Source organism: Urocitellus parryii, chromosome 6, assembly GCF_045843805.1.
Source record: "Urocitellus parryii isolate mUroPar1 chromosome 6, mUroPar1.hap1, whole genome shotgun sequence".
NCBI classification, from domain to species: Eukaryota; Metazoa; Chordata; class Mammalia; order Rodentia; family Sciuridae; genus Urocitellus; species Urocitellus parryii.
The window spans coordinates 18,587,710-18,731,888 of NC_135536.1; positions in this window are offsets into that span (position 1 = coordinate 18,587,710).

Sequence of the window (144,179 nt, forward strand, 5' to 3'; positions counted from 1 at the left end):
TCCAGAGAATAAAATTAAAAGATATTAAAGAATAGCAAATTTAAACCAAAGGTTTTATTGGATAATGTGAGGGCAGGAAATGGAAGTGAAAAAAAAAAAAGCCCTTTACTAACAGCTAAAATATTGAATTATTCAGACTTACACAGAAAGGATATGCCTAGGACCAATGGAATGAAACCAAGAAAATGAAAATTTTGTCCATCAGAGAAATGTTGCTAGCATCAAGGATATAATGAAACTGTCTCCCAGGAGACCTGCTTCATCTAACATAGAACTTTTCAATCTTAAAAGCCCAAATCTCCTCTGACCCTGTAGCATCCCAGCTTCCCATACCTATGTATCACTGTGGCAGAATGAATTATGTTTTCAAGTCTCACAGACACTTACATATAATGAGTGATTTTGCCTGTCACAAATGTAGTATTCCAATAACCCACAGGGTAACAACAAAACCCATGGCCATCACCAACAAAAATGAAGAATGGCCCTACCCAAATTTTCCCATACTGTGAAAGAGTTAATCTCTGAGTTATCTGCAGTGCTATAAGTCTTCCTTTGTGAAAATATGCTTTCAGTCTTTCAAAAGGTGTCAGTATTTGTTTCTGCAAAATGGGTCATTATAGTGCAGCTTCATACCTACAATCAACAAGCCAAATGCACACAGATGAATGTCATTGTGGTAATCACAGAGTTGTATAAAGAAGGGGGAAAAACACAATCCATGATTTCTCATTGAAAATTCTTGATGCCATATTTATTTATAAGTTCAAAATTTCAGAGGTTTGATAAGTATGATACAATGCATCCACCTTAAATCTTTCAAGCTGAACAGCATTGGAAACATTGCTGGATAATTTGTCATTTCTGTAGTGAAACATCTGCCTATTTACCCCAGGCAGGAGGGACTTCAGGCCTGACCACCTCATTGATTTACAAATATCAAGTTTTACCCTTAACCTCTGAAAAAATTGTTCAGTTTTTAAGATTTTGTGATTTGAGAATTACAGATAAGTAGTTGTGGACTGATACCTGTTACATTCAGTATTCAAATAATTCTAGATGCCACATCAAAAAAGAATTCAAATGCCTCTGCATATGCATTTTGAAAAAATAAATTTAATAAAATATTTTCGTCTTGGCATTTGGGCCAAAATAATCATAATTTGGCAAAAATAAATAACTAATGGATAAGTAAAGAAATCAATATGCTAAAGTGCCTTAAACTATTTTAAGTGTGTCGAAAAAATAGCAAAGCTGATAACTATTGCTTTTGTTGTTTCTTTCCATTGAGATTCACAAAGAACAGGTTGCCTATCTCATTCTAAAAGTTCATGAAACTTTCAGAAGTAATCTCCAACCACTTTTATTTGCTTAGTTATGTGTAATAAGAAAATAATAATTCTTTTTACTTCCTTTTGAAACCGTAGTGGTAGCCTGACTTTGCAGGATATCTTGGAAATGAGCTCAGAGTCAAGAAAACATTCACAAATGAGAATTGAAGAAAATATTGCAAATTGCACCAAGACCCACAAGGGCAGCTCACAAAAATAAACCGTAGGCAGGGGTATTCAAAGGACATATGTCTATTTTTATTATGTGGAAATACAAACTAACCTATTAATATAGTTTCAGTTTCCTGAAACACAGTCTGTTGTTTAAAATTTTTCTCTCTTTCTGTCACACACACACACACACACACACACACATAACCCCCCAAACCTCATTTTAGATACAAGAATTCCATCCTCTGTTAGAATATTCTTTATACAGAAATTTAAGAATCTACATTATATTCTCTCCCATATTATAATATTATATGTTTAAACTAAGATATAATCATTAGATTTTGAGAACCCAAAGCGCAGGGCTTAGGGAACAGGGGTACAATTAATTTTTTAAGTTAAAGTTTATTAATACAGAGTTTAGTAAGTTTTATTTTAAGTTTGCTTGCAATTGTTAAAGATGCTCAATGATCACATTGCCATTTATTTATCTATTTATTTATTTATTTATTTATTATTTATTTATTTATGTGGTGCTAGGGATTGAATCCAGAGCCTCTTGTGCATGGGACACAATCACTTTACCAAGTCAGATATATCCCCAGCCCTGTATAGCCATTCTTTAATAGGAATCTTTATATTGTTTGCTTCTATAGAGCTTGACTACAAGAGTATTTTTGACTAGATTTGCTAGTGTAAATAAGTAACTCTCAAGAACTCTAACTTGCTAAGATCTGTAAGGTTTTAAGGTGGTATGAGTCTGGTCAATGAAAGTATATCTTTAAGTATATAGGTATGCTGCAAACCTTCTAGTTTTATCTTTAAGACTTGTTTTCATTGTAAATGATTCTCATTCTATGATAAATTTATGTATCAATACTATTAGAGAAGTCTGGGGAAAATCCACCTTTTATTTACCGAATTTGGTCTGTGAATATTGAGGGTATTTGTTCATTGCCTTCAGCAAGTGCACCTTTACGAATACATCCCCTCCAATGTCAGCACCTGTGGGGGTCCTGGTTAAGCACATTTTTACTGGAGAGAACAGAAAGTAAAAGCTGGAAGGGAGCAAACAAAGAAACAGAGCTAGCATTTCATGAGCATACTCTAGGCATCATCAAGTCATCATTAAGAATTGATTTGTTCTTCCCACTTTACTTTAAGGAATGCTACATGTGTAGGTTGAAGGCTTATAGGTAAAATAAAAAGCCCCAAGTTCCATCATTAGTAAAAGGCATAATCATACATTTTTTACCTCTCTATGCTGAAAATATATCTGTTGCTATCCTTAACAATGGCATTTTGATTCATTGTTGTTTTGAATTATCTGCAACACTTTTTTATTTTTAACAGCCTCTTTTTAATCTTCCTTAATTACATATATATATATATATTTATATATAAATTTATGTCTTCTATATAAATATATATCTATATAAATCTTCCTGGACTAATTAAAGTTAAATCCATAATGTGAATGTGTTCTTACATTGGAAAATTAAAAATCATTATACAGGAAATCTTTATTCTGGCCCTCTCCCAGTTTACTGTATGGTATGCTATGATTTTTTTTTTTTTTTTGGAATTTTGCAAATAATTTTGCTTTGTTTATAATCTTTAATCAATCAACTTACTTTTCTTTTCAGGATCCTCAATGCTTCTAGATCAGGATTTTAAAAAATATTCATCTTATTATTTATATACTTATTTTAAGTTGACTTGTTGCCCTCTGACAAATATTCATATGTTGACACACTAACCCTTGGTGCCTTAGAATGTGACCTTCATTTGGAAATAGTGTTGTTTCAGATGCAATTAATTAAGATGAGGTTGTATTGGGATAAGTTTGGTTTTATTCCAAAATGATTACTCTCCTGACTGAAAGGAAAAATTTGGATGTAGTCATAAACACAGGAAAAATGTTATATGAGTTTAAGAGAAAAACATAGATGATGCATCTATAAGCAAAGGAACACCAAAGTTCAGCCAACAAACCCCTGAAAGCTAAGAGAAAGATTTGGAATAGGCTCTCAATCGATAACCTCAGAAAGTACCAATCCCACAACCAACTTTGACTTTGGATGTCCAGCCTCCAGCATTGTGAGTCAATGAATTTCTGTTGTTTGTTCCCCTACATTTGTTGTACTTTGTGGTACTCTGTTTGGAGACCTAGCAAACAAATACACTTCTGAAATAATTATTTTTCATGTATTTATATTGTAATAAATATACTTTAATATTTTAAATTCATAGATTCATGCCCTGATATATCCTGCACATAAAAAGTCCTTAGGTTAACATCCTATGTAAGAACATGGGATAGGTTAAGTGTTCACACACAAGAAATACATGCTGGGTTTTTCCCTCCCTACCATCCTGATCAAGAAATAAACACATTTTCTGGAATGACAGCCAAGAAGGTGTCTTCCAGAGTTTCCTGGTACCTTGGTTAGCTGATTTTTTTTTCCTATTGATAAATCTATTGCCCACATTTTTCCTTCTGCACAAAAAGAGGTGAGAAAAAAATAATTCCTCTCTTCTGTTCAAAATAATGGCCCAATATTCAGCAGTTATCTTGAATATACACCTGTCTTACATAAATTCACCTATAACTTATCTTGGTTTTTATCTCAAGAGAACAAGGACTCTGTAACGTTTAGAGTTATCTAATAATGGATTTTGCTTCCTGGAAAACCACAGGAACTATCCCAACAAGAGGATGCTGAACAAGAATTCAAACCCACCAGGGGATTTCAGATTAGCTGACAACTAACTTTACAATGCATCTCAGTTTTATAGTTCCATGAAACAAATTTAAGTAGTCCTGGATAATTTTAGTGGGGAGGGGTCTATGGTGTTTTCAAAGGATGGATGCATCCTGTGAAGGGATTCCAGTTTTCAATATCTTAGTTTACTGCACAATGAGCATTTAATCAATGTTTATTACTCCTAATAGTAATAACATTAAAAACGTAATCAACAATGCAAGCTTCAGTTGCTGCTGAGACTATCTCTCACAGCAAATAATGAAAATTTCATCCTGGCTAAAGAGCTATGGAGAGAGAGGATGTTTGGATCATAAACCTGCAGAAAAATCTAGGGAAATCACAGAGGTGTAATGAAACTGCACCATAAGAGATTAGCTATCAAGGTAATGGTCATTAAACTGTAAATTTCTGTAGGATGAATACAACTGGTTAGATTGCCAAAACCAACTACAAACAGAAAACTAATGCTTATTTTATTTTAAAATACAACTTCTATATATCACATGATTCAATTTAGGGGTAAAATGGACCTCAAGATCAAAGTTAAGTGATCTTTGACACTGAATCAATTAATAAATACGTTTAGCATCTAACCTGCCTCATAACACCAGTCTGTCTTCTGAAGTACTAAGTGGAATAAGCAAGCAGTTAGTATGTTAAATTATCTTGTCAATACGATGCAGAATAGAAACTAAAAATATAAAGTTTCTGTTCCTATGCAGGATGAAGATGCTAAAATGAATACTGCTTTCTTCTAACAACAGTAAAAATACTGATAAACTTTGAAAAAATTACTGATACTTTAAAAAAGAAAATTTCTCCATGCAACCAAGAAATCTAAAATCTAAAGATGGACAAGCCATGTTAAAAGATTAGAAATAAAGTCTATCTCATCTAGCAGAGCCAGTTAAGAGTGGGGTCAAAGTAAGTTGACATGACAATTCAAAAATTTTGGAGACATATGACCAAAAGGGAATCCCACAAACTTTTACCAGGTGATAAAGAGAAAGATTGAGAACCAGGCTGGGAAACAGAAAGGGCCCTAAGTGGTGGCTGACATGAAAGAGATGATTACTGGTTTCAAAATGTCATGGGTTTTTTTCATACCTTTTTCTTTTGTGAAACAGATGCCTTAAGATGTTGTGGACAATTCAGAAAACTCTTGTTCACAAGCCAGAGGCACTGAATGATAGATTGCTATAGAAGGAAGAATAAAAGAAAACCTTCTGTAAAAGAAAAAGCCTGCAAGATTGGTAGAAAATCTAATCAGTCTAAGATTCTATAATAATAACAATTAGTCATCTTCTATCACTAGGAGAAAAAATACTATTCCAGACAAGGGGAAGATAGAAAGCAGAGATGGAATTCCATGAATCAGGAGCAGCACAAAGCTCCACTCTAGAGTGTAAGGTATGCTAAATTTCACTAAGACTGAAAATATCCGGACAATAGAAAACACTCTTTGCCTTAAAAATAGTGGTATACGTGGGCTGGGGTTGTGGCTCAGTAGTAGAGCGCTTGCCTTGCATGTGCAAGGCCCTGGGTTTGATCCTCAGCACCATATAAAAATAAATAAGTAAATAGTATTATGTGCAACTACAACTAAAAAATAAAAACTAAAAATAATAATGGTATACAGAATACTAAGCAACAGGGGAGATACAAGAGTGTAGATCAAGACTAACTCTATAGTTTAGGCATTCATATGTGGATGGGAGAAGAAATAGAGAAACAACCAAATTTTTTTAAACAATTAAAAGTTAATAAAAGCCTTTAGCATTCAGTCTTAACTCTAGGCACAGTCCAATGCTTAAAGAATTTCAGCTGAAGTCCACTGAAAGAAACTATAATAACTAAGCCTCAAACCAGCTCAACATAGTAGACAGCATCAAGCCTCTAATGGTTAATCTAAAATGTGTTAATCAACTTGACTAAGTTATAATGCTAAATTTATGAGTTAACACCAGGATAAATGTTGCTGTGAAGGCAGTTTGTAGATGTGATTAACATTTAAGTCAGTGGACTTTGAGTGAAACAGATTATAGTCTATAATGTAGGTGTGCCTGATCCAATCAGTTTAAGACCTTCATAGGTACAACAGAAGCCCCTCCAAAAGGGAGAAAATATGAATTCATATTGCTACTGATTCAAGATTAAACCACCGACACAATTTTCATTCTTCCTGGCTTCAACTATGTTCTATTGTTTCCGTTTCTCTGCAGATCCCTAACTAATATAATGATGTTATACCAGGCTCCTGACAAAAGATATACTATGTGAATTTGAAGATGTAAATATTGCTGTTTCTATCCTGCTACACGTGAAATGCAGTACTCTATGAAAAATAATGAGATGCACAGAAAAAAATTGAAATAATTGTCAAAATCTGAGCAATTAAGAGATTCAAATTAAGAGAGAATTCATGCTTTAGAATTCTCCCACTGAGATTTTTAACTTTACTAAAAACTTAGAGGTTTAAGAACATATTTGAAAATGTGGATGACAGGCATGAAAAGATAGAAAAAAATAGTGGAGATATAACTACTGAAAAAAATCTAATTGACATTGTAGAAATTTAAAAACAGATCAATCAGAGATCAATAACTACTTCAGGGAGCTCATCCGTGGAACTGTCACAACAAAAGAAAGAATCAGTGAAATTAGAGTGACATTTTTCCCAGTTTATTTGGAATACAGAGATATTCAGAACACATGTCTTTCAGACCTGAAATATGAAGGGTCTCATGAAGACTAGAAACTGGGAAGTGGTTCAGGAGGCTGAGGCAGGAGGATCATAATTTCAAAGCCAGCCTCAGCAACTTAGTGAGACCCTAAACAACTTAGCAAGATCTTGTCTCCAAAAAAAAGTGTGTCTTCCAGAAATAAAAACATCAAATGAATCCAAGACTTGTAGGCAGGAGATAAAACCAAGATTAAGAACTAGAAGGAAGGGGAAGGGAGGAGGCATGGGGTTATTAATGATGGTGGAACGTGGTGATCATTATTATCCAAAGTACAGGTATGAAGACACAAATTGGTGTGAATATACTGAGTATACAACCAGAGATATAAAAAAATGTGCTCTATATATGTAATAAGAATTATAATGCTTTCCACTGACATATATATATATATATGTGGGAAGCCATTCTGACACGTGATTGGGTGGCTCCCGTTAAGGGTCTGAGGCGCTTTGGCTGTGTCGAAGCTTTCCCGGCCCTTTCCTGATGAGAGAGCCCATCCGTGTGGGGGTGTGCCTGACCACTGACCCCGGGGACCCAATCACTGACCCTGACCTTGGAGTGCAGCCCCCCCGCAACCTTCATTGGATGGAATTCTCCCCTGAATCTCTTGTTCCCCAATAAAAGGCTACTCCAGGTGTGTTCACTCTCTCTCTCTCCTGCTAGCCCTGAGTAATCCTTGCTGCCCTGCTGGGCGGTTAGAGGAGCAAACCAGAGAGGGGAGCCGTCTCAGACCTAGCAATATAAATAAGGTAACTGAGTCTGTGTGTTTTATTTTGATCTCTTCTAACTAACTTTATGCCTAGAACCTCATTAATGAAACTATTGCGCAGGCCGCGTGGTAGATATATATATATATATATATATATATATATATATATATATATATATATATATAGAGAGAGAGAGAGAGAGAGAAGGAAGCCAGAGGCAGTGATACTTGCCTATAATTCCAGCAGCTCAGGAGGCTGAAGCAGGAAGATCAAGAGTTGGAAGCCAGCTTCAGCAAAAGCAAGGCACTAAGCATCTCAGTGAGATTCTGTCTCTAAATAAAATACAAAATAGGGTTGGAGATGTGACTCAGTGGTCCCTAGATTCATCCATCACTAACCAAAACAACAAAAAACAAAAAACAAACAAACAAAAAACTAGGAGACAAAGTCAAGAGTCAAGAATGAATATCACAAGAGTAAAAGGAGCATAGAGGATTATTGCCAAGAACAGTGATGGCAGTTGAGCAAAACAATGGGACTTGGCTTGCTCACGTCTCTCGTATGAACATCATATACAACATCTCCTCCAACACTTGTTGCTATGCTCCTGGACACTGGTAACCTGAAGAAGAGGGAATAATCAGAAGAGACAAGAGACATGTTCATTTTGCCTACACGATGCCAGCCTTAAGAGAATTACACACTTAAATAAAAATGTAATTAGTTACTAATATTTTTAAACTGGAACATAATACTTTAAAATTTATACTTACTTACATAGAAGCTGTCCTTGCTAATCCATCATTCCAACATAGCAACAACTGGCTGTAATTTAACATCAGTCTGCTCTTTAACAACTGTATTTCACAAAGTTTTTAAATGTGTTCTCTATGAAGAATCCCTTCCTATATTTTAATGTCTACCTGGTTTGACTTCAGTACTTTCCTCCCCCATAAAAACACTTGGGATTTTAACTTCTACTCTAAGCACATGGGCACTTGAATAAATATTTAAGCTTTATTCCTCTTGCCCGTGCAGTTTGGAATTTAGAAGTTCTTTTCTTCTTAGGTCTTGTGGGAGAGTTTATTCTACCCATGGAAAACCTAAAGCTTTCTCCTTCTGTAACAAAATTGAATGTTCAGGCAGGATAAAATATCTCTTCCTTTGTATTTTCATAATACTTTCTACATTTTTTCCATTAGAGCCATGGCCACATGTTGTTTACACATCTCTCTCGTATGGTTTGTAATAAAATCCTTGAGATCAAGATTTTCTCCTACTGATCTTTATATTATAAAATAAATAAACTGCTGAGTAGATGGGGGGCCACTTGAATCCCACTATCTGCTAAGGAACAATATGTAAGCCTGGACTTTTAGAGGTTAATAAACAGAGAAATGAGAACTCTCCTATCGGGGGATAATCCAAGGTGTACTAAGATAAGTACTGATGACTGTAGCTTATGCACAGTTGTAAAACAGCACCAACGCATGTGCCAAGACAGAGTCCAACCCTACAGCACAGTTATCAGCATCCTATCACACAGATCAGGAAATCATGAAGTATGGATAGTAGACACAGTACATTTTAGGAGCATCAGCTGCTCAGAAGCAGGCACTGACTTCAATAGTCAATTATCCAAAACAGTTGATTTCCTGACTCTGTAGTCTCTGTAGCATCTCCCCACAGGACAAATAAGAAAGAGGGGGTGGGGGAAAGTGGCAGATGCTACATAACTAAGAGAGAATGAGTTTCTGAGCACACATGGGGATAACCCTAGGTGACAGCCGTGAACAAAGGCTTATTTAAGAAGAGCAGCTGCTCCTACAATAACAGGTGGAAAAAGAGCCACATAAATACTATTTGTAGTGTGATAGTGGCGTAAATATGTATATATAAAAAGATGTGCAATTATATGCAAATTTATGTAAATATATATGCACACATGTATGTACATAGGTAGGTACATAAATAGTCAATTAAACTTTTTCTCAGTGCCACAAGAAAATGTACTCAGCAGGAGCAGAGGGTGCTGGAAAGAATTAGAGAGGTTTGAGTGTCATTTCCCATTGTGGAAGAGGAAATAGAATCACTAACAAAAGAGACAGTTTCACATATATTCATTAGAGGAAGTGCCACTTTTTAACACTCATTTTTTATCAGTCATGTATGAAACATACATCTTAATTAATATCAAAATGTCATATAAAAAAAGAAAATTTATTGTTAGCACATTTTCAAGTAAACATCCCAATTGTTAAGTAACCATTATGATTTATTGAAGAGTTCAGCTGGGGAAAAAAGTTTTCACATATGAAAAAAATAATTTTTAGGCATTTGGATTATATAATATCCAGTAAACTGCATAAAATTATATTTCACGATTTCAAGGTAATTTCAGAGGAATCAAAGTAAAAACATCATACAGTTAGTTATAAAGCAACTGATCTTAAATGGAAAAGTACATACATAAATATATTTAATAAGCATTTTGAGGAATTGATTGAGATGGTATTGTTGAAATGACAAAAGATAATAGGAAACTCATGTAAGAAAAGGTTTCTGAGACATGAGAGGTAACAATCTCTATGTACATGTACTTAAGAAGAGAGAGGCAGGATAAAATAGAGGCAGCTGTAGAAAATTTTAGATGGGTAGAAACAGAATTTGAAGATTTCATCATTTTTTTTTTCTATGAAGTGTCAGTGAAGGTGGTTCTGCAGTTGGAGGCTTGGAGGCATCACTTAGTTCAGTGTTTGAAATATGTGGGGAGGAATTAATGCTTTTAACATGGGGGTGTAAAGAAATTGTCAATCTGAAATAGGGGCTGATATTCACGATAAATGTTTATGAATAGAATCTGAATATCAGAATTAGAATCTTAAAGGTCGTTATGAATTTAAACAGGCAGTGATTTTGGACCTTCACTAAAGTTCAGGAATGACAAGTAAGAAGGCAGTTTATACTCAGAGGTGTGATGACTCAAACTAGGGATTGTGTAGTAGAAATAATCTACATTCACAATAGAATGCAGAATGTGAGCGAAATGGATGCAAAATGAAAGAGAAGACCAATTCTCCAGAGATAAATATTTTCAGTATAGAATTTACATGTGACCAAGCATAGCTAAGACAGAATTTGGATGAAGGTGGTATTAGTCACCAAAAATTTGATGACATCAATAAGAAAGCTGTGAGAATGATAGCGTAAAAAGCTCATGGATTTTAAATGAGTTGGTGTAGGGTGGCGTTTGGATATGTGGTGTGCCCAAAATCTTCTGTGTGAGAAGATTGCGCAAGAATAATCAGAGGTGAAATGATCAAATTATGAGAGCTGTGACTGAATCAGCAGATTCATCCACTGGACTGGATTAACTAGGTGGTAACTATAGGAAGGAAGAGTGTGGCTAAAGGAAGCACATCACTGGGGGTGTGCCTTCAAGGTTTAGATTTTTTTTCTGGTGAATGGAACTCTCTTTCTGCCCCTGGTTGTCATGTCCTGAGCTGTTTTCCTCCTACACGCCCTTCTGTTGTGATGTTCTGCCTCCCTCAGGCCCAGAACTATAGAGTTGGCAGACCATGAACTGAATCTCTGAAACCATGAACCAAAATAAACTTCTCCTCATGTAAGTTGTTCTCGACAGGTTGTTTTGTCACAGCAATGAAAAGCTAAATACAATCACGTGACTGTGTACACACACACATGTGTTTTGTTGGTTTTATAATACAATGTAGGACTTAGTGCTACTGGAGGGTAGAGGATAGGGTAATATTCCCTCATCGTATGTGAGTACAGACATGGAAAATAAGCAACTGGCATTCATAGGCAGCTGTGGAAGTGGACTCTTCAGATGGGAGTAGTATCCCAGAGAGGGAAAGGGAGTAAAGTAGGTGGAGAAGAGAGGGCTATTTTAATGATTCCAAATTCAGGACTCTAGAGCTACTGTTGAGAAGTTTTTGAGATGAGGATGTGGTAGAGAGATAAATCCAGGAAAAGGAAATCTATAACAATGAGGAGAATAGTATGGTGCGGGATAAAAGATCATGGAGACTTCCACATAAGGCATTGACTCATTTAAACAAAAAAAGAAGGCATTTATATACATAAAATGTTTTTTTTTTCAGCAGGGTAGAATTGGATATAGGGATGGATCTAAAAGCTTGACTCTTGGGCTGGGGATGTGGCTCAAGCGGTAGTGCGCTCGCCTGGCATGTGTGGGGCCCGGGTTTGATCCTCAGCACCACATACCAACAAAGATGTTGTGTCCGCCGAGAACTAAAAAAAATAAATATTAAAAGCTTGACTCTTTATACTGCAATGATTGTCTTGTTGTTTTATTAAACTTGGTCTACATGATATACAGCTGGGGTGAAGTTTGGAGAAAACTTCACATTATAAATTTAAGCATTGTTATTTTTACTTCATATTAGTACTCCCTTAGCCTTTTTTTCATTGTATTATCGTTTTATATTAAAACAATTCACTGTTTGCATATGAATGTCTGACTTGCAGTCTTTAAATTAGTATCTTTTTTACTGGGGTCATAATATTATAGAATAGAGAGTCTTATAGCCAGACAGTCTACTTTGGGTAAAAATTTGCCCTATAATTTTTTTTTTGTGTGTGTGTGTGTGTGTGTGGTACCAGGGATTAACCAAGGGGTGTTTAAGCACTGAAGCACATCTCCAAACCTTTTAATATTTTATTTAAAGACAGGGTATCCCTGAGCTGCTTAGGGCCTCCCTAAGTGGCTAAGGCTAACTTTGAACTTGTGATCCTCTTGCCTCAGCCTCCAGAGCCACTGGGATTACAGGCTCATGCAACCACACCTGGAATATTAACATATTTTTTTTAAAAAATTGTAACCCGAATAAGCTGAGACATTTATCATTAAGAGAGGAATAATTAATCTATTAATCAGTGTTGAAATAAGACAGGCTATTATCTTTCTTGACCAAGAACTTATGTCTTAATTTTATGATCTGCTAAAAAATATTCAATCATCTCTCTTTTACACCATTATAATGTTCTGCCAGATATCATTAACCTTTCTGAAGTAGAATTCAATTATAGAAGACCTTTGGCAAGTGAGAGAATGAAATTTTGACCACTTGGTTTCTGTGACTGGTCCTTTTGTTTAGTCTGTCAATATGTATTTTTCTGGAACACCTACTATACATCAGATGATGTTAGATAAAACCTCTGACTCAGAGGAGTTCATGCATGAGTTGATGGTATTCAATTCCCTCAACATTCCGATGATCTTATGGAGGATGCATTTCAGTTTTTAAATTTCATGTGGAATATTGATTTTTTCAATACTTGAAGCAAAGGTTATCCTAGGAAAATATTACTTGGTAAATCTTGTTTCACATAGAAATGCTGCAACCAATGGCCTTCATTCAAGCAAGGTCTCCTTTAAACAGATTGTCTTCTTTTTTGAGACTTGAATTTTCTGGTGACTTGACAGTTGAACAGCTGTTATATTACATTTCCATAAGTCTGTATGTTTTAAAAAAGAAGATTAACATACTTGAGTTTTCTGCTCAGTTCCAACAAAAACAAGGGCAGTTGAACCCTAAACCATTTGTCTAAGAAAAAGGGGATAGAATTCTTTTCATCTTTTGCACTCTATTCTTTCATATAAATCTACCCCCCCACCATCACCACCACATACTGACAACAACATTTCTGGCCCTCAAAAGGAGCCTGAACTTAATTTTTCATGGGAATTTATAGGAATATATGAAATGAAAATAACATTGTTTATGTAATGTAAAAAATCTAGATATTTCTGTCTTTGCCAATAGCTTTTAAGAATCATTCATTTATTGTAATGTAGATGACAGTGCTTTTTGGATAAAACTTGAAAAACTTCACAAAAATTAAAATAGACTAGAAATGCCCCAGCCCTGTATTTGATACAGGAATTGAGACTCAGTATATTTCAAGTTCATCTCAGAGACTAGTACAAATTTATGCATACATTCTTACTTCAACCTCAGAGTTCTTTCCTTTGTTAAGCCTGTTGTGAACTCAAGTGGAAGAATCAATAGACTTCCTTTCAGTAACTTTACATAAAATCCACCTTCTTGTGTTGTTAATAGACAATATCAGTGGACATGTCTTTGTTGGCAGCCTGTTTAGAGGGAAAGAATAAAAAAAGTAATGAGGCAGGCTGGGATTGTGACTCAGCAGTAGACTGCTTTCCTAGCACCTGTGAGGCCCTGGGTTGGATCCTCAGCACCACATTAAAATAAATAAATAAAATAAAGGTATTGTGTCCAACTACAACTAAAAAATAAATATCTTTTTTAAAAAGTAATGAGGCCCTTTTCTTATCTCTGAATGTGGGGAATATATATATATATATTTTCCATTTTAGGAGCATCTATTTGTGAATAGTCAAGGTGCTAAATTTTACTTGAAAATGCATATAATGAATGTTTAATTTTATTGAATGATTTGAAATTTACTTCTGACGATCAACATAATTACAATTCAGTAAAGATCTATTCACTGGTTCAGTTGATATTTATTAAACACTTACTGCATTCATTCCACAAAACATTTGTGAGCACCTTCTTTATTATAGAGGTATTTGTAGGTCTTTGAGGATATAAGAATGATGTCATGTCTTGGTTCCTAGAAATTAAGAGATAAATGTTGTATTACTTCTTTCTTTGAATATGCTGACAAACCAGAAAGACAAAAGCTTATGTAAATAACTCAAAACATTGCAATGCCAGATCAAATAGAAAATATATTTTTTAAGTGTTAAGGGTAAGAATTAATCAATTGAGTATGAGAGAATGCACAAGTGGCATTCCCCAGAAGACAGGGTCCTGATAGTTCAGTGAGGGAGAGGAGATCTTTCTTAAATAGTCTTAGAGGAGGGGTCAGATCTATGATAGGTAAGAAAGATTCTAATATTCAATATATTTGCATTTGTTTTTTTCACATATTGTTACATCACATTTCTTTCTATGTTTATGGTCCAAAATCTTACTTTGCAATGGCCACGTTGCATTTTAAATGTGTTGGAAATGTAGTTTGATAAGGTCTACACTTGCTGTTAGATGTTTGGTTGCTTCTAGGTTTTCTTTAAATTACCATACACACTACAGGAAAAAAAAACTTGAGAAATTTAAATATATTCAAAAAACTGGCCCTATAATTTTAAAGTGGTTATTAAATTTTTTAAGATTGATCTCTAAGGAAAATATTTAAGTATCACTGTTGTTATGGTTTAGATGTGAGGTGTCCTCCAAAACCTTACCAGAGAGAGAAGGTTCCAAGGAGAAATGATTGGGCTGTAAGAGTATTAACCAAATTAGTGAATTTGTCCCCTGATGAGATTAACTAAGTGGCAACTGAAGTGGTAAGGTGTGGCTGGAGAAGGTGGGAATTGGGGAGCATAGCTTTGGGGTATATATTTGTGTCTGTCTCTGCTTTCTAATCACCATGTGAGCTGCTTCTCTTTGCCACACTCTTCTGCCATGATGTTCAGCCTCACCTCAAACCTCAAGGAATGCAGTCAGCCTCCCTCTGCCACATTCTTCCACCATGTTGGTCCTGTCTCACCAGGAGCTCTGAGGAAGGAATGGTGCCAGCTGTTCATGGACTAAGACCTCTGAAACCATGAGCCCTCAAATAAACCTTTCCTCCTCTACAGTTATTCTTTTAATCCCATCAGTGAAGAAGCTGACCAAAACACTAGTGCTACATAAGTCCTATAAATTTTGCTAGATTTTTATTCAGTTTTCACTGGGACATCCATTAAATTTTAGGTACACTGGGACAGAAATAATTTCATTCACTAATTAGAATGATGACTTGTTTTATGAATCATATTTTTGGTTTATGGTTCATCAGAAATAACATGGTCCTTTATGATATTCCACAGAATAAAAGAAGTAGAATGTTGCCAGTTATTTTATAGTATAATACCTATGAAAAGTGTACTTCTTGCATGAGCAATGAATAATTTCCTGATGGTTATCATCACGTGGTTGAAAGTTATATTGTACTCTTATTATTTTGTTAAGCTAATTTTACTACTGATAGTTTGTCCACCACTAACCTAAGAGGGTCACCAAGTAAATTATTTGAGTCTCTCTTCTAAAACTTGGAAGATAGGTGTGCCTGCTGATGGATCTTCAAGCTTCAGATCCAGAAGGAAAAACTCCCCAACCCTGAAAAGTGACCTGTCATATAGTAATTTTCTCCTTTGGAAAGATAGACTCATAGAAGTGATGGTTCAAAACTGACCACAAATAGATCTTAAGGATCTTAAAGGTAAACAGTGGCAGATTTGAGACAATAGTAGAAAGACAGAGATATTATCTAAAATTTCCCTAAGCAGGAGTAAAATTTGATAGAGAAGACCAAAGCAGTCTCATGATTCAATTGAGATCTTGGAAGTGACTCTACACCTTCACACCAACTCAGTATTTTAGTCAACTTTTTCATTGCTGTGACAAAAATATGTGCCAAGAACAATTAGAGCAGGAAAAGTTCATTTGGCTTACAGCTTCAGAGATCTCAGTACATAGTGAGTTGGCTCCATACCTTGGGGCCTGGGGTGAGGCAGAAAATCATTTTGGAAGGTGTGGGAGAGAAAAGTAGCTGGAAATATGCTTCTGTCACCAGAAAGCAGAGAGAGAGAGAGAGAGAGAGAGAGAGAGAGAGAGAGAGAGAGAGAGAGATATTCCTCTTCACTGAGCCAAAACATCAACTCCAAAGACATGCCACCAAATGCCTCACTTCCTCCAGCCACACCCTACCTGCTCTTAGTTCTCACTCGGGTAATCTCCATCAAGGGATTAAGGCTCTCATAACCCAATCATTTAACCTCTGTACTTTTTCACATTATCTCACACATGAGGTTTTGGGAGACACCTAGTCTAATCCATAATCTGATCTACGAGTAATGCATTTGTATTTGTCTTGTAAAACTGATTTAGCAATTTTTTACAATATTTTGTGTGTTGCATAATTATTTCAGGACTTTTTATTTATTTGTCCCTAAATAAATAAACCTATGCAAGCCATACTTCCTTTAGGTTCCCTGGTACCTATATATACTGTTGGTTGACCTTGAGTTTATTGTCATCAACTCAAAGAGCAATTGCCAACTAACACTGAATAAATGAATGAATGGAAGGATGAATGAAAAAATGAATGGTTTTGGAGCCTCATTCTGTTGTCTCCAAATCTGACAAGCATACCATCTCTTCTACCATATTATTTGAAATGTTGCATAGAGAACAGCAGATAAAAGTGTTCTGGGAATGTCACTTAAAATTTCCCTTAATGTTGATATCAATCCATTAATCAAAGTCTTTTGGTTTTGGTTGTTCAATCATGTATGAACCCAACTTACTTTATTATATATAGCCATGTTTCTCCTTTCCAACTATAATATCATTATGCACTAGCTGGTCAATGTATTGTTATAATCCAGACTCATTCTTTCCATTGCATTTTCTTGATAAACTGATCTAATAATCCAGGTAAATAAATTAAAATTGGAATTTGGAATTACAATTATATCCAGGCATAATTCTATTTGCTTTGCTTCCAATTTCCTTTAGGTACTTCAATGACATATTGTTTGAGAGATATGCATTTATTATTGTTCCTATTTTTTATTTTTATATTCTACACTCTTTAATTTTACATTAATTTTCCTATAATACAAGTACTACATGATTCCACAGTTGAAAGTACATGCATTTCTATTAGCCACACAGGCCTGGTAAATCCTAGATTTTTCTTTTTTCTTTTTCTAGTCCATTTATGCCTCTTATTTGAACATAAAGTCATTTTAAATTTTGTTTTCATAAGCTTTTATGTCACCCATATGTTTCTATAAGCAATTTAAGAAATTTACAATTAACCTTATATATTCATACACATTTATGTATGTATATATGAATACAAAATGAACATGTGTATATATACATCTATCAATATAGACACATATATACACATGTGCATGTGTGTGTGTATGCACATATATAAAATCAACAATCCTGAACACTTTCCTCTTACTAGTATTATTTAATTTTTAAAAATTTATTGAGTTTAATGAGATCAAACTAATTATTTTCTTCACAGCAGTATAATTACATACGTCTAGAAGTTGAGAGAACAAGCTGAAGATATGAATAATGTTACGCAAATTTGCCATAAGAAAATGTTTTTTTTTTTAATTTCTCCAAATGTAAAAGTTGCTATGTGGTTTGAAAATACACTATTGTGCATCATTTAACTATAAAAAATTAACAAACACATTTTAAATAACTTTCAGTAATTTATTATTTTATTTATTCATTAAGTTCTTCAGGCTAATCTTAAAATTCACACTAAGGAAGATTAAGGAAATAGTGTAACACTGCTGTTTAATCCTAATTATAACTTTGGTTATTACATTTTGGTTAAATTTTTTTCAAGAAAAGTTTTATATTATAACCTTGTATTGTGTTATTTTATTATATTTTGTTTAACAAAACTAAATACAAGCTAACTGCTAAAGCCCATAATCTTCTCTACATTTATACGACTCTTCAGTTCTGAATCTTCTCTCTCTTTAAATTGTGAAATAGAGATTAACAATTGACAGATTATTTCAGTTACTAAGATTGAAATGAATGTGTTTCTGCTTTTAAAGTAAAGAATCACTTTGACCAATACACTGATGTGAATTCAATTATCATCATTTAGCTTCTCCCACATTCTTCTTTCATCATGGGCCTGGTATTAAGATTCAAAATTATTTATCTTCACAATGCATCACTTCTGGGTTTTGGCAGCTCATAAGATAATGTCTTGGTGTTTAAAGCTTCAAAATTTTATGTTGATCTACATACTCTCCCTTGTTGATTGTGCCTATCAATAGTGCTGAATTACAGGCTGCATTCTTTATTTAATATAAGAAATATATCTGTAATATTATTCTGAATATTAATACTTTTTCTAGCTCTATGTTCTGAGCCTTTGAAATCAGAAATTATGTTCTATTTTTTATTTTATTGTAACAAATATTTTACCTGCATTAGAGTTTATATTTAATTTATAATTAGTTAGATCTAATATGTTTATTAATTGAATCTATTTAGCTTGCTCTCTCCCTAACAATCTGTCTGGAGGATAGGAGGTTAGCTCAGTGGTAGAGTACTTGCTGAGCAAATGGCCTCAGTCTCCAGACCCACACAAACAAAAATATGTATCTGCATCTACTGTGTTTATATGCTAGGGTTTTAATTCCCATCTGCAGCAATGCAACTGTCATACAAAAGCATCTAGAGTGGTTGCCATTTTCCTTTCTCTACACATTCCATAATCATGAGGTCATCAGTGTGGTAGACCAGCATCACTTGATGATGTTTGATGTGCCAATCAAGACCTCTGTGGACGTACACAGGTTTGCAAGTTGGCAAAATTTTTCACAGAGTTGCCTTAATGGTGGGAAAAAAAATACTCATCACGTTATCCATTTAGTAAAGTAGAGACAGAAATGGAAATATGTAAACGTCTCTATTATAATAAGAATACTGGGTACCAGAGATTTTATGCTTATTGTACCAAAATCTAAGATCACATGGCACTTGGAATCATGACCTTGTCATGGTAATCTGCTACCATTTTACAAAGTCTTCTGCACTGGCCAAACTAGATCATTCAATAGTATTTGTTTTAAGTCATCATAAAGTGTATATCAACAAGTTTTGATCATAAGCTTTGTGACATTCTTGTTCCATGAAATGCAAATTTTGCTTTTGATTAACTGGTTTTCCAACAGGAATTACTGTGGTAGCATTTAGCCCATCTAACATAATAGCTTTTATTTTAGAGGTCAATCAAACAAAGAAATTTTGAAAGTTACTGTTATCTCTTCCAATTATATTCCCAGGAGCAGAAAAATAATTTTAAAAAAATCTAGAGAACATATTTGGGTTCTATTTGTCCTGATACAAGTCAGATTAAGTCAAAGTTCTTAACTTGTTAAAAATATGAAAACTCTTAAGTCCTTTTTGCTTCTCTTTTCCATGAAAACCACAATCACTTCTTTCTACTTTCATAGAAAATAATGGCCATAAATAAAATCTACATGCTTGTGACAATCTAGTTTGCATATGCCTCCTCTGGCATTTTTACCTGGTTTCCAGAATCTTATGTCCACTACTCAACTCAATATCTTTGTTTGAATGATCCAATAATATCTCAAATTTCTCTTGTTCAATTTGTTTTAAGAGCAGTATTTTCTATCTCTTATGATAGTGGTTCCTTCTTACAACTTACTACTTGCTTAGATCAAGAACTTTGCCATTATCTTCAATTGCCCTCTTTGTGTCCCACTCATTAGAAATCTTAACTTCATATTCAAAATATCCAGAACCTTATTTTTTAACATCTACTGCCACCAGCATAGTCCAAATTAAATCTCTTGTCTGAATAATTATAATGACCTCCCAAATTATTTCCCCGATTCTGTAGTTGCCAACCAAAATCTGTACATGATAGAGCAGCCAGGGGGAGCCAAGGGTGACAAAGATCATCTTATGCTACTCAGTTCAACCTATTCTAAAGTTTTCTCCTATGAAATGAATGTCTGTGCCCCCCAGAAATTGATATGTTGAAATCTAACCCCCAATCCATTAACTCTGGTCTTTCAGAAGTCATTAGATGTTGAGAGCCAACAGTGTACTGTGTATGGAACAAATCAGCATCATAGCCAGTGAATAGGAATATCTGGTATCTGAGAACTTTAGTGGCAATCCTGCTTGTTAAGGCCACTCAGATACATGTGAGCTCTATTCAGCTCTGTCAGGTTCCACACAGCAGCCTTGGAGATGGGGTGACCTGCTGCAGACACTTAGCCACACAGACTCCCAGAGATGATTGTGGCTTCCCAAGATGTCAATCAACCTGTTGACTGCAAGACACCATGAAGCAAGACTCCACCCACTGAAACCTTACCCCTGCCTTTGATGCTCTCCCTTAAATAAAGAATTGGAGTCCTTTTCTAAATGTTCTGTTCCAGCTCCTACCAGGACTGGAATAACCTATCAGGCACTCTGCTTCAAAAACTGATTCCGACTTTCTCTTATTCCTTCACTAACTACTTCAGACATTAATTTTCTCAGGTGGCTTATTCCCTACTGCATAGGAAGAATTACCCTGGCAAGGGTCTGGCTGCCTTGAGATAATTAGATCTCTTTCACCATTGGGAACAGCAAAAATATGCTGTCAATGAAGAATAAGCCTTGACCAGACACCAAATATGACAATTCCTTGATTTCAAACTTTCCAGTCTGGCAAAGGATAAGGAATAAATTTCTATCACTTAAAAGCCACCTGGTCTGTTGTGTTTTGTTATAGCATCCCACAAGGACTAAGACACTCTCCTCTTTGAGAAATATAAGCCTCATGAGACTTTATCTCTTGCTGCTCTTCTCCTTTAGTGATGATGCTGGTGTGGGCTTTCATACTATTTTGTTTTGTTTTGTTTTGGTGCTGGGGATTGAACCCAGAACCTAGGGGTGCTTAACAACTGAAATACATCCACAGTCCTTTTTATATTTTATTTAGAGACAGGCACTTGCTGAGTTACTCAGCACCTCACTAAATTACTAAAGCTAGCTTTGAACTCATGATCCTCCTGCCTCAGCCTCCCAAGCCAATGGGATTACAGGCATTCACCACCACGCCAGCTCACACTCTTCTTAATGCACAATGCCTAACCCTTAGCTCTGGCCTCTTCATTGACTCCCTTGTCTGTAATTCTTTTCCTGTGGATAGCCACATAAATAACTCACCCATCCCCTTCATGTTTTTACTTGATGTTTTTGCCCTAGGCACACATTAAAATTTCATACTTCTTCCAACACTAAGTATTACCAATATATTTATCTTCTTTGTTTTTCGAATTTCACTTTTTGACTTCTAAATATGACACAATTACTTATCATGTGTCTACATTTAGGGTTTCTTTTTTTCTCTTTATAATAGAATGTAAATTCTGCACACTTAAGGGAGTTTATTCTCTTTTTACTTCACTATCTATGTCCCAGGCACAAATACAGCCAAATAGACATTAAACATTTGTTTCATGTTTGAGAAATGAACAACTAAATAATAAAAGAATGAAAACTATGATTTTCTTAGTTTTCCACTAGTTTCATTTTTTACTAGTAAACTACTATAAAATACTAGGTCTCTACATTTTAGTATTAGATCAGAACTAGTGTCTAATAACTAAAAATATGACATGACATCAGTGATTCTATTTTGTCCGTGAAAAGTATGACATTGCAAATAGCTTCAAATTTAATTGGGGGAAGGCTAAGAGAAATTGTAGTACAATATACTTGTTTACATATATATTTTTTTCACAGGATCTTTCTTTTTTAATATTTATTTTTTAGTTATAGTTGGACACAAGTCTTTATATTATTTTTATGTGGTGCTGAGGATCGAACCCAGTGCCTCATGCATGGTAGGTGAGCTCTCCACCTCTGAACCACAACCTCAGCCCAAGGATATTTCTTTGCCGTTGTCAGACTTTATTTCGAATCTATGTGTCTCTGAAGTTATTAAAGGGTGAAGAGTTGCTATTCAAAGTCATGATTTTTTTAATGTGAGTTATCAGTTAAATAATTCTTGAGATATTTTTCAGTAATAATAATCAGATATCAGGCTGTTCATATTTCTGAGCACCAGCAGAAAAATTAATCAATTAAATGGCTAATAACCTAACATGACGGGCCATTTCAATTTCCAAGATATCCCATTGGGCTTTTATGTCCTTCCAATTAGCTGCTGCCATCCCAGCATTATCCACTTCCCTAAAAACAGTTAACTCATTTCAACCATAGCATTTCTTACCAGCAACCCAGTTGGAAAAGGTAGCCACTAATCACTCTTCAAATGTGCTGATGTATTTTTCAGGACCTTGAGTATGTTGCACTTCTATGGAGGACATGATGGGTAAGAAGGGTATTTATCACACAATTATACCTCTATTTCACTCTCTGCTGATTACCTAGAGTATTGTATTAGTAGTAGTAGTAGTAGTAATAGTAGTAGTAGTAGTAGTAGTAGTAGTAGTAGTAGTATCATTATCATTATCATTATTATTACTGTTGGGGGTTAAACCCAGAGATGGTTTACCAGGAGTTACATCTTCAGTACTTTTTTTTTTTTTTTTTGAGGTTGTGTCTGTCTACGTACCTAGTCTTGCTAAGGGGCTGAGGCTTGTCTTGAACTTGCAATCCTCCTACCTCAGCCTCCTGAGTCACTGAGGTTACATTTTGCATCAACTTTCCCTGCACCAATTTTATTTTTTGAATGCTGACATCTCAACTGGATTTAGTCTGTGATACCAGGGGTGAATAATTATGAGGAAACAATTGCTACTAAATTCTCAGCTGTTTGAACTAACACACTGAATCCAAAAACCTCTAAAAATTTTAACTATTTTGATGGATTCAGACTGCTTCAAAATCATGTTCCTCTTTTTGAGCCAAACATCATCCATCTATTCCCAAATCTAATAGCTAGATTTTTGCCAATAACATTTATTAAAGCTTCAAGTTTCCCTTAGTGAGTCAGTTTCTCCTCCAGGATTTGAGTAGCCAACTGACACCCAATTATTCACCCTCCTCCACATACTGAATGGCTTGGTCATGTGGCAAATCAATGTGCTTTTACAGGGTAACTCCCTCCATAAAAATCACAGTATTGTACAAAGATGAAATAATGGTGCATGAAACCTGCTCTCTGTTTTCTGACTGCACAGCCAAATAAATTTTCCCATCACCCTTGAATCTAGGTGTGGCATCAGGCCAGTTTTTCCTGGTGGGACGGCAGAGAATTGATGTATCACTTTCAGTGTGCCATCTCTACTCTCTCTATTCTGTTTCTCACTGCCAGCTGGAGACCACTGCCCAGGATAAAGAGACACACTTTACAAGAAAGGGGGAAAATTATATAAAACATGTGGCAAAGGCTTAGCACACTGGGAACAAAAAATAAAACTGTTATCAGAGGCTGAAGAGATGGTGAACTATATCACATAAAGGCAAAACATTTGGCAAAATTCTTGCCTGCAATTTCCTGTGGAAAGATCATGTGTCTATTAAACAGGCAGCTGTGGGTAAGAGACTGAGATGTATCAAAATATTAGTGTCTAATGGCTAATACGGAATCCTTTTGTGAAAGTATTATAAGGAAAAAACACATGCAGGAGAGAGTTGTCCAGTTTGCAAGCAAAAAAGGAAAAGAAAGAGAATATTAACTTCTTCTGACCTCAAAACAATGGGTAATATCCTGAAGGCTTGAATCACAGGAGTCACACTAGAACATAAGCATGCAGGGGACAGTCTTTCCAGAAACTATGAAAAAAATGTGGCCAAATTTATTATGGTTGCTCAGTTTAACTATAAAAATCAAGAAATACTATGAAAGAATGTTTTTCAGAAATAGGACAACAGTCTGGGCTGTGACCTTTGAGAGAAGGGGAATAAACAAGAACGATCTGATTATTGTACCAAACTTACTACCTAGAGGTAGGTTCCAAACAAAACAATCAAAGAGAAAAAAAACTAAAACAGTAGCTCCAAACCCCTCACTGAGTTGAGAAAATAAGTTTGAACTTAACAGACTAAGGTTACTAGAAGTGGCATCATTGAGTACTCAAGAGAAGGATGCTGTGTAGAGAGACAGCTACTGTGATATGCTGAAGAATTATTTTAGGCCTCCAGCTAACTTATCTGAGCTTGTGTGAACAAATAAAAAATAAATAAATAAAAAGACAGGAGGCCAGGAAAAGATCTGGAGAGTAGCTCGGATAATGTCTAAGGTCAATGTTTGCAATAATCTGTGTTCCCACCTGTCAAAAAGGAAAGGGCACATAATGTAATAAGCATCATGTAGTAACCTAGAAGGCTGAATCTTACTACTGGGAAAAAAATTAACCTTAGGGAGAAAAAAAAAAAAGACTTTTCTGGATGCCATGAGCAAAGAATTAGCCTCAGAAGACCTATTCTAAGTAATTTAACAACATGTCAGAACAAAATATAACACTATTTAAAATAATAACATCAAAATCCAAAACCTACCAATGGGAAAAAAAAGTTAATCACCCCCCAAACAATTACCAAACATGAAATATAAAAAATATTATTCATAGGCTGAAGAAAAATGGATCAGCATGTTTAAAGTACGAAAGTAGAAAATGCCAACCTTTAATTTTATAATAAGTTAAAAAATAAAGCCCCAAACAAAAATTTTGGATAAAAATGTAAGGAGATCCACTTCCCTCAGAGTTGTATTTTAAGAACATTTTGATAAAGATCTTCAAGTAGAAGGAACATAAGAATAGCTAGATAAAATAAGGAAGACACTCCAGAGATGGCAAATATGCAGAAAAATAAATTAAGATTTTTTATTAATTTGCTTAATTTCTCTTGAAGATAAGCATTTAAACCAACATTAATATGTTATAAGGTTTATTCAATTTAAAAATAGACTGCAGACCAACAGCACAGGTAAAGAAACAGGAAATGGAACTACATAATTGTAAGATTTTTACACAATGTGCACAGTATTGGAAAAATAGACTACTAATTTAAGGATGTATATTATAAACTGCACAGCAAACATTAAGAAATATAAATAAAAAAAGAGATAAATTAAATATGGAAATAAAAAAACAGAAGTGTTAAAGGTAAATTTTGGGAAAACAATTAATCTAAAGTAAAAGAGGAAATGATCTTTCTGAAAGATAGTCAAGTTAAACTCAGCTATAAACTGCATGTAAAAAACCATCTTAGTATAAAAGATGCGAAGATATTAAAATTAAAAGAATGAAAAGTAGTATGAAAGTGTCACTTAAAAAAGAGTATCTGGGATTATAGAACAAAATTTATTAGCAATGATAAAGAGGTATCTTTATAGTTAAAAATCAGTAAGTTCTTGAAGATAATGTAAAAAAATATAAATACATATGAAGTTAATAACAAAATTTATTATTGATTTAAAAAAATAAATGACAGAAGAATGCATTACAATTCTTATTACATGTATACAGCACAATTTTTCATATTTCTGGTTGTATATAAAGTATGTTGACATCAATTTGTGTCTTCATACATGTACTTTGGATGAAGATGTCTATCACATTTCACCATCCTTGCTAATCTCCTGCCCCCTCCCTTTCCCTCCCACCCCTCTGTCCTATCTAGAATTCATCTGTTCCTCCCATGCTCCCTCTCCCTACCCCACTATAAGTCAGCCTCCTTATATCAGAGAAAACATTAGGCATTTGGCTTTTTGGGGATTAGCTAACTTCATTTAGCATTATCTTCTCTAACTCCATCCATTTACCTGAAAATGACATGATTTTATTCTCTTTTATTGCCGAGTAAAATTCCATTGTGAATACATGCCACATTTTTTTAATCCATTCATCCACTGAAAGGCATCTAGTTTGGCTCCACAGTTTAGCTATTGTGAATTTTGCTGTTATAAACATTGATGTGGCTGTGTTCCTGTAGTATGAGTTTTTAAACATTTTAAAAATCACTACTATATTTGGAGATTAAAATGTATCAGCATTTGATAGTAGGTTTTATATAGATAAAGTACCAACTTGCTCTAAATGATATATAAAGAACATTTTACTCAACAATAGGAAAATTTCATCGAACAAAAAGGAGTTGTTTTTAAATGCACAATGAATATTTGAATATTCACCAAAATAGAACATATTCTGGCCATAAAGCAAATTTCATTAAATTAAAAGGAATCAAATCTTCAAAACATATTATTTGAATCCAATGAAATTAAATAAGAAGTCAATGACAATAATTATCTGGAAAATCTTTATGTACTTGTAAAGTAAGTAACAAATTTCAGGGGAGATCATGAGTAAATGAAGAAATCATAATAAAGTTTGAAATATATTTTAAAATGAAAACAAATTATTCAAATTTATGGGGTGTTTGCACAGAGGATATTTTTATGGATCACTTCTTATACTAGAACAGAAGAAGGACTTCAAATCAATTATCAAATTTTCTACTTTAAGAAAACAGAAATGAAAGAACAAACAAATTATATTCAAAATAAGCAGAAGGTATAAAAATTAGAACAATAGAAACTAAAGAAATTAAAATATAAAATATTAATATAACAAAATTTAATTATTTGAAAAAAAATCCGTAAATTTGATAAATAGGCTAATCGGGATAAGGAAAATATAAATTACTAGTATCAAGAAGGAAAAGGGTCATCTGTATAGTTGCTATAGGCATTAAAATAATATACCAATAAACCTCACAATGTCAGTAAGGTAGAAATATTCCTTGAGTAATTAAACTACCTGAGGTCAGTAAAGAATAGAAAAAAAATCATATAATTTCCAAATCTTTTCCACAAGGAAAAGTTCATGCCATGTTGGCGTCATTGGAAATTATCTTAAATGACTAAAGAAGAAATCGTAATTACTTATAAAAACTCTTCCAGAAAACAGGAGAGAGCACTTTTCCACTCAACATATAATGGTACTATTAACTTGGATTCAAAACCAGACCAACGCATTTACATCACAAGAAAAGAAAACTCAAGATTAATTACAGGTCAAACATCACAGAGCAGAGAAACTCACAAATAAGATACAAAATTTCTTCTGTTAGAATTTAGCAACTAAAATCAATTAATAAAGGTAATAAATAACAAGACAACACTAAATTTGATTATTGCAGGATAGTAATATTGCCTTAGCACTAGAAATTCAAATAATGCCGTCTGCCTTATTAACAGAAAAAAAGTAAAATTGAATAAATAAAGCAGGGAGGGGAAAAAAGAGGAACAGGGAATAAGAAATTAAAAAATAGAGACTATAAAATTACACTACCTACAGAATTTTTTTTCTTACAAAGGTAAAACAACATTCACAGGGTAAAATAAACAATCAATCAATCTAGAAATATAAGCAAAGCTCTTAAAATCTAGTGAAGCACATTTACAAAAAGCCTATAGCTAATACTATGCTTCATGGTAAAAGATGGCATGCTTGTCCTCAAAAGTAAAGGAAAAAGGAAAAAAAAAGTACATGCCTTCATCACTTTTATTCAGCAACATTCTGAATATAATAAAGGAAATTATAGATTGGAAATGGAAAAATAAAAAATATTGTAGGTACATTAAACATGACAATCTACATAGAAAATATCAAAGTTACTGAAACTAGTTAATGAGTGTATGAAGGTCATGGGATACTAGGTCAGTATAAAAATAACCCTTTTGAATCAAATTGTGAAATATATCAAAATAGATGTAATGTTTTGAACTACCAACAATAAAAAAAATCAAGTGCATGCATGACATATTAAAGATTAGCACTCTGACAATATTAATTCTGCCTATCCAATAACATGGGAGATCTTTGCATTTTCTAAATTTTTCTTCAATTACTTTCTTTAATGTTCTGCAGTTTTCAATGAAAAGGTCTTTCACCTTTTTTTTTTTTTTTTTAAGGTTGATTCCCAAGCATTTTCTTTTTAATTTATTTTTAAGGCTACTGCGAATGTGATAGTTTTCCTAATTTCTCTTTCAGCTAATTCATCATTGTTACATAGCAACACAATTGATTTATGGATATTAATTTTATATCCTGATATTTGCTGAATTTGTTTATGAGTTGTAGAAGTTTTCTGATAGAGTTTTGGGGATCTGAAAAATATAGGATCATGTCCTTGGCAACAGAAATTGTTTGAGCTCTTCTTTTTCTCCCTTTAATTTCTTTCTTTTGCCTTATTACTCTCACTAGAGTTTCAAGGACTATGCTGAATAGAATTGGTGGAAAAGGGCATCTCTGTCCTCCTCCACTTTTTAGAGGGAATACTTTCAATTTTTTCTCCATTTAGTATGATGTCGGCCTTAGATTTAGCATACATAGTTTTTTTATAATATTGAGGTTTATTCCTACTATCCTCAGTTTTTCAAGTGTTTTGAACATGAATGGATACTGAATTTTGACAAATGCTTTTTCTTCATTTATTGAGATAATCATGTGATTCTTGTCTTCAAGTATATCGATATGTTAAAATATGCTTATGTTTTCTGTATGTTGAATCAGCTCTGTGTCCCTGTGAAGAAACCCACTTGATCATGGTGCCCTCTTTTAAATATGATTTTGTATATGACTTGCCAGAATTTTATTAAGAATTTCTGCATTTATGTTCATCATGGATATTGATCTGAAGTTTTCTTTCCTTGATGTGTCTTTGTCTGGTTTTGGTACCAGGGGGATACTAGCTTCATAGAATGAGTTGGGAAGGGTTCCTTCCTTTTCTATTTCATGAAATAATTTGAGGAGGATTGGTGTTAGTTCTTGAAGGTCTGGTAGAATGCAGCTGAGAATCTGTATGGCCCTGGGTTTCTCTTCACTGATAAGCTTTTGATAACATTTTCAATGTAATTTCTATTAAAATTCCAATGATGTTCTTCATAGAAATAGAAAAAGCAGTCAATCATACAGACGCTGCTCTGGACCCGTGCCTGTGTGGACACTCCCATGCCCAGGCCCACCAAACAACAAGGGGTTCCCCTAGCCGCCTCCATCTTGGGACACTGCTACTATTGCCATATTCCCCTTTACATGGTAGCCTGCACCAGGGGACACTGCTCATGGTCTGGAGACAGTTACTCACCACATGCCATGGTCCCGCATCACCTAAGACACCACACAATGCCGCCACATGGCACCCTCTTATGGCCCCATCTCTGAAAGTGGTCACTACCATCTTAGGACATCTTCGTCGTCATCTTGGGTTATCTCTGCTGCCCACATCGCCATCTTTAGGTGGGGCAACTCCCATCTTGGAAAACTGACTGTGGCCTAAAAGCAACATCAAGGTGCCTACAGTTCCACAACCCCACACCCCCACATCATAGCCACTAACTGGAGAGATTACCTGAGGACCTGTAGCTCTCAAAGCTCCGTCTAGATCTGCCTGATACAGAGCAGCTGTCTGCAACAGGTGTGCAGGCCTCAGAACTCAGCCTGCATGGTCTCCAGAGAGAAAGTTTATTGATTGAAAAGTATACAAGGAGGGGGCTCCTGAGAGATACAGTTTAGAGACCAGAAATCATGGGCTCCACAGGCAATCTAAGGAGCTAAGAACAGGTGCCCACACCACACGAGTGAGCCCCAAAGGAGACCCTTGGGGTACAGTCTTCTAATGGGGACCAGCAAGTACTATACCCACCTCCAGGAGTTCCTCCTTCATGAACAACCCTTCTACCAATAACCTTCCCCAACCTGGGGGTGGAGATACCAGCAAGAAACAGACAACCCCACCTACTGGATGAGAAGGGAAACGGGAAAGATACAGAATTCCAAGAAAAACAATTACTCAATGTTCCTGAGATTTTTTTTTTTAGTTTTGTTGTATATTCTTTTATCTTTTATCAATATAATTTTTTCCTTATTAATTTTTTTGTATGTTTTTTGTACTCTCTCTCTCTATCTATTCTCTTCCCTCTTTCCTGTCTTTTTCTCTCTATAATCCTACTACCAGTCGACTTCTTTTGATTCCTTATACACACTTCCTTAGAAGTGTATATAAGGAATCAAATGCTTGTATACCTTCACCTGCAACCTCTATAACTCATTCTACACCTGCTGGTTCTCCCTTTGTCCACTATTAGAAATTGTAGACCCTTTCACAAACCTATTGAATGTACTGTTGACAATAACTGAACACATAATTTTCTCTATTTCGACAAAACTGTAAACTTCTTAACAGGAGCTATTTGGTTTAAGGTTGCACATTGTTTGCATTAAGACCCATTAATACTAATACCCCCCCAAAGTAGAGGTACTGGAAACCGTCAGGGACACTATAAGTCTATAAGGTAGAAACAGTAATACCTCAGGTCTTCACTGCTAGAAGGGAAGATTCCTGAACAACATGAACTAACAAGAAAGGAAAGTACCCCAAATAAGCCAAAATACAACATTATTAGAATCCATTGCCAGCACAGTACAAGAAATGTCAGAGGAGGAGTTCAGGATGTATATGATTAAAATGTGCTGCAAACAAAAGAATGATATAAGAAAGCAAGCACAGGAAACAAAAGATCACTTCAACAAAGAGCTACATAATCAAACATAGGAAGCAAAAGGTTACTTCAAGAAAAAGAGAGATTCTGGAAAAAAATAAACAAAACTCCTTGAAATGAAGAAAACAATAAACCAAATTAGAAAAACACATTAGAAAACATCACAAACAGACTAGATTACTTGGAAGACAGGCCTTCAGACAATGAAGACAAAATATATAATCTTGAAAATAAAGCTAACCAATCAGTAAAGATGGTAAAAAAAAAACATAAACAAAACATCCAAGAATTATGAGATAACATCAAAAGACCAACTTTAAGAATTATTGGGATTGAGAAAGGCATAGAGATACAAACCAAAGGAATGGACAATCTACTCAATGAAATAATATCAGAAAATTCCCCAAACCTGAAGACTCCATTGGAAAATCAAATACAAGAGGCTGAAAGGACACCAAATATACAAAATAACAACAGACCTACACCAAGTCACATTATAATGAAAATGCCTAACATATAGAATAAGAAGAGAATTTTAAAGGCTGCAATAAAAATGAAGCAAAAGACCAATTCAGATCTCAGAAATTTTTTCTAAGGAGACTCTCAAAAAAGTAGGTATAGTGGGAGACCAATTCAGATCTCAGTAGATTTTTTCTGCAGAGACCCTCAAAGGTAGAAGGGCTTGGAATAACATATACCAAGCCTGAAAGAAAATAGATGCCAACCAAGAATTTTATATCCAGCAAAATTAAGCTTTAGAGTTAATGATGAAATAAAACCTTCCAGGACAAACAAAAGTTAAAATAATTTACAACTGGAAAGCCTGAACTACAGAACATCCTCAGCAAAATATTCCATAAGGAGGAAATGAAAAATAACAATAAAAATCAGCAAAAGGAGGAATGACACTCAAGAAAAAGCCAGTCAAAGAAGAAACCAAGTCAAGTTAAAAACTGAAAATAAAAATGACCAGGAATACAAACAATATCTCAATAATAACCCTGAATGTTAATGGCCTAAACTTAGCAATCAAAAGATACAGATTAGCAAATTGGATCAGAAAGAAAAGAATCAAAAATATGTTGCCTTCAAGGAACTCATCTCATTGGAAACATCATCCACAGACTGGATTTGAACAGTAGGGAAAAAACATACCAGTCATATGGACTGTGGATACAAACAGGGGTTTTCATCCTCATCTCAGAAAAAGTAGACATCAAGCCAAAGTTAGTCAAAAGGGATAAAGAAGGATATTTCATACTGCTTAAGGGAAACAAAACATAATCAAGATATAACAATTAAAAATATATATGCTCCAAGCAATGGAACATCTACATATGTCAAACAAACTCTTCTCAATTTCAAGAATCAAATAGACCACAACACAATAATACTGGTAGACTTTAATACACCTCTTTCACCACTGGATAGATCTTCCAAACAAAAACTAAACAAAGAAACTATAGATCTCAATGATACAATAAAAAATTTAGCCTTAACAGACATATAGAGAACATTTCATCCATCAACAAGTGAATACACTTTCTTGTAAGCAGCACATGGATCCTTCTCTAAAACAGATCATATATTATGCCACAAATCTACACTTAGAAAATGAAGAAAAAAAATAGAGCTACTACCTTGCATTCTACCAGATCATAAAGGGATGAAATTAGAAATCAATGATAAAATAAATAATAGAAGCTACTTCAACACCTGGAGGCTAACTAACATGCTATTGAAAGAACAATGGATAGCAGAAGACATCAGGGTGGAAATTGAAAAATTCTTAGAGGTAAATGAGAACACTGATACAACATATCAAAATCTCTGAGACACTATGAAGGCAGTGCTAACAGGAAAGTTCACGCATTGAGTTCATTCCTTAAAAGCAGAAGAATTCAACAAATAAATGACCTAAGATTATACCTCAAAGCTCTAGAAAAGGAAAAACTATTCAACACCAAAAGTAGAAGATAGGAAATAATTAAAATCAGAACTGAAATTAATGACACTGAAACAAAATAAACAATTAAAAAAATTGACAAAACAAAAAAATTGGTTCTTTGAAAAAAAATTAATAAAATTGATAAACCCTTGGCCACACTAACAAAGAGAAAGAGAGAGAAAACTCAAATTAACAAAATTCATGATGACAAAGGAAACAACACAGTGGACACTATCAAAATACAAAAGATGATTAGAAACTATTTTGAAAATTTATATTCCAATAAAACAGAAAATGTTGAGAACATCAACAAATTTCTAAAGATATATGGTCTATCCAAACTGATTCAGGGAATATACACAACTTAAACAGAGCAATCGCAAGAAATGAAGATGACATCAAAATTCTACTAACAAATAAAAGCGCAGGACCAGATGGTTTCACAGTGGAGTTCTACAAGGCCTTCAAAGAAGAACTAATACCAATATTCCTCAAATTATTCCATGAAATAGAAAAGGAGGGAACCCTTCCAAACTCATTTTATGAGGCCAATATCACTCTGATACCAAAACCAGACAAAGTCACATTTAAGAAAGAAAACTTCACACCAATATCTCTAAAGAACATAACTGCAAAAACTCTCAATAAAATTCTGGCAAATTGAAAACAAAATGATCAAGTGGGGTTCATCCCAGAGATTCAAGGTTGGTTCAAAATATAAAAATCAATAAATGTAATTCATCACATCAATAGATTTAAAGATAAGAATCTCATGGTCATCTCAATAGATGCAGAAAAGACATTCAACAAATATATCACTGCTTCATGTTCAAAGCAATAGAAAAACTAGGCATAATAGGAACATACATCAACATTGTGAAACTATTTATGCTAAGGCCAAAGCCAACATCATCTAAACGGAGAAAAATTGAAAGCATTCCCACTAAAAACTGGAACAAGACAGGGATGCCCTCTTTTAGTACTTCTTTTCAACATAGTTCTGTTTATAGCATCTCAATTCACAATAGCCAAACTGTGGAAACAACCTAGATGCCCTTCAATAGATGAATGGGTAAAGAAATTGGTATATAGAACACAATGGAATACTACTCAGCCCTAAAGAAGCATGAAATAGTGGCATTTTTAGGTAAATGGACAGAATTAGAGAAAATCATGCTAGGCGAAGTATGTCAATTTCAAAAAAACAAAGGTCAAATGTTTTATCTGATAAGTGGATGCTGACTCATAATGAGCAAAGGGCAAGGCAAGAAGGGAGAAACTTTAGATTGAACAGAGAAAAGGGAGGGGAAGGAGAAGAGGGGAGGGAAAGAGTGGAGGATGATAGAATGATATGGACAATATTATCCCTATGTATAGGTATGAATTCACAGATGGTGTAACTCTACATTTTGTACAACTAGAGAAATAAAAAAAATTGTGCTCCATTTATGTAAGAAAATGAAGTAAAAATTATTTAAAAAAAAGAAAAAAGAAAAAGCAATCAAAAAATGTATTTGGAAAAATAAGAGGCCCAGAATAGCCAAAGCAATCCTTAGTGAGAAAAGGGAAGAAGGAGGTATCACAGTAACAAATCTCAAATTATACGACAGAACTCTAGTAACAAAATGGCATGATATTGCACCAAAACAGACATAAAAAAACAATGGAACAGAAGACACAGAGATAAACCCACGTAAATCCAGTTAATCTTATACTAGACAAAGGCACAAAAACATACATTGGAGAATAGATAGCCTCTTCAACAAATGGTGCTGGGAAAACTGGAGATCCTTTGTAACAGAATGAAATTTAACCCTATCACTCACCCTGAACAAAACTCAACTCAAACGGAATCAAGAATCTAGAAACCATGAACCGAGTAAAAGAAAATGTAGGCCCAACTTTTCATCATGGTGGCTTAGGAACCAAATTCCACAACCAGATTCCTAAAGCACAGGAAGTGAAATCAAGAATCAATGACTTGGAGGAATCAAACCCAAAACTCGTTCACAGCAAAGGAAATAATGAAGAGCATGAAGAGACAGCACACAGAAAAGGAGAAAATCTTTGCCACCTGCACCTCTGATGCAGCATTAATCTGTAGGATATAAGAAGATCTCAAAAAGCTGAACACCAACAAAACCAAATAACTCAGTTGATAAATTGACAAAGGAACTGAACAGGCACTTAACAGAATAAATACGAATGGTCAATAAATATGCAGAAAAGCGTTCAACATCACCAGCAATTAGAGAAATGCAAATTAAAACTACACTGAGATTTCATCTCATTCCAGTCAGAATGGCAATCATCAAGAACACAAGTAACAATGAATGTTGGTGAGGATGTGGAGGAAAAGGCACACTCATTCGTTGCTGGTGGGACTGCAAATTGTCACAACCACTCTGGAAAGCAGTATGGAGATTCCTCAGAAAACTTGGAATGGAACCAGAATTTGACCCTGCTATCCCCCTCCTCAGCATATACCCAAAGGACTTAAAATCAGCATACTATAGGGATGCAGCCACATCATTGTTCATAGCAGCTCAATTCACAAGAGCTAAGGAATGGAACCAAAGTAGGTGCCCTTTAAGAGATGCATGGAAAAAAGAAAATGTGGAATATATACACAATGGAATGTTACTCAGCCATAAAAAGAAATGACTTTATGGCTCTTGCTGGATGGATGATTTTATGACTTTTGTAAGTGGATGGATCTGGAGACTATTATGCTAAGTAAAATAAGCCAATCCCCCCAAAAAAAACAAAGGTCAAATGTTCTCTATGATATGCAGATGCTAACACAAAACAAGGGTTGAGAATAAAATTCCAGTGGATGAGACAAAGAAGAATTAGTGGAAGGAAGTAGGGATAGGAGTAGGAAAGACAGTAGAATGAATCGTATGTAACTTCCCAATGTTCACATATGAATACACCACAGTGAAACTCCATGACATGTACAACTATAAGAATGGGAAGGCATATACTCTATGTATGTATAATATGTCAAAATACACTCTACTGTCTTGTATATCTAAAATGAACAACAAAAAAGGTACACAGTTGAAATAAAATAAATACCATTTATGACAGCATCATAAGATAAAGCACCAAGAAATAAAGCTCATTAAACATGAACAAGATTGAAATTTAAATTATCAAGCCTTGTTTAGAAAATTTAAGGAAAATGAAAGGAAGTGGAAACAAATACATCTTCATGGAGTCAAATTGAAAAGAAAATCATTAAGATGTTCATTTTCCCAAAAGTGATCATCTACAGATTCAGGGTAATTTCATTCAAAATTTCCACCGTTTTTTTTTTTCTCTTTATCATTTTTGGTAGAAATTTTTGACGTAAATTCTTAAAATTTCAGAAAAATGAAAACAAACCAAATACCTGAAACAATTTTTAAAATAAAAACCAAGATGGGGTTCTTTCTGCAGAAGACTTACTCAAAAGTAAAAATTTTAAAAAGTGTTGCAGTACTGATATGTTGACAGAGTTAGTATTTTACTGTAAGATAGGATAATAGTTCTAAAAGTAGACAATACCTATCTGGTATACTGATATTTGAAAATGCTTCTAAGGTAATTTGGTGGAGAAAGCATATTCATTTTGTAAAATCAGAGAATTCACAATTGATAGGATTGATATTCATGTGCCAAATTATGAATTCTCATTCTCACCAGATACCAAAATGTTGATTGAAATCAGTCCTTTGATTCAAATATATAAGAGCTACAACAATAAAAATTCTATGAGAAATCATAGTAAAAGACCTTTGTAACCTTGATAATAACAATGATATCTTCCAATGGACACCAAGAGCAAAACCCATAAAAAAACCTGATATATTGAACTTATCTAAATCAAAAACTTCTGCTCAATGGGTGATGGAAAGGTAATGGCAAGTCACTGTGAGAAAATATTTGCAGTATAAATATTTGACAAATGACCATTTCCCCCCAATGTGTATATGCAGAACTCCATAACTCAGTAAGATAAAGCAGGGGAAAGAAATATTTGAAGACACACTTTATAAAAGAAGATATATAAGTGCATAAAAAGACATATAGCATAATCATCACAGGAAGGAAATAAACATCACAAAATATCACAACATACACTTTCTAGAATAGCTATCATCAAAAAGACTGACGACATCACATGTAGGAGGGAATAGCTGAAACTCATAAATTGCTGGTAGGAATGTAAAATCATACAATCATTTTGGCAGTTTCTTGTGAAGTCAAACATACACTTACCATATTTATTGCTCCTATATTTATCAAAAAGCAGTGAAATCATGTTCCCACAAAGATTTGCACACAGATGGTCATAGGGGATAGGTCATGACAGTCAAAAACTGGAAACAACCCAAACGTTCATCAAGATGGTAATGGAGAAATAAATTTGCAACATCCATATGACAGAATACTACTCAGCAAAAAAATATTTTTAAAGATTTTAAAAAGGACTACTGATGAGCTGTATCTCAAAATTACAAGCTAAGTAAAAATAAGCTAGACACAAAATAATGCATGTTCTATTATTCCTTTTATAAAAAAAGTTGTCCATATAGTAAAATAATCATCAGTGACAAAAAAGCAGATCAGGAGTTGTCTGAGGCTGGGGGATGGAGCAAAGTTTGACTTCTAAAGTGCATGGTGGAACATTTTCGTGTGCCCAGAGTGTTTTATGTCAGAACTGTGGTAGAGGTTATACGATCTTAAATTTTGTAAACATCAAGTTGTATGCATAAATTTGGTAAATTTGATTATATGTAAACTATAGCTCAATGGATGACAGAAAATACACCTTTGCTATAAAGATTATCTGTGTTGCCTTTCTACTGAGTCTTAGTGGCTTCAGTGTCACCACAATTAATTTAAAAGGTGGAAACCCAGAGTGGAGAAAACAAAAACATAAATTAGAATTAAAAATATATTGAAAAACTTAGATAGGATCATCCCTACTACCACATGAAAATATTTGGTACTTTGAAATTTACAACAAACTTTGTCCTCCAAACTTCCACATATAGGAAACTAGCTTTGAAGTTATACAGTTGTCTCACTCTAGCTGTTGTGGATGAGGTCCTTGTAGAGCCAGGGCCAGAAAGATCATTTCTTTTCCTCTGGGTTCCAAGGGCTGCAGAAGAGAATTTACTCATCACCTATTCTTCCTCTTATTAACACATATTAACACATAGCTGTTTTTATTTCATGTATGTATGAGGCAGAGGAAATTTACTTTTTTGTTATGGGCAGCCAGAACCCAGGGAATTCTATCATGAACCAAAGAAAAGGACCTTTCAAATCCAGGAGATCCTGGATTCTAAGGAGATACACTACTAGATTGAACCTTAGATTTTCTCCCTTGGAATTAGAATTACTGTGTGTCATGTATGGACAGAAGACTGTGGTGGATTTGTATGAAACAATTTGCAAAATGTTCACAAGATTTGTTTTTCCTTGTTTGCCTGAAGCTGAACATCACAAAATATCACATATACATTTGCCAACTCTTTGCATGTTGCCAAGGCATGTTATCGGGGACCTGCAGTGAAATGGGAGTAGTAGTGGTCTTTTTCGGGCTCCTGTGTGTCTTCTCTACCTTCGTCTACACTCTCACGATTTCCCTGACTGAAGACTACACAGAGACAATCAGGGAGACCATGGGATTGATGCAATGAAGACAGATTGCTCTCAGCCACAGCCAGCTAATGTGAATGTCTGGCTGAAGCTACATTCCCATCAGTACAATGTCCCTAATATCACCCACACCACACTTGCAAACATCCAAGGACTATAATGGGAGCCAGAAATAAATTTTCATTGTGTAAAGCTAAAGATATTTGGGGATCATTTTATATTATATAATGTATCCTAATTAATACAAATGCATTCATAAAATGGGAAAATGGGTTAATCAGGTAAATTCTAGACTCAGAAAGCCAGGCAAGAACAGCGGTATTGGAGGCTTGGCATTCTTCAAGATTTCCTCATGCCTTACAGTACTCAAATGTTTCAGTTTCCAAAGGGATTTGATTCAGACTTGGAACTCTCAGCCACTTCCTGGTTTGCATCCTTCTTTCCATTCATTCCCTTACTCTCTATTGTGTTTCTACATGAACCGACTTCTATGCTGGGTATTGGGAAATAGAAGAGAGCAGAAACACACTTCACAGCAACGTCCATTAGAAACATTTTTTGCAACCTTGTATTTGCAATACCACATTTTCTATCAAAAAAAAAAAACATACATTGATGGGTAAATAGGAAGCCTGTCTCTATCTGTCTTCCTCTCTGTGTGTTCTTAGGTAGCATTGGGAATTGGACCCAGTATGTTCTACCACTGAGCTACATCCCCAGCCATTTTTATTTTGAGATAGCTCAGGCTTAACTCAAAGTTGTGATCTTCTTGCCTCAGATTCCTGAGTTGCTGGGATCAGAGGCATGTGCCACTACATCTGGCAAGAGAGCAAGGCTCATAAGGGTGAAGTAATCATGCCAGATAGAATCTAGTGTGAATTTAAAGGCTCCATAAAGAATGTAAAAGAAAAAGATGCATGGTCCACTTAGGTATTTCCCCTGGGAACCTTCCAATGAATGGTTATCATAGTAATTCATTCATTCCTCCATTCATTCAGCAAACTCAAACCTGCCTTCAGTTATAGAGATGGGCTTTGTGGACTTGTTACCATGTTAGGTACTGGTACTGGTTAGGTTACATCACTGCTGTGATGAATTACCTCAAACTCAATGGCTTAGAATAAAATAAACTTACAATCTGACAGTTTAGTAGGTCAGAAGTGCAGCATAACCTGATAGACTAAAATCACCATGTCTACTGTGCTGCATTCCTTTTCATAAATTTTAAGGGACAGTCAATTTCCTTACATTGTTAAGTTTCTAACAGCCATTAACATTCCTGAGCTCATGGTCTCCTCTCCCCATCTATTAAGCAACAATGGGTCAAGTTTTTCTCACATGGTATCACCCAGACCTTAAAATGTGCCTCTCCCTTCTGCTTTTAAGAATCATACTCATTTCATTGTCCCCACCTGGATAATTTAACATAATCTCCCCATTTTAAAGTCTTGATTTGTTCATATCTGCAAAAGCTCAAGGATGCTAGCACAGTCACGGCTCCTGGGGTTAGCAGCAGTTAACATCTTCAGCAATTTTTTCCCTGCCATAGGCATTTATCAGAAGAGACAATTTTTACTTATGGGCTCCACAGTATTGCCTCACTGGCTCTCTCTCCTAATACAATCAGCTGCTTTACCATCAAGCCAGCAATATACTCTTTTTGAGAAAGAAGTTAATTGTTTTAGCCTGGCATGGTGGTGCATGCCTATAATCTCAGCGGCTAGGGAGGCTGAGGCAGGAAGATCATGAGTTCAAAGCCAACCTCAGCAATTTACCAAGGTCCTAAGCAACTTATCAAGGTCCTAAGCAACTCAGCAAGACCTTGTCTCTAAAAAAATATATAGAAAGGGGGCTGGGGATGTGGATCAGTGGTTAAATGCCCCTGGGTTCAATTCCTGGTACTAAAACAAACAAAAAAAAAAAAAAAAGAAAGAAAGAAAGAAAGAAAGAAAGAAAGAAAGAAAGAAAGAAAGAAGAAAAAACTTTAAAAGTTAGTATTTTTGAGAAGTTAATTTGTTCTGTAACTCTCATTTTAAAGATGAGGCAACAGATATTCTGGGAGTTAAATTAATGTGCTCCAGGTCACAGGTGATAGGAACATAATATTGTTAATATTCAAAATTCTTGTCTGAAGGTTCATTCATTTCCCAGAGAAACCCTATTGATCTCAAGTATAATATGAGTTCATTTTAAGTTTGAAAATAAAAAAAAAGAAACCCATTATTTAATAACTGACTAAGTTAGGCAACTTGTGAAAAAGCTCAATCACTCTTTTCCTTATTTCACTAATACAGCACCTTCAAGCCTTCAGTGCAAAGAAAACATTGAACAAAAGCTTGCTCTTCAACTCGGTCACAGCTAACTATTGCTCACTTCCAAATGACTGTTACTTGGTGGTGCATCTGTTCACCCCAGGGAACCTCTCCCTGGCATATCTTTAAATCTTCTCTATTCTAAATAAATTGCCCTTGGATGGGTTTATTATCATTTTGTTACATTTTCTGAACAGCATTCCATAGCTAAGTGGAAGGAGTTATTTTGTCATTGTTAGGGTTTGGTTTTCCCTGCACTGTTAATTATTTGCATATTCATAGGGCATCTGAACAGAACTCCATTTATTAAGAATATTAGTGATGATAACATAAAAATAAGATGGATTTCCTGAGTCTGGTTCCAGAGTAACCATGCTTATAGAGCAGCTTCCAAATAGAACACAATTTATATAATTGACACTACAGGATTAGGACTAGGTCCCTAACAGAATATGGTATGCAGAAACAGAGTCAGTCACACTGGCTGATAGACAGCAGAGCTCAGAATCAAAGCCAAAGCTCATTTTCTTCCAATTTTATCATACTACCCAATAACACATCACAAACCTTAACAAATATTAGGGGGAAAAAAGATGCATTGATGCTTTACACACCTCCAGATGTATGTATGTAAGTCCTATTGGTTCAACTTTACAGTGGCAAAATTGACCAAATAGAATCATGCAGTCCAAAGAAAGTTACAGTTGTGAGCTTATAGGACAGACATTTCTGAACCATCCAAGACACTTTCATCCACATTAAAGAAACTTTGAAAAAGACATATGCTCAGAGCATCCTGGTCATAAGTGCTTAATGCTAAAGGCAGTCAGGCAACACAGATGCAAGACGCCTTAAAAGCTTTTCAAGTCTAAGGTTGTAACCTTTGGGCAGGATGGTGAGGCTGTCAGTTCACTGAAACCCAGCACTTCCCCTCAAGTGTCTATTTTGCCCTTCCTTCCCCACTAAGTACCCACTCCATCCTCCTCTGGCCATTACATAAAGCTTTTCAGGAAACATCATTCTGCACAGATGTTTAACCCTAGGCTCTCAGGGAACTAGGCAGCAAGTTGCTAGGTCCATTGATTAATTTTACATGTACGCGTATGCTAATGGAGGCTGACACCAAAGCCCTCACTGCCAGCCAGCCATGTTAAATAAACAAAGGAGTGCAGGCCAACCTGCCCTGAGAGTTGTCTGTGCACAAGATGTCTTTCAACCAGGGTTTCAAAGTGAGAGCAGGTTCTTCTTTTTCCTCAGCAAGCATACAACACAACCTGGTCAATAATAACCCAAATCTTTGGGAATTCACTTGCATTTTTGAAATATGCCTGTGTGGAATATGAAATATTGAAAAGCAAATGAAATCGAAACTCAATGACAGAGGAGCTTTTTAAAAAATAATAATAATTTGATTACAATCGGTGACAATCATTGCTTAGATAGAAGTTAAACCCTATAATTTGTCTGTTGGTCTGGGATTATATTATGTGAAATTTACCAAACTACAACATTAAACGTTCTGCAGACATTTTTTTTTAAAGAAGATTAAAATGTCGTTTAAAAACATACCCACATTATAGGTTTTCCTTCTGCTATTGGTAGATACACTATTCTCTCCTACTGACAAAAATGAGAAGAGCTAGCTGAAAAAAATTCTTTGCGAATTTTTTTCTGAAGGCATTGTAAGAAAATCAAGTCTGTCAGGATGTGAGAGATTGAAGTCTTGAAGAGAAAGAAGGATCGGGTATACTTAACAATTCATGTAGCTTTTCCCTTTGAGACATCTACTAACTCACAGTGGAGGTCCAGAGGTTAAGAAGCTGAGCAGGAAACTTGGTGTCTGAGAGGAATAGAGTAAGAGAACCAAGGCTCAACGTGGAGGAAGAATCCTAGTAAACCCCACTAGCTTTAGCTAAGACCCTAATGTCTAGACCTAAAGAAGAGGGATGGCAGGATGCAGAGGTGCAGGCCTGTAATCCCAGTGGCTCAGGAGCCTAAGGCAGGGGGATTGCAAGTTCAAATCCAGCCTTAGCAACTGTGAGGTGCTAAGCAACTCAGTGAGACCCTGTCTCTAAATAAAATACAAAATAGGTCTGAGATGTGGCTCAGTGGTCTAGTGCCCCTCAGTTCAATCCAAGAAGAAGGGGATGCCAGCCCCCACAAAAACCAATACCCTCTATCAAATCAAATTGAAATAAGATGATTTGTCTCTAGCTGCTTTCCAGGAACAAAATCGAGCATCACCATTACAGAGTCTAACAAAAATACTTGAGGATCTATAATTAATAAAAACTATAGTTAAATATTGTTATTATTAAGAGCATGTTTTCCAAAAATAAGAAGAATGGCAATAACTACTTTTGTTTTGAGTTCATGACACATGTCCAGGTTCTGAATCTCATACCATATCTGCCAGTTAAATGCCATTTATATCTTACATAAAAAGTGTCCTTCATAGATGTTATATGACTTTATAAAATCTACACAGCCAGAAGGTGACTGGGGTTAAGTTTAAAACTCCGGACTATTTATGTTCAGCAAACATTTTCAGTGGGTGATGTAGATGTACATTCTCATGAGATGTGTGAACAGGGACTTACTTTAGGACAGAAAACAGAAGGATCTTTGAAAAACCGTGGGAAGAAAGAAGATGATATCTGGTGAAAGACAGTCTCCTTAAACATTTTTTTCCCTTGGAATTTGGAGGAAGTTATAAATAGTACAAGAATGTCTCCTGAAGCACTTATGGAAAGGATAGATCATAATTAAATAATTAATTCAAATAAGATTTATTGAGTGTATATTATTTGTCAGCGGCTCCTCTGGATTTTAGAAGGAGAGTGGTAAGTAAAATAGACAGTCCCTTCTCTGATGTAGATTAGATCCCAGTGGAGTGGATAGTTAATAAATAAACAACTAAAAATAGAATTTAGGGAGTCACTGGTGCTAAATTGATATTTATAGCCAAGCTGGAGTCATGGGACAAAGACATTTGGAATCAGTTAAAAGAGGAGAGAAAAGTTATTAGAGACCCAAATTGCAGAGCAAGAGAAGGACAAAATTCAGATGGGCCCAGTGGCACACACCTGTAAACCCAGCAACTCAGGAGGCTGAGGCAGGAGGATTGCAAATTCAAATCCAGTCCCAGTTTATCTGGGCACCAAAGCAACTTAGTGAGACTCTGTCTAAAAAAAAAAAAAAAAAAAAAAAAAAAATTAAAAAGGGCTGAGGATGTGGCTCATGGCAAAGTACCCCTGGTTTTAGTCCCCAAATCCCCAGTACAAAAAAAAAAAAAAAAAGAAAATGAAAATTCTGAAGACACCTTTGAAGTTAATGTATTAGGAAAAACAAAAGTGATTCTGTTTCTCCTTCTTCCTCCTAAAGTTCTATTGATTTTAGAAACTATCCTAGTGACTTGGTTCTTGATTATGAATATGTCAAAAGACTGGTGATTCTTGACAGTCTTTTAGTTAGCTTTTGTCCCATTGTGACTAAAAGATCTGACCAGAACAACATTGTAAAGGAGGAAAAGTTTATTTAGGGGCTCACAATTTTAAAGGTCTCAATCCATAGAAGGCTAGCTCCATTCCTTGAGGCCCAGGTGAGGCTGAGTGTCATGGTGGAAGTGTGTGGCAGAGGGAAGGGGCTTACATGATGAACAGGAAACAGAGAGAGACTTCACTGTCCAGATACAAAATATACACCCCATAGACCCAGCCCCAATGAACTACTTCCTTCAGCCACACCCCACCTGCCTCCAGTTACCACTCAATCCATCAGGGATTAGTTTACTGATTAGGTTAAGGATATAACCCAATCATTTCTCCTCCAAACCTTCTTGCACTGTCTCACACGTGAGCTTTGGGGGATACCACATCAACACCCTAATAGACAGTGAATTGAAAGTGCACAGAATCAGAACATGACCTGTCACATCAGGAGAGTGAGGCTGGGCCACCACCCCAGATTCAAACCCGAGGTGTCATTCTTTGTTTTTAGCTGCCTGATTGGAAGGCCCTACTCTTGCTTGGATGCCTGTACATTCCGTTATTGTCCTTGGCTTCCTTGACTATCCTAACATTAGTCAACCTCTACAAGTTGTTTTGAACCCAATCAATTATTTTATTTTAAGGAAGACGTACAGGACAAACTCAGGTTAACAAACACACTCAACAAACTACCCCATTATGAAAATTAGAAATTAAAATTGTGCCCTTTCAAGTGAATCAGACAAGGAGAACAATCAAGAGGGACTCTTCCTCATTAAAGGTTAGTTAATGAGGTTAGTTCCTCATTAAAACAGTACAAACTCCACCACTGGTATCCTCTTTGGGAACGCCACCCCCCATTCGGTGGGAGCCTTCCTTGCTTGTTTCTCATAAACCTTATGCTGAATTCTCATAAGACAAGAACCGTCCACTGCTCACAAGACCCTGTGTTACAATAGGTTTACTTCTCAAATTGTGTGCTTATAAGTTATGTGAAAATTAACATCCTAAAATAAACTTTATGCTAAGAAGAAGAGAGAAGCAAAAGTAGGGATGAAAGAAAGATGTGACCAACCTACAAAGAGAAATCACCACCAACATTCTTCTCTGCTTTTTAATGCTTTGGGAAACAACCAAACTTTTAACAACTTTCACATAGTGGTCTAGCCATTGATGCCCAAAGCATGAGAGGGTCTAGATCCTAATTAAGGTAGCATCTGCACTAATTTGATTGTTCTCCTTGTCTGATTCACTTGAAAGGGCACAATGCATCCTCGATCAGAAGTTGTATTCAGGGCTCAGAAAAAAAGATTCATGGGTGATGTAAATTTAGCATACTTTTATTTGCAGGCATGAAGCTCCCACAGTAAGTTTGTGGTTAGAATCAGCCATCTGAGTCTGGTTAGGAAAGAGATTTATTTATCCCAAATTATATTCTCTCTAAACTGTGCCCTGCTTTGCTGACCAACACAAGTTTCTGAACTGAAGGGCCCCCATTGCCACCTGCTTCCCAGTTCAATAAATTCAACAGATTTTTCTTCCACTTTCCAAGCTGGAATTTCAGTGATGACAACTTCATTTTATAGTGAATATTGCAAATGATGCAAAATAATTGAATGCTCAATACAACAGGAAAAAAAAAAACCTTTCTCTGAACAAAACGCAGCAAAAAAGTATGAGAACATTTTCCTCATTTACTATACTATTCATGCTTCCCTTTGCATAAAACTAGTGTTACCCATCTGAAACATTCTTCACATGATATTTAGGAATTTAAATCATCTAGAAGTTGTCTTAGCAAAAGACAAGTAATGTTTAGTTAGAAGATAAAAATGAAGTGCAAATCATTCAGTGAGTCTTCTCCTGCACACTGAAGGGGGAAATAAAAGAGTTTAATTTGGATTAACTCTATGAACTACAAGTTACATAGATGATTTATATTAAGGAAACTTTTCTTCATATATACATTTCTTAATCAAGACATACTTCGCAAATGCTACTTTTGCTTCCAAAAAGTAAAATATTAAATATTGAAGTGTTATTTGTTTGTTTTTCTGTTTTAGATAATTATAAGATGGGACTTACGGGATTTTTTGATATTAATTGTTTCACAACAGAGTTTAAAACTAATTCTAGAGCTGCCATGGTTTTGCAAATTGGCTTGTCAAATGACTACTCTATAGCATTATTGGAGAATGACTTGTATTTGAAGTTTTCAGATAGTGACATTCTAATTCTCAATTTCTGCTTGGATTTTTTTTTCAAAATATTTTTCACACATTTCCTTTTGCTTAAACTTAGAATCCTAAACCGTAATTTAATGCTTACTTGTTTTTTCTAATAATTAGAATGAAGGATTTGGAAAAAAGATTCTTCTGGGTTTTTAACAGACACACACATACACTCTCACACACAAACACACTTGAATTTTTTTTTTCAAATTTACTTCCCAGCATCAAATTATTTACTGTCATTTAACATTCTCCTATTCCTACTTATGACATGTCAACTCAGGATAGTTATTTCCCTTCAACTAAGCTATTATTTGAAATTTAGTGAGGACAAAGTTTTCTTTTTTCTTTTTTTTTAAATTATGTGTTACTCTAGGTAATGTTAAAGGCAGTTCACATTTTTGAAACCAGCCATGGAAGTTTTCATCAACACGTAGCAACTTTGAATTCAAAATATTCTGTTAAATACAGACACATAAAAATATTTGTAAATGATGCATGTTTTATTTCATTGCAGCTTTTAAAAGTGATTAAGCAAATGTCAAGTTTCAAGACTGAATTTTGGACTGGGGATGTGGCTCAATGGTAGAGTATTTGCCCAGCATGCATGAGGCCCTGGTTTCAATCCTCAGCACCACTAAATATATAAGCAAATAAATAAATAAATAAATATCTAAAAAGATGGAATTTTGTACCCATCCAATTCACATAGTGAAGGGTCAACTCTCCATGTGATTATTAGTAAATAGGGCTTTAAGGAGGTAACTAAGATTAGATGAGGTCATAAGAGTGAGGCTCTAATCCTATAGGAATGGTGCTTTTATAAGACAGGGAAGAAGATCCAGAGCTTTCTCTCTGAGTGCCCACAGAGTAAAGGCCACCTGAGGACATGGGGACAAGGAAGTTTTTTGCAAGCCGGGAAGAGGGGTCTCACCAGAAACCAGCCCTGTTAAAACCTTGATCTTGGACTTCCAAACTCCATAATGGAGAGAAAATTTCTTTCTGCTGTTTAATCTACCAAACTTGTAGTATTTTGCTGTGGTAGTACAAGTGAAATAACACAACAGAGGACTCTTTCCCACTCACTGATTAATTTCTCCGTGGTATCAGAAAATAAAAAAAGTTGTGTCTTACAACACAAAAAGTCATCAGGGAACCCTTGAACATGAGAATGTAAGAATTGCTCTTGTTTCTTTTTCTACAATATTTTGCCCATTTGAAATATGTCTTTGTATTGTCGGATCTTGAGATTCTGCTGTATAAGGAAACCCACTCAATAGTTTCAGTTTATTTTTTAAAATGTGTTTTGCTATTTTGAACCATAGTTTTAGTTTGTGGTTGAAAGAAAAATGTGGGTAGTGTGTTGGGAAGAAAGCCCAATTGTTGCCAAGAGTGAGGGCCCCCATCACTTCGGAGCTTAAAGGCGACAGCTTGGAGTCAGGTTCTGAGCCTCTGCTGGGACTTTTTTCAGTCCTGTCTGTATGAAAGATGTATTGTCCCTTCATGGATTCCTGCCATGCTCCATGCAGAACTGTGGAAGGACTTCATAAAATGAAGAAAACAAAAAGCAAGTGTTTATCTAAGGTCTTTCTCCATTTCTTTTTTCTTCCTATCCACTGGAATGCAGAAAAGAGACCCAAAAAAAAGCAACCATCAAGACTACCTAAAAAAAAAAAAATGCTACAATGTATTAGGAAACAAAGACAAAAACCAAAAAGTTATATAAACAAATAATCTACCAACATGAAGGCAAGGCCATAAATAATCTCCTATTCACTTAGTTTTAGGGATAAGTAAACTGAGACACTAAAATCTGAAATTATTTATTCAACTTTCCAGGTTCTGCTTGCATGGAGTCCAGATCAAAAAAATAGCTTCAGATACTTCGTCAGATTTTTCAGATGAAGGAATGTTAGACTTTTACTCTGTCTTCGATTGCACATCCTCAGAAACAAGCAGGGTCTTGTGTCTCTTCTCCCCTCTCCTGGATCCATTGTCCACTTCATGCTCTCCATCTTGCTCTCCTTTCTCAGTGATTGCTAGGATCCTCCTTCTTGTTTGGATGACCAATTCAGGCACCCACCTTCAACTCTCTCCCTTCAGTTTCTGAATCAGCTCTTACTATTTTTCCAGCACTCTTTTCATTGTAAACACTGAGACTAGTAAGAGCTGGTTAATTGTCAAGTACAGTCAGGAGTTACAGACCCACTCAGAGATGCTCCTAAGTTTCAGGGAATGCTCTGAACTGGAACTAAGAAGTAGCTATCTCTCTTCTGGGTCCGCATACTACATTTCAACACTTCGTGTGTATTAGTAAAGGCAAAATCAGTTAGATTTGATATTTTAAAAAAATATATTAAGCAAAAAAGACACATTTGGACAATCTTAACAAAGGACTTTTATTTAACATTCATGTGATAGACTGAGATACAATGGGTATTCATCTAGGTTTCTAAAGAGTAATGCCATTTATTGAAAACTACACCATAGAAAATACACCTAAGTAGATTGAAGATGATACTGGCAGGAACAAATGAGTAAACAAGAAGTTTTTGTGCAGTTCAGATGGAAGATTAAGGTGGTTAATCAGAAAGTAATAGCTATGAAAAGGTGTTTAAATGGTCAGTTATAAATGCCTCGCCATTATTGGGAGAGAGGAACTGATTATCTCCTAGTAGGTAGGTGAAGGTACAGACAAGATTCTATTTCCTGGTTACAATTTTTAAAACAATTATCAATGGTTTTTAATATTAAAACCTTAAACTTAAGAATTTTCATTCTGGCCAATTATACTAAAGAAATACCTGAATAATATCCACCCTAAAGGTAAACCAGATAATATGCAGATTTTTGTAAACACATTTATCAGAAGGATGTAATCTGAATAATTTTTTAGCCATTTAGTCTTGGGTTTCTGGGGTAATTCACATTAATAGTTATGAAGTCCATTCCTTAGGGGAAAAGACTTGGTCAGACCATTCTCTCATGCCAGCCCTCTCTACTCTTCCTGTCTCACTGAGATAAAGAAAAACATCTAAGAAAAATTTGTTAAGATTACAGTCCATGTCTCCCACCAAGGGCAATAACTATCCTGCCTTGGGTTTAGTACACTGTTCTGCCTTCTGTGTCCTCTGTTCTGTTCAGTTACCTTTGCTTGTGGTTAAGTTTGTGGTATTTATCCACACTATGGATATCCAAATTATCATTCCCTGTCATGGTGAATCTTTCTTATTGCTGAATGATAGTATGAATTTAAAAATAAATTCCCTCAACTCCTAGTGGGCATGTGGATAGATTTCAGTTTAGGCTATTAAGAACACTTCTGTTATGAACTAGTTCATCCTTTAACATGAACACATTTTTGTTGGACACATATCAAGAACTTAAATTGCAGAATCACAGAGTATGAAACTATTCAGTTTCAGCATATACTACTAAATAGCTTTCCAAAGTGATTTTTCTCTCCCTGGCAATTATGAGAGTTGCAGTTTGTTTCATTTCTTTGGCAACTCTAGGTATTTTACAGTCTTTTCCTTTTACATATCTGATGGTTGGATATAGAATCACATTTTCCTGACAGCTTATGATGTCAGGCACCTTTGACATGTTTATTGGCTATTTGACTATTCTCCTTTAGGAATATGCATTCAAGTTGATTTTCATCCCAGTTTGGTTGTCAGTCTTTTGGTCTTTTTCTTTTTGAATATGGAATATTTTTTTCTTGGTAAAATAGTATGTGCACATGTGCACATGGCTATATAACCATGGATATATATTGCTTTCATAGTTCATTTTGATAAATAGCACTTAATTTGGGGGGAGTCAGGATAGCAGGGATTAAACTCAGGGGCACTCGACCACTGAGTCATATCCCCAGCATGATTTTGTACTTTATTTAGAGAAAAGTTCTCACTGAGTTGCTTAGTGCCTCACTTTTGCTGAGGCTGGCTTTGAACTCGTGATCTTTCTGTCTCAGCCTCCGAAGACATTGGGATTAACAGGTGTGCTGCCACCATGCCCAGCCATAATTAGTACTTAATTTTAATATAGCCTAATTTGTCAATTTTATCATTTGTGATTAATATTTTCTATATTTTGGTTAAGAAATATTTGGCCTATTTCAAGGTTATAAAACAGGCTACCTATACTTTTGTCTAGCTGGAGTTGAGTTTGCATGTAGCTGAGCAAGGTGTTCAGAATCACCTTTTCCAAGTGGTTATCACCCAGCAAGGTATATGGCACAATTATTTGTACTAAAATGTTGACTTTGTCTTATTGGGGAAGAGAATTATGTATGAATCTGTGTAGATACTCTCCATTTGGTACTATTGGTCAGGTTATTTATCCCTTATCCTTTTATAATAACATCCTACTTTAATAACAATGGCTTTATATTTTTCTTCTTTCTTCTTCTTTGAGTTTGCTCTGGCTATTGTTTATTTTTTGTGTTTATAAAATTAAAGTTTAGTTTTCAGATTGCTGTAAAATATCCTATTTGAACTTCTTCATTGAGACTACATATATTTTATAGTTCACTTTAGAAATAATTAATAATCTTATACTATTGAAGCTTAAATCCATGAAAATGATACAATTCCCCATTTATTAAGATTCTTTAATGCTATGGTTCGTCATCTTTCTCACTTTTGTGATCAAAAGACCTAACAAGACAATTTTAGAGGAGCAAAAGTTTACTTTGGGGCTCATAGTTTCAGAGGTTTCAACCCATAGACCACAAGATCCATTGCTCTAGGCCCAGGGTAAGGCAGAATGTGGTGGAGGAAAGCAGCCCAGGACATGGCTCTAGGAAGCAGAGTCAGTTCTACTCCCCAAAGATAAGGTATATATACCAAAGGGGCACCCCAGTTACCCATGTCCTCTAGCCATAACCTACAAGCCTGTAGTCACCATGCAGTTCTTCCATATCAGGGGAGTAATGCAGTGACTAGGTTAAATCTCCCAGAACCCTCCTGACGTGGTGGCACATGCCTGTAATCCCAGGGGCTCAGGAGGCTGAACAGGAGGCTCTCAAGTTCAAAGTCAGCCTCAGCAAGGGTGAGGGGCTAAGCAACTCAGTGAGACCCTGTCTCTAAATAAAATAAAATAAGGCTGGGGATGTGGTTCAGTGTTTGAGTGCCTCTGAGTTCAATCCCAGATACCCACACCTGACCAAAAAAACAAACAAACAAACAAACAAAAAACTTGCATTCCCAATCATTTTATCTCTAAACTTTCTTGCATTGTCTCATATATGAGCTTTTGGGGGATACCTCATATCTAAACCATAACAGTTTCTCAACAGTATTTTATAGAATTTTTTATTGTATAGCACTTTTCAGAACCTGTGTTGAATCTATTACTAATTTATAATTTTTTTAAGGTTTGAAAGTCTTTTATTCTCAGGAAAAAATGTATCCAGGTTTTAACATCAGAAGGTACAAGCCCCAGGGCAGGGCCTGACTGGAGAAAGGGTAGAGGTAGGCTGTGTGTAGAGACAGAGAAAACACATTTAAAAGGTGCTATATTGGATGCCTGCTTTATGAGACACTATCTGAAAACTGGCCTTTCATACTGGTTCTCCTAATTTCTTCTTATAATAAATTTAGCAATCATAACATTAGAAGTTGTAGAAAGAGCACTACCTTTAAAGAATATGCTGAAGAGAAACAATTGACACCCATCTAACTGTCTGATTCTTTTTTTTAATAACTTGATATTTATTAATAGTTTGCAAGGGTTGTTTCTACTTCAAAATTCGTTTTGTATCACAATTCTTATTACACATATAGAACACAATATTTCATATCTCTGTATATAAAGTATGTTCACACCAATTCATGTCTTCATACATGTACTTTGGATAATGAAGTCCATCACATTCCACCATCATTGCTAACCCCATGCCCCCTCCCTTCCCCTCCCACCCCTCTGACCCATCTATCCCTCTCCTCAGTCTATACCCAAAGACTGAAATACAGCATACTACAGGGACACAGCCATATCAATGTTTATAGCAGCACAATTCACAATAGCTAAACTGTGGAGCCAACCTAGATGCCCTTCAGTAAATGAATGGATTAAAAAATGTGGCATATATATACACAATGGAATTTAATTCAAAAGAGAATAAAATCATGGCATTTGCAGGTAAATGGATACAGTTGGAGAAGATAATGCTAAGTGAAGTTAGTCAATCCCCAAAAAACAAATGGCTAATGTTTTCTCTGATATAAGGAGACTGACTCAGAGTGGAGTAGGGAGAGGGAGCATGGGAGGAATAGATAAACTCTAGATAAAATTTATTATTGTTAAATTTATTAATCTTTTATCAAATATTTTGTATGGTAACTTACTTTTTCATTTTATAAGTATTTGTTGTTGGTATAAAGAGCTTTATTTTACTATTTTTAGTTATCTATCTAGCAAACTTTGTAAATTCATTAATGCTCATAGTCAACAGATGCCTTTATCTGCATAATCTGCAAAATCTCTATAAATATTGACTATATAGTTTTCTTCTATTGTCTTTCTTCTTAGTTTTTAATTATTTCATTTGCTGATTGAAACATGAAATGGAAGGGTTGATAATGGGTACTCACTTCCTTTTTTAATTTCTAGGGAGAATATGTCAATATTTCACTATTGTGCATAAATTGTGCAGTACTTTTATTGGAGTAATTATTTTTCAGATTGAGAAAAACTCTTAATAATTTTATAAGTATTTTTTAAATCATTACAAGTGTTTTGTATTGTCAAATATCTTTCATATTTTTTCTTAGTTCTATTAAAATTATCAAATTATATTTCTTCTGGATTTTGTTAGTGTTTTTATTATATGAATTACCTATTTTATGTTAAAATTTCATTTTTTAAATTTAATCCCTTTCAATAATACAGTTTTTTAAAGATATTTTTAATACTTGAAATTTAAATACATTAGCCTTATAAGAAGTGAGATATCATTCCCTTTTTTTCTGTTCTCAAAATAACTTCAAGTAAGATTCACATTAATGGAAGTGTTCCTTAAAAAATCCTTATGGTGGCTCAGGAGGTGGAAATAGTAGAATGGCAAATTCAAAGCCAGCCTCAGCAATGTGGAGGCGCTAAGCAACTTAGTGAGACCCTGTCTCTAAATAAAATACAAAAGAAGCCTGGGGCTAAGACTCAGTGGCCGAGTTCCCCTGAGTTCCCCTGAGTTCAATCCACTGTAACAAAAAAAAAAAAAAAGAAAGAAAAAGAAAGAAAAAAAAAGATAAAAGGAAATCCATATGGTCCTAAGGTTTTCAGTGTATTAGGCTCAAATTATGTATTCAATTTTTTAAAAACATTCAATGTTCATGTTTTCTTCTTAATTTTCTCTCAGACTCACAGTATTCAGTAAATTTTTGTTTTCTATCCAAGTTGTAAGATATACTACTATAAAACTAGTCAAGTTGTATTCCTGTTATCATTTGGCATTGGAATTATTTTATAGCTCTTCTTCTTGCTTAATATTACTAATTCATGTCCTTATTTTTCTTTATTATTCTTTCTAGTGGTTTATCAATTCTTTGAAGAACAAACTTTTAGTTTATTTACATCTTCTTTATATAATTTCATATTCCATTGATTTGTTCCACTTATTTTTTAAATATTTTCTATTACATTCTTTAATTTGACTTCATTCTAGACTTATGTGATGAATAGGTAAACCTGTGATTAATAACCTTTATTTTTTAATACACATAATCAAACTTGTAAATTTATTTCAAAAATTTAATAATATCCACAGTTTAAAATATTTTAAGCTTCATCAACTTTCAGTTTAAAATATTTTCGAGTTTCCATTTTGAATTCTTTGATGTTAAAATAATTTTAAGTACCTTCCCAAAATTCTATGGAGTTTGGGATTTTTCTGGTTAATATTTTTAAATAAATGCAAGCTTAATCCTTTGTGTTTAGAAAGCATATTGTAAATAATTTCATTATTTTGAAATTTGTTAATTCTACCTTTTTCAATACACCTCTTTTCTGTAGAGAGCATTTCATACATTGCTATCTTGGGATTTTAAATCTGCCATTTTAGATATTAGAAGATTGGAGAAAGAATAATGAAAAGGTAAATCCTAATTGGTCCACTTATTCCTGAGACTTACATCATTAATTATGTTCATAATTTCCCCTTGTCTGAGCTCTGTCCTTTGTGCAATTAGCTCAGATTTCAGTGGCTCAGTGGCTCCTAAAGTGCAATGAAGATTGCACTTACAATAGTGTTTTAAATTGTCAGTTTCTCTATTAACATAAACCCACCTGCTTAGAAATTTCCAGATTTTCTCAAGCATTCTGGACCACTGATTCGTTTTCCGATAGGTGTCTTGTTTCCTTTTATAACTTCCTCGAGCTCCTAAAGGAATTTGGGATGAAGAGACAATGAAACTGTGTCCTCTTTTCTGCCATTTGGAACAAGCGCCTGGATCATTTTTAGCCGTGTTTTATGTGGGTCTACATTTTAAACAGGTTATAAAAATCAGCATTAACTAAAGGATTAAATTTTGGCTTCCTGATAAGAAAAAGGTTTAAAATTGGGAGAAAGCTATTAAAGTAAGATTATTCCCTGTATTTTATTAAAGTCTGTCTGTAAAGTTCAATCAAGCTGTTTACCAGCAGGTGAACGATCCAGTTCAGTTCTTTTTCAGCAACTTGATGACCTTCAGTACCACAATAGCACCCAAGAGGGTCAGAGATCTTGCAGGGCATATAAGGGATATCATGACAGAAGCATGTAGGGTCAACAAGTTGGAGCAATGGGTGGATGAGAGAGAAAGTGGTAACTAAAGAAATACAACAGATCTCCACAAGATTTGTGTGTGTTCCAAAAGCCTCAGCAACTTTCCTTCAATTGCTGGTTTCTTCTGGTCGCTTCAAGTGAGAGAAAAATCAAATTCTCAAAAATCTGGCTTTCTTCTTCTAAGTAGTTTCACAATTATATAACACTTATGAGTCCGAAATTTGAAAAGAGAAGAAAATTCTTAAGGAACAGATGGGTAGTTGGGTGTAACATTCTGGGGGGAAACAAAAGGAGGGAGGACAATAAATACTCCCCTGAAATGGAATATTTAGGTTAGGCAGTAGAAAGTGGTACTCTGCTGTCATAAGATACACTTCGAAATACTCATCTCCAATATAACAGGATATAGTTCTACTTCAGATAGTAAATTTCACAAGCTTGGCTGTTTCGATCTTTCTCATAAATCTAACACATGAGCACTTCAGTTTCTTGCTCAGAATTCTTTTCCATTAGTACATAATCTAATCAATATTCATATCATGTAAGGAGAATTATGGACTATTCTCCTTGTAATGCAAATTGCCTGTATGCTTTATATGAGCTTTTGTTACAACTATTTGTGAATAGTCAGAAGTACAACACATGATTTTACATAATGCTCTTGACTAATCAAGTGCATATCATGAGTATCCATTCTCAACCGTTTAAGCTTGATAAAAATCACAATTTAATTCTCAAGTACAAAAGACATAATTGCTTATTTACTACCCACCAAGAGTTCAAGGTTCCACTTGATTTGATGATTCCTAAAGGATAAACTATATTGGAATATCACTCTAACTGGCTGATCATGGAGTAAATACTCATGGCACTGACTCACTGTTTCTTAGGAGACTGGCTGAGTGGGGTCTGATGATAAGTTTGCACAGAGCTTTGACAGATGGGAACTCGCATTGTGAATGACTTGTAATAAATTTTATTCAACAAAGTTCTTTAGCAATGAATGTTTTTCTTCAGTAGATCAGTTTGTTTGTTTTTTCCTTTCCTTTCTTTGAGATCATTTCTCTACTTGAAGATCCTGTTAGCCATGTCTCCCATCTTTCTCAGATTCCATTTTTTCCAGGAACAGTTCTTTGTTTCATGTCACAAAAATATATTATTCTCTTTTGTATCATAATAGCACTTGAAAACCTAGATGATGATAATCTATTAAAACTATGGTCCAAATAATGAGCAAAATAAAAAAAAATAAAAACAAAGATTTTCACTCCCATAAAGGGCAATGAGGGCTGAATAACTGTATAAATGTTACTTACTAGTGAGGGGAAAAGGTATTTATTATGCTTCTGGGAATCTAGCTTCCAATCCATCCACTCATTTCTACACCCCACCCAAAAAAAGGGACTGAATGAAGTGTTTCTAATAAAGATAAGAAAAGAAAATAGAAAGTTGATTATTTTATATTAATTAGAAATTGAGGCTCACTTTTATACCACTATGCACTGATGTGTATTGAAAATTTTTGAGAAAATATCAAAGGCTTGCTTTTAATTCTCATTGTCTACATTCTTGACTTCTTGCCTTAAAACTTTATCAGTACATAATTTTTTTCCCTTGAGTATTCTACATGTCATAATTTGATGTTTTAAAAGTCTTATAGAAAGATTGAATAAGACTGTTTTGTAATATAAACTGCTTTTTAACATTACAGACTATCCAAAGAGTCTTTTTTTCCAAAAAGTATTTATTATCTGTTCCAGAATTCATATATAAATACACATTATAATTTATTGAATTCAGCATATTTTTAAAAATTGAAAAGATGTGATTTTTCTATTTATACCCCAAATACAATCTGTGAATTTAAAAAGAAAGAAAAACAACACTTCAAAGACAAGCTGGAGAAGTTATTTAGTTTGTCTATATTTAAAATGAGCCAAGAGAAAAAAAATAGCCAAATACAATTGGCTAATTGCTTTGCAATTTGGTTTTATTTCCTTGACACTAATGGATAATTTCTAACACCTACACAGCTAATGAGTTGGGAAGTTATGAGCTTTACTTGAATACAGGTATTTAGTTGAGGGAGAGAAGTTATTTGCTGCTTAGAAAACAGAAAATACTGAACAGATGTAGTTTAGGTTTATATTCTAGTTTGCTCAGTGCCAGAGTATGTGCCCTAAGGTTCTTTGAGTTTGAAGGAAAACATGGGTGTATATTTCCAACCTGCTGTGTTTAATGTCATGACAGAAGCACTGTCAGAAGACATAGATTGGTTACCTAAATAATGACAGCGAACAATATCAACAGCAATGGCTCGAGGTATCCAATATGAAATGCTTCTCTTACAACTTCTCCACTAACTGCTCCAAGTGAATTACTCCTGAGTCTTCCTGATGAATGTTGGTATCATAGCCCTCATTCTAATCAAAACCATTCATTGTGATCTGAAAAGTAAATGCTTTATTTCCACAGCCTGCAAATGGAAGATTCAGAGTTCTATATCATGTCTAAGGGCTAAACCCAAGCTTTTAGTCCCTCACTTTATTTCTACCAGTTGGCCATCAGGGAATTTTTCTGGAGGAGATACAAGCATAGCTGAGTCTGGAAAATAATCCATGAAATTAAGGAGACAAGGAAGGAAGGCATGGATGCTAATTTAATTAAGAAAATTCACATTTACTCACTATGTTTTCATCAAACCAAAGCAATTTTTTGTCATGTGAATACAGTGAAGATGAGAAGTTGAAGAGGTTGAGGGGCCGAATCACTGTGTACACAAATGCCCAAATAAAGCAAGAATTTCTTTATGTCTTAAAAATGATCAACACTTAAGCAAGAAAATAGTGTGGTTAAATGCTCATGTTTGATGAAAGCTCCATCGGATCAGGTGAGAGGGTATCTCACTGAGACATGATCAAGGTATCTATTAGAGGAAATGAAGCAAATTTGTAAGAGAGGACAAAAAAGACCTCACATTGAATTAGTGAGAGATTTCATCTAAGTGAACGATGATTTCTGCTTGCACTCTGACGAAGGGTGAACACTGGAAGTGGGACTTGGGATACACTCCAAGTAAGAGGTTACAGCTGTATTTGGCTTAGTTAAGAACAGTGGCTGCCTTCAGTGATTTGATCTCTGGTCTAGCTGGGTGTGTCTCACTGACTCACACAGTGACAGTATTAGGTGTGTGTTCTCATTTCCATTTGTCATTGTCAGTTTACACATGGCCTTACAGCACTTGCTCTAACTGGTAATTACTTCCCTCTCACTTCAGGGCCTTGCTATCTTCTTTATTCTTCCTACTCAATGTTCACCTTCCTACCCTCTATCGTGTTCAACTTCTTTTCAACTTCCATATCTTAGCTCAAGTTCCCTGTTCTCCACTATTTTTCCCATTATATCAGAGGACCTATAACCATCTTCACAGACCCATAAGTCCCTGTCCTTTTTTTTTTCCTACAGTACTAATTATAGGAATATAATCATAGGAATAATATTTAATATTTGATTAATGTACATCTAAACCAAAGTACCACGGCTTTCCACAGGAAGGATAATGTGTGCAGTATGCTTGAATGTTGTCTCACAAGCCCAGCGCAATTTGTGAAACACAGCATGTACTCAATACCTTTTCATTCAATGAAGACATGATTTTTCCATTGGTGCTATTCTCACTGGACACTAGACACATGAGAAATGTATATTGCAATTTCTGACCTTATTGAGCATACTTGCATTAAAAAATTAGAATAAAAAAGAATTTGTGGATGCAATTTCAGAGTTCTATGCAAACATCCTTGTGGGGATTTTCACAGTTTGGCCATTCATCCATTCATTCACTCATTCCACAAGCAAATATGGAGCACAATGCCCTCCTCTCCAGTTTGTTCTGCCCATCCTCCAACCTCAGTTTTCTACATTTGTTTTTCCAACAAACTAATTCTGCCGGCAGAAAATAAGTTGCCAGTGTTCTAGTCCCTTGTGTTTTCTACTAAAAAATTGCCTGCAAAATGAGACATGGTCCTTTTGTTATTTTCATTAGCAAGCAAATTGCTTGTGATACCTTTGACAGAAATTAAATGGATGCATAGAGTCAGCGCTACCTTATTAGAGAGCTAAATTTTCAGAAAGGAATAGAGTCTGTCTGTCAGACCTGGAGTTTCATTTTTTTTTTTTGCTTTAAAAATATAAATGGCATCATTGTGATCAAGTTACTGCATGAGGACACCTGAGTGTCTAGTGACAGCTTTTACAAAAGCGTTTACCCTGCAGTGATCATTCCTGCCTTGTTGTTTCAAGTGTTTGCAAGAAAGTGTTTTCTTCCCACTATTTCAAAGAAAACAAGAATGTTTTTAGAGGTTTGATATTTGAACACCTTTCTTCTTTCTTCAATTCAAAGTACCAGCAGAGAGTGATAGTTTGTGGGTTTTGTTGAAAATGAAATACTGCAGTTGAGAGTTGTTTTTGCAGTTTCTCCAGTGTGTCATGTTGATGCTAACCTTTTCAAAAGGAAATGCTTTGAGGAACTTTAATTATAACAGTGCACTCTGAGCTGAAAAGAATGTGGAGGGAGGGTTGGCAAAATGCTTTATATCTTTCTCAAGAGCATTTTGGTTAGTATAATGAATCATATTGCAGCACAGCACTTGTTCAAAATGTTCTATATTGTGCATGAAATAGGAGCATTTAGTATTGCTCATATGGTGTGTGTACTTATATTGATTTTGTTCTTTGTGATTGGCACTCTTCAAGAAAAGTTTCAAGTAGATTTTTCCAATACTTCATCTGTCACCAGATACTCTTTTTACCATGTTGAGCCTTTAGTCTGTATAAAGATGATCCCAAAGGGCAGGAGATTTGAGCACTAACAGTGGAATGACTACAAAATGCACTTCACTGGAATTTTTCTAACAGACATTTTACTTCTATCCCATCACCTGGTGTTCATGTTAGATCTGGTTTTCCTTGTCCTGGGAAGGACTTAAAGATGCTGGCACTTTTATTTCCTTCTTTGGGAAATTCTCCTTCTATGAGAGTTCTTTGTACTTGACGCAGATTTACTCCTTGGCCATATTCTGACTCCAGAATTTCAACATTAGTACATGTTGTGGTCCTATGTCTTTTTTGGCATTGAATGTCATAGCAAACTCAATTATACATGCAATCAAATTGAATGCTGTTTCCCACTAAATCAGGCATAATTAAAAGTTTAAATAGACTTAAAAAATTGACTGAGAAACCTTCAATTACCTGAATGATTAATCTGATCATTTCCAAAATTCCAGATATTTGGAAAATATCCATGTTACTGACTTAATTGTTCTTTAATTCAGGTTTTGGATTCTATGGGAAAATGACTAAAGCTGTTGTGAGCCAAGCTGAGCATATTAAAAGTAAGAAGTGTCAAAAGTAAATACTATGAATAAAATCCACTATATCAGTAAAAGAAGCATCTCTTTATGGCTTATTTATAGACTTACACATGACTGAGGAAAAACCCGGTGAGGTTGAAAAGAGGCCTTGAGGAAATTCCCAAAACACCTGCAAAGAAACAAAAATGAATATAACAGAACTTCAAAAAACTGTGGAAAAATTTCAAAAGCAGTAGCATACTTTTTCGTAGAACCAAAAATAAAGAGAATGGAGCAAAGGAAGATTTGAACTCCTGATAGCTAAGAAATCTCCAAATTCAATGGCAGATACCCAACCCCAGAGCAGGAATGCCAAAGAGCAAGGAAGACTAATTTGAAAAGAAACAAAACAAAGCAAAACAAAAACCTACTACTCCTAAGCAAATCATATGCAAACTGCAGAAAACTAAGAAAGTAGCCACATTAAAAAAGAAAATCTTACTATAGAGGAGCAATGATAAGAATAAAAGCAGCCATTAGAAATCATGCCAGGAAGAAGAAAATTAAGTGAACACCTTAAAGCACTAAAATAAACCCAGCACCAATCAATAATTCTATTTCCAGAAATATTACAATCTAAGAGTAGAAAAATTAGAAATAACAAAAAAACTGCAGGATGTCATTGCCAGCAGACTTTTCTCCATGAAATATTAAAATATGTTCTCCGAGATTATGGAAAATGACATAGGTCAAAAATTGTATCTACATAAAGTAACGAAGAAGATTAAAAATAAATGAAGACATGATGATTTTTAAATTTTACTTTTTTTTTAAAGACTGAAAAGACAATTATTTACTTAAAATAACAGCTGCAACAATGCATTTGGTGATTCTAGCATATGGGTCAAAGAAAGGAATGATAGGCACATCTCAAGGGATGGGAAGGAGGAAATGAAAACACTTTGTATAAGGCGCCTGCTCTATGTATGAAGCAGCGTATTATTATTTGAAGGAGGATTTAAGTTTAAAATATACATTTTCAAGAAAAATAATTTGAAAATTTTAAATTATTAAATTGAAAGAGAGATAAAACTGGGATCATAATACTATTCAAATAAAACCCAAAGAGGCTAAAAGGTGAAGAAACAAGTAAAAATATGGCAAATAGAAATCCAATGAGGAAATATATGCTTTGATCCAACCATATTAAGGATAAGGATCCCTTGAAAAATGAATAATCTAAACCCATCACAAAGAGAGATTAACCAGTAGAAAAATAAGACCTAACTATATAATGTTCACAAGTAAAACAGAGAAGTTAAAAGAAAAGAGATAAATGATGGAGAAATTTATACTACATTTATATTTGTCATAAGAAAACTATATTAATTTCAGAGAGTACTTAAGAAGGAAGAACATCAGGGATATTACACAGTAATGAAAGGCTCAATCAATATAAGAAGGTAAACCAATTGTATAAGCGAATGCACCCAAGAAAAGCATCCAAAGAGATGAAACAAAAACTCATAAAACTGAAAAAAAAATATAAAAATTTACTATTAAAGTTGGAAACTTATCTTTCTCTGTCAATAATTTACAAATCAATCAGTCAAAAAAGCAGCAATGCTAAAAAAGACCTGCACAACATTATAAATTTACTTTACCTAATTAACATTTGTAGAAAAACAACAGATTTTAAATTATCCTAAGCTCAAACAAAATATTCACCAAGCAACACCACATTCTGATTCATAAAGCACATGTTAACAAGTTTTAAAAAATAAAGATGATAGGAAGTATGATTGCAGATCACAATGGAATTAGGACAAGAAATCAATATCAGAAAGTTAGCTGAAAAATTCCAAATATTTGAAGATTAAAACAACCATAAATATCAAGTGAGTCAAAGAAAAATTCTCAAGAGAACATTTAGAAGGTCTGAGATGAAATAGTTAAAAATTCATTATAAATTTCTGAGAAAATGCAGCGAGAACAGTACTTGGAATTTTATAGCACCGAATACATGGAATAGAGGGAAGATCTAAAATCAATAATTAAGTTTCTATGTAGGAAACTAAAAAAAATGAGCAAGTTAGGTCTAAAGCAGGGAAAAGAAAATAAGTAGAAAAGAATAGGGTAGATGTAAAAGAAATGGAAAGCAAGGAAATAATGGAGAACATCAAACAAGTCAAAAGATAATTCTTTGAAAAGATCGTTAAAATTCATAAAACATAAGCCATTCCTAACCAAAGTGAAGAACATAGACTAAAATTACCCACATCAGAAATAAAAGTCATTCACTAGTGAATTCATAGACATTAAAAGAAAAAAATTACTATGAAGAGTTGCATGTTAACAAATGGATAAACTATCAAAATCTACACAATGAAAAATAATGTGAACTATATTATATCTATTAAAGTGAAATAGAATCAACATTTCAAAACCTTCTGTGTTAATCACTTTCTCACTGCTTTGAGCAAGTTAACTGCCAAGACCAACTTAGAAGAGGAAATGTTTATTTTTGGCTCACTATTTTCAGAAGTGGAGTCCATGGTTGGTCAACTCCATTGCTTGGACTTGAGATGAAGGAGAACATCATGGTAAAAGGGCATGGCAGAGGAAACAGCTCAGGAAATGCAACCAGGAAGCAGAGAAAGAGATCAAGGAGCCAAGGACAGGATATAATTCCCAAAGAAAGCCTCCACTGACTTCAAACTTCCTCTAGCCCCCTAACCTACCTACACCCATCACTCAGTAATCCACTCAAATGATTAATCCACCACATGAATCAATCCATGAATTAGATTATGACTCTCATAATTTAATCATTTCAACTCTGAATATTCCTGGACTATCTCACAACATGAACTTTTGGAAAAAAAAAAAACCTCGTATCCAAATCATAACACCTTCCAAAAGGGAAAGAACAAGGCCCTGTTGGTGACAGTTGTAAATTCTACCAAACACTTAGGAAAGAATCAAACTCAATTATCATAACTGGAGAATCTTGACCAAACACTGAAAAGCAGAAGGGTTATTTTTAGAGTATTATTTGAAGCCAACATTACTCTACTAAAAAACTGATTAAGACTAAAAAAAATAAAATAAAAAATTCCTCAAATAAATATTAGTAAAGTGGATGAAATGTACATAATAATGACATCACAGTCAAAAAGAACTTATTCCAGGTGTACAAGACTAGTTTACATTCAAAAAAATCAACTAAAATAATCCACCAAGGAAAAATACAGGCTTATATCAATTGACTCTGAAAGAATATGTGACAAAATCTAATCCCTTTACATGATAAAAATTTACAAGTTAGAAATAACAGAAAATTTATTTAACTTTTTTAAAAAGCCTACAGTTAACATCATATTTAATGGTCTAAAATGAGAAACTTTTTCCAGCAGATGAGGAATACAAAGAATATCCTTAATCATCACTACTATTCAATATTTTAATGGATATCCTCACAAATGCAAAAAGATAAGAAAAATACATAACACTATTTTTATACACAGAGCATATGATTATTCAAAGAATCCAAAGAATCTATAAACCACTCCTGAATTTATAGAAATTTAGACAAGTCAATACACAAAAGGTGACTGCATTTTTATAGACCATTAATAAAAAATTGTGATTTAAACTTTTAAAACCAGATACTTACATCAGCTTTCCCTCTAAAAAACAAACAATGAAATACTTAGGACAAATACAACTATACAAATATATAGGATCTGCAGGTTCAAAAACACAAAACACAAAGGAGATCTGTTTAAATACATGAAGAGATATTCTTTTTTCATACTGACTTACTGTACTTAAACTGGCAATTCTTCCAAATTCAATGAAATAATTTCATGAAATCCCCCCAAAAAATCCAATACCTACTATTTTGCAGATATTGACAATGTGATACTCGTGTTTATGTGAAAAATCAAAACACCTGGAGTAACCATCATAACCCTGAAGAAACAGTAGATAATGTTGGAGAATTCACACCACCTAATTTCAAGATTTACTATAAAGGTGAAGTAATTAAGAGGGTATAGTATTGACAAAAATAAATAAATAGACAAAAGGGTCAGTGGGAAAAAATAACCTATAGACAGACCCAAATATTTACAAATAATCTTTCAAAAAGTCTCAAAATTAATTCATTGGAGCAAATATAGATTTTCTAAATAAAATTACTGAGACCATTGGCTCTCCCTATTTTAAAAAAAAAGAACTTACCATACATCCTACAGTTTCCCCATAAATTAACTAAAAATTAGTCAATATCCAAATTTAAAACATAAAACTTTAAAACAACTGGAAGAAGAAAAACATGAAGCAGGATCTATGGGAATGTGGATTTGTCAATAATTTTAAACACAGCTAAAGCACAATATCTGAAAGAGAAAAAAGTACTAATTTGTTAGAATTAAAAATTTCAACTCTTTGAGAAACACTATGAAAAGAATTAAAAGTTAAGACACAGAATAAAAAAAATATATTTACAAATCACATATCGACTTAAAAAGTAAAGTCACAAACTCTTATCCAAAACATGAATGTTCCATAGTGCACACCGTAATCCTAGCGGCTGGGGAAGCTGAAGAAGGAGCATTGCCAGTTCAAAGCCAGCCTCAGCAAAGCTGAGGTGCTAAGAAAGTCAGTGAGAACCTGTCTCTAAATAAAATATGAAGTAGTGCAGGGGATGTGGCTCAGTGGTCAAATGTCCCTGAGTTCAATCCCCACTACCACCCCCCAAAAAAATAAATGAAGGAAAAGTTTTGAATAGATACTACAACAATGAAGATATACAGATGCAAAATAAGCACATGAAAAGGTGATCAAAGTAATTAGTCATTAGGAGTAGGTAGCTTAAAATAATGAGATATAATTCTACATATATTAAAATAAAAGCAAATATATGACACTATTAATTACTGGTTGGGATGAAGAACAGCAGAATTTTTCATTCATTGTTGTAAAAAATACAGACTTTTATAACCACTTTGAAATACAATTTGGCAATTCGTAGTCTTACCTTGAGTTCCAACAATCATTCTCTTAAATATTTACCCATTTGATTTGAGAACTTTGGGCTACAGAAAACTTTCACATAAACATTTATAGATTTTTTTCCTCATAATCACCAGGAAAGGGAAATAACCATAATGTCCTTCAAGAGGTAATTGAATGATCTGTGGTACAGCCATACAATGAATAGCTTCAGAGATAATAATAGATGAAGCCTGCACAGACATTGATAGTTACTTAACATGCATGACTAAGTGAAGTAACTATTATGAAAGGTATGCTGTATCCTGATGGTTATAATTATATTATATTATAGAAACACAAATTTATATGAAGGTGAAAAATTAGTAGTTGCTAATGGCAGAGGTTTGAAGAAGTGAAATGCAGAGTATTTCCTAAAGTGGTGAAATTATTTTATACGATAATATAATGGGGAATAGATAACTCTGATCAGTTGAAATAAAAACTCAAAGACCTTTAATGCACAAAAAGTGGTCTATGAGGTTTGTAAATTATTAGACCTGATTTAGTAGGTTGTTGTATCCCAGATAATGAATGCACAATGTGACAAAAAAAAAACTAAATGTATTTAAATGTAAATGATCTCACTGAAATGGATGGAGGGAATGAGCTATGGACCCAAGTAACTCTGGAATTGAGTAGATCTATAAGACTGAAGACAAAAGATTGTACATAAAGCTATACATTACAGGGGTGTCAGCTAATAATTATGACTACACATGCATACCAGAAGTGAGTAATTAAGTAAATGGATGGTGGATGGCAAAAACCAGGTTTTTGCTGATGGAGTGATAGATGCCAATATTTGGGTATAATTTGTAATAAGTAAGGTGCCATACTTTTTGCCCCACAAAGGTTTAAATGTTAAGGCTTGGTCCTGAGAATGGTGATATTGGGAGATGCTGATGACCATTAAAAGGTGGAGCCTGACATAAGGTCCTGAGGTTACTGAGAGTATATCCTCAAAGGGTAGTATGGGATCAAGCTCTTCTCTGTCTCTCTCTCTTTCTATTTCTATTTCTCTGCTCTAGTCCAAGATATGAGCCTTTTGCTCCTCCATGTACTCTCATTCTCTGCCCATTTCAGAAATGAGCCAGTCCAGGCAACATGAACTTGAACCTCCAAAACTATGAGTTAAATAACACTTTTCTCTGTACAAGTTAATCACCTCAGGTATTTTGTTGTAGTAACATGAAACTGACTAATACACAAAGAGAGAGCAAAAATGATTCATGTGGCAATAGATTCAGAAACATGAACTTGTGTTAAATTTGATAACTATATTAATCATATTTGTGTGTATAAATTAAGTAATATACAATCATATCTGAGCAATTTAAAGCCCAGATATTTGTTTCCAACACGTTTTGTTGAATTAAAAAGAAACTATATTCTTTGAAGAAAGAACTGTGTATTAGTCTGGGTTCTCTAGAGGAATAGAACCAACAGGATGTATGATTATTAAAGGGGGGATTTATTAGACTAGCTCACACACCCAGAACCTGGATAGTCCACAATGGTCATCTGCAGGATGGAGAGCTGGAGGAACTAGTAGCTTCACAGTCCAAGATGCTGAAGCCTCAGAACAAGAGGGATCAACAATGCTACCCCAGTCTGAAACCAAAGGCCTCTGAAAACTCCCTTGAGAATCACTGGCAGAGTCCTCTTTGGAGGAGTGATAAAGTGAGAGAGTCTGATGTCCTCGGGTGATCACAGCATCAATCTAGAACCCATCCATTCAAGAAGAATCAAGCTTGCATCTGCTACAGCTCCCATGTTCTTCCAATTTTTATTCCATCCAAGCACTCAATCTATTGGATGGTGCTGCCCATGCTTAGGGAGTTTCTCCACTTCAATTCACTATCTCACCTGCCAATCATTCCTAGACAGAACCTCATGACATACCCAGAAGCCTCTTAATCTTCCACATCTCTTAACCAATCAAGTTGACAATTAATATTAACCTCTATAAACTTATTATAAGACTGGAACATGGAATATTCAAGCTAATCCCAGAATATCTTACAGTACCAAAAATAAGAAAATGCTCAAACAGAAATACATAAATATAGTATTTCAAAAGGGACAAACCAAAAGTGCACAGAGACCCAAATTTGAGTGATTTAAACAAGAAAATAAGGAAACAATTATTAGGAAATATCCAAAAGTAATCAATAAATATCTATGAGCCCATATTGGTTAAAAATGATTTTTAATATTAAAAAAACGATCAAGGCAGTTTCATCCAAGAAATGCTATGTTGGTTCAACATATGGAAATCAATAAACATAATTCATCACATAAATAGCCTTAAAGATAAAGATCATATGATCATCTCAATAGATGCAAAAAATGCATTTGATAAAGTACAACATCTTTTCATGTTCAGAACACTAGAAAAACTAGGGATAATTGGAACATACCTCAACATTGTAAAAGCTATATATGCTAAGCCCAAGGCCAACATTATTCTAAATGGAGAAAAATTGGAATCATTTCCTCTCTCAGCAATCTGATGAAACATAGTCCTTGAAATTCTAGCCAGAGCAATTAGACAAAAGAAAGATATTAAAGGGATATGAATAGGAAAAGAAGAACTCAAAGTATCACCATTTGCAGATGACATCATTCTATAGAGGATCCAAAATCTCCACCAGAAAACTTCTAGAATTAATAAATGAATTCAACAAAGTAGCAGGATATAAAATCAACATCCATAAATAAAATGCATTTCTATACATCAGTGATGAACCCTCAGAAAGAGAAATTAGGAAAACTACCCCATTCACAATACCCTCAAAATAAAATAAAATACTTGGGAATCAAATCTAACAGAAGATGTGAAAAGCCTATATATAATGAAAACTACAGAACACCAAAAAAAAAAAAAAAAGACATTGAAGAAGACCTTAGAAGATGGAAAGATCTTTCATGTTCTTGGTTAGAGAAGCACTAATATTGTCAAAATGGCCACACAACCAAAAGGGTTATATAAATTTAATTCAATTCCAAATAAAACCCAACAATTTTTTTCATAAAAATAGAAAAAGTAATCATGAAATTCATTTGGAAAAATAAGAGACCCAGAATTGCCAAAGCAATCTTTAGCAAGAAGAGTGAAGCAGGATGCATCCCAATACCAGACCTTAAAGTATACCATAGAGCTATAGTAACAAAAATGGCATAGTATTGGCACCAAAACAGACATGCAGACCAAAGTTACAGAATAGAAGACACAGAGACAAACCCACATAAATACAGCTATCTCATACTAGACAAAGGCACCAAAACCATACATTGACAAAAAGATAGCCTCTTCAACAAATAGTGCTAGGAAAACTGAAAATCTATATGCAGCAAAATGAAATTAAACCACTCTCTCTCACCATGCACAAAACTCAACTCAAAGTGGAATAAGGACCTAGGAATTAGACCAGTGACCCTAAACCTAAACAAAGAAAAAAGTAGGCCCAAATCTTCATTATGTTGGCTTAGGTCCTGACTTCCTTAACCAGACTCCGAAAGCATAAGAAATAAAATCAAGAATTAATAAATGGGATGGATTCAAACTAAAATGCTTCTTCTCATCAAAGGAAAAAATCAATAATGTGAAGAGGGACAGAGTGGGAATACATATTTACTACACACATATCAGATATTGTACTAATTTCCAGGATATATAAAGAACACAAAAAAACTTAACACCAAAAAAATACATAACCCAATCAATAAATTGGCTAAGGAACTGAACAGATATTACTCAGAAGATATACAATCAATCAGCAAATGTTTGAAAAGATCTTCAACTTCTCTAGTAATTAAAGAAATGCAAATCAAAACTACTCTTACATTTCATCTCACTCCAGTCAGAATGGCAATTATGAAGAATACAAGCAATAATAATGTTGGTGAGTATATGGAGGGAAAGGCATACTCATACATTGCTGGTGCGCTGAAAATTGGTGTAGTCAATCTGGAAAGCAGTATGGAGATTCTTTGGAAAACTTGGAATTGATCCACATTTGACCCAGCTATTCCACTCCTCAGTCTATAACCAAAGAACTTAAAATCAGCTTACTTTAGTGACACAGCCACATCAATGTAAAAAGCAGCACAATTTACAATAGCTAAATTGTGGAACCAACATAGATGCACTTCAACAGATGAATGGATAAAGAAACTGTGTATATATACACAATAGAATATTACTCAGTATTAACAAAGAATAAAATTATTGTATGAGCAGATAAATGGGTGGATTTGGAGAATATCATGCTAAGCAAAGTAAGCCAATCCCCCCAAAACAAAGGTTTCTCTCTGATAAGTGGAAATTGATCCATAATGGGAGGTGGGTGTGGAGAGAATGGAGGAACTTTGGGCAAAGGGTAAGTATGGGAGGGAAGGGGTCATGGGTACAGGAAAGATGATGAAAAGAGAAGAACATCATTACCCTAGGTACATGTATGGTTGCACTTATGGTGCAACTCTACATCGAGTACAACCAGAGAAACGAAAAGTGGTGCTCCACTGAATCAAAATGCAATCTGCTGTCATGTAAAACTGATTAGAACAAATAAATAATTTTTTCAAGTGAAAAGAACATATAAATTCTTCAAACAGAAAAAATCCATATAATTTTTGTAACTCTGTCCTCAAGTATATGAAGCAAAACTCCCCACTCATGAAGTATGGGTATGCACAGTGACTTCCAAAGGGTTTCATCATGGAATGAAGGAGGGAAGAGGACAGACAGTAGGGGAGAGTAGGTTAAAAGTTAAAAAAATATGACATGCACAATCATATCCAGGTGATCAAGGCTAATTGCATCACCAATCATCTGGTAAGATTGGTGACAGTATGGTGACATGAAAATGGAACTATATCTCCATTTCTTTCTTCTTTGAAACCAATAATTACAGTAAAATCATGAGGAAAACTTAGACAAATACCAATCAACTCTTTCCAGCAAATAGTGCCTGAACAATTAACTATATAAATGCAAAAAAATGGAGTTAGATTCCTATTTTCACATCATATAAAAAATTAACTCAAATTCCATAAATGACCTACCTGTTAAGTGCTAAAACTATAAAACACTTGGAAAACAGTACAGGTGTATAAGTCTTTGTGACCTTAAGTTGGTTGTTATTTTCTTAAAGTATGAAATTGATAGCATAAACAACCAAAGGATATAAATATTTGGACTTTATAAAAATTAAGTACTTCTATGCTTCATATGACATGTACTAGCAAGAAATAAAAAGGCAACTGTTGAATAGAAGAAAATATTTGTGAAACTTCAGCAGCCTGATAACAGTGTAGAATCCAGAAAACATTAAAATAATAGGCAAATAATCTACTATAACTATGAGTCAAAATTTTGTATGGACATTTTTTTCAATGACACAAGTCTGTAATCCCAGCGGTTTGGGAGGCAGAGGCAGGAGGCTCATGAGTTCAAAGTCAGCCTCAGCAATAGCAAGACACTAAGCAACTCAGTGAGACCCTGTCTTTAAATGAAATACAAAATAGGGCTGGGGATGTGGCTCAGTGGTTGAGTGTCCCTGAGTTCAATCCCTGGTATCACCCCCAACCCCCCAAAAAAGAAAACTAAATACAAGCGAGAATTAACACAAGCTAAAATGTTTGATATCACCAATATAAAAAAGTAAACCTAAAACACAATTATATCCCACTTGCTACATTATGCCCTATTTTCCCATAATGCAATATCTACCAGAAAGAACAACTTTAAAAAGACAGACAATACTCAGTATTGAGAAGGATATGGAGAAATTTGAGCCCTCATAAATTGCTGTTGGGGAAATAAAATGAAGCAGCCACAATTCTCAGAAAACAACCCGACACTTCTTCAAAAAGTGAAAAGTGGACTTACTGCCTGATCCAGCAACCCTACACTGAGACACAATCCAAGAGACTGAAGACATGCTCACACAAAAACCTGTACTCAATTTCTCTGTGTTAATCAATCTTCCAACACTTTGATAAAATTCCCCAGAAAATTGATAAAACAAAGGTTGATTCTGGCTTCTGGTTTCAGAGGTTTCTATTCATAGTTGGTTGGCTCTGTTTTTTTTTTTTTTTTTTGGAACATTTGGTGGATGGAGGATGCTGCTCATCCCATGAGTCCAGTAAGCAAAAGAAAATAGAGGAAGAAGGTGGAATCTGAATATGCTCTCCAAGAGCATGCCCCCAGTCACTAGTTCCCAACTCTAGGTCCCACATTCTAAATGTTCTATTATCTAGAAACATCACAAATCTGGGGACCAAGTCACTAAAATGTGGGCCTTGGGGAAATATTCTAGATCCAAAATATAGCATGTTCAAGAGCATCATTATTTGTAATAGTCAAAAGGTAGACAAAGCCTAAATGCCCATCAACCAAAGAATCATAAAACAAATCTGGTACATCCACATAATGGAATATTATTTTCTGTTTAAAAAAAGGAAGGAGATATAGATATCTGCTACAACATGGCTGTTCCTTAAAAATATTAAAGAAACCAGGCACAAAAGTCCACTTTTGTGTAATTCCACTTGTAAGAATTGCCCAGAATAGCCAGATCCATAGAGTCAGAAAATGCATTAGTGGTTTCCGGGGAGATAAGGGGTGAAGAGATGAGTATGGGATTTCATTTGGGCATGATGAAAATATTTTGTAATTAGTTGTGAAAGTTGCACAGTCTAGAATAATATATTAATGTCTTGAAAGGCATTCTTTAAAAGTGCAGATTTTATGGTATGTAATTATATCTCAATTAAAATGATATTAAGGCCCCATGATGACTTATAGTTCTCACCATTATCTGACCAGTATTCCTCAAAACTCTAATGATCATCAAAAATAAGGAAGTATTAAGAAACTAACAATCCAGAAAAAAACTAAGGAGACTTGGCAGTTAAATTTAATGTGTATCTTGATAATATCCAGAAAAAAATATGATTGAAAAACCCAATAAATTATATAAAAAGAATGGACTTCAGTTTACTGTCCCAATATTGGTTCACTAATTATGACAAATATATCATAGTCATCTAGTAAGGTGTTATTAACAGAGGACACTGGATATAGGGTTTATGGGGACTCTGTACTATCATTTCTCTTTTACTATAAATCTAAAACTGTCCTAAAATTAAAAATTTTAAAGAAACTTGATTAGGAAGCATTGCGAATATTCTCCATTATAAAGATAAGTAAATGGATGCAACAAAGCCTGAAAAACTTGCCTGAGATCATAGATACTATGTGGCAAAGCTGGTATCTGAAACCAGGCAGTGAGCTGGCTTTCAAGTTCCTGCTTTGGGTTATTGTGTGGCAGCATGTGCTCTGATCTGCCCTGCACCCTCTTCAATCCTTCCTAAGCAGCTGAAGTCTGTGTGGCATATCTTCCTTGCCCTGCTTCAAGTTGCATTTGACTAATGTGAAGCATCAGCAGGAAATCGGAGGATGTAAGAGAGGGGTGCCCACTGTTATTCCCCTGTCTCTGTCACAGGCTGGATACATCGCTAGCTCATCAACCAGCGATTCCCTCTCCTTCCTAGGGATTTTCTGTTCCTCTTTCTTCAGGTTTTCAGAATGGCTCCCGTGCTGGCTTTTTGGAACCTAAGAACTGTGTTATCACTTGTGGTTTTCTTAACCCCTAACAATAGCTTTGCAACTAGTCCACAAACTATTCTTATTATACAGCACTCAATTTTAATATATTATCTTTTTCTGGCCAGGTACCTTCCTGATACCACCACTGTTTCAATTTTCAACTTATTCTCTAAATATTGCATCAGTAACGCTGTGAAATATAAGTTAATATTCATTGACTCCCATTTGTCCATGAGGACTCACACAGAATGTATTCATCTTTTTAGTTCCATTTGAGAATTTTCATCTATGGTATACATAGCAGGTTCTTAATACATGTTTGTTTAAATGAATGAATGAATGAATGTATCCCATCTCCCTCCTTTTAGCCCGATTATCCCATAATGCAAGAAAATTACTTCTGTTAAAAGACAATTGAGTTGGTGGCTTGCAGATTCAACCAAGTTTTGCCCTGTGTTTGTCTTTGCGGTATATACACAACTTTATGCTGATAAATAGGAAAAATCAGAAACATCATTTTTGTGTTTGTATTTCATGGGCTATCTGTAATCATTATAAAAGTGCACTAAATCTAAAATGTAAACTGGAAGATGTGTGAAGCTATTCTCATATGTAAGGTAATATAAAAGCACATCGAAAGATAAAAGGAAAATGCAAATAGAAATGAACAACTGGGTGCCTCAGGAAATAAGAAAACACATGCAAATCTTGAGATAGGGAATTTTCTATCTTCCTTGATAGCATGTCTTAGTCTCCAAAAATACACCAATAGGTCCATTGATGAAGTTTCTAGTAGACTCGTTTCTTGTGTGTTCTCCTATCTATAACACTTCAAGGTCCATTTCTTTCTTTCCAAGTTGAAAATGAGCACATAGATTGTTGACCAAAACCACAGGGGTTTTATAAAACCAGAACAGTCCTAGAGTATTATAGAAATGTTACACCCGATTAGATCAATAGTAACTGAAAGCAAAAGGATTGCAGCCATATTTGAAGCTGATATGTTCAGAGAACTTGTATAGTCATTCAAATATTATGAGGTTTCTTTCACCAGTGTTGGATTTGTATTTGACAAAGGTTTTCATACATCCACTTCTGATGCTTCACCTCACTAAATTAAAAGGGAATCAAATCCAAAGAAAGCAATGTACCATGGTCCTGGCTATAAACTCAAAAAGGGGAAAGGTATGTCTCTTGCTCAAGCAGCCATTTTAATTCAGAAAGGCACTGATGTTCTCTAGAGAGGAAAGTTCTAGAAAGAACTCTAGGGGAAAAGTTCTAGAAAGAACTCTAGAGGAGTTCTTTCTGGAATCCAAGAAATCTTTTACAAAACCCATATGTAAGGATACAGAAAAACTTGCTCCAATGCTTAGAGTCAACATGTATATCTACATCTCTCTTTCTTTTTGTATCTGTCTATTAGTAGGCTAAAGATTCAGGGTATTCTGGTGGTTTAAACAAAGTTAGAAATAACTTTGGAACAAAGTTAGAAATAAAAGTTGGAAATTCTGAAAGTGCTGCAATTATAAAGATAAGTAAATGGATGCAACAAAGAACTTGCCTGAGATTATAGCTACTATGTGGCAAAACTGGTATTTGAAACCAGGCGGGGATGTTGCTATATCAAGTGGCCTATTTTATTCTCCCTTCACTTTCCTGATTATTGAAGACCTAATCAGTGGCTTCTTATATACATATACAAAGTAAGGTGTCAATGAAATATCTTCAGAATTAAACAAACAAACAAAAAATACAATATGATCTAAATACTTCATTAAATGTCTCTGTAATAAGATTAAAATCCTGGAGAACTGTTGAGCAAGTTCTACTAGCTGTTTTGGTGTGTCTCAAAGGAAATACAAAGACCTGCATACTTTAAGATTAAAAATAAAGCCTAACATGATGGTAATCATAGCAAATAAATCACATTATGGTAGATTTTCTATAGTACAGATTTCTTCTTTCTAACTACAAAAGATTTTTTTTGTTGTTGAATTTTGTGGTTTTCACATTATCTAAAATACGTCAGAAAAAAAGGGCACAGAAAAAGTTGTTTTCAGTCGTATCAATTTCCACAGCACTTTGAAAAGGGCAGCGTGTATATTTTGATGTAATCTGTCCTCAACGATGTGGTGGATGACTTTAGAAATTTCTTGGTATAGTTCTGTTTTTTTTTTTCAAAAACATGTAATTTGTGAGAATATTCATTTTGTGTACTTTGTCAAAAAATTATGAATTGCTCATTCAAAACTGAAAGACTGCTTTTTATTCTTTTCCCTGACTATTACAGACCAGATCAGCAGCTTTTACCTACATATACAAAGTTAGGCTGCAAAGGAAATATGAAACTACGTCCACCTAGCTGAGATAATTCAAGCCTGTCAGTAGCTTCCTTTATCCTATCATAGTACGGGGGAGCTACTTTCAGAACCCCCACTCCCAGTTTTTATTTCTAATGTTCTTTCCTTTTTAATCCAGCAAAAGGAACTGACAATTTAGCCTAACCACCTCCATTACTTTCAGAGAATGTCTAATGTTCTACTAAGGGCTTGTTGACAATCACCTTGAAAACACTTATTTTTTTCCTAACCATTAATTTCACCCTCAGAATATTCTAGTTGTCAGTTAGTATGCCAGGTCAGCAGCAGCTACAAGGGTAAAGAATTCCAGATAAGCGAGATGTTGTATATTCTGCTGTGCTCCTTCTCCTCCCTTCTGGGGCTACCGGGAACACATGACCAGAGATCCACTTTACCTGGTAGGCAGTGCCATTAAAAAGATCTAAAGCAAATTGAAACTGAGGGAAGCCTCAGTCAGCCTCTGGTTCATGGAAATTACCCATGATTTTCTAAGGCAGGCTGAGCACATTCATTATCATGAAAATCAGCCTTGAATACTGGATTGGTCCAGATGACCTTTGAAGTCCTTGGTAAGTCTGAGATTTGGGGATTCTGAGACCCACTTGAAGTTTTACTGCAGAAAATCAGAATGTTATAGTCACATACCTTCTCTCCTACTTATTAGCGCAGAAGCATAAAGCCAAAGTTTGGGAGGTAAACTCTAAGATGGACTGTTTTAGTCAGCTTTTTCGCTGTTGTGACTAAAGAGCTTGAACCAGCACAATTGTAGAGGAGGAAGAGTATTTGAGGGCTCACTGTTTCAGAGGTCTTGGTTCATAGAGGTGAGGCTGAAGGGAGAGAGTAGAAGAGGGTGGAAGAGGGAAACAGCTCACATCATGGTGATCAGGAAACAGAGAAACAGACCCCACTTGCCAGATACAAATATATACTCAAAGCCATGCCCCAATTCCCACTTCTTACAGCCACACCCTACCACTTCAGTTACCACTCAGTTAATCCATATCAGGGGATTAAATCACTGATTGAGTTAAGACTCTTACAACCCTATCATTTCTCCTCTGAACCTTCTTGCATTGTTTCCCAGGTGAGCTTTTGGGGGATAGATACCTCATATCCAAACCATAACAGTCACTTAAGCAGACACTCTTGGTTTCCTAATCCAACTGATATCACAAATTTTGTTTCAGCAAAGGTTGGACATTTGACCCATACTGAATCAAAAAGATATAGACTATGGTCTTCAGGAAACATTATCTCTATCTGAATATAAAGATAACTCTTCTCTGTGAGAGAATTTATTCTCTTTCTCCTACATGAAATTCACACTAGATGTTTAAAAGAAAGACCATATTGAAACCAGGTTGGCCAACATTACTAAACAAAAGAAGCTAAGTTAATGATATTATCTCTAAGCAGCTGCCCTAGCTCTTGAGTGGCTTTCTCTGAACAACTTAGTAAGTGAAATAAATAAACCTATGTGATTTCTTAAAACACTACAGTTATGTTTTCTGGCATTTTTAGCTAAAAGCTCTAAAAGTGATTAGTCACCTAAGCACAATATGTGAATAAATGTACCTGACCAAAATCAGGCACCTAGTGAGTAGCAAAGAGTTGACAAACCCACAAAAAGATGACTGACATGAAGAACTGACTTTGAAGCAATCAATCTGAGATTAGAATGGAGTTTGAAGATAAAGAGAGAAGAGACAACTCAGAAAAGTACTAGATAGTGTCTAAGAACTTGATTGGTGTTCTGCTTTTGAGAGTCCTTGGCTTGGTCTCTGCACCTGTTTTATATGGCCAATATGCTTCTTTAAGAGTTCAAGGCAAATTTTGTTAATCAGCACCAAATAATGCACAGTAAGGTTCTAGGGACAGAATTTCAAGATCTTAATTCTGTCTCAAGGTCATGAGTCCCTTTCCTTAAACACAAAGAACATGTGCTTCTTTTAGGCTAGAAATAGCATGCAAATTAAAAGTTACTCTATTTCATTTTGAGGAATGAGGAATGAACCCAGCATGGAGAGATACAAATTTATGAAAGCTATCATATAAAATTGTAATCTCTTTTTAGAGTCATAACCATTAGGAAGAGGTAATTGTCTGATTTTCAGTAAAATTAAGGTGATTATCTCAGAAATTTTAAATTCTATTACTTTTTGCCTTTTCTAATTGAAAAAAAAATGTGGTGAGAAAGTATAATGAGAAGGATCTCTAATCTCAAGGAGGAAAAAGCCTCACATACTACTTACATTACTCTGAAGTACTCTGTGATCTTTAGTTTGCCCATGAGGTAGAGAAAACACTATGCTCCCATCTAATATAGTGAGAATCAAGTCTTCTTATTCATTGCCAACTAGACTTTGGGAATAGAGAATTATTTAAGATGAACGTTATCTCCTTCCTAGAGAATCTCTCCTAGAATAAATATATCACTAAACTTAAGTGGATTATGATGAATTTTAGGGAAAACCACTAGGGCATTCTGAGGGGATTGAGAATCAATCTGATCCATGAGATGCAGCAAGTAAAAAAGTGAGATGACATTGTAAAGGGTAAAATAATATCATTTAACCCAAATTATTGTTTTGAACTATTCTCATTGGTTAAATAACTGTAATAATAATAATAATAATAATAATAATAATAAAAACTGTTGAGTATACGTGCGCCATTCTGGACATTGATTGATGTACTTCTATAATCCAGATATTCAGATGGATTTACCAACCAAAATGATCAAATCCCTTTTCCATGCCCACAAACTGGATCTCTTTACATGATATTTGCAATTTTTCTGGTAGGCTTACTTTCATTGTCACACTGTGGCAAAGCTCCTATTTTAGTGACCTTTTATATACCAAATTGGACCAGAGATAAAACTGGACAAAATCCCCCTCATCCCCAGATTCCACCATTAACACCAACAATGCAATACTCACAGAAGATTGTTAGACATTTCTGTGAATCCATGATAATGGAAAAGGTCAAGTCAACACTAGAGAGAAACCATATAAAAATTTATATTGTTAAATGTCCTTGTTTAATGTCTTAGAGTCCTACAAACCCAGTTACCCACTGTTGGAGGTCCACAAACCCACTTAAGTCCTTCTTCCATTTTGTTAATTCCTCTCCTCTTTTCCTTTCCCTCCTCACATCCATTCTCTTTGCATGCTTCTCTCAGGAACATAAAATGTTTTTCTCTTCTGCTCATGCAGGGTACTTAGCAGCCACTGTACTAAGCAGGACCTCACCTTCTACCCCCACACTTCTCAAAAGACATTTTGAAGAGCAAGTTCTTTTCTCACAATGACACTGGAAAGTATACATTCTCCATGGAAATTCTCAGAGGAAATAAAATCTAGATCCATCATTTCAAGCTACCTGCCCAAAGTCATATAACCAGAAAATGCAGGGCTGGAATTCAAACCTGTGTCTCCTGATATAAAATTCTCCATCTGATTCTCTTTATCCCTAACCTACAGAGGCCTTCCTTTTCTGTGTTTTATCTAAGCTTTTTTTTTTTTTTGAAAGAAATTTGAATATACCCCAAAGTTTTGAGAAAATACTTCCTTCCCCAAGATGTAAAATGAGCTTTAATTAAGGCAGAAAGGCACGGAAAAAAATATTTTCCAATTATGTTGATATAATTGTTTGCACAGCACGTAGTCTCCTGATATCAGCCTTAGCAGGCAGTGGAAATGTGGTGATATTGGGCTATTACCACTGCAGGCCTGCTCCTAAATTAGACATGGCATTTGGAAAGCACTCTCTACTTCAACGTTCTTAAACAAATATAGATGAAAACTTTTGTCTCTATTTAGACTTCCCACAGAGCTTCATTAATTCATTGCTGTCTAGCCCTTTTGGTCCCCCCTGGAAGGCCATAGCTGTAATGATGAGATACAAACCCAACTGAATATTCAACTTCACAACCTGGCAAGATGCCTGGAGCAAGGCACTGACAGCTCCCTGTGCACGTTCTTATGTAAATTTTGACACTTACTAAGTGTAAGAGTAGATCAGCTGATTGTTGCCTCCAAGAGCAACTAGATAGAAGGCAGAGATTTCTAATGAAGATAAGAATTTCTCTTGAGGTGCAAAGTAAGGTCAGGAAGCTCCACTTGAGTTTTGCCAAATCTACTAACCAGGAATAAAAAAAAGGTAGTTCTCTTTAAAGTTTCTTGTTTGATTTATGGTTTGAGGCTGGATTTTTAACCTGTCACTCTTGTTTTTTCTTTTATTCATTATTATTGAGAACTTAGAAACCTCTATACCAAAATTTTTCTTTAAAAATCCCCAATGATGATATACATATATGATGAATAAAAAGTAGTAACAGTTTATACTTCCATAGCCCTTTCTATAGGCCTAGCACTCTTCTGAACCTTGTACTTTTATTAATGCTTTAGATGTTCTTTTGAGATAATTACTGTTAATATTCCTAGGTTCAGAGAGGTTAAGGATCTTGTACAGCATCAAATAACTAGAAATTGTGTGTGTGTGTGTGTGTGTGTGTGTGTGTGCATGTACGCTATGCATGGGTCCATGTGTATTATACTTGTAACAGGAAAGGAAAAAGACTTATTAGCAATTACCCATTGACTTCTAAAGAGAGTGGATTAGTACAAAAGAATGGGTTGGTTGGGCTTTTGCATGAAGGGAAGAAGACTTGGGAGTTAGAGTGGGTAAGAGCAGCCAGGGATTTAAATTATTCATACATAAATAATATGGAAGAACAGCAGAAAATTTAGGGGGAAGATCCTTAATTCTGGCACCCAGAACATAGAAAAGGGGGAGTCTATACTGAAAGTGACTTTTAAAAAATAGAAGATCTGATTAATGAAGGACAGAGAAGACATTTAGAAAAGCCAGAAAAGATAAATGAGAATTTAAATTGACATTTGAAGTTTAACGTTTAATGTAAATCCTTTTACTGTATTTAAAAGAAATCATCAGTAAAATACTCATTTGTCACTAACTTTTAAAAAAAAAGTGTTTTTTTTTTAATTATTCTTTTCTGTTTATATACAACACCCCAGTACACCCTGATGTTATCACAAAAGCATGGAATACAACCTGCTCCAGTTCAGTCCCCAGCACTCCCAACCTCTGCTTCCTTTCCTCCACTCCATGGATCCCTCTTTAATCTTTATAATCTGTATACATTTTTTGCTTTTCTTTTCATTCTTTTCTTTTTTAAATGAGTGTCCTGTGCATATACCCAATGCCAGGACCTGTCAGGACACATCTATACAGGTGCATATGAAAGTCCAGTCATATTCATTCCTCTATTCCTCCCCCTCCCCCTCCATCCCTTTCACCTACTCTACTGATTTTTCTTCTATTTTGATGAAATTCCCTCTCCCTTTTTTTTGATTTCTCTAAGTTTAAGATTTCATTTTTTTATGGCTACATGACACAATGGGTCCTCCTAAAACTTCAGAAGGTCAAAGGAGTGGCTGCTCCTAAGGGAGGAGAAGCACAGAGGGGATCAGTATTACACACAGTCCATGGTTTCAGCTGCATAAACTCAATTTTTGTTGAACTAGAAAACTTATCAATGTGGAAATGGAAGGCGTCCCATTTGCAAAGCAATGCCCTAGGTCTTAAAATGCCCCCAATGTATATCCATCTCATCTATTAATTTGTTGGACACCACTCTTGGCTTCTACCTCCAGATCCAGGTGTAGGGACCTTAATGGCAGTCCTCATCAAAGACCCAGTGCTCCCTCCAGCTCCTGAATCTCCTGAACCTCCTTCTCATTTCACTAAATCACATTACCCCACATCTGGCCCTTCGTGTCCATAGGTCAGAATTGATCACCAATCTTCCAGGAACCAACACCATCAAAATACCTATAGTACCTGGAGCAAGTGTTGGGAGTCCTAAGAGTAGGAGAGATAAAAAGAACAGGGTTCTAGTAACAGGTGATAAATAGAGTCATGAGAAAAACAGGGGGAAGAAAGCAGAGGAGATGCAAGGCAATGGGAAATCTAAAGTGGTTAAAACCTACAAAGAAGAAAAGAGAATTAAGGATATGAAAGAACACATGTCTAAAAATGGCAAAGTTTTGCATTCTGCATCTGTCACCATAGGGAATTATGCCCTGTCTTGCAGCCTTCTAGAAAGCTTTATGCTGTAGTAGGAATATTTAGAGACTTGAGGAGAGAAAAAAAAAATATATATATATATATAGACTTATTGAATGACAATTGCCTAACAGAGTGATTCTAAAATTTCAGCTTATTTTAAGAGTTTCAAAAGAGTATATTTATTGAAAACTTGAATTTATAATCCCTACCCCAGATATTCTGATTTCAGTGATCTAAAATGAGGCCCTCAAATTTACATGTTTAATAAGTTTTCCACGTAATTCATATTCTTAAGAGAAATTAAGAGCTTAAAACACAGCAACTGAAACTCAATAGAATAAGAAAACAAGCAACTCAATTTAAAAATGGATCAAAGATCATAACAGACATCTCACCAAAGAAGAGATTCAGATGGCAAATAATGATATGAATGATGGTCCCTATTATATGTCACCAAGGAAATGAAAATTCCAGTAATAATAAAATGCCACTACAAACCTGTTAAAATAGAAGAAATTCAGAAAATTGACCACACCAAATATTGGCAAGGATGTGGATCAACAGCTGTCAGTCACTGCTAATGGTACAGCTACTTTGAAAGCCACTGGCAGTTTCTTGCAAAGTTAAACATACTCATATGATCCAGAAATTATGAATCATGAGTTGAGAATGTGTATCCACATAAAACTCACAGATGTATCTGACAGCTTTATTCAAAATTAGTAAATATGAAGCCACCATTATCTTTTTCAGGAGGTTAATGTAGAGATAAACTGTAGTACATCCAGATAATGGGATAAAAAGAAATGAGTTATGATGTGGTGAAAAATAAAACAAGATAAAACTTAATATGCATATTCTAACAACAACAAAAAACCTCCAATCTAAACAGGCTATGCATGATATGATTCCATTCATGACATTCTGGGAAAGGTAAATCCAAGTAGACAGTAAAAAGGTCAGTAATTTACAGAGGTTAGGGAAATTGGGGGATGAGTGAAAGAGGAATAGAGTATTTTTAGAACAGTGAAAATACTTTTCATTCCACTAATGGTGAATTCTGTCTTTAGCTATTTGTCCAAACCCACAAAATGTACAACAAAAGTGAATCCTAATGCAAACTGTGGGGTTTGGATAATAATTGTGGGTCATAACAAATGTTCAATCTTCTAATGTTACTTTCTCTGATGGCAGATATGGATATGGGGGAGAACATGCACGGCAAGGGGCACGGCACATGGAATATCTTTGTACTTTTCTCTCAATTTTTCTGTGATTTTAAAATTGAAGAAATAAAGCCTTATAACATTATAAGAGAAAGCACACTAACCTGTAAGATATTCAGGGTAGAAAGGACAGTGGAATTGAAGACAGATCAGATTTTGTGTTCCCTTGAGGATACTGGTCTCTGGGCTGTTGGACTCAGAACAGTTCCGAAGCTTTGGTCACAGAAGGCTTGTGGTCAACACTGTAAGAACAGAAATAAAGAACTTAGCAAAAGGGCAATGCTTTGGTGAGATGTTGGTGCAATAAGGATTTATAAGATGCTAAACTACATGGAAAATTATCCAGGTGATAACCTAAAATCAGATGCTATCATGACTGCTCTCCATTCTCCTGATCCTCAGAAACAATAGACAGTTAAACTTACAGATCAGGTTTCCATCACCAGCCCTCTAAAGTTCTTATTACCCTTTGTACACATGATCTATAGATCTTCTGTAACTGGTTGTTTCATAACTCAAGATTTATTTCTAATAGTACCCAGGTCGCTCATGCAGATGCCAAATATGAAATGAAATTGGATATGATCACCTCCTCTGCCAAGGTGAGCAAACTATTTCCTCCTGCTTCTTCTAGCCATTCTAATTATGTCCTGGTGCTCTCAACCATCATTATTCTCTCTCATTGAGACAAATCTACTTAGAATAAAATTGCATTGCTCTCTGTCAGCTGGGCCATATTCAGTGGATATTTTTATCAATATTTTCATAAATTGCTTACAAAATGTGGCACTTAGTCACTAATGGGTAGTTTAAATTAAAGAATATCTTAAATATATATGTATATATGTGTGTATATACATATTTACCTACACAGATTTGTTTGTATATGATATATATATATGTCTGTTCTTGTATGAATTACCATATTTAAATAATAAATTGAAAGATATCCTTATTTATATTTACATCATATGATTTTATATAAAATTTTCCTTAAAATTATCAGTAAGAGAAAAATTACTTGGCACTATAAAATATGCATAAAATAGAATTACAGTGGAAAAAATCATCTGAGTCTCTTATAAAAAGAGAAGAAATAAATTGAGCTGCTAATTTACTAAAATTGGAGAAAGAGGACTATGAAAAAATAAAATGTTATCAAGCAATTGCTATAATTCAATGTAAGTCTAAAGGCTATTTTTTTAAAAAACATTCAAATAAAATAAGTAATTGTCAATAAAATGATGAAGTTTTTAAATTAATACAACAACCAAATTCATGCTGATTATTAATTCAGAAGCATGCTTTTTTTCTGTTTTCTAATTTCACAAACATAAAATTTGATCCTGAGAGTTCCGTATCTGATTCAAGTTTCTGGAGTGAAATGTTGATATGACTCTTCACTGTAAATATTCAGTCTTCCTGCCTGCATGCAGGGGCAAGGCAAAGCTGCAGAAATGCTCATGAATGACTTCTATGGTGTTTGATGTTTGCCAAAGTAGATTTGCAATGAGTAAAGTTAACTACGTACCAGATCACCTCACTTTGGAGCTACAATGGCATTATCTGTCACAGACACAAATATCTATTTATTAAGCATGTACTAACAAATAAGCACAAAAAGTAGCCTTCAGGACTTCCCTTATTGATTCAAGGCCTTCCTTGCCTTGCATGGAACTATCTTTCAAGCTTTCATGCCAGATGCAGGATGACTCCACTTGTCTAGTGTCAGGCAACTGGAATGCTGCAGATACAGCAGCTGAAACCAGGACATTCTGGGGTTTATTCTCAAGGATTATCCCCACAGATAAAAAGATCAAGGCCTCACAAAATCCTTGCAATGAAGTTTTTAGGGAAGTGGGAGAAAAATCTTTAAGGTGTGTTTAGTCCAGTCCTTAAATCTTAAATAGCTTTACTTTTGTTCAGTAAGAGATTATTTCTTCCAGTCCTTAACCTGGCTAACAAATCCACAAATGAAAATCCTTTTCTTAAACACACCAGACATATATGTAAAGGAAAAACTGAAGAGTACTATTGCTGAAGTATAATCTTTCTGATGTGAGATTTGTAATATCTCAGATGTGGATTCTTTGTTAGGGCAGAGGCTCCAAGAGTTAAAGATATTTTTAAGTAGTTATCATGAATCTAGTATCCCAGTGCTAATGCTGAAGTATTTTACAATAAATTATTCCTATAATAATGGCTTTGACAATGCCCTAAGAAATTGTTCCTGCAGCAGTGTGATGTAAATATTAGAAATACCTTTTTATCAGAGTGGATCCCAGACTGCTGTTGAATTCTCTTTAGGCCATAGAAGCAAGGTCAGCAGAATCCAACTGAGTCAAGACCAAGCTAATAATGGACTCTAAAGCCTGAAGATCTTGTTGAAGCATGGAATAAAGAATTCCAAAAGTGATGACAAGAGTACATTGCTGGTTTCTCTTTCCTCCAGTCCTCACTCTGGAAGATATTTGATGCTAATTTCCTGCAACCTAATTGGGTAGGTGGGATTGGATGGTAGCCATACTTAAAAGTTATAACTTAGTTACATCTCTGTTAGAGGAGTAATATGGTAATAGGGAGGAAGTCGGGAAAGAAGAGAACAATGATTCTCAGCTGTTCCACTACAGAACTAAGTAATTGGGGGTCCATTTATTCATTAAATGCAGAATGCAAAAGGATGAGTTTGGGCAAATATTATTTGTAACATGTCAGTTTTGTGGTTTATGAATGTGGAGCTGCAGTTGGTATGTTGCTTTTCGAAATTGCCTCCTAAATCAGCATAACTTCCCCTTTGATTTTACTACCTGAACTTCCATCTCAGAAATTAACTGTAAAAACAGTTCATTCTGTTGGAACAATGTTTAAATCTGGACATTTTTAATGTTTTTGCCTTCAGAAAGCTCGTTCTACAAATTGCTAATTTTTTTTTTTAAAAAAGGGCAAAATTCTGACTACAAATACCATAGTTGTTTTAATGAGTTTTGGTTATTATAACAAATTGCCATAGAGTAGATTGCTTAGACAACAGAAATGTTCTTTTCACAGTTCTGAAGTCTGGGAAGTTCAAGATGAAGGTTCTGGCAGATCTGGTGTCTGGTGAGAGCATTTTACTCGGTTGGCCCTCTTCTCATTGTACCTTCGCTTGCCTGAGAGCAGAGAGAGAAAACAAGCTCACCCCCTTCTCCTTTTATAAAGGTGCTAATCCCATTATGAAAGCTTGTCCTCCAGTGGGTTAATTTGTTCCCAAAGGCACCATCTCCAAGTAGCATCACATTGAGGATTAGGGTTTTAACATATGTATTTGGGGAGGATGCAAATAATTAGACTATGTAATAGTATTAGAAGACTCTCACCCCTGATTTTAAATTGAGCATTGGGCTTCATTAATTGTGGAAACCTTCAGCAGGTACCTTAAAAATCTGAGTTATATATTTCTCTAGTTATAAATTTAGAAGGCTAATTCTCATCCATTTACAGTGCTATGGATGAATGGAGTTGAAAGATGATATGCATCAGTGAGCTATAATTCATTATATAAATCTTATTTGTATCATAACCATCATTGTTATAACAAGATATTTATTGCTTTTTTTCTTAAAGAATAACTATTCCTAGAAGAACTATTAAATGGTGTTTAATAATTTATCACAATTATATGAATAAATATTGCCTACAATCTATGTATGCTTTAAGAGCTTGATATTCCAAGAGGATACCTGTGGATTTGGTTAGTTGTTTTTCTTTTTCCTTCTTTTCTCCAAATTGAAATTGAGTTCTGTGTCATCTCTAGTTGAAAAGGCTTTTTCTCTTCTTTCCCTTCCTGAGAGGAGCAGTATTAATGTAGTAGTAGTAGAAATAATATATTATTACATTATAATGTATCAATGTTTTTGTTGTTTTTACTATTTTAGGTATGGGGTGTATATGTTCATTTGAGAGTATATAAATATATATTCTTGAATAGTATGAAATTTAAAAAAATCTTTCTGAATCTGGAATTTTTGTAATTGCATTCATAAATATCATGATACTATTATTGATGATTCAAACAAAAAATGGGAATAATGTCTATCATAAGATAGTTTTGATAATGACACCTGTATGGTGGTCCAAAGGACATCTTTTACTGAAATACATTCTTCATCATTAGTGCTATTGTAATTATAAAGAATAAAATTTCACCTGCCTTTTATTACTTTAAAAACTACTGTCTATTTCTTTAAACTTGTATTCTGTTATTCTTTTCCTAAAACGTAACCTCCATTACAACAAAATACAGTCAATATTTTCCTCATATTTCAATGTTAATTGAAAAACCCACTAAATTAGCCTAATTCATAGGATCCCTATCTGCTATTCTACATCTCTAAGATAGATCAGGCTCAGACTTCTTGGTGTCACTCTTTCCCTAAATCCTTCAGCTTCTACTACCTGTGCTCACACTCCCTCTTTAGTGGTTAGTTGAACACAGGTTAATTGAGAAATACCAACTTTGTACTATTTATTTACCAAAGTCAAACATTGAATGAAACACACTTGTACAAACAATAGTGGCCTTTTCCTTGTATGATACGGGTTATGGTCAGTCATTTGGCAATTCAATTTGGCACACTGTGGACTATTTATTTTTTAAATCTAGGATTCTGAATTTCAGCAGTTTGAAATAATTTATCTTATATAGGAGACTATTAAATTTACAGAGCATAATGTTTATTTCACAGTCAAACTTATACTATTGTATTGATAAATATTTAATGGCATTGAACTCAGTGGTTATTGGCTTGTATGTTTCATTTAAATAATGTTTTATTACCCCTTTAAAATTGTACTGTGGTCCACTAAAGAAGGAAAAGAAGGGAGAAAAATCTTTCCAATCAGTGAGAACACAGAACTCAGTTTCAATTTGGAGAAAAGAGAAGAAGAAGGAAAATGATCAACTAAAATGTTTTTTTTTTTTTTAGGTCTTGACAGATTGTGGTTTAACAAAGTTTCCATTCATACACACACAAAAAAAAAATCTGGAAAACTATAGAAACATTTTCAATTGTTTAAGCTGAAAGACTCTTATAACGCCACAGATTCAAAATTATTTTGAGTGAGAAATACAGACAAATAGTGATAAAAATTCTAACATTTTCATAGATGACATTGCCTTGGTTGATTCAGTGGAAGATAGATAGAGTCAGGGTAGAGAACAACATAAAATAAGAAATAATTTCTGTAATAAGAAAAGTGGGTATTTGGCTAAATGAATAAAATGAAATAAAAAGCAATCTATAAATAAAGAGGATACTCTGGTTGTATTTATAAACAATATTGAGCTCTTAAATATAGGAAAGGAAACCACATCTTCACAATAAAATCAAAGCATCCTTTGGCTTTTCCTCTGGTAACTCTAAGTTCAACACAGTTGCTTTCAAATTTTCTTATGTGAGCACCTTTGGATTTAAAGAATTTTGCAGAACTCCAGTTAATGTACCAACAAGTATTTGAGAAAATGACTAAAAGTTGCTATAAAATTATTGATACATTAAAACACTAAAAAAGAAAAAGAAAAAGACATCATAGGAGTATAAACAAACAAGCAAGAGAATGTGTCAAACATGCAAAAAGTGCATTAAATTGCAGACATGGCAGAGAGCTAGCCAGAATGACCATCCACAGGCATCAAATACCACTGCAATAAGGAAAAACATTTAGCTAACTCAGATTCACCTGACTTCTTAAATTCTCATTGAACAGAAGGTTTTCTTTCTGTTTGCAGTAGATAGAGTCCTCCTGTGGAAACTTTACAACCCTTTCCCAAGGGCTCCAGTCTTCACTTCTAATAAACTGACGTTGCACAATTAAATAATATGCTGAAGTCTCTAGAAATAGGGAAGTCAGTCTCTATCCAGGAGCGTATGTATGCATTAAGTTTTGTGATGTACAACCAGTACATTGTCTGAATATGGATTCTAAGGTCCTTTGTAACAATCCTGACCTGTGTTTAATGAACCTATAGTCCACAGATCAGAAATAAGTGAATCAATCAGTAGACTGTAGGGGTTGGAAGGGCTCTCAAGAATTTAATCACCCTTCTTGGTCTTGACGTCATAACTTTTCCTTTGTTTCATTTATCATAGACCCAGTTACACCCTAGTTGAAGACTCAGATTCTCAGTAGCTCTGGACTGGCTTCTTGCAATAAATTGTCCCTTTCATGGATCAGTTTGTATGGACCTAGACCCTGATTCAACATGTCCTCATGTGAGTCAGTCTCTTTGGTCTTTCAAACATAATCATTCACCTGTCAGACAGTAATGTTTTCCTTGTGATCATGCACAGTCACATAGTGTACACAGTTTGGTTCTAGAATTGAATTATAGCCAGAGAATTTCTTCCAGGGATCACAGGAGATAAAAATTGCTTATCATGAATCCCAATCCAGTTTTGTTCTGAATTAGACACAGTAGTCATATGGATTCACTTTTGCTCTTTCTGGTTTTATAGAAAGGAAAGTAAATATCCTAATACATTGCCAATTAACAGTAGATATATTACTTTAAATGAAAAGGACATATTTAATAGGACTATCACACACATTAGAAAAGACAAGTTTCTGTCCTGGGGGCTTCTGCAGACTATCAGGCTCTTGATAATTTCTCTCCAGTCCTTGCCATTACTACACACACATGGATAGTACAGTTCTCCACACTAGTATCTGAAAAGAGATATGTGGTCAAGATTGCTAATTCAGAGGATGATGTAAAGATGATGACAGGATATAGAGATCAATAGTACATGGCTCTTCCAGCTTTGGCTTTATTTTAATAGTCTCTGGACAAAAAAGACTCAAAATTTTAGCTGGGTACATTTTCAGAGGACTATCCAAATATGTGAACTAAATCCCCCTCAATGACTAGATATAGATTTAGGAAAAATTAGTACTTCTGAATGTATATATCAAAAATTCACACAACAAAATTTAATAATGCAAAAGGAAGGTAAAGACAGATTCATATTCTTCATAGGAAATATTAACACTCTCTTAGTAATTGAGATAATTCTCAGACAAAAGAACATGTGTAGAAGCAAAAATTATATAGATGATTGGAATAACACTGGCAACCCACTTGAACTATTTAGTACTTAAAAAATATTAAATCCAGCCACTGAAGAAAACACATCCTTTCAAGTGACACATAGAACTTTGATCAAGATAGATTATATGCTGCTCTGTAAAATTCTCATGTATACTTCATGAGATTAAAGTTTTATTAATATTGCAGAAATATGGGTCCATTAACTCCAACATAAAAATATGACATTGTAATCAAGTCAAGTTTATCTCACTCAATGTAATATTTAACAAAATCAATCAACATAATTCACCAAATTAAGAGGAAAAAAAAGATCACAGATTCAAGAAATATATTTTATAAAACCCAATAGCTATTCTCCATGAATTTTTTTTCAGAATAATAAAAAAAGAACTCCTTCAAAGAGATAAAAACATATCTACAAAAATTCCACATCACATTAATGGTAAAAGACTACATTAGATTCCATTAACAAATCTTCTGGAACAAAGCACGTCCGTCTGCCTCATCATCTCTGTTATTAAATTGGATTTTCTAGCCATCACAATGCACAAAGAAAGAAGCAAAATGCAATGAGATTGGAAGTGACATAATTATGCTGTCTACTAGAAAACAACAAAATGTTGAAAGACACAAACCCAAGATATTTCTGAATGGAAGAAAAAGAAAATTGTGTAGTTAATAAATAGAAGAATTTAGCAAGATAGTGTGGTACATCATCACTAGTCAGAATTCATATTGATTCCTATATACTGTATGGAAACAATGAGAAAAATAAATTGAGACTCCATATTATCAGAGAAAAAATGTCTATGAATAGATTTGTCAAAATATTTATAACCTTCATTTGCATAAATATACAATATTACATAGAGAAGAAAATAAAAATTTGGAAAGACTTATAGAGTCTTTGCATTAGAAGACTTAAAATATAGAGGGATATATAGACTCCTTGCATTAGAAGACTTAATATTGTTTAGACATTAATTTTTCCCAAGTTTATTTACAGATTTTCAAAAATCTGATTTTGAAGAATTTGAGAATTAGATCAGCAGCTGAGCATGTTCCTTGGGATGTTTGGAACTGTTAACATTGGGTGGATTATAGCAAAGAGAGAAGCACAAACTGGATTTTTTTTCTTTTATTAAATTTTTAAATTCTAATTTCCTAAATATAACAGCAGAATGCATTACAATTCATATTACACATAGAGAGCACAAGTTTTCATATCTCTGGTTGTATACAAAGCATATTCACACCATTCATGTCTTCATACATGTACTCAGGATAATGATGGATTTTAATATCTAGGGATAAGGCCAATCCACCAGAAACCAGAAAGATATTTGTACAAGGTATTGAAGACTCTCCCTATTGCTTAAAAAATGGTTCTCTCGGTGATTTCGATCTAGGTCTATTCAATCTTAAAGCTAGAAAGTTCCAAGCTGAGGCCAAATTTCTCTGTTTAATATCTCATTTCATTAAAAAAATAAAACTAACATGTTAATCTTACTTGCACAAAGGCATCAGATAACTTTATACAGAGCTGGACTGGAAGAACAGGTCTCTTCCAATCTAGTCCTCTTTCTGTTTTACTGTTTTTCAGTGATCAGATAAAGTTAGGATTTAAATAGCCATGGAATCTTCATTCTCATAGCTCATTTTCTGTGATGTTACTTTTAATTTTTAAGGGAAGAGTTGACTTTTAAAGAAATTGGCATACATCTTCACACAATGGAACACTACTCTACATTATAGCAGAATGACACTTAGAAATATAGTTGCTTAAAGTAACACACATTCTTTTATGGTTCTCTGGTTTCCATGGGCTCAATTGGAGAGTTCAGTGGGTCTCTGGGATGGTAGGCTGAATATCTTTTACTCTGCTTGTTTTCAAAGTTGCTTTTCTCTGTGTGACCTGTCTATGTGGCTTCACCATCAGATTTGTCAACCTTTTATTTGCTGACTCAGGCTGTTGAAAGATAATTCTTTATGGGTCTTCAACATTTATGTTCATCTTGTGAACAGAGGTATTGTTCCATTCCTTTGTAGATAATGCAATAGGGAACTGAAACACTGATTTGGGAAAACTTCAATTAAAAGAAAAAGATGAATGCTGGCCCAATTTCCCAAAGTTTACTTACTTAAGCAAGAGAAAAGTTTTGGAACCGGGCAGCATCCCAGACCAAGGATGGTTCAGAATGTTCCACTCTATCACATGGACAATCTCTACTTATAGCCAAAAAAAGGGAAGTGACATACAGAAACAATCTGATTGGCTACAGTTGGCATTTGCCTCCTATTTGGGCAGTTTCTAGCCTCACTGGCTGGAGGTCCAGCTATGATGATTGGCTAAGACACAGTTGCTTGTATTCTGCAGTTAAAATTTGTTTATGCGACCAGCCAGGATACAGTTTACCAGATACAGCAACTACTTTGGACCTAACTTAGCACACTAGTACAAAGACTGGGTTAAGTCAAATGTATTTCAGCTCAACATTAGTGAAAGTTTTAATGTGTCACTTTTTTGAGCTAAAAGTGTAGGGATAATAATGATGATTACTTGCTAAAGTAACTCTATGATATATTGAGGCACTATATGTGAAATTCTTAGCACAGTACTAGGTATTATATTTATATTAATATTGATTTATATTCTACAGTTTATCTTATGTCCTCACTTATGACTCTATTCAGTTTTTGCCAAAATTACATTTTGCTTTCTTTCTTTCTTTTTTTAGTTCATGATACTTCACTTTGTGCAAAGCAATCACAAAGCATATTCCACTGTCAATGTCAAATGAGAATTGATTTCTGCTCTAGCCACTAAATTGAAATGTTCAGCATTTTCTATTTTTCATGAATAAGATGGCCTCTTGTATTATAACTCATCAACTGAAAAGCTTTCGATGTGGATTATGATGAATTTTTCTCAAGTATTAGGAGAAAAAAATGCAGCTATTTTTGTATTCTGATTATTATATCTCATTCCTATTATAACCACTAACCTGGGTTTTATGTAACCTTAGGCTATTCTCATATCATGATATTATAAGCTAAGCTCATAATATAAATTTCATTTTCTATTAATAAGATAAAAGTAAGTTCTAAATCTTTTAAGATTAATAGTTTGCTAATTTTTTCTGACTTCAAGTTTTCTTACCATTTTTGTAAAAATTAAGAGCAGATCAATGTAAACATCAGTTATACAAATATTCATTAAAGTGCTTGGACTATACTAGATTCTCAGTAATTGCATATTAAATATCTGATCAAAATGCTGAGCATAGCACCAGTCTCCATCTTTATGGGACACCACATGAATCCCTTTCTCTATAGCCCCACTGTTAACACCTTGTCCAACAGAATGCCCTCCCTAACATCTAATGATTCAATGACTGCTCACATGAGTATGATAGACTTAGGCTTAGGAATGACATGGCCTCATATTCACTACCACTCATGGGTGTAGTATCATAGGACCAGTTCTCATGTAAGAAGAGAAGAAATTGGAGGAATCAATAACGAAATTGTGGCTATCTTTAATATAATCTTCTGTCTGGTCAAAAGTTGTTTGTGTTCTTTCATGAGCAAAATGGAGTCAACCTTTCCAAGATTCGAAAGTCTCAATTATACCATGAGACATGAAGACCAAGAGAACACCATCTAAGTCAAGTTCAGGAGGGATGAGTGTCGTCAGGAGAGATTCCTCTCAATCCAAAGACATATGAACTAGAAAGAAAATGGAACAAATTGACCCTCTGTTGCCTCAAAAACACAGTTATATTTACAAGCAGGTATAGGAAAGCCACTATAGACTTTTCTACTCAGAAAGAAGGCACATCTTAGGCAATACTCTGCACCAGTTCTTCAACTAAGACTCAATCTGCCTTCTATGACCGATTCTCCATTGTGCTTGTTTCTGGTCTCTGAGTCATTCTTCCACTTCCAGAAGACATACATGAGTTTATAATGAATAGTTTTCCAAACAGAAGGTTCAGAATCAAAGTCCTCTCTTTTGTTTTTGTTCAACATAATGGGGCTTCCAATGATCAAAATTCTTTAAAAACACACAATCAAAAAACTATAAAGTTTTACTGATACACATCTCATTATCTCAAAGCCACACCCCAATTTTCATGCAATAAAAGCACCTTGTTAGCTGAATCAGGGAGACAAAATTATTATTAATAGAATAATAGTAAGTCAGAAGCTCTCTGCTTCTGACTGTGCTGGCTTAATGCTAACATCATATAATTATATCATATATAGCAAACAGTATATTATCATTATAAAAATGTATTTTAATATGCATATATGTGTGTACTTGTGTATATGTGTATCTGTCTTTATATGTATATGCATATATATGCATATATATATATATATATATATGTAAAATCTATTCTAATATATTCTATTATACTGTTCTCTTGGGAGCCCTAATACAAGAGGTTTATATCTGGCCTGAAAGGAAACTGTGTTGAATTTGGGGACCAATTAAAAGTGGAATAGTTTTGTGGGTCCAAACTGCCCAGGTTATAAAAATTTCACTGTTCCAAAGGTTGTTTTTGAACATGTAGCAATGTAGCCATTAAAATGCTTTTGCACACTAATGTTAAGTCTCTTTAAGTTTTAGAAAATAAAAGCAGATTATAGATCTGTGTATAAATCATTAGAAAGTATTATTGAATCCGGTGAGGTGATATCTTTATCAAACCAAAGCATCCAAAATTCCATCACGTATCTAGGAAGCTGAGCAAACAGCAATGAAACAGAACAAAAGCATATGTGTAATTTGGCATTCAGAAACGCACACATACAGAGACAGAGACAGAAAGAGAGGGAGAAGGAGGATGTAGCCATGACAGTATCATATCTGTGTAAAAGTACCATTGTTAGTTTGTGCAAATCTCGTCAGAAGCTTAACCTAATTAGGATGCGGATTTGTGTGACTTTTGGAGACATTCACTGAAGGGTACAGCTAGAGCTGTGGGGCTTTTGTATTAAGCTCCAGCTGGGCCCAACAGACACTGTCCAAAAGATGACCTCCAAATAATTAAATGATTTCCATATGTTTGCTCATGTATAGTGTTCCAATTTGAGTTTTGCCATCACCTTCCAAGCTCTCTGCTTCTGACTGTGCTGGCTTAATGCTAAGAGAAGACTCACCATTGGAAACCATCAAATTTTCTACAGTTGAATGATTTAAAAAATATAAAGTATAACAGTCCCTCTTCTCCTGTGTTCTACAAAATGGAGCCCTTTCTGAGTAGGATGCTATTAGATTGATATTAGGTTATTGGAACCAGTCAAAGAAAATTTTGTTTGAAAACATGACATTTCATTGAAAATTTAAAGAAAATAAAACAAGGCCTGGCATTTCTCACGAAGAAATTTGGAAATCCACTGATTTTATAATAAAATACTCTTTTTTTTCTTGACAGCATACTCAATGTTCAAGTTGAACCTCTTATTTCAAATTTCCTCAAATGAGACTATGATTGGGCTTTTCAGTCAGCATTATTGATTATGTGACTAGCTAGATTTTTACAAAGTATAATAGAGCTATTGTAATATATGGTAAAACATACCAAATTAAAGAGGTTGCAAACCAGAATCTTATATCCAGTGTGTTTATGTCTAAACAACCACTTCCACATCGTTATCCTAAAATCTAGGCATACTCTCTCTGTTTCATGCAGGGTCTTGTCCTTTCAAAATATATTTACAATCACTTTAAGAACTATAATCTCTTTCCTTTATACCAGTAATTGGCAAACTCAGACCCAGGGGTAAATGTAGCCTATTGCCTGATTTTGTAAATAAAGTTTTCTTTGGAAGCTAGCTATGTCTATTCATTTATGTATTGTCTCAGGCTGCTTTTAATCCACAAGGCAGAATTGAGAGTTCCAACAGAGAGAGTATGTCTTGCGAGACAAAAATATTTACTCTCTGATTCTTTACAGAAAGCATTTACCAACCTTGATTTATACAGGTACAATAATAAAAGGAACATAGCCTCCCATGTCTTATGTATGCATTCATTCTGTGTGCACCTATTGAACATTTACTGATTCATGAATATACTACACAATACATCTATGAAGAAGAAGACCTAAGGGTCAAGTGCTCCATGGAGAGACAGTGATGGAATTACAGAATTATAATGCATTACAATGGAGAGGTTTAAGTTTTATAGGATAGAAAAGTACAAAGCACCCAACTGTGTAAGTGTAGGGAAGGGATGATATTTGATGAACTTCTTAATGTAGAAACATAACAGTCCCTTATTTGGATGAGAATGATGTTCAGACAGAAAGTAATGCATGTGAGAAGCCTTGGAAAAGCAAAATATTGTACTAGATGGAGGGGATAATGAATATAAGGGTTGGGACTGTGGCCATGAAGGCTGACAGCGACTGACAGGAAGCCAGAGCTTGGTTTAACACTCTTCATTGAAGAGTTGTGGGGAATCGTTGAAACTTTTTAGGAAGGCAAGTAAAATAATTACATTTATAATTCAGAATAGCTCAAGTAAACATTTAAGGATGGACAGGACTGGAAGCCAGATAAGTGTTATAAGAGTCCAAACTAAAGCAAGATAGTAGTCATTAACATTATCTTAGTAGAAAGTTTTAAGAACCTGGCATCACATGAACTGACTTAAAATCGATCAATCTCTCTCTCTCTCTCTCTCTCTCTCTCTCTCTCTCTCTCTCACACACACACACACACACACACACACACACACACATACACACTTATATTTATTAATATGTAATTTTAAATGGGGCCTCTTCATTTGGAGGTAATCCACACATCTAGATCTGTGTTCTTAAACTCACTATCCTCTATAAAGAAAAATCTGTCCTTCCCAATAATTCTAGTCAAATTTTTAAACCAACTCTTGTGCCATTTGGGGCTTATGCCAACCCCAAACCAGCCATTAGGCAATGACCTCAAAGGAGATAGGAAATAATTTTCCTATGGATGAGTCTGAGGTGATGTGTCCTAAAGGTGTACCAGGGTATCATTTTTAGGCCTCTCTCAATTTTTGCTCATTCATCCATCAAGTTAGTTATGACGTTGCTTAGTGCCAGGATCTGAGAAGATGGGAATGCAGTATTGGAGAAGATGTGCCTACCCTCAAGGATGCTTTCACACAGTAAGCAGGGGAAAAAATTCACTTGGCAAAAACACAGGCAAGCTCAGGATGCTGTGAGAACAAAACGAGAATCAACTGAGAGATGCAGAGGCTTCTTCTTCATACAAGTAGAACTGCCCTCATAGAGATGTGAAGGAGAGTAGAACCCAGACTGCACAGGGATAGAATTCTACTGCAAATAGACAAACACACAATATGCTATTCCATGGGGCTAAGGTTGTCTCAAAGGAGAGGTAACACATAACCTGTGATAGAGTCCAAGGTGTAAGCCAAAGACAGGCCATGAGGGATGGAGACACCCTGGTAACAAACCTGAACTTTATTTTGAGAGAAATTGGGATCCCTTGAATGGTTTTAAGTGAGAGAGTGTCCTGATGAGCTTTGACCTTTAGAACAAACACTTTGATTGCTAAATGGAGATAAGTCAGTGTCTGTTAGTGTCTCTTACTTCAAGTGGTAAGTAGACGTGTATTCAGCTAGAATTCTTAATGCCAACTAAAGGGATAGATGGAGTCAGAGCAGGCACCATGCAAACATTTTCCCACTTAATTGCTGTATATACCACTATGAATCTATGCTGGTTTCATCTATACAAGGAGAATAATATTATTTTCTGCTTTATAGAACTGATGTGAAAACAAGTGAGGTAATGTAATGCAAAAATCCCATAATAAAGCCAAACACCTAGGAATTGTTCAATAAATTGCCACTATTCTTATTATCATTATCATGGTGAGTGTTTTTTCAAGAATGCTCAGAGGCACTTTATTACATGAAGTTAGTTAGATATTGAGATTGCACGTGAGACGGGGAGGTAGACAAAATGAGAAAGAGAGAAAAAAAGCAGGATTGAGAGAGAGAGAGAGAGAGAGAGAGAGAGAGATGTGAGATCAGGGAGGATTTTATTTAAATAGATATGAAAGACTTTACCAAGTCAGTCATAAGTAAATATTATTTTTACTGTTAGCAAAATGCAGCAACCTCTGGGGTGAAATGAAACAGCTGCTTAACAGAGCCCAGTTTCTCTGCAGGGGGCAAAGAGTACTTGAGTCAACGGAAACCCTAGGTACTGGTGTTAATCAAAACATGTTTCAGGTAAAGATCATAATGTGTGTTTTCACAGCATTAATTAAGAAACCAAACTATTATCTGGAGGCAAATTAAAATGAGGAAGCTGCTCGATTAAAACTTCTATGGAGCAACCATTATCCATAACTAGTATCATAGAACCAAGGAGGAAATAAGGGGATAAGAGAAAAGCAAATCATGCAAGGCCACAGGGACCGAAGTTTTGCATAGTTTTATGATTTGCACTAATGAGAGTATAGCCTCTTGATTTTATCAAGCAAACCGGGTGAGCATATTGATGATTTAAGCTCTTTTCCATCCCCCAAAGAATCAAGGAAATATTATTTAGGTAAAGTGAGATGTCTGTAAGAGAGAAATGGCTAGACATGATGTTACAGAAACCAGTCCCTTTCTTTCCCAAACATATATTTATTGATTATTTACTTATTTGTTTACTTGTTTATTTATATTTTTGGTGGTGTAGGGGGTTGAACCTAAGGTTTTTGCTCAACAAAACCTAAGGTTTATGTTCAACAAGCACTCTACTATTTAGCTAAATCCCCAGCCCTATTCTCCACCTTTGTCTGAATCCCTGTGTGTGTCTGTACCCAGCCATGTTCTGTGTCTTACAGATAGGTGATGATATTTTCCCCTCTCAATGATGTGCTTAGAGACCCACAGAGGAACTGGCAGGGCTTCTCTTAAAGTAAATAGTAAAGTGACATGTACAGTATTGAACACAAGTCAGAAAGACTCCGGAGACGTCCACCAACTCACCTGAAATTTCCCTATCTTGGTGGGTTATAAAATGACTGTCTGGGATTTTATTTTATTTTATTTTTTTCAGCTAAAGTAATATCATTCCTGAAAGACTGCTCAGCAACTGAATTGGTTAGATCCCTTTCTTTTATTGGAAAACAGAGACTGGTTAGTGCTGAGCACAGAGACCAAAGGAAAGATTTAGATAGAGAAAAGATCTAGAGCAAGGACTCCGTTTTTTGAAAAGAGGAATGACTACCTCCTTCCATGAGGGAAGAAATGCCTGCGTGGACTACTGTGGAAGCAGGACTGAGGAAGAAAGAACAGAGCAGGTAACCACAGCTTGTTTCTTGCCTAGGCCTTTTCCTTTCAAATGATTTCATTCAGACAAACAGAGTTGAGGCTCAGAAGGAAGATCAGAGATTCAGACATCCCAAAGGGACTATCAGTCTGCTCATTAAAACCTGATTTACTCATTCTTCCTGATCTCTTGGCTTGTAAAAGAAATTTGTCTTTGCTCCTTTCATATTATTTCTGACCCCCCTAAAGAAACTCTTAAATTATTATTAATACCCATAATATTTTTTATTAACTCCCCCATGCTTCATCTAAATTTCTTCTTGACTTTAATTCTTCTCTGTTTTTCCATTTTGATTGATGTTTTCTCCAGAGTCACAACAGAATAAAAGTGAGAGATGATATCGCTTCTCGGCCTTTTGGCTAAGATCAAGTGTAAAAGTGAGAGATGACAGTCATCCTCTCAACGTTTTAAGTTCCATAGACTGAGTCTTTTGCAAACGGATCCCCCCACATCCTGTTGTATATTTCATTTACAAATATAAATGAAGGAATAAAGAAGGAACCAGGGAACATTGTCTACCCCCACTTGGTGATTTTCAGCTGGTTAGAGAAAGAACAAAGGCTTCCAGTTTCTAGAAGTGCTTGTCTCAGCTGATACACAGGAATCCATGAACACAAGATGCAGATGAAAACAATAGGAAGGACGGTCAGAGTGACCACCCTTCCTTCTCAGCATTCTGACACTGGGACTGGGCAAGGATCCACCTGCACCACACCGTGTATCTGTAGAACAGAGAATTAGAAAGTTCTTCCCCTCGACCTTCTGGGATTCCTACATCACAAGGGATTGAACTGAAAGCAACAGCTGGCTTGCAGGTGTCCACAATTTGCCCATATTTATACAGTTTAAACAGATCCAAAGACGTCTTTGAATGTGTACCTGATTCTATGTGGTCAATCAACAGCCTTTGGTCTGTTTTGATGGCTCTGACAACCATGTCTTTTCTGTGCTTAAAGGCCAACAGAACAGACTGAGAGGAATGTTAGAAGGGGTGGGTGTAAAATGAGGGTTTGAGACTGGGTGAGTGCATGCCATCAAGATGGAAAGATAATGAGAGGTATGATGGTCCCAGAATATAGGCTTGGAATGCAGTTTTGAAAATACACACTTATAAAGAAGCAAACTCAATGAAAGAGAATGAAGCAAGAACAGGCTGATATGTCTGGAAACAGCTTTGAGCCAAGAATTGTATAACATGGGAACCAAAGTTAGAAACCTAGCAATCTCCAGAAAATGAAGGTTTTTTTTTGTTTTGTTTTGTTTTGTTTTTTGTTTTTTGAGGAATGCACAGTTTCAGTCCATGTTATCTTACAGCATACAAGAAAATAAAAGCTGGCCCACCAGCACACATTATTTTTAACTGTCTGGAAGCCCATTGCCTAACCTAAACATGAAAGTGCTCAACCAACTAAAATATATAAGAGTATTAAGAGGCAGGTTTCAGTTTGTACGTACTTTAATATTTGGATGTAAGTTATTAGAAAAGTGATAGATTCTACCTTTTTAAATGAATTAAACTAAAACATATTTGGAAAAGGATGAGAATATAGGTAAAGGACACTGCTGGACAGTGATTTATCTCAGGATCTGCTAGCCACATCTTCTCATTTTGTTCAAGGATTTGGTCAACCTCATGGTGAGATGGGCCTGCTGCTCCTAGTGTTTTAGCAAATGGGGTTTTGAGCTGCTATCTAACTGCAAAACTGATTAGCTGCACAGGTCTCACAGCTGACTTAAAATCCCCAATTTAAAACTTGGAAGTTCAAAACAAAAATAATATAATGAAATAGCAAATTATTTTAATTTGATCCTTTAATTTTTATTAATGACTTGCTAAAAGGGTTAACTTTTAAAAGTATTTCAAAACATGGGTAGCTTATCATTTAATTCAGAAAAATAATAAGCAGGGATCCTATTTGAAATTTTCAAAACAAGCTCATCAATATAAAGAAATCAATGACTCAACATCTACTTCAAAATACAAGCAGAAAATCTGCAAAAACAAAAGCAAACACCACCTTTTATATAGTAGGATATAAAGTTATAAGCAAATACAAATACTTACGAGAAAAACAATACCACAGAAGCTAAGGCTATACCTTTACTAAGTAATCATGAATATCAAAGTAATAAAATGCATTGCACATAAATATTTACAATTTAACCTGGTAATACTACATATGAGGCTTCCTTATACATTGCAGATCTATAATAATTCATTATCATCTAGCTGGTAACAACAGGCCCTTGATAAATTCACTAAAATTTAAATAAGTTCTTCTTTAATTTAACCTACATTTCCCGTTCTCCTCCAACGTCCTTGCCCATGCCTCAGGATATCCAAAACATCTTGAAACAACGCAAATAGAAATGGAATCTCACAGCATGATGTGACCTCCCTTACGCATGGCTGGCTCTCACTCCAATCAGGGGAAAGAATGCATAGCAATCTAAGCCCGCGTGCACGGCTTCTGGTTTGGTCCATGAATTATAGATGTACTTCTGAGAGGCCATTTCCCTCATGGTTTCTGATGCAAAAACAGTCGGTAAATATCTAACGTTCTTGACCCAATATGTTAATCAGGCAGTAAGGTAGACATTGGTGGCCTCACTATGCTTAGTTTAATTAATGGCATGTATAACTGTAAGGCCCTTTTCTCCTCCCCTTAAACACTTCATAATGGGATACATTCTCCCACAAGGGCCCAAAAGTTTGTGTTTTCTAGTCATGAAGTTTTGTTCACTGTTGTGAGGTCAGCCCATTCATTTCTCAACACTCCCGGTTCCCAACTGCTATTTAAGCTGCGCGCTCACTGAGTTCATCTGTCATGGGCCTGCTTTAACTTGCTTGCCAAAGGCTCTGAGAACTGCTCCCACTTTCCTGTTTCTTTGTGCAAATGAATCACTCTGAACTACTCAGATAAATCCTTGCCATAGAATGGAATCCCTCATATGGGTTCAGGGTGATAAAAGCAGACCCAGCACTTGTACCTGCTAACGTGGCTGTGGCTATGTTACCTATTTTCTTATGAAGTACTGTGAGTATCTACAAGTCTAGGGGAGAAGAATTTTTGCTTTCTGACTGCATAATAAGATAGGCTACAAGGCCTGTGTATAAAAGTACCAAGACAGATAGTGAGACAAGCTTACCTGTTTTCAAGCTATTCAGAGCTCTCAACTAACACAACTGAAGTCACCTTTTGAAATAAAATACTCTCTCACGTGATTCTAATTCTGATCATCAAATGATAATGATTCTTTTAGTATTAGGTTTTTCTCGAATTCTTTACTTAAATGGGGAGAGTCCAAAATTATCTGTCATCTCCATTGGCATATCATTTAAAAAAAAAAGAAAATAAATTTTCCTCTTTGTTTTTTTTACAGGAATTACATTAGTAACATTTCTGCCATAATTGTGGAATCCATTTTCATTTAAAGCCCCAAACAAAAGGTGAGTCTTCCTGGAAAAAGAGTCTTTCCAGAGTCTCTCCAGGGAGGACCCATAAGTAATGCAGAAAATATGTCATTTGGAGAATATGCAGATTAAGGGGAAAGTACAGTACGGTAGCTGTAGCCACTGTTTTGTCCAGCCTCATAATGTTATAAGAATTAAATTATAATATTTCAGTTGTATTGACTGAAAGACAAAGAAAGATTCTGAATGTTGTTATATATTCTCTGGTCAAGCACGACACGTTCTTTTCACTGTTAGTATTAAGATAGCATAAACTTTTTACCTATCATCTTCCATGGTAGCTTACCTTTTGTACCTTCCTCTATGCAATATTCTCCAGGAAGAGAAGGGACAGAGGAATGAGCCTGGGGTAGTTAACATACTATCTGGACAGGTGCTCACTATTTGTAGTAAAACCCCCCATCTGAACCTGACCAATGCAGATAGTGCTGATAAGGTGCAGTCCTATTGCATTTGTGAGCTCCATGAAGTTCATGAACAACATTGTGGCCACCTGAGCATACACATTAATTCACTCAACAAACATTCTCAGCACCTACTTTGTGTCAGGTGCTGCAAAAAGACACCAGGAACACAGCAGTGAATACAACCAGCCCAATGCAGAGGGGCCCCAACATGCCTACAGCACTCCTCTGCTCAGTTCTGAGGAAGATGGGCATTTGCTTCTCCAAGTTTCATCTACTGAACATCAAATACCTGTTCTACTAGTTACAGAAAGACTAACAGCTACAAATTTAAACCACCAGGTATTTTCTCTGTACCTACTACAGGTAAAGTACTGTTAGATGCTAAGACTCCATCAGTGCATAATAAGGAGAGGCAAAGAAAAAGAGAGACACATGCATAAGTGACAGAACAAGACAATGTGATGAGGCTAAAGTCCATCCCCTTAGCAGTGAATTTTACAGCAACAAGGACTGAGAAAAATGCTTGCTGAACTGTGTAGGGACAGGTTAGGGTAACACCCCATATTAGGTCCTTTGTGAAGAAAAAATTTACAAGCAAAAGTACAGAAGGGATTATTGATTTAAGAGAAGTTAGGGAGTACTATAGAATAGGAAGCAAATGCAGAAAATCTTACCATCATGTTCTCTAATTTCTCAAGTCTTTCATGAAATGCCTCTTTGAACTCCCCCTTTCTGGCCTCAGGAGTTAGCTCAGTAATTCCTAGTGTGCATGTTACTCCACTTATGCTAAGGAATGTTCCATCTGACCTTAAAAATTGTCCTTGGAATTCAAAGTCCTTCTGAAGCTCTACTTCATTAAGCCATCCCTGACTTCTAAGCCAGTGTTGCTCTCTTTCTGGAATACATGTGATTCGCTTTGCCTCCTAAAACAATCAAATGCACACAGTTCCATATGTTTAATGCTTATCTGTTTTGAGTTGTGTCTTCCCAGATGTTAAGTTACTTAAAGGTAGTCCCCTCTCTGTTCTTCTGCCTGTGATCTTTCATGCTATTCAGCAAGGCCCATAATAAGAACTGAATAAATATTTTTGCTCTGACCAGACAACATGTCTTAGAGCTATAAAAATCCCTTTCAAATCCTTGTCAGCAACGACTTTCCTTGACTTACACACTCTTAAGACTCATAATAAAATCCCTTCTTACCTAGTATTTATTCATTACTTCTATATACATGTGCTTAACACTCCAAAAGAGAATAATTGACATAACCTTGACTTCTAGGGATGTGATTCAAGATTGGTCCAAGTATGACTCAAGCCTCAGTTCTAAGTGCCAGACATATGCCCCGTGTCTTGCTCCAATAAGTTACCTGCATATTCTTTCATTCCTTGGAAAGTTTGGAATAAGTGCAGCCTATCTGGGGAAACTTCTAAATAATAGCATTCGCCAGCTGATTTTTCATTTCTGCCATGGAATGGTCTGAAATTTCAAGGATAAGTTATTTGCTCGGCATCCTTAATCATCCCAAATTTGCAATCCATACTTTAAAATAACACTTCTAACTAATCACGGAAACTATCAAAGAAGATATGGATTTTAGAGAGACACTAACTATTATCATTATACTACATGCAAAATGCCCATGATATTTCTGTTCAATTAGGGGAAAAAATATGGATTTTTCTCTCAACCATCAAAGTACATTTACAAATCAGCATTGGATAATGTTGAAATAATTATTCAATAGTTTGAATTTAGGGAGAATCCAACACTTCTCTCTCCCCTGACAGATTGACAGTGCATTATAAATTCCAACAATTTATATTTTAAGGCCCCAGCTTCCCAGGCCTGCCAGCCATGTCACAGCCTTGAGGAATTATGGCCGTTTAATCAGGGTTGAGCATTTCCATGCTCAACCTTCAAGAAGTGATGCTGTGCCCATGTTTTCACCAGTGATAGATGAATCCACTTACTCCACGGCTTCCTGCGTGACAGTACTATAGAAGCCCTGCAAAAGTTCACACTTCTCAATATATCAAAGTGTAGCAGAACAATGACCTTCTAACATTTGTTTTCAACTGTTTATAACCAACAGTTCATTACTTTCCCAAAACGGAGACGAAGGAAGCCAGTGAATGCTCACTGTAGTAGAGGAGGTACTGCAGCATATTTCAGGCCCAGAAATTGATTACATGGAAACCTGAAAGAAAACTCTTAAGAAGAGTATTCTCCTACTAAGCCCCAAATGCCATGAGAGGCAAAAAGTTGGAATGACAACCGTCATATCTTTTAGTGTATTGTTTAAAAGATGTATGGGTCTCTTTTTTTGTTTGAGATTGCCAATCAGCCACCTCCAGTAGTCACAGCCATGCAATCTAAAACCCTCTATGACAACCCAGAGGTCTCAACAGGCAAAGTGCATTCTTGGATTTGGATTGTAATCACATATGTGTTTTCCTGCTCCTGTAAAAGGAAGGAGAACATCTATGAGTTCTGTTTTAGTTTTCGAATGCCACTCGAACTTAAACTGAAGAAAAAAAAAAAAAAGAATACCAAGTGGTCAAGTGGTTTTGGTTTGTTGGTTCATTTTTCTTGTAGCTCAATATCTTAATTAACCTTTGCAGGTCTTAACTTTCAAATGTAGAAAAGAAGCATGCATTATGAATTACAGTTACTAGTATTCATATGTCAGGTGCTATACATTATGTCTTTTTTTTTTTAAAGAGAGAGAGAGAAATTTTTTTAATATTTATTTTTTTAGTTTTCTGTGGACACAACATCTTGTATTTTATTTTTATGTGGTGCTGAGGATCGAACTCAGCACCCCACGTATGCCAGGTGAGCGCGCTACCACTTGAGCCACATCCCCAGCCCAACATTGTCTTTTAAACCACCTAACATATCAAGGATGTAGCTCGAATTATCACCTTTATTTCACAGATGAGGAGGTGAAGGTGAAGCATCTGGGCTTGTCCATCATCACAGCCAGGAAGGCAAAGATAACTGTTGAAACCCATGCAACCTGGTGTCGGAGTATGTCACCTGATCACTACCTCATCCTAAGCTGTTCTCTCCAGAAAAAACAAAAAACAAACAAAAAAAAACCTTACCTAAACCATTCACAGCATTTATTCTTATCCCAGAACCCACTCTCAGTCTGGTATCCTTTCAAGATTTTAGTTTTTATTCTCAGGAAATGTAATCCAAACACAGGATCTAACCTTACATGTATCTTACAACATCAGGTACATGAAAGGAAAGTGAGGGCAAGTAGTCAGAAATCCCTCCCAGACATTTCTTGTACCACTGGCTTTTCACCTGTTTCTTGCTTTTAAGGAGACAAGAATTAATTGTGTTTGCCCAGTGTGGTATAAAGGTTTTGTCACCTGTAGTGACCCTAATGAAGGTGGTGACATGAAGGGGTAAGTTGGAACAAATTGTGACACAATGGTAGGGCTCTCCTGGAAAGTTGGCTACCTGTGAGTAATGACTGCTCTAGGTGCCTGTGGTATGAAGGCAGGCACCGATGATAACTATTTGCCATCTCTACCACAAATCTTTGACACATAATTAGAATGCTTCTGGGGAGTTGGGTCAATGAGGTCTTAAAGTCATCCTCAGATGATATCTTTTTTTTTTTTTTCTCTGCTTTCCAACATTTTTTTTTCCTTTGTGACATCTACTCTATGTGTAATCAAGCTTGGGCATAATTACATAGAAAGAAAGTATGTGTAATATCTCTAAACCTCACTAACACTCAATTAAATCATTGGCAATCCTATCCAATGACATCCTTGTCTGTCCAGGGGCATTTAAAAAAAAAAAATCTGGTGGATAGAATAATCCACTGAGAAGTTTGATTCAAATGTAACTTCTGATTTTCACCTCCAAAAGATTAGGATTAGAGACTCAGAGCATGTACCATAGATCTGGATTTGGCAGACACTCCAGGGATCTGAGGCAGGGCATTTGGGTCACAAATTGAGCAACACTCTCCTAAACCCAGGTGAGTTTCCCTATGCGGGACCTGTCACAGGGCTTAATACCAGCCACACCTCTGTCCTTCTCATCTGCCTAGGAACCATCTGATTCCCTTGAAAACATCATCTTTTGGGACTTAAGTAAGAGAAACTTCACAACCCTATGTTTCAAAATGAAATTGGAGAGGCTGAGCCCTTAACCTCAGTGCCCTAACCTCTCACCCCCATTCTCTCCCATCCCTTGGTTAATTCCCTTTATCATTTATGGATGTGATATTTCCTTGTCCTTGCCTCCACAGAATCATGCATTATTTTTAGAGTGAAATTGTGCCTCATACTCATCTCTCTATTCCTTAGCATAAACACCCATAATAAGCATTCCATAATGTTTTTTAAAGGGAATAACAGAAATCAAGTCTGTTATAATTTGGGTGAGGTATCCACTAAAGCTCATGTGACACCATGCAACAAAGTTTAGAGGTGAAATGATTGGGTTGTGAGAGCCTTAAACTAACGAGTGCACTTAACCTCTGAAAGGAGGTGGATGGGTCACTGGGGGCATTGGGAGTATGTCTTTAGGTTACTTATTTGTACTTGGTGAGAGGAGAAGTCAGTCTCTGTCTCTCTGTCTCTCTGTCTCTCTCTCTCTCTCTCCTCTAATTTTTCTTGTTTGGCCTTTTGGTCATGGCAGCAAAATATCTGACTCAAACAAAGCCTAGGAGCTACTGCTTTAACTGTCTTCTGGGGCCAGTCCACTCAAAGTGCTAGAAGCCTTCGTATTGTGGGTTCTCACTAAACTGATGATAGATCAGCTACCACCATTGACTGAGCCATGGAACCAGATACAGAGCACTGTGCAATGTGCTGTGCAAGTGTTCATTTCACTCCCTTGTAACATCCCAGCAAGGGCACCCACAGAGAAAACCAGGAGGAAAGAGAGCACAACTTTAATTCTCAAAGCCCTGTCTCATCCTGGGCAAAATAATGGCTACTGACCTCACATCCAATCAAAGCACGTCCACTGGATCTGCTGAGTGTAATGTCGTGGCCCCTGGACATAAATCATTTCTATGCATGAATGAGGAGCTTGTGTGGAAAAGCAGCTGTGTTTATAAACCGCACACATACTGACTCTTCCTTTCACACAGACACACAAACTTCAAACATTTAAGACACAAGAGTGTCTTTCAATTTATCCTATTTTTTTTTAGAAGTGTGTAGATATAAGGATTACAGGTTTCATGCCTGTCTAGGAAGAGTGATCACTTTGCTCTCTAAGAACTTAACTCCCAGGCTTAATTATTATGCGGGTATGCCAGTGTATTAAGCTTGTAGGCCAAAAGCAATTTAAAGCCTAGGCTGAATTGACTTTCAAATTATTTTATCTTTAATTCAGATGCATGCTTTGCTAAGGCATTTATCACCTTTATGCAATCAGCCAAATTGTCCTGAGACTATAGTCTCTCAGAACTTCTAATCCCACCAGGTCCAAATCAGTAGCAAGGAATGACATTTCATACCCTCCCATGTAAAGTTGGTCTTGGAGGGTCCTCCTCAAGTGTCTATCTTTGAATGTCTCTATCTCCTACTGGTGGGACATGTATCCAGTATTGCAGACCTTGGCAGCAGGGCCATTTACTATTAATTATCAAGACACCATGGTGCTCTTGGAAGAGTAGACACTTGGATACAAAGCCACACTTCTTAAAACTAGTCAATGACTTTCTGTTGTCAGTAAATCAGATCTATTTCTTCATGGACTAGGTCAGATTCTTAAAAAAAATAGCAAACACGAATATTCTAATGACTTAGAATATGAGGAATTAACAGATCACCAAAGCCTCTGGAGTGAGACCTGTCCCTTGCAAATATTAGTCCTGTTGTGTGTATGCCAATGGCCTCTAATAGATCAGTAGTCCTGCACCACCTAGACTTCTTTACCTAAGTGAGGAATGCTTCCATGCATGTCACATGTTAAATCTGTATCTGAGAGAAGGAAGGAGTTTCTATGATAATGAAAATAAAATATTTTTACTGTTCCTTTGTCCTTAATATTGTTATTTTATATTTAATATTTTTTCCCTAATTGTATACATTGAGAGCTAGGGAACAGAATCATGAAGGAGGAGGTTTTGTAAGATGAATAAATAAGGGTACACTTCAAAAAAGAACATCATGAATTTGTGGGAAAAAAAATGGTATATCAGTGGGATTCAAGAAAATAGAGAGATCCCTAACTGTTAAAAATGGAACAATAACCCTGATTATAAGGGTTTTCCTGCAGATCAATAAAATAGTGTCTACTGAAACTGTAAGATACCATTGCATTATCTCAAGTAACATTTTTAAATGCTTAACACTGAAATGAGCAATTTGATATATGAAGATTTTAATCTGGTTTGATTGGATCATTTAAATAAAATTAAACTTTGAAAAAGATGCAATGTAGGCTTGGGGAAGATTGTGTATGTGTGTGTGTGTGTGTGTGTGCAAACACTGCTGTAAAATCAATAAATATACATTCTAGATTTCACCCACTTCACTGAAGAGTCCATTGAGTGCTTCTATTGACTGACAAGGTGACAATCACAAATACTCTCTGATATTACATCTTCATGCCACTCTCTTTCTCACCCCTGAACATGGCAACATGCATTCATGGTGTTTTTATTTTATTTTTGGCGGGGGGAGGGGGGGGGGAGGGGCACATTGGACTGACCATCTCCATTTTGATTTTGAAGACCCTGCCTTCCTTGTGCTTTCCCTGAAATCCACATTCTTCTTCTCAGGACATGCCACTCAGGGAAGCTTAAAGAATTCATCTATAAATATGCTCAAGTTTGACTGACCCACGCAATCATGAAAAGAAAAGTCATGATAGTAAAGCATTTGATTCAGAGTCGGTATGAATAACATATTGACAGGTCTGTGGGTTGCTAGTGGAAACTTGGCCACTTTCTCCTGTTAGTGAATAACGTTCTGACAAGCTGCAAACTAAATATTTGGATGAGAGTTTGAAGATCCTAGAAATCTTCTAACTAATTAAGATATAACATGAGGATCTCCAAAAGAACAAGAATAGATCTGGGAGGATGAACATCCTAGCAAGACCACATGCCTCTCCAGTGAGCCAGTAGGTTCAGGTAAGGTGGAACATCTCAGTGGAATCGCACCCCTGGAGGTCATGAGGGAAGTGGAAAGGGTTGTTTGTGGAGCCTGCAGGGCAGAAATGTGTGTATTTCTGGCTTCTGATCCTTATACTGATCTACTTATACCCAGGCAAATAGAAAAAGTCAAGCTGATGTTTGAGAAAGTCAAAGTGATTTTCAAGAGTGTGGGGAGAGGAGAGGTGAGGCATGGTGGGGTGATCATTTCTGGCCACTCTGATGTGGTAAGTGAGGGTTCACAATGCCTGGGGTGCAGAATGGAGGATGAGTGGGCTCAAGCTCGTAGGTTTGCGTTTGTGTTTTATCTGAAACTAATCAGTGAGCAAAAAAGCAGAGGTCTGTTGGCATCTAGTCCAGAGTCCATCTTTGATATGGGGGTGGGGGAGAGAGGGCAGGGAATTTATAGAGAGAGAGAGCTCCCCATTAACACTAATGAAGAGTAGACAGCTAAGTCCTGTATGCATGCTGTGCCCACACTGCACTTTGTGAGGGGTGATTATGATCTGAAGGGAGCTCAGAGCACTCCCTCTGCACACGCTCCTGGAGAAAGCCCCTTCACAGAGGACTTGCCGAGCTTTTTCTGCTGTCAGTGTTTTGAGCCTAGCAGTCGTTAACCATCTCTCACCCCAGTTCTCCCATAAAGGAGTGAAAGGGAATGATGCATGGGAAATGGCATTATTTGACACTTGGCAGAGGGGCTTTCAAGGAGCAAGTACAGGCAAAGGGGAGAAGTTGAAAAGAAATCAAAAATAAAGCTGAATAGCAAGTGGCTCAAAGGAAATAACCAATTCTGTACCTAACGTCCTTGCCAGCACCCTGTTCTTTGAAACTGAGGCAGAAAGAGCAGCCATGTGAAACCAAGAATACTGAGGCTGGCAAGCACCCTATCTGAAGTTGGAAAGGAAAGGGATGATGGAAAGACTGTAGGAATGACGAAGAAAAGGGAAGTTACAGCATCAAACTCTCTAGTCTTCAAGTCCACCTGGCAACAGAGTCCCATGTGTGCATCTGATGTTCCAGAAATACGCAAGGGCAAGAAAAATATCGACCTTTTCCTGGGGCACATTCAAGCCTCAGCACTGAACTTAACAGGTTGGACCAATGTAAGTAAAAGCACAGTGAAATTTTATAAATACGAAATACATGTAATGAATCTAACTTAACGAATTTCACTGATGCAACCCGGGGAAGTCCTGGCTAAGGAAGGACTTGTTGTGATTCCCGCAATCTCAATAAGTCTTCAGAGCAAATTTGTGTTTGATGACTCTGACTACGTGCCTATATGCTACTGTATAATGTAATATCAGCATGATGACTGATGGAATAAATAAATAAGGTTGGTAAGTAAGCTAATTCAATAATGAACTACTTATCTGGAGAGGAATCAGTCTACTCTCTTAGTCCACATCTAAAGTGGTATTCTCTTTTTGAAGCAAGGACGTTTCAGACAAACCTTGGTAAAGAATGGGCTCAGGAAGGGGGGTAGTCTATGAACACTGTTACACAAAATCAAATTAAAGAATGTTTTTTTTTTCTAGAATAAAATATACATAAATAAAACAACATCTTTTGTATATTAGAGGGGTTGCCATAGAGAACAAAACTTTTTTGTGGATGAGGCACTTTGCTGATTAAAATGTAGTTTCATCAGTTCTGACACAAATTTAAAATAACAATATGAATTAAGCCACTCAGGGCTGACATGACAACCTCATGATTTGGGGGTCTGGGATCGTTTCAGCTTACTCTTTTTATACTTCACCAAGTGTCTTCACCTCCTGGTCCCAAATGGCTGTTCTAGCTCCCACCTTTTATATTTCTGCTTCAGTACATAGAGGATAAAAGAAAAAAAACAAAACAGGGAATCAAGATAAAACTTGTTCTCACCTAAAGGTTTGAAGCACTTCTATTAACACTTATTGGCTAAGGTTTAGTTATATGACTCTATTTAACTACAAAAGAAGAATGAGAAATACAGATTTGTTTCCATTAATATAGAGAATAGATAATATGAGACACTGGCTATTTCTTTCACAATCATGAATACAGAATATGGGAATTATGGGTTGGCTAATTAACCTCTTTACCTTGACTCATTTTAAGAAAGGAATTTAAGGAGTCGGATATAGTGTGCCATGTAAAATATACAGTATGTTACATAAAATTAAAAAAAAATATGTGTTACATATAAAATGTGTATCTTATGCATAAAGTTCACAACCACAGCATGGAAACAATCCAATAGCCAATTGATTAATCATCCAACTGATGAATGGTAAATAAAATGTGGTACATCCATAAAATAGAGTATTATTTTGTAATAAAAAGAAATGAAATACTGATACATGCTAAAACACGATGAACCTTGAAAAAATTATGCTATAAAAGCCAGTCAAAAATACCACATACTTTATGATTCCATTTTTATTAAATGGACACAGTAGGCAAATCTATAGAAATAGAAAGTAGATTATTGTTTCTTTTGGGCTGTAGATGAGTTGGGGGCAAATTGTGTGAGTAAAAATGTTCTAAAATAGGTCATAGTGATCATTGTACAATTCTGACGATATACTAAAAACTACTGAATATTACATTTTAAAATAAATGGATACATGATATGTGAGCCATAATTCAATAAAGCTGCCGAGGAAAGGTAATAGAAAATGCAAATATCCTATACTCAGTGTCTTAAATATATGTTCTGACACAACCTGAATGATGCCGGACTCTAGCATGCAGCTCAATAAAAAATATGCATATTTTTCACATAAGCTTATGAACATCCTGCTTATGGGAAATATGAAAGTCTTGGCCAAAACATGCAAAATTAGTTCATTTGTTGCAAATTAATAATTGCAATGGGAAGAGTGTGTTTGTGTGTTTGAGAGAGAAGTGTAATATGCCTAATTTCTTTTTTGATTCAACAATAAGGATACATTTTTAAGTACATATATTAAGAATCACACTAAAGCTTCAAACATATTATCTCTTTTCATCTTTACAGATATTCATAAGATTACCCATTTGTGGATTTAAAATGACATATCTTACCCAAAGCTATTTAGGTTGCAGTTTTTATGTCTGAGGTTTTAACTGAGATTTTCTGAGTTTAAAACTTGACCAGATGAAAATTCTACCTCATGAAAATTCCATTATGCAGGTTTGGCAATAAGAGGTTAGGAAATAACCTTTTGTGTATATTACCAGTTTCCAGTACAAAGAATATAGATTAAGGAAGAAATGTGCTGTTTTATTGAGTTATTCCATTGGTCTAAAAACATCCTGTGCTTTTAATTAATAGATTTTATTTTAGAGCCATGTTATAATCACAGAAAAATTAAACAAAAAAGTGCAAAGAATCCCCACAGATATCATCCCCACAAACATGCTTAGCCTCCCACACCAACATTCTGCCCCAGAGTGAACCATGTGTTACAATTCATGAAGCAACATCATCATTATCAACTCAAGTCCATAGTTTACAAAGCTTCATTTTTTTGTGTGTTATATCTGCTATAGATATTGACAAATGTGTAATGTCAGGAATCCACCCTGACAGTATTATATAAAATAGTTTCAGTGACCTAACAATTCTCAGTGGTGTGATTATTTCATCTCTTTCTTATTCCCCAAATCATGGAAATCACTGAGCCTTTTAGTTTTGCATTCTCCAGGTTGCCATAGTTCACATTATAGTATTTTCATCCTTTACAATTAGAAATGTACACTATAGGATTCTCCTATATTTCTGGGGTGTGTTAGACTATTTCTTTTCAATGTTAATGAATACTCCATTATACACACATATCATAGCTTATTCATTCACTCATTTATTTAGCTGTGTCATTTGTCATTATGACAAATACAAGAGAAAACCACGTACAGGATGAAAGATGTATTTTCTTTCAGTTTTGCAGCTTTCAGGGGGTGGAATTCAGCACTATTGCCTTGGCCCCAAGGTGGTGAGGCAGTACATCGTGGTGGGAGCAAGTACATGAAGAAGGAAATTTGCTCAGCTTATGGCAACTAGGAAGCAGACAGAAAAAATAAATAAAATAAAAAAGAGCTGGGGACAATAAACACCCTTCAAGGGCACACCCCAGTGACGTGCTTCTTCTGTCTTGGCCCCTCTCCTAATTTCCACCACCTCCTCCAACTGAACCCTCACAAACCCATCACTTCTACAAAGCATCACCTCTATCCATTTGCTGTATCCATTTGCCTTCAACACATGAGCCTTTTGTGGACATCCAGAGCCTAACTATAATACTCAATGAATGATATCATCCATATTTTGACATTATGAATAAAACTGTCATATACGTATATGTATGGATTTTTGGTGAGAAGATATATTTTCCACTCATTTAAGTAAATACCAAGAAACACAATTCACAGATTATATGGTAAGAGTAAATTCAGTTTTGTAAGAAACTACCAAACTATATTCCAAAGTGACTGTGATTTTGTATTGCTACCAAAAATGATGAGTAATCCTGTTGCCCTAATCCGTGCAAAACTTGATATTATCACTGTTTTGTATTTTTTTCCATTGTGTTAAGTGTTTAGTGACTTCTCATGGTTGTCTTAATTTGATATTTCCTAATGAAGTATAATACTGAGCATTTTTTCCACACTTATTTGTCCTCTGTATATAATCTTTAGAAAGGTGCTTGTTTAAATCTTTAGTTCAGTTCTTATTTGGTTTGTCGGTTTTCCACAAAAACTTTTTAATGTTTAAATGTAGCATAATCTTATAGACAAGACAGAGTGTTTTGAATACTGGCATCTACTTTTAAAAAATTAGTCCTTATGAGATTTCTTATAGGAATAATAGTGCAAATGTGGATTGGTAAAATGGTAAAGTCTACAATGACTTCTTTATTTTTTTCAGGGCCCAGACATAAAGATATAATAGATTTTAAAGCAGATAAAATTATAAACCTACCTTGTCAAAATAATTTGATCAGGAGGAACAGATTGAGTTTAACATCTGACCACTCAGAAAACAGTGTCCCAGGATTTTCAGTAGTTATCAGAGGTCTTTTCTACTCTCAAGATGTCTTTTTTATTTATTTATTTATTTTTTTGGTACTATGGATTGAACTCACAGGCACTCGACTACTGAACCACATCTCCAGCAATTTTTTTGTATTTTATTTAGAGACAGAGTCTCACTGATTTGCTTAGTACCTCACTTTTGCTGAGTCTGGCTTTGAACTTGCAATCCTCCTTCCTTAGCCTCCAGAGCCACTGGAAGTGTACCACCACCACACCCAGCCTCAAGATGTCTTTTAAAGTCTCAAAAAAACACTCTTTTATCTTGACCATAGAAACTATATTAAAAAGCCTGTGAAATTATCTGCTCTATGTCAAAGATATTTACTGGGTTTTTTTTCTATCAACCCTCAATCTGAACATTTATAATAATCAGTTTGAAATAGCTAATTTTGCCCTATTTGAAACTTATAAACAGCCTTCAGAGAATTTGCCTTAGCAACACTGACCTAGAAACCATCCATAGTATTTTGCTATGTAGTCATTTCTAATCTAATGCTCTGTGTCACCATGAGAATCTCAGCTGTAACTCCTGAGCAACCTTGGATTCTAGGACATTGAGGCCAGTTCTGTGCCTTCCAGCCTCCAGCTCTTACTTGAGAACAACCAGCAATGAACCTGTGTCAGAGTCAACACTACATAATTAACCTCTGACCATCAGAGTTTACCTGTAGAAAATAAATTGGTTTTTATGAAACTCCTAAACCAGAAGTTGAGACACTGTTAGTAAAACCCACTTGAAAGTCAGACTTTAGGCATGGTCTGATGGAAAACACTCATTACTTTTCAAATGGTTCTGATACTTGAAAATCAGAATTATTATTAGTAACTACTACTATTAGTGACTTGGTTAAAACACTAAAGATTAATGCCCATCATATAACTACTATTTAAATACATCTATTATCTCACATGAACCCACTCATTTCCTATAGATAATTAAAACATTTAAATAATTAAAATGTTGTATTCTTCCCTTGTTATTGATAAGATCCATGCATCTCTTACATATACAAAGGGTGATAACAGCCAACTATGAAAACGCCCTGACCATGTCCATAGGTGCCATTCTTCTACTATGCCCCCTGGTGGTAGTACAAGGTTAAAACATGTGGCATGGTGCCACTTTTCCCTTGGAATCCTATTTGGTATTATTTGCCATAATCTGTTCACTTTTTACTTCTCAAAATCTATAAAATTAGATTTGAAAAATATTTGGTGTTCAGAATTCCAGGATACTTGGCATCCATTCACAGCAAAAAGTGTCAAATGGTAGAAGGTAATATTTTTTTCTTAACCTTCTCTGATTTAAGTGAACCTAGGACAAGAATGTACAGGAATCATTTTTAACAATTATTCCAACTTTTGTCCTGCTGTTCTTTCCTTTTTTTCTTTATTGATTTAAAAACAACAGTCTCTGTGTTTACAGACTATTGAAACCTTTAATATATTTTTTCAAAGTATTTCTGTCTTTGGTAATGCATAATGTAGAGAACAGTTTATTAGAATATAATACATAGAAGCAAGTAAAAACCTTGAATTTAATGATGCAGCTTTTATGAAGGGTTTGATGTGTCACCTTTCGGCCTCAGACATTTCATAACCAGACTCTTAAGACAGAGTGCCTTCCCTGCATCTGTTCTGTGCAACCTGTTTTCATAAATGCTTCTGTTATCCAGTCTCCTGATGTAAACTTCCGTTGTTAATTATTGGAACAAATATTAAAAATTATCATAGAGCTTGCTGCTCCTGTTGTCATTAGGGAAGCCTTTGGCCGGCTTCCCTCATCATAATTTTGCTCACATTTCAACAGAGATTAATTTTGCGTCTGCTATACCAGCTCATTTGAGGTCTATTTCTTGAATCGATATCAATCATTTAAATGTGGCATGGTCCCATGGGATTCAAATTAGTCCAAATGGTAATTGAGCTGCTCTATGCTCAGAATTTGGTACCCACAGTTTGCCTGTCCTCATCAGAACAGAGACATAAGCAACATCAGTGATAAAGAGTAATGGCTATTCATGCAGGCGGTTATGGACCAATAGTGGTAAAGTGATACTATATTTTCACAAACGTTTTCCAATAACTACTTGCTGGCTTGTCAAGTTAGGTAATAATTACTGGTAACAGGAAACATGCTTATATTCAAACCTTTATTAAATAAGAATTTGTTTTCCCTTCTCCCTGAATACTTAAACAAATTATCCTACTTACATCTACTTAAACATTTCCTTTGTTCCTAATTCCCTTATGAAGACTTATGAAGATTTACTAATAGATACAGAAGAGCTATTCCTTATTTCTATTGAAAATACCTGGAAAATAATTTGCACTGGATAAAAAACAGTGATTGATAAGGGAACATATATTCATAAAAATCATTTTGTGTCTCTGAGTTATGGTATCAAGAGTGTTTGGCAATTTTCTTTGTATCTTCTGGTTCATGGCTTTGTGCAAGATAGAAAAAGGAATGCAGAGACTATTGCTTTTTGTATTGCTGGAGTAAACACCTCTATTCCCTCAAGACCTCCAGGAACAATCGTTTGGTGAGATTACCGTGCTGACAAGCATTATAAGTTGTCCCATAACAAGATAATGTGAACATATTTCCAGAAACTAGCATTTTTGCAAAATCTGTGTTTGCTAAAGCTGTGACATTTAATGGGCTATTGCCCAAGTATGTGCAGCGATATCCTAATTACCTCACATTCCCCCAGAGATTCTATTATTACAGATAGAAGTCATATTTCATGTACTAATATTCAACTCTGTAGCCAGAGGTTGAAAAATCTAGGCTACACATCAAAATTTCAGTTCAATATTCATGCACCATTAATATGATAAGGCAGGTGACGAAAGAATATCAGATTCTCTGCCTGGTCAGCTACCACTATTTTCTAATTCAAGGCATTATTTTCTCTTGTTCTATGGGGACATCAACACACAGATTTGAGTAAATTGCACTTTTGGGGATAGAAGTGACCTCAAAAATAGTCCGAATAATTGAACACTCTCACCAAGAAGCAGCCTTCCATAATGGATACTTGGCCGATTAAATGAGATAGTATACTCAAAGAGCCTCAAGTGATGTGGGTCCAGCATTAGTTTTCTAAATGGGTAACTGTTCTACAGAAGAGAAAACAGACACAAATGTTAGTACATAAATTAGTTAAAAAAATGAGCAGAGCTAGGACGCAGACCTCCTGTTATCTAGTTAAATCTTTTTTATTTTTTTCCACAACACCACAGATATAGAAAAATCTGCCATTAACTTCACCTACAGTGACTAAAGTATTCTTGGAAAAAACATTGCTATAAACTCATTTGAAGTTTATTCAATTAATAAAAAAGGGGGAATCCAGTTTGTTTGATTGGCCATTTGATTTTAGACTAAAAATTAAATCTTAGAAATTCTTCGGATTCCATCACGATAAATACTCATGTTTCAATTGCCCCTTATGTTTTTAAGAAAATAATTTATCTAGTAGAAAAGCAAAGAGCATTGCATTGATTATAATTATTTAAATATGAATTGGTAATATATTTTTATTTATATGAGCATCTAGTATCTCAGAAACGCTCATGTACACATTTTTATGTGTCCCTGTGTACTTATTGAATGACTGCTAGGCTTCCAACTGAGCAACCAGCATTGTAAAAGCCAGAATGTTCTACTAAATGTGCAAGTTTGGTACCTAATGAGTAGATTGACAATTGGATAAAAGGATAAGACCTAAAATGTCTCTTTTACCACTATTTCCTTTTATCATCAAATATCTAGTTGATATTGAATGTTCAACAAAACTATGAGGTCATTATTGAATGTTCATCAAAATTATGCATCCCTTACTGCATAAGACACATGAAATGACTGAATCACTTTCATAGTTAAAAATCGAATTCAATCTTAAGATCATATGACTTTGCATCTCTTTGCGAAAAAAACTATGAATTTCATATCAGTCTCCTTTCATCATTCACATGATAGCTTTAACATAGCCAAGAAAACTCTACAGAAAAAGTGCTAGACACTGTCAGTCCCTTAATCCCTCAGTTAACATTTTAACTGATTCCTCTGACCCACGGATTTCCTGGATTTACTCTTCCAGCCACATGGACCTTCCTGTGTTCACTGGACAATCCAGGAATAAATGGCTTTTTTTTTTTTTTTTTTTGGTTTCTTCATGATTGGAACTATCTCCCCCCAATACGCACATGGCTGCATCTTTAGATTTGGCTTCAATGTCATCTTTTTGGTAAAATATTTTCCTGATTCTGTTCTGTTTAATTGCATCATCACCAGTTATCTCACTTTTTCCTTTTTTTTAGCAATCTTCAGAGCACTTCAGAGCATTAATATATGCCATATTACACTTATTTATTTGACTGATTTGTCTATTTATTTGCCCCCATTAGAAAATAAATTCCAAAGAGTAAAAACTTTCTGCTTATACAGAAAAAGAAGGACTCTAAAATTCCAGAGAGGATTTCAGACTGGTGCCTTATGGGGAAATAATTACAATTCATGTTTCTAAAAAACAGAATAACATGGTCTTTGGTGTAACTGTCAAGGAGAGATGAAGGATCCAAGAGGTTCAATGAATATATCTGTTCTTGTTTCAAACTTGAGCAGTGTAATTAAAAAAAAAAAAAAAGGTGTACGGAGGTGGATAAACTGCGCTTAAAGTCACACTTCTCCTCTTTTGGTAGAAAGCCCAAATAGCTCAATGTACAGCTTATTATTTTTAATAATTGTGTATATGATATGAAAATTTTAATTTATGCACACACAATATTACTGTGTAAAAAAAAGAAAAGATTACACACCCAGTGTGCCATGCACGTACACTCATAAACATGTTCATGGACACAAAGCAGAAGTACCACTTACATGGCTTATTCTTTTTGACTTTGTGCTCTGACTAGTTCTCTATATACATTAGATTATAATTTTTTTTATTTAAAAAACTGTGATTCACACTTCTTTGATTTCTCCATTGAACTTAGCACAGTATTTGGCGTGTAGAAGATATTTCAATTAATAGATGTTTGGTAAGTGATCAAGTTGAACGAGGAGTTGGATAAAGAAACCAAGAAACTTGTCATTCATAACTACATCTGCAAATTTTTGTTGCATCTCATAGCTTTATGCTACATTCAGGAGGGATCAGTGAATGATTTTCATGCTATCTTTTCCCTTTCCAATTCAATGCCTTATTTTTAAATTTAAATTAGAGACATGTTTCTCTGTCAATGAGTACCATGAAAAAAGTGTATATGTACGGAAAAGAATTCCAAGAATATAAAATTTGGATCACATACTTTTGCAGAATATAGCAATTGCTTTGACAACCCAACATTTTTCAAGTTCAATGCAAGAGTCCTCAGGCTGTTGATCATACAATGAAACCCTCTACCCTAGCAGAGCAGTACTATATTGTAGACATATGTAATACCCTCAAAGGGCCTCAGCCAAGTGACACGTCTAATATAAGCCACCGGCTACATCTAGCAATGTGTGTGGAATTGCTTTGTGTCCGGAATTTCAGGAAAATCAAATGAGTTAACATTTTGTCACCATAGAAATCTCATTAGCTATGCTTTTTGCTGTTTTCCTACTTCACTTTTTCAATCAAATACAATTCAAGGCTGAACCAAAGTGGCCAGTAGTTATTCAAGACGATTCTTAGGAACCCTGAGGAAAGACATGGACCCAGAAAAATTTGATACCATTCTAGTGTATTTAGAGGCATCTTCTCCTTGTTTTCTCCTTTCAATTTATTTCTTGCCACAGTAAACAGTACTTTCTGTGAAGCAACATATCCAACCTACAGGAAAAGTTCTGTGAGAATCAAGTTGAATTAACTTCCATGCAAAGTGGTTCCTCATGGTGGTAACATGGATAGCATTACAGAGGGTTTGAAATCATCGCTCATTCTAAAATGCATCTGGGCAATTGGTGCAGTAGCACCTTCTAAATGACATGCTCACACCCAAATTATGTGGACTAGAGGCCAAGGGCTTTTATAGCATGCTCTTAAAATTAAAAAGATACTGACCATTTAGCTTTGATCTACAATTTCAATTTCACAAAAGAGTGGAGATCGAAGAACTACAAGACCTAATAAGAATAAAATCACCTCATGAGTTTATTTTTGGCACTAACTGAAAACAGATTTTGATTTTACTTAAAACCTTCAGTGCCATCATAAAGTCTCACTGAGAGTGGTCTTGGCTTAATGCTAAACATTGTAAATTAAAATTCTAAAATAATAAAGAGTGATGATACTGAGTCAGGCCTGAATGTTTTTATTGATCAAACTAAATGAAATACAAAAGGTAAGCACCATGAAGGATACAAAGCAAATTGGATTATTTGATCCAATTCAGTTTTGGGGAATCTAGACTGCTAATTACAGTGAATAGACTAAACAATGTCCTACAAAAACTTTAGCCCAGCATTCTTTTGCTAGAGTCATAGAATATAAATATTTTCCATTTCTGTAGCTTTAAAAGATTGCATAAAAGAAGATAATGAATTAATAATGAATGAATTATGCTCTTGACTATTTATAAATCCAGTATTTTTAACACAGATTTGTAAATTTAAGATTTATAGTTGTAATTGATTTTTGTGTACTTTTAGCCTGAAATCAAAATAATTCTATAGGCTACATTAATACTTATTGAATAATTGTGAGACAAAATTTGTATTTTAGGGAGTAAATGTATGGGATAGATATATTCAAAGATATTTTTAAGCATAGGTATTTGTGTTTGCATTTATTAAAAAATACATTATTTAAAAAATCGATTTTAAATTGCATGCATTAAAATCATATGTTGCATATTAAAGGCTTTCTTTTCCTGCTACCTATACAGATGCTGTTTTTAATTAAAAGCCTAATAATAATATAATCAAGAAGTCAAATCAGCTATAAATACTTTTTAAACCAAATAGAAAAAGATATTTTTATAATGAATATTAAAATTTTGAGATTATTGCAACCAGTATTCCCCTTCATCAGTACACAATTGGAGTTTGAACTTACATGTCATCTTGCAGGTGTGAAAACCTTGCATTGTATTTGCAGTAAATTGTTCCATGAGCCGGTTGCAGTAGCACATACCTATAATTCTAGTGGCTCTGGAGGCAGAGGCAGAAGGATCGCTAGTTCAAAGTCAGCCTCAGCAAAAGCAAGGTGCTAAGCAACTCATGAAATCCTGTCTCTAAATAAAATACAAAGTAGGGCTGGAGATGTGGCTTAGGAGTCACATGTCCCTGAGTTCAAACTCTGGAATCAAAAAAAAAAAAAAACATTCCATGGCAGACAGCCAGTGATCGGCTGTGGTCACGCTGCCTTGGATATTTACACAAACTGTCTTGAGTCTTTTGCTCATATCCTAGCAATAGCCTCTGTGTCATCCACCATAACACCTAATTGATTGACTCATTCCTTACTTTTCTTGTCTCTCTGCTCCATACTAACCATATGTGCAATCAGCCCTACTCTTTGATTTTCCTCAAAAGCAAGACGTCTGTGTATTAAACACTCCTGTTTAAAGTTTACAAGATTTGTAATCACAAAACCCAAACAAAACTGAAATTAAACAGTAAGTATTGCCATTCTTAACTGGCTTTGCCCTCCTCTCCAAAGAACTTGGTCTTTTTTTTTTTTTTTTTCTGGAAGGCACCCATACCTCCCAGCACCCCTGCCTTTGTTTTTGTTTTTTTTATTTATTTATTTATTTATTTTTTATTGTTGGTCGTTCAAAACATTACATAGTTCTTAATACATCATATTTCACAATTTGATTCAAGTGGGTTATGAACTCCCAATTATACCCCATATACAGATTGCTGAATCACATCAGTTACCCTTCCATTGATTGACAAATTGCCTTTCTAGTGTCTGATGTATTCTGCTGTCTGTCCTATTCTCTACTATCCCCCCTCCCCTCCCCTCCCCTCCCCTTTTCTCTCTCTACCCCTTCTACTGTAAATCATTTCTTCAATTTGTATTATCTTGTCTTACCCCTCCTTTCCTCTTATATGTCCTTATGTATAACCCTGAGGATCGCCTTCCATTTCCATGTGATTTCCCTTCTCACTCCCTTTCCCTCCCACCTCTCATCCCTGTTTAATGTACATCTTCTTCTCAAGCTCTTCATCCCTACCCTGTCCTTGTTTACTCCCCTTATATCAAAGGGGTCATTTGGTATTTGTTTTTTAAAGATTGACTAGCTTCACTTAGCATAATCTGCTCTAATGCCATCCATTTCCCTCCAAATTCTATGATTTTGTCATTTTTTAATGCAGAGTAATATTCCATTGTGTATAAATGCCACATTTTTTTATCCATTCATCTATTGAAGGGCATCTAGGCTGATTCCACAATCTTGCTATCGTGAATTGTGCTGCTATGAACATCGATGTAGCAGTGTCCCTGTAGCATGCTCTTATTAGGTCTTTAGGGAATAGACCGAGAAGGGGAATAGCTGGGTCAAATGGTGGTTCCATTCCCAGCTTTCCAAGAAATCTCCATACTGCTTTCCAAATTGGCTGTACCAATTTGCAGTCCCACCAGCAATGAATAAGAGTGCCCTTTTCCCCGCATCCTCTCCAGCACTTATTGTTGTTTGACTTCCTAATGGCTGCCAATCTTACTGGAGTGAGATGGTATCTTAGGGTAGTTTTGATTTGCATTTCTCTGACTGCTAGAGATGGTGAGCATTTTTTCATGTACTTATTGATTGATTGCATGTCCTCCTCTGAGAAGTGTCTGTTCAGGTCCTTGGCCCATTTATTGATTGGGTTATTTGTAATCTTATTGTCTAATTTTTTGAGTTCTTTGTATATTCTGGTTATTAGGGCTCTATCTGAAGTGTGTGGAGTAAAGATTTGTTCCCAGTCCAGCATCATTCTGAATGGAGAAAAATTGAAGGCATTCCCTCTAAGATCTGGTACAAGACAGGGATGCCCTCTCTCACCACTTCTGTTCAACATAGTCCTCGAAACACTGGCCAGAGCAATTAGACAGACGAAAGAAATTAAAGGCATAAAAATAGGAAAAGAAGAACTTAAATTATCACTATTTGCAGATGATATGATTCTATACCTAGCAGACCCAAAAGGGTCTACAAAGAAGCTATTAGAGCTAATAAATGAATTCAGCAAAGTGGCCGGATATAAGATCAACACGCATAAATCAAAGGCATTCCTATATATCAGCGACAAATCCTCTGAAACGGAAATGAGGAAAACTACTCCGTTCACAATATCCCCCCAAAAAATAAAATACTTGGGAATCAACCTAACAAAAGAGGTGAAAGATTTATACAATGAAAATTACAGAACACTAAAGAAAGATATAGAAGAAGACCTTAGAAGATGGAAAAATATACCCTGCTCATGGATAGGCAGAACCAACATCATCAAAATGGCGATATTACCAAAAGTTCTCTATAAGTTCAATGCAATGCCAATCAAAATCCCAACAGCATTTCTTGTAGAAATAGATAAAAGAATCATGAAAATCATATGGGATAATAAAAGACCCAGAATAGCAAAAACAATGCTAAGCAGGAAGTGTGAATCAGGCGGTATAGCGATTCCAGACTTCAAACTATACTACAGAGCAATAGTTACAAAAACAGCATGGTACTGGTACCAAAACAGGCGGGTGGACCAATGGTACAGAATAGAGGACACAGTAACCAATCCACAAAACTACAACTATCTTATATTTGATAAAGGGGCTAAAAGCATGCAATGGAGGAAGGATAGCATCTTCAACAAATGGTGCTGGGAAAACTGGAAATCCATTTGCATCAAAAAGAAGCTGAATCCCTATCTCTCGCCATGCACAAAAGTTAACTCAAAATGGATCAAGGAGCTTGATATTAAATCAGAGACACGGCATCTGATAGAAAAAAAAGTTGGTTATGATCTCCATACTGTGGGATCAGGCCCCAAATTCCTCAATAGGACACCCATAGCGCAAGAGTTAACAACTAGAATCAACAAATGGGACTTACTCAAACTAAAAAGTTTTTTCTCAGCAAAAGAAACAATAAGGGAGATAAACAGGGAGCCTACATCCTGGGAACAAATCTTTACTGCCTTTGTTAAATAGAACTACACAGCTTCCTAAAGCTCAGGATCTTGAGTGTGTCTTTATTTCTCTGTTCAACTTTAAATAACACTCACTTTTTAAAATTCTGATAATTTAACAGTCCTGAAGAACTAGTAGAGGATTGAAGACTTTCTTTTCTTTCTACTTCATATCAACTCCCTTGTACAAAATAAGACAAAATTAGTTTCCAACTTAAAGAAAATTTTCCATCTCCCTTTCCCTCTTCAAAAGCAGAAAAAAGTCACACGGGTAGTTTTAAATAAGAACTAATTGCCTTTTGTTACATACATATCTAAGGGCACTCAGAATTTGTAGGATTAGTTACCGATGGTAAAATTAGCCAAAACAAATTGCCTGAGGAATGAGAGAATATAAAGAAAGATTCTGGAAGGTACCTTTCCTTGCTGTTGATCACTTACCCATTTACCTCCAAGTCCTATGTGTGATTAAAAATGCCCTCATGCTGACCAAGTGAAACTCATGTTAAATGTCCTGCAGATAATCAAATTCAGGGTAGCTGTCCCTTCTTCCAGGAAGTATTCTTTCTTCTCAAATGTAACCTCATTATTCTCCCTCGTTCCCATATTCTGCATGTGCTTTTCTCTTGGAATTTGTGAATACCTATTTTACCTGCCCGATTTAATTGTCCCTCACTCATCCTTGAATTTGGATGCTGCCTGATACATAATGGATACTTGAAATGGTTGCCACAAAAAGAGAGTGGATAAATAAATTATAAAGCAGAATTTTAGAATGATATGATAAGACCAACCATATATACATAGATAATGATTAACACGTTAAATATGTTTTATTGCTGTCACAAGACTTCAAGTACTGGAATTTCCTTAGTTTGCTTTGTCCTTCTGTCTTCAAGGAAATGTTACTCCACTGTTTGAACTCCCTCAATAAGAAATAGAGAACAGAAAATGTAATTGTTTGTTTTAACTGCCATATCCATATCAAGTAATTTCACCCAGCTTCATCTCTAAATAACATCTTTATATGCTCAATAACCAGTAACGTTTTTCTATCTTGATAATGGGGGTCTATCATGAGGCTATTAAATTACTATACAAGGATATTTTTAAAGTCACTTTCTGAAGAATATTCATTTACAGAAACTTAATGATCAAGACCATCTGAAATATATCCAAGAAACACAAGGAAAAAAAGTATATAATTGAGAAAAACATTGCAGGGACATATTACGGTCTGCCAAGTTTCCCATTATAGCTCCAGGTGAAAGGTCCCCTGGGTATCACTGGGCATGAACGAAATCAAACCAGAAGGGAAGCTAAACATTCAAATTGGTTCATGGCTTTATACTTTAGGGAAAGAAATTAAAGGAAAAAGATATGGAAAATGGTAATTTTTCTTGTTTAAAATCTAACTCCTATTATTTCAAGGGGTTTATTTTGATATAAGACATGAATCCAGTCTATCCTCTGACATCATGAGACTGTGCACAGTCCAAGGTACTGGGTGAAAAATGAAGCCAGAAACTTGAACATTTTGGCTTTTGAGACCACGGTGATTTGAGAACTGCAAAAAGCATATTACAAGATCAACAAAAGCTTTTCAAAACATTTGTATGACAGAATTAAGTTTTGGAAAAGGAATAAAATAAAAGATACTCTCACTACAAACAACTTTATGGGACACGATTTATAGACTATGTATTTCAAACCAAATGCAGAATTAAACATAAACTGGTGAATTATTTGAAGATTCTATCTCAGTTTGGAACTAAAATCATCATTCTAGCTGTCAAAAATAAATGTTATAGATATGCCCTGACAATACCACCATCTATCCAATTCATTGAAAGTTGCAACATTGACATCTATTCTCTTGAGGGTTACTGACATTGTTTTCCATCATTTAGAGTTTCAACATTTAAATGAAATATTTTCACATATTCTACTTTCAGATCTCCAGAGCACTCCACTGAATTCACAATCTCCTCTGCATATTGTAGTAGCATCATTGCTGTAATCTAAAAGTCATCTAACTACTTTGGCTTCCTGCTGAGAGATTCTTTAGTTGTTTTCAATTATAGCACTTTTCATTTCTTTCTTCTTGATTTCTGAAGCAGCTATCTCAGAGAATACAAGAGTGTCGTAAAATATTGACTATATGTTTAGTATGCCAGTCAACTGCATTGGCAAAATTCTCGAAATCATATGTAGGTACATTTGCAAAGTGAAAGGTAACATTTAAATAACTTTGGGTACGGTGGCAAAAGATCAAGTGGCAAGGTAATTAAATTGAAAAATTGTTTTTCTGGTACCAGGGATTAAACTCAAGGGTGCTTAACCACTGAGCCCTAGCCCAGCCCTTCCCTTTAGATCCATCACTGAGTCTTTGAGTAGTATGGCATGCCCTCGTATCTGGGCCTCAATTTCCTATCTAAAATCTGATTTAATTAGAAAACCCCATCAGTTCCATTCTTCATTACTGGCTCTGTAAAAGTGAACCCAGTCCCCTATTGAGCCGCTGTAAGAATCTGGTCGCATGAGATAGTTGAAATGTAAAGACCAAGTTACTTTCTAAATGTTAGTTTCATCAGCTCCCTGTCTTCAGCTTGACACCAACACCTGCCAACCCAAGATTTTGTGAATTCTGTGTTCTGAAACATTGCAACCTTTCAACTTATCAAAGTAAAATTACAATATATTGTTGTTTCTGTCTAAAGCTGTAGAAAATGCATAAATGATGATTCCCCCTCCTCATTATGCCTGGCCTCTTAGCACTCTTGTTTGTTCCAGGTTTAAGATTCCAGACTAGAGCAAAAAAAGGAACATAAACTCCAGATGTGGAAATCTAAAAAGATCTCTTTTCAGGTTATTCTTTGATAATCCTGTAGACTCTGAAAGTCGGGAAAAGGGTCAGCACAACTAGAATTCTGATCTTGGACTTTAATTAGTATTCGTTAGAAAGGGATGCAGAGAGATGTTTCTTCCTCTTTATTAGCACCTACCTATGGACCCTGCACTGAGGCAGCCTTTATACTGTCTGTCAAAAGTTGTAAAAACTGTCACTCACCAGGTAAATAGTTCTACTTCCACTTTGAAGGTTATGACCTTTCAAACTTTTTAACATTTATGCCTTATCATATACTGGTGTTAAAGCAGGGCTAGTAAGTCTGGGGTCTTTGTGACTAAAGAGCCCTGGTTCATTCAAATAGCCCCAGTTTCCATGTCACTCTAAGGCTTTCTTGACTGTGTTGACCTTTCGATCATTTTTAATTTCTAAAAGGTGTATTTGATGCCTGGATGGTGCAAAGTTCTACCCATATGCTGGGATGAACCATTGATTCCAGTCTCACCACCGATGAGCTTATATTCCACTGGGGAAAGAAAGTAACCACGTGCACTAAAAATTAAATGATACTTACTGCATCTCATTTTCCCCATACATTGTAACCTCTCTGAAACCGGGATGGCTTCTCTCAGTTTACAGGCCAGGTGGCAAGGTTGTTATGTCATCCTGCCCACGCATGTGCTAATGTAGCTCTGATGCTTGATAATGATACCGCCAGTTATTGGTGGTGATGAGTCCTGCTTCCCCACATGTTGAAGTTTGAACATTAGAGAAGCATGCCGAGGCAAGCCCATGAAGCAGGGTTTATTTAAAAAGGGGTAACCTAGACTTCTCCAGCGAGGGAGAAGCGGGCCATAGCTGGTATCCTGGTATCCCAAGAAGCAAGGTGTTCTGCCCCTGCCCTTTTTATACGTCCTAGGCTTCCTTTGTTCTCCTGTCTTTCCCCACTTTATCTTTCTCCTTCTTGCATACAGGACTAGGCCCAGGATTGCACAGTGGGAGGGCCAAAATGTGGGAAAAGGTGGGCTGAACGGGGTAGGGCTGGATGGAGTAGACAAGGATACATTAACAACCTTTTAGCTCTCTGTAGGGAGGAAAAATTCCTGGGACAGGTCACCTTGGCAACAGGTTGGAGCAGGGGAAGGTTCTTGATAAGATCCCTCAGGGGACAGTCTCCAACTTCCCAGACTTAAAATTGGCCTCCTAGATCTGACCTGACTCGATTTACCTATCTGCACTGACTGCCTGTCTTATTCTGGCTTCAATAACATAAGATAATTTTGGCTACTTGACATTTCAGTCCATTACCCATCCAATAACCTCTTAAAGTAGAAATATAAATATTATGAATCCTAGTTGATGGACTTTAAGACTTTTGTTAATATCTTCTGCTAAGATTTTAAAAAGACCATTATCAAAACATATAGAATGATTCTAGGATCTTCAAAAAACAATCTCAGCAACAAGGGAGAAAATTCTAGGTCCTCAAGGCCATAATGATAAAAGATAATATTGTTTGGAAAAAAGGCGAGCATGTATTTATTGTGTTTATTAAATATTATCAAATTGAAATGGTTTGAAAATCAATACCAGATAACTAAAATGATAAAACAACATATTGTAGTTGGTAATTTTTAGGTATACACAAAATAATATAATAACTCACCATTGAAGATACTACAGATTCCATGAAACATTAATACAAATTCAGTTTGTGATGAATCCTAGGATGATGACAGAAGGTAACATGGACAGTGGTGGAGAGGTTGCATGTGGAGCAGGGTTGTTCTTTTGCATGAGTAGACTAGAGTGGCAAGCTGGCCTATGCATGATTGTATTTGTGTTATGGTTGATACTGTAATTGCTGCACCTTTTCTCCTGCTCATATTTCATACCCACTGGTGGATTTGCAAGTGTTTAAACTTCAGTATTTGCTCAAGAGGTAATGAGTAGAGTGTTTTTACTGGAAAAAAAAATTATGTAACTCAGGAACAACTACGAGGTAATAAATTAATTCCAGATCTGTCCTCCATAGAAATTGTATTGAGAACAACCAAACTGAAACAGCAAGTTCTCTCTTTCCAAAGCCCTGAAGTGCATTATGGTTTTGTCTTGTTTTCTTCCAAATAAAGCTAAAATACCAGCATAATTCAGGGCATTGTTAACTTCTTGAAGAACAACATTTTTTAAAAAGGTGTATGCCTAGTACGGTGTCCAAGAGATAAGAGCAAACTATGATTATTACTTATAGATTTTCAAAACCCTCCCCCCATTATTTTAGGAATAAAACTTCTTTTAATTTCTCTTGTCAAATCTGTTCTCATCCAACCTTTTCTGTCCACACTCACATTGGTGCCAGGATTTAGGAAAGTGTTACGATATCATGGAAATATGATAGGCTTTTCTATTCAAATCCCAGCCCTGACTATCATAAACTAGGAATCATGGTGAACACCAAAGACACAAGAGGTATGAAATGATGGACACTCTAATATAGATGTGACAAGAATCAGTAGTGATTTTGAAGAAACAAGAAAAACATGGAGGTCATTATGCCTTCAGAGTTCTTCTAAAGTCATCATTTCTTTGGACTCTTAGAGTCAAACTGTTGTTGGCAAAGCACACATTATTCATCCCACTTAATAGAGAAGAAAAAGGGTTCAAAGGGGGTCTGGAACAGCCCAGAGGCCAGTTTCCACCAGGTGGCAGAGTACAACCTCCTTCCACAATATTCCCCACCTGTAGTTGGCTCCCAGTGTGTGATCTCAAGATTCCCAAAACCTATCTAGAGGGTCCACAATGTCAAAATGATTTTATAAAAGCATCTAAGTTATCAATCATCTTCACTTTATTGACACTTGCCACAGTGATATACAAAACAGATCCACTGGCACCTTATGACAAATTAAAACAATGGCGAAAGTAGCTTTTGTGTTCTTCACTTTTCTAAAAACAAAGTAAGAAGATAATTATTTGGCAGATAACTTTTTTCAAAAATGCATGAAGCCTCATTTCTCACTTCAAGGGAAAAACATTGACAGTATTTGTTACTAATGACAACATTTGAGATTCAAATAAAATTATCATCACTTTTGAAAACTTGTATCAATTACTATGAGCTTGATAGCTCCTGATAGGACTGGAAGTGATGTTAAGAAATATTATTTTTTGTCTTATTGAGCAATCAATGTACAAAGATTCCTAATGTCTGCATAATTCAGTGATTCAAGAGTTTTCCAATGAAAGATGTGTGATGTTCTAACATCATGCCTAGGTAAAGGACTATTCAGAGTGAAAGACAGACCCTTGGATTGAAATTCAACAGAGTAAAAATGTTCATCTTCAAACAAGAATTTTCTTTAAATTTTGACAAAGGCAAGTGACAGGTTGAGAAAAAGTTACAGCCAAATAACCTTTATCCATTCTTTCTGTGTTACCTTCCTTGTCAGTCAACACTTGCACTGAAATCATGACACACAAGGCTAGCAAAGATGAGGTAGCCAGAGTTCTGCATCTTCTCAATCCTTACAAAACAGTGAGGTGAAGACAGAGTGCTGGTATATTGCATGCATCTCAAGAGGTAAAATAAAAACATTTTGTGCTATTGTCTCTGTGTTAACACAAATTAAATACACATACACTTGTGAGCTATAAAATACTCACCCATTGTGCAATCCCATTTATTCCAAAAAGGAGTTAAAAGTTATGATATCTGTATTTAAAACTGACAATTGCACAAGATAAAATGTGTGCTAATAATTTTAAGTTTTATTTCCCTTTGCTTATAATGACAAATATATAACATTTGAACAAAGGCCCCACATCTTGATTTTGTATCAGATTCCTCAATTTATGTAGTTGGTTTTGGTGGTTTTGGTTATTTGTAAAAAAAAAAAAAAAAAAAAAAAAAAAAAGAAAAAGAAAATATTTCTTAAAAATTGATGGTTTTAACTTCTATTATGTCAGCATTTATGTGCTGGTGAGACTTGTGATAGCTTATGGAATTGGGTATACAAATACCTTCCAAACTTTGAGTTCACAGACCCAAAGTTTGGAGTTGGTTGGTTGAAGTCTGTCATAGTAGGCACATTTTTAGCACTGAAATCAGCAAATATAATTTCCCCCCTCTAAAGAGTCCATTGTTACACATTTACCTGCTTGCCTCTGGATTTAACATGAAGACAAAGACAAAAGTTTTGGATATCTTCAAATTTTTAAGAATGCAAAATGAATGTCTTGGGACCAAAACATTGAAGAACCACAGTTTTATGCAGTAAAGGAGCTCATCAGGCACTTATTCATTCCTTAGAATTTCAAAAGAGTAGATTTTCAGGGTCAAATAGGATGGATGTAATCCCCAGTATATCCTCTGCCCTTGCTTTTCCACAGTGTGCACATGCACATGCATACACCATCACAATTACACATGCACACACACAATCAAGCACACACACACACACACACACACACACACACACACAGGCCCTACTGCCCATTTTCCTTCCTAAAATGTAAATCCTGTAAATCAGCCTACCCTCACTATGGGAGAAAGGAGGGTGAGATGGGGGGAAATGGGCCTTTTTTAATAAAGCCAAAATTTCCTTGCAAAATGACACTCATGTAAACACTTAGCGATCCACATCTTTTCAACCTTCAACACCTGCGCCATTCATGTAAACTATCGCCAAGGTGAATAGCATGTCATAAACTGTACGCAATTTAAACTCCATGCAAGAACCATTTTGTCAAAGCTTTACAATGAGAGTCTAAACATAATTACTTCCTTTGCTGCTCACTATAATAATATTAATCACACTGTTTCTTTTCATATTTACAGCTTTGCTTTGAAATTAATTACCAAAGGCCATGCCATTCCTCGGTGAAAAATGGAAGCCACACTTATTTTCATTAACACACTTAAACCGTAGGGATGATGTCAGAGAAACACAAAAGACCCTCTACATACACATCTGTAAAATGTAAAAATCTGTGTAATCGGTATACTTTAAAAAAAAATAAATGAAAATTGTGGGAAATGTACCATGGTTTTCAATTGCTTTCAATTACCATTAAACCTTTTGGAGAGCGATTTGCATAATGTTTCATAAACATGTAGGCAGATTAACCTTTTTTAGTTAATTTATTCATTAGCAGTAAAAATTCAAAGCACCTCTTATGAGAAAATAATGTCATGCTGTTAAATTACATGGAAACAAAGCAATTGGGACATACTTGCCTAAGTTCGCACTGTGTCAGAACACAAAAAAGTGGAGAAGAAAAAAAAACTTTGCCTGTTAGCAGAGTGTTGATTAAATTGCTGGTTTGTGAGCAATTAGTGGTATTACTAGAAGATTAGGTGAAGTATTAATTAGAGTTAGGCCAAATGACTTCTGCGGAGAAAAGAGCCCTCCTCCCACTGCACGCAAGGGGCAGGCAGGGGGCTCTGGAGGCTGTCCCTCCAGGTCCCTCTCGCCCACAGGGACTACAGGACCCCAGGTCAAAGCTTCACTCAGGAAAATATGCACCTTTCTTAAAAAGTTCTTTGTCATTATACCTCAGGATACATAAAAATATTTTATGCACTTTGACCAATGAGAAGGCAAGACTCGGCTCTGAAATTGGTTCAGCAGTTGAATCAAAGCAAAACCCATCACACATGTTTCCAGGAAGCTGTAGGAGGCCAATGGGAGATGATTTACCAAAACCAATGTGAAAAGAAAGAAAAAGAAAATTAACCCAGTGGGCATGAGGAGTCTCAACAATCCACTGACCACATTAAAATAAAATCAGGACAAGGCCAGGGTAATGTGCTTCCTGACTAGGCCAGGAGGATCCAGGCTCTGGTAGGTGTCAGAAATTGTTATAGGATTCTGGCTTCTTGAAATCCATATTGTAAATACACAGGTGCCTGCTGAGGGACATTCACTGACAGCAGAATTCAGTCTGAAATAATAATCAATCTGCTCTCTTGCAGTCCAACCCCTTCCACCCTCTCTTACCCTTGTAAGACTGCTCTTTCATCCCTATCTGCTCTTGTCCTTTCTTTCATGACGGTTGCTCATTGGTCTATAATGGGAAAGGCTTGCATGGCAGAAACCCTATATCTGAACCTTTCAAGCCTTCCATTCTTTTAGAAGTCAAAGTCGGTTTTTCACATACAATTTCCAACTTCAAAAATCTTTGGGAATTCAGTCAGTACTCATTCTGAGGTCTGTATTTCATTCAAAGAACACCCTATTTCTTTGTATTGTACTATAGCAAACCCCCTGACAAGATTTCAAGTCCCTGGAAGACCGAACTCATGTTTTATCCATATTTGTACCTGCATGTGTTTATCAGACTATTTTGCACAATTGTGTGTAATGTCTGCCTATGTTTAAAATATATTTGGTGAGCTACGTTTTAGAAAACCTAATGATCTCAGTTGGTTATCATGTATCTGTGAGAGAAGAAAATTAACCTTGGGAAACAAAAAGTATTGTTTTTACTTAATTTCCCACCATGTCCAGCTAAGGAAAAAAAACTAGTAACAGTACAGGGCTGCTCCAATTGTTTCTTCAGATATTTGGTGGATTATTATTTTTTTTATTTAGAGGAACTACTACTATGGTATCTGCACATAGACGTTTCCTAACTGTAAAGACATAGATACTCATTGAAAATAAAATTAGACATCCTAAAAGAAATATTTATTATAATATATATTATTACATATATCATCATCATCATGTATATATGTATTTTATAGATCATGTGTATAGATGTCATATGTAGATCCTCTTGGTGAATGAAGCAATAGTTGAGAAGATCTCCTTCCTCATGAGCAGGTCTTTTTCTCCTCTCTTTCCATTCTTTTTTTTTTTTTTTTTTTTTTAGCAGTGTAATGTTTCAGAGTCTAAAGTGAATCTCCATTGCTTAATGACTCATCTATATTCTTTAAAAAAAAATTCCCCAATACCTTTATTCTATTTATTCACTTGTATGTGGTGCTGAGGATCGAACCAGGGCCTCACACATGCTAGGCAAGCACTCTACCATTAAGCTGTAGCCCCAGTCCCTCATTTATATTCTTCTGTCTGAATTTTAAAGTTCCTAATATTATTATACCACCTGAATTACTGAAATATGTGTTCTCCTATTTCTTCATATGGATTATCATCAGATTGGCTTTGCCTTCCTTTTCACCTTGATCATGTTGTTATTCCCCCAGCATGCCAAAGATTGTCTGTTTTCCTATCTAGAATCAGTTCTACTTTTTGATAATTGCTGTAGTTTGTTTCCAGTACTGGGGATTGAACTTAGGGGCACTCTCTAATTGACCTACATCCCCAGCCCTTTTCTAAAATTTTATTTTGAGACAGGATATTTCTAAATTGCCCTAGCTGGCCTTGAACTTGTGACCTTCAGCCTCCCAAGTAGCTGGTATTATAGGTATGGGCCCCTGAGCAGGGAAATTGCTATGGTTTGGATGTACCCTTCAAAACTCATGTTTAATCACCAACATGAAGGTGGTGTTAAGATGTAGGACTTTCTGAGGCAGTAGGATTATGAGATCAAGGCCAACCTGGACAACATAGTGAGACCCTGTCTCAAAACAAAAATGAAAACAAAATGAGGGGAAAAAAATTGATGAAACCTTTAAGAGGTGATGAGGCCACTAGGGCTCTGTCCTCAGAAATGGATAAAGGGAGTGGACTAGTTATGAAAGGAGGAGTATTCAGTCCTCTTCCCTTTCTACCTTGTCTGTACTCATTTTCCCTCCACTATCTTCTGGCTCAGCACGAAGGCTTTTGTTTAATGCTGGTGCCATGCTATTGGACTTCCATGCCCTCAGAGCCATGAGCCAAATAAACTCAGGCATGGATGTGGCTTACTCCATAGTAAGATCTAGGTTGGCCTGTGACTCAAAACTGGCCAATCACAACCCCTGTCTACAGCAGTTGGTTCACATGACCTAAGTTGCTCCAATCAGAACCCAGCTCAGAAACTGTGTTGGAATTTTTATAAAAGAATACTGCCACCAAGCTGAGTGTGGTGGTGCATGCCTATAATTCTGGAGATTTGGGAGGCTAAGGCAGGAGGGTGGCAAATTCCTGCCATCCTGAGCAACTTTGTGAAAGCCTCAGCAATTTAGTGAAATACTGTCTCGAAGTAAAAAAAAAAAAAAAAGGTTTGGGGGTGTAACTCAGTGGTAAAGCACCCCTATGTTCAATTCGCAGTACCCCACCCCCTAAAAAAAATTACTGGTAAATTCAAGAAATAGAAAGTGACAGATGCCTGATATAAATTGAGCCTCTGGATCCACCTATGTCAGATCTTTTGGATAATAAAAAAACATAAATTATTTTCCTTTTGTCTCAAACAATTAGAACTGATTTACAAAGTGTACTTTCACCTCTGCCTCTACAAAGGTAAATTCATTTTCTGAGATCTAGCCCTCATGGCACTTTCTTTTTTTTTTATTTTTTTTATTGGTTGTTCACAACATTACAAAGCTCTTGACATCTCATATTTCATACATTAGATTGAAGTGGGTTATGAACTCCCAATTTTTACCCCAAATGCAGATTGCAGAATCACGTCGGTTACACATCCACAATTTTACATAATGCCATATTAGTAATTGTTGTATTCTGCTACCTTTCCCATCCCCTACTATCCCCCCTCCCCTTCCCTCCCATCTTCTCTCTCTACCCCATCTACTGTAATTCATTTCTCTCCTTGTTTATTTTCCCATTCCCCTCACAGCCTCTTATATGTAATTTTGTATAGCAATGAGGGTCTCCCTTCATTTCCATGCAATTTCCCTTTTCTCTCCCTTTCCCTCCCATCTCATGTCTCTATTTAATGTTAATCTTTTCTTCCTTCTCTTCCTCCCTGCTCTGTTCATAGTTGCTCTCATTATATCAAAGAAGACATTTGGTATTTGTTTTTTAGGGATTGGCTAGCTTCACTAAGCATAATCTGCTCTAGTGCCATCCATTTCCCTGCAAATTCCATGATTTTGTCATTTTTTAGTGCTGCGTAATACTCCATGGTGTATAAATGCCATATTTTTTTTATCCATTCATCTATTGAAGGGCATCTGGGTTGGTTCCACAGTCTAGCTATTGTGAATTGTGCTGCTATGAACATCGATGTGGCAGTATCCCTGTAGCATGCTCTTTTAAGGTCTTCAGGGAATAGTCCGAGAAGGGCAATAGTAGGATCATATGGTGGTTCCATTCCCAGCTCTCCCAGGAATCTCCATACTGCTTTCCAAATTGGCCACACCAATTTGCAGTCCCACCAGCAATGTACAAGTGTACCCTTTTCTCCACATCATCTCCTTCCATTCTTGAGATATGAGCTCTGTCCTTCTTTCTTCATCCCAGTCTAAACTGACAAAGTGCCACCCGCCACCTTCTCTGGACCACATACAATCAGCAGTAACCTGTTGCTACCACCACCCCACTTCTATCACTTCTGCATCCCTTCCAGCATGATTCCCTGCCTGCTATATCAATCCCAAGATTTTGCACAAGCTAAAGTAAATTATATCCTCTGGAAATCTTCAATAGTTCCCCTTTACCCAAATCCAAACTACAGTCAAGATTTTAAACCTGCGCTGAGGGCCAGGTGCAGCCCTGGGAGCCCTGTCCCTCTGTGCAGCCCTGCTCAGGCAGTCATTTAAAAGCTTCCATGACACGCCATCAAAAGAAGGTCTCTACATGGAAAAGTTGAGTTACATGGCTGAACTCATTTTTAAGAATTATTAAAATTGAATAAAATAGGCCATGGAAGCTGACAAGGATCAAGAGAGGTCCAGCCAGGAACCTCACAGGAGAGCCACTCACCTTTAGAAGGGGACCATTAAATTCAGAAAACAAGGAAATTACACTCCAGCTGGGGCGTGGTTAGAATATTCAGGGACAGACCCACTAAGTCTACTGTGAGGAGGGTGTCTGTATCCCAGACTCACCACCATCCTAAAGGAAGGGGGAGATGTTATAAATGGACGGAATGTGGGGTCTTGGAAAGGCTGGATGTCTGTGTGCCTCACTTCTAAAAAGGCAACTCCCAGACAGCTGGATCATAAACTCCTGGGAAATTTTCTGTTAGCTAGATCTACGTGAAATCAAAACTCAAAAGCTTAAAAATTCAACTATGAAATCACTCACTTATTATTTTGTCAATTGAAAGCCCAATATGAGGTCATAAAACTTGCTGATTAATAAGGACTGACTCCTGGGTAATTAATGTTCTCATGTTTTACATATATGATTATTATTCTTTCTATAGATGAGGAAACTGAAGCACAAGGAGATTAGGTCAGATACACACACAGCTAATCAGAGCACTGAGAACCCAGGCCATTTGGCTCAGAAGCCCACCCCATCAAATTTTAGAAATCATTCTTCCCCAAGCTGTCATGGAGAGGCAGCCCAGCACAATGGGTAGCTTTGTAGCACATCTACCTGAGTCTGAATCTCAGTTGCATCCCAGGTACGTGATCTGTAACAAATCGTTTGTTCTCTCTGGGCCTCAGTTTCCTCTTCACTAAAATGGTGATACCAATATTACCAATCTCCTAGAATTATCATGAGGATTATATTAACTTTGTACAATCACCTGGCATGTAATGAGACATATTCGATATTTGTATTAAATGCCTGTAGTGTCAGGTTTCATGGAAAGTAAATAACAGTTAAAGTAATTCCTACAATAAAGATGACTGTATTTTTAAAAATCTTGAAGTCTGAAATTCATGTTCTTGTGTACCTGCAGCCTAATAGATCTTGTTGTGCTAGTTTGGTAAATAGATTTGTTAAATGGGTTCTCTAAATGATGGTCACTGAGTTCAACATTCTGAGCCTCATTGGTCTTCCTCAGTTTTTCCTTATAGGATGTTTCAACTTGTGCAGGTTCATTATCATTTACTTTGCTCTCATCCTAATTCAAACTGTGATTCTCTTTCAGGTCTTTACCAAAAATCTCTTGTTAGGTTTCCAGCTTCCTCCTGGCCCTTTTCCTCATTCTTCATGCATTATAAACGTTGTTTTAAAAGACAGATCCAATGATGCCTCTTGTCTGATTTCAACCATCCAATTTTTTCCCCTACACTTAATGGTGTCTTACCATCAGTGAAGAAACTTTTGTTTAAGGAATATGTTACAGTTGCATCTTAGCCCCATTGTTGGGATACAAGGTTACTTTGTCCTTTGGATTACTCTTTCATCCATTCCATTCTCTCTTCAGGTGTTCATCTCTTCACTGTGTTTTCATTAACGCTGCATCCCAGTCTTTCTAGCACAATTTTCCTCTGGTTTCCATGAAAATTATTTCCATAGACACTGCATATTATTTGTTTTATCACCACCATGTCTATCTCTCAGGATAGCAAAGCAGGGAAGAGAGAGCACTAGAGAAGCGCAATGTCAATATTTGATGATTCGGTGGTGAAAATGACATTGCTAAATTCCTCAAGTTAAAGGTCAATGCTATGACTTTCCGATATTAATAAGAAACGGGAAGATGATACATATCTGTGTGGCAGAGGGAGCTGCCTGTGGATCTCAGAATTACTCATGAGGAAAATAAGGTAAGCTTGAATATTAAAATGGCAGGTTACACAAGCTGGAGGCTGCAGACCTTGAACGGAAGTATAATCTCTCTATAGGAAAAGTATTGGAAGAAAAGAACAGTGTATCATAGAGGGAGAGTAAATAGTGGGCACACTTTAGGATTCAGTATTCTGTACACAATCATATTAAAATTCTGGTTACTAATATATATGGGGGGAGAAATACATGGCATGAAGAATGATTTTGCCTTGCAGAGTATTTTATTCTAACATTCATGTCAATACAATAGTTTCCTAATTGGGAGTATTGGGTCCCCTTTATGCCCTTATCCCCTTGTATTTGACCATTTTCTTTCACCTCCCCCATTAATGATCTGAGATTATCATGAAATTTTTGCATATCGGAATCTTCTATGGCCCTCTGTTTTAAAATACAGTCAGCCCACATTTGCAGTGTGTCTATTACATGTCTAGCCATTTGCTACAAAAACATAGTGTGATGTTTAATTCAGTCCTTGCAAGAATAAATAGGAGAGCTATATCCCCATTTTATAGGAAGGAAGTTGAGGCCTCGAGAGAAAAGTAACCTACCAATGTCCAACAGTCCTGCTGAGACAGCGAGGCTCCTGTGTCATAGCCCAGCCTTTGCTGCATCACACTAAGACAGCGTGCAGTGTCTGTCTTTAAAGGCCTTGGATTCCAATGGACATCACCTTGCAGTAGGGCTTCACAGGGATTCTCCTCACTTCCTGTCACCCTCTGTGACTTAGATGATGAAATATTCGGCCTGAATGTTTCTCTCCCACCAAGCCATTAATCTCATCTGTAACCCTGGCCAAGAAAATAGGGTCCCATGACACTGTAGGCAAGAAGAAGAAATGCATTTTTTTATGAAGATATTAACCCAATTGTGGAGATAATTAATTTAGTTAATAAAATATCTCTAAGAAATATTTCTTGATACCACTGACTAAAATACTAGTAATATTCTTTGAACTTGAGAAAAACTTCAGTTGCAGTCTACTGTAAGAAAATTCAATGCATAGAAATCAAAATTTTAAAGGTTTTTGAAATGCCTTTACTTTTCAGTGATTCTTTGGATTGTATTCATTATGTGTTTGTGTGTGTGTGTATGTGTGTGTGTGCGTGTGTGTGTAACATGATCCATGATTCAGCTGAGAAATTTTAATTAACACAAAATCTTTGGCATATGTCACTCCTTAAAAAGCAGCATTGCACATAATGACACTTCATTTCCTGAAATTTTACACCAAAATCATGTTCTGACATTAAAATATTTAAAAGCCAGGGTAATATATCTATACATTAATTTGAAGCAATATATATACACACACATATATCATATATATATATATATATATATATATATTGTACCCATTGGCCAATGCACAGGTGGAACTGCACTGCCTAATAGAAATTCCTCTTACTATCACAACTTGTCTCATTTCAACTTACAATCTTTAAAAGATTATTTAATCTGCCCTTGGGAAAAAGAGTTCATTCATTATCATTTTAGGTTCGCTCAAGGGCCTGGAAACAGGGGGCTGTCCTAGATGACCTTTAAAGATCCCTCTAGTCCTACGACTCTGAAATAAATTAAAGTTTTACGACCACATTATGCATAAGCATCAGTGGATCTGGAAGACAATGAGGTTGAAGTCTATGTTCAGACTCTCCCCCCTAGTATTTATGCTTCCTATTCATTTCATGCATAACTAATTTCATACAGCAATTGGTAATCGCATCTTGGTAATGACACCAGAGGCATCACAAAACAATTGTAATCATGGCTGCAATTCATTGTAACTACAGTTAAATGCCAGCACCACAGCGGAAGTACCTCCCTGAACCACCCAAGTAAAGGGTGAGAATGCAATACAGCTTTGAAATGGTCACCTTCACTAACTAGCTCTGAGTTCCAAATAGTCTGTGTTCCTGCTTATTTTTTCGAATTTTCAAGGACATAATGATTTATTGAGATGGTGAAGCCTGGGAGTTTTCTTTCTTTTCCAAAAACAAAGAGACACTCCCTTATTTATACTACCCCACCAATACTGCCATGTCTGTTCAATTCCTCATTGTTTCACAGATCTGTTGGTGCTTATGCATAATGTGGTCATAAATAAGAGGATATATATTTCTTCCATCACACATTCCACTGAATTAAGAAATACAAATTTTAAGGATAACAAGTGATTATCACAAACATGTTAAAACAAGAAATTTTGCTCTTCCTTCACCCTAGAATTTAAAACAAGCACCTATTTACTACTGGTATCTTGTAAGTTTATTTGGAATGTGCTAATAATCCTCTAACAACAAATAGAATACGTTTTAAGGCACTTTTAATTCTCACAAAACATGGTGAGTTCTAGTATTTTATATTTATAAAAGTTCTAGTAAATAAATGAAATTGTTATTTAAAACTCATGAACGAGGGACCAGGGTTCCAGAATCTAAATAATATTTCCATTATCATCTAAATTTTCCCCATTGCTAAAATGGTATGGCAATTCAGAAGCCTGGATCAATCAGCAGGACCTGGAGCTGGACATACTAAGACAGGCACACTGAATTGAGTCCCAGTGTCATCCGGCTGATGGGAGCAGCTGTGACTACCAACTCTATTGTCCCCAAGCTACTCTGAGAACATATTTTAAGAGTACATAGTAGTTAATGTTTGAAATTGCATCTCCACTTAATTAATTGATAATAAGGACACTGGCTTTTGTTAAACCAGAATTTCAGTGCTTTGAATAACTTCAAAGAACAAGAATGTATTGTTCTCACCTTCAAACAGATGGGATTTCTTAGGCAAGTAAGAGCTAGTTGTCCCAGTCAGCCAGTTGCTAGTAACCATACAACGATAGACTTGTTGACTCACCTGCTATTAATATTGATCATTTTAAGATATTGATCATTTTAAAATCATACCTTTGCATTTGATGTAACAGGCACTTTTCATGTAATTCAGAAATTAACCTGTAAGTGAACTAGGTCAAGTTAAATCTCTCCAATCATTAAATTATATATTTTATCCTTAAGGTAGAGCCATTCTTATTAGTGAACTCTAATGATGTTTGGTCAAAAGCTTATATTTTAGTATTTTTCCTCCAGACCTATATCAAATACGTATTTTTGAAATATCAGAAATGCATAAGCTTCATTAACTTCAAGTGTTTTAAGTGTGGTAGTTTCTATTAAGTATTGGTGACATCATATATGAATAAGAAATATGTGTATTGGCATGCTCGAAAAAATATTCCTAGTGCCCCTGATAGATACTAAGGAGCCAGGTTAAATCAATAACTACCCACCAGTGACCCATCCCAGAGTAGCCTTTACATAGGGTTGTCACAGGGAACCACATCTCCTGGGTCAACAGAACAGGCTCCAAAGGAGTAAATTAAATTAAGCTTTTAGAGATAAATAGGGTGGAAAGTTCACACACAACTCATTCAAACAAGTGGAGAACTAAAACTGAGAGGAAAGAACATTTTGACTTTTGAATTACCTAAAGTTTACACTAACTACACATATTACGCCATGACTTCCTACAGAAGAATTAAGTGGCTCTGAAGCCCCTGGGAAAAGAGGCTTTGGGAACTCTATGTTCAAGGTATTGATCCATGACACATGTTCCATTCACCATAAAAATAGCAAAATTAGCAATAAATGAATGGTTGGAAAAAGAGTAAATGAAAGGATATTAAAAGAAGGTAATGTAAATTAATGTGACTTTACAGGCAATTAATAACAATTATTCTCTAATTTAATTCCATCATTTTGTTTGATATACAATTCATTTGATCTTTTGTTTAATTTTAATAAAATCATTATGTGCATGTATTGAAGGGGTTACTCTCATACTTAAAAAGCAGTAAAATTCTCAAAGAAGGAAACTTGCTTGTTGAATGTTTCAAATGAGTATTTTCTAAATGGCATAATTTAGGATGTGTTAGGTACTTTTTCTATTACATTTAAAGTTCCTAACTGTTCTTTTAATATTGACCTAAAAATCTTATGGTTGTGAAAAATGTATGAAGGAATTAATCTACATATCACTGGATTTTGGTATAAAGCATATTTTAGCTGGAGAGGTATTATTTTAATTCTGAAATTCTCCCTTC